Raw genomic sequence first — 142,474 nt, 5'->3', positions numbered from 1 at the left:
TATTCTAGTGATAACAACACTTGACTATCTCCTTCCCCTAGCCAGGGTGAGTCACCTTAAATCCACTTCACTTTGGTAACAATTTACAGAAGACCAAGGGGTTCTCCTTTCAGGTTGAAGAAACTCTTCCTCCAAGTAGCAGTAAAATTTATCCCATCGGTAAACAGTCAACTATCCTGGAATGGACTAGTCTTAATATTTTCCAAGAAGTTTAAAGTACACTCTGGTCATGAGTGTCTCAGAAAGCTATCGAGATCGGTTAGCTGAGTCGGCTGGACAGCGATGTTGACAGCGTGGGTTCAATGTCTAGTTTGGCTGAGGTTACTGTGAAGGACTGACCTGCTCAACCTTTCCCCTCACCTGAAATGTGTTGATTCTCAGGGCTGAATGGCCTGTTTCTGTGAGTGTCTCCTTTGTAGGTTGAGGAGTGGTTAGCTCAGTTGGCAGGTGGGTCCACTTAATGCGGAGTGATGCTAACAGCGTGGGTTCAGTTACTGCACCAGCTGAGGTTACCGTGAAAGTGCCACCTTCTCAATCATACCGTGAAGAATGGTAACCTTACGTTAGAATACCCCCTTTCTCTGTCTCTCTCTTGTATGAGAGAGTAGGAGATGGTGACTTTACCTTTGATCTCAGTGAAACCCCTGGAGAAGCAAGGCCAGTAACCTTACTTGACTGTTTACAGATAATCCAAAGACATTTCTGTCAGCTTTGTCACTTAACGTTGGTGAGAACTGACACCCTCACTGTCACTTCTGCTACAAAATTAAATGTGTTCATGCGGATTGTGAATATGGCATTCTAACTTTGAGTCACGTTTTAGTAGTATCAGTTCATCATAGAATCCCTACAGTGGAATATAAGCAGGTCATTCAACTCCCACACTGACCCTGGGAAGAGCATCCCACCAATACCCAACCCTGTAGCCCAAGGTTAATCCACCCTGACCTGCACATCTTCGGACTGTGGGAGGAAACCGGAGCACCCGGAGAAACCCACGCAGACACTGGGAGAATGTGCAAACTCCACACAGTCAGTCGTCCAAGACTGGGATCGAATCCAGGCCCCTGGCGTGGTGAGGCAGCAGTGCTAACCACTGAGCCACCGTGCTGCCCAACAGTTCTTGTATTCCGAAGTTGCATTTTGTAATAGATTAACTTAGTGATTGTGGGGGGGGGGGGGGGGGGGGGGGGGAGGGTGGTGAGATGATGGGGGTGGGTGGGATCTGAACTTGTTCTCTCTGTAACCCAGGAAGATAAGAGGTGTTTTAATGAATGTGTTCACCATAATCAGAGTTTTGACACAGCAAATAACCGTGGGTGGCACAGTGGTTAGCACTGCTGCCTCATAGCACCAGAGACCAGGGTTCAATTCCCGCCTCAGGCAACTGTCTGTGTGGAGTTTGCACATTCTCCCCTTGTCTGCGTGGGTTTCCTCCGGGTGCTCCGGTTTCCTCCCACAGTCCAAAGATGTGCAGGTTAAGTGAATTGGCCATGCTAAATTGCCTGTAGTGTTAGGTGAAGGGGGTAAATGGAGGGTCAGTGTGGACTTGTTGGGCTGAAGGGCCTCTTTCCACACTATAAGTAATCTAATCTAATAAGGAGAAGCTGTTTCAATTACAGGGGTGTCGGTTACTAAAGGGCACAGATGGAAGATAATTGCAGATGCTTCAGGGGCAAATGCTGTTTTTTTATGCAGTTTGTTGCAACTTTGAACAGAGTACTGGGATTTGGGTGAATCATGGGAATCGTAATTACTTTCCATAAGTATGATTTTGTTTGTCTTTCATGTATAAAATATAACCGCAGTTTTATATTTAAATTCTAAACTTCATGGAGAGTTGAGCAGAGGTAAATGCTGCCGTGGGGAGCAGCTGAAGTTAACTCATTACAGAAACTAGCTTAAGTTGTTTCTTTCTGTACCTGGGGCTGAGCTAAACATTGTAACTGTAGCCACATACACCAGCACTTCTGCGAGTTCATTCCACACATGAACTACCCTCTGTGTGAAAACAATTGCTTCTTGTATCTTTTTCAAATATTAAAAATATGCCCCCAGACTTGAAATCCCCCACCCGAGGGAAATGATCCTTGTCATTCACTTTATGTCTGCCCTCAATGATTTATAAACTTCTATAAAGTCTCCCGTTAACCTCCTACGCGCCAGTGAAAACATTTCCAGCATATCCAGCCTCCCCTTATAACTCAAACTCTCCATCCCTGGCAACATGCTGGTAAAGCTCGTCTACATCCTCTCCAGTTTAATAATATCCTTTCTCGAATATTGTGACTAGAATCAGACGCGCTACTCCAGAAGGGGCCTCACCAACGTCCTGTACAACCTCAACATAACGTCCCAGTTCCTGTTTTTAAAGGTGGTTTAAAAAAAAACCAAGAATGAATAACAAGGTACTTAATTAAACCACAGTGAGGGTGACAGGACAGATGAAGTGTCATGGCTGCAGTATGTAGGTGCTGTCAGACACCAGTGTTATCCAGGAACGAGCAGTCTATGGCTTGAGGAATTTCAGCTTGGAGTCATTGAGGTGCAGACACTGTGACATGTTGGGGTAGGGTGAAGTGAGCAGTGGGGTGGTGCAAATTACCAGGGTATCTTGTACCTAGTGAGTGGTCACTACCCTTAGGGTAAGATCTTCTGAATTGATCAGTGGTCATGGGGCAGGGGAAAGGAAGCTGCAGTTAAAGCGGGGAAGGGAGTCCCAGAGTAGGAGTTGCAGTCTCCTCTGCAGGTTTGACATTTTCTCAGCCTGTTTGGAGGAGATTGGCAGCGGTGGGGTGGGGAATGCTGCTCATCAGGATGACCTGACTGACCATGCTATTGTGATACAGGAGCTGTTCCACTGGGGGACACAATGGGGGATTGTGATGGCATAGGGTAACAGTATTCTGAAGGGGATTGACATTGTTCACTGCAGTTGGGGGTGGCACGGTGGCTCAGTTGTTAGCACTGCTGCCTCGCAGCGCCAGGGACCCGGGTTCGATTCCAGCCTCGGGCGACTGTCTGAGTGGAGTTTGTACATTCTCCCCGTGTCCGCGTGGGTTTCCTCCTGGTGCTCCGGTTTCCTCCCACAGTCCAAAGATGGTTTGGCCGTGCTAAATTGCCCCATAGTGTTCAGGGATGTGTAGGTTAGGTGCATTAGTCAGGGGTAAATGTAGGATAATAGGGTGAAGGAATGGGTCTGGGTGGGTTATTCTATGGAGGGTTGGTGTGGCCTTTTTGGGCCAAATGGCCTGTTTCCACACTGTAGGGATTCTATGATTCAGTAAAGAACAAGAGGCTCAGTGACTGTGTTACCTGCCCTGTAACAGGTTATAAGCTCAGGAGATGAACTTTCATTGAGGTGGTGGGCACATAACATAAGTTAAGGTTCGAGAAATGAATGCGTGTCTTTCAGATGCATGAAAACGTTGGTGATTCCTGCCCTTATAGGGCACTGGAGAAAGTGTGGGCTATCCTTTTGGTCTCCAGCTGAACTGTGCTGGCACCAGTGTCTCAGGGAGCTGCATAACTAGGGATGGAGAAACGGTTTGAGATCAAACGGTGGAGGCAAGAGATCAAATTTGTGAAGAAGTGATAAATCAAGAGTGGCAACAAGGCAAGAGAGAAAGATATTAATGGAGGAAATGATAGTCTGTGGCAGGATGAGATACAGAGAACCGAGCTAATGGGATAAAGCTAGAGGGTAGAAAAATAACAAAAGGGCAAAAGGAAAGGCTCTGTGTCTGAACGCATGTTCAGAAGAAAAGTCATATCAGACTTGAAATGTTAACTCCGTTTCTCTCCCCACCGTAGTAGTATCACAAAGATTAGTCCAGAGACACAGGTAATGTTCTGGGAACTTGAGTCCAAATTCTACCTTGGCAGACCATGAAATTTGGAATCAACAAACTATCTCAAATTTTGAATCTATTTGTGACTGACAGTTGTCGATTGTCAGAAAAAAAAGTATCTGGTTCAATAATATCCCTTTAGAGAGGGAAACTGCTCTCCTTACCTGGCCTTCATGCGACTCCAGATCCACAGCAATTAGGTTGAGTCTTAACTTCCCTCTGGGCAATGAGAGATGGGCAGTAAATGCTGACCTGGCCAACGACGCCCACGTCCTGTGAGCAAATAAAAGAACAGATGCTGCCAGGACCTGTTGCGTTTCCCCGGCACTTTGTTGTATAATTTCAGATTTGCAACCTCTGCAGCGCTAATTATTAGAAATAAGCACTGTGAGCAATTATAATCATCACTTCTACCAACTCCCTCGAGCTGTTCAGGGAAAGATGGGCACCGCAGGGAGTGCAGTGATTTATTTCCCCCTCCAACTCATATTTTGATTTAATCCCTGCCCTCCCTTTCATTTTTTTTGATCATGCAGCATTGCCCTTTGATGAGAAGCGAATTGCTTGTCACTGGGCACCTTGGTGTTTCCTTTCTTCTTGGTATAGGGAATTGAATAAAGATTTGTGCACCTTGTGTCTTCCACTGCGTCTATACCTGCACACACACAACGGGGGTGCTAGGGAAAATGTAGGCACTACTGCAGTTAGGCGGTAGTGTCGGACTAAGAAAAAATTGACCAGGTGATCCAAGGACAAAAAGCCAGGAGACTTAGAATCCCCTCAACTTAGGGAACTTTGGCAATTTAGGGGCGGCACGGTGGCTCAGTGGTTAGCACTGCTGCCTCATGGCGCCAGGGACCTGGGTTCAATTCCCACCTCGGGCAACTGTGTGGAGTTTGCACATTCTTCCTGTGTCTGCGTGGGTTTCCTTCGGATACTCCGGTTTCCTCCCACATTCCAAAGATGTGCAGGTCAGGTGGATTGGCCATGCTAAATTGCCCATAGTGTTAGGTGCATTAGTCAGGGGTAAAATGTAGGGGAATGGGTCTGGGTGGGTTGCTCTTCGGAGGGTTGGTGTGGACTTGTTGGGCCAAAGGGCCTGTTTCCACACTGTAGGGAATCTAATCTAATCTAATCTAAAAACTGACTCTGCGCTGGCTGGTTTAAAACAACTATTTATAATCACTTCACAAGTGCAACACCAATGGTATCTTCCATGTCAAGAATTGCCAGAACTAAAAATCAGGACTTTCTTCAGGAATGCTGGAAAAGGCACAGCTCAATGATTCCAAATGACAACAGGAATGAGCACCTGTGTGATTGCCGCACCGAAGCATCTTCTCCGCATTATGTGCTCCAGAGCTCCTCCGACTTCCGCGATCTCAGATACATGGACATCTTGCTTGGGTAATCCTTGTGCCCTGTTGGAGTCAGGCAATGATTCAATTTTAAAACGCTCGGCCTTGTTTTCAAAGCCTTCCATGGCCATGCCCCTTCTTACCTCTACCATTCCAGGCATTTTATGATAATCTCCTCCAGTCACACAATCCTCTGAGATGTCTACACATCCATTAAACCAACGTCTTGTTTAATCCTTGGGGTTGATCATTTTGCAGCAGCATTTCTCCAAGACTGAGAGCTTAGGCAAGTAACATTAGCACCACACAGATGCCAGACAATGACCATCTCCAATAAGAAACAATCTCACAATTGCCCCTTGGCATTCAATGGCATTACCTGGACTGAATACCCCACTATCAGCATCTTGGACATTACCATTGACCAAAAACTGAACTGGTCTAGCCCCATAAACACAGTGGCTACAAGAGCAGGTCAAGAGGCTAGGAATACTGCGGAAAGTAACTCATCTGTCTCCCAAAAGCCTGCCCTCTAACTAAGGCACTGTTCAAGAGTACGTATGCTGGTTTCTGCTCCAGTTGCCTTAATGAATGCAGCTCCAACAGCACTTAAGGAAATTAATATCATCCGGGACAAAGCAGACAGCTTGATTGGCACCCACCTTAAACTGTCTCCACTAGTAATGCACAATGACAGCAAACTGTACTACTTACAAGGTGCACTGCAAAAACTCACCTCGCCCCAGGCACCTTCCACATCCATGACCACTTCCATCTGGAAGGACAAGGGGAACACCAGTACTTGCAAGTTCCCTTCCAAATCACTCACCATCTTGAGTGGTTCAAGAAGGTAGCTCAACAACACCTTCTCAAGGACCAACCAGGGACCAGCAATAAATGCTGTCCTTGCCGACACCACCCACGCCCAGTGAATGAATAAAAGGGAACATTTTTCCACCATTGATGTTTCCTGTTGCCTGGGGGTGAAAACTTCCTCCTTAAACCTCTTCACCTCTCCTTGACATCTTTCCCCCTTTAATTCACTTCTTCAAACCTACTGATGGATCAAGCTTTCAACATCCTCATTAATATCTCCTTGTATGACTCAGGTGCCATATAAATGCTAGTTTTGTGACTAGGAGCACAACTTAGTTTGCAGTGCTGTTTACGATTATAAATAAAGGCATAAAACATAACTGGCCTCCTCAACACATCTTGAAATAGTCTAAGGTTGGAAAGCCTTATGTGGACTGAGACCACTCTGATAGACCTGTATTTGGACTGCACGTACACAATTGCCAGCATGGGTTTGTAGAACTCAAAGCTACTAATGGTTAGGCCTTGTTGAATGTGCACTGAGATGGTGTGGAAATTATTCTGCTGAATGTATCATATATATAACATATATGTAACATGTGTACACCAGCTTTCTGCGATATGAAGAGCAACAGCGCCCCACAGTGACTTTAATAAGCCATGACTGATGGTAACTACACTTTGAATGACGTACTTTGTCCTCATATCAAACAACCTTTACTTCAGAACTTTTGAGAAGTTTTATTTTCAATTGTCTTGATTATAGAGCAGAACTTCCAAGTGCGTTAGATTGAAAAGGAAATGCATTTGTGTGAGATTTTGCCTTCACACATACCAGACCTACCCCTTTCAGTGGGGTCAGCTGGTTCTTACTTTTGTGTTCCTTCTAAAGGGATGCCATGCTCTGAAAAAGTAGCCTGATTGTTTACCCCTGTTCTTAGTGTCTCCTTTTCCTCGTGGACTTTAGCTTTCTTTCACTGAATTCTCATCCTCGTAGAGAGCTTTATTCAATACTGAAGCTAAACACCTTTTCTTGTGAATTGAATGAATTCTGATCCATTACATGGTACATGAAACATTAAGTGGAGAGAAACTCCAGTGCGCTTTGGTGCAGAGGGATCTGGGTGTCCTTGTGCATAACTCATAGAAAATTAGAATGCAGGTACTGCAGGCAATAAGGAAAGCAAGTCGAATGTTGGCACTTATCGCTAAAGGAATAGAGTATAAACGTAGAGAAGTATTGCTACAACTGTACAAGGCATTAGCGAGACCATACCTGGAGTATTGTACATAGTTCTGGATCCCTTACCTGAGGACGGATGTCATTCTATCAGAGGCGGTTCAGAGGAGGTTCACGAGATTGATTCCTGAGATGAGGGGTTTGTCATATGAAGAGAGATTGAGCAGTTTAGGCCCACATTCTCTGATATGTAGAATGATGACGGGAGATCTAATTGAGGTATAGAAGATGCCAGAGAGGATTGACAAAGCAGACATAGAGTGAATGCTCCCTCATGTGGGGCAATCTAGAGTGAGAGATCATAGTTTAAGGATAAAGGAGTGGCAGGGTTAAAACAGAAATGAGGAGAAACTACATTTCTCAAAAGTATCATGAATCTGTGCAGTTCACTACCCCACATAGCAGTGAATGCCGGGATGTTGGGTAAATTTAAGGAAGAGATAGACAGATGTTTAATTGGTAAGGAGGTTGAGAGATTATGGAAAGCAGGCAGGAAAGTGAATTGAGGCCGAGATGAGATCAACATGATCAAATAGTGGAGAAGGTTCACGGGCTGAATTACCGACTCCTCCTCCTATTTCCATGTTTGTAAATTCTAACATTTCATACTGGTTTAATATCATAGGCCCACATACTGGTTTAATATCATAGTTCTGGAAAGATGAATAAGTTAATTATTAATCCCCTTCATAAAAATAAACCAAAGCACTTATGCCACTAGTTCAAACCAAAAAAACACACAATTTTACTGCATTAGAGATGCCATAGGAAAGAATAGAAAAGATTAACAACTTATTGTCACTTTTATTTATGAAAACACAGTGAGACCTGTATAAGTCATCACAATTTGGTGCCATTTTAATTACAGAAGTTATAAAAATAAATCATTGAGACCAAGTTAGGATAAAGTTCAGCTTTTGTTCCCTCCATGGCAAGCTGGAGTTGATATGGGGTGCCGCTGCTGATCCCTGAGGGCACCAAAGCAAGGATTTTTGGACCAGATCCACCACACTGCCACAGCCAAAACTTACACCACCCTCCACTGCCGTAGCCAGGGAGGGACAGAGCGAACCCACCAAGTCACCGAAATTGAAGCCGTCGGCACTTCAGTCACCACCCGAAGCCGGCACTTCCGTCACCGCTACAGCCACTGTTGGAACAGCCGGGGGAACAGACCAGACCCATTGACGGTGAAACCTTCGATAAAGCTGCAGCCACCATGGTCACTTGGAACAGACATCTGGATCCACTATGCAGCCACAGAACTTTGATAAGAAAGAGAAACGAAGAGACGAACAGAAAAAAAGAGGAACGCAACTGGCTCAGGGAGGAGCATACAGGCACAGAACCCAACATTCCCTACCCTATCACTGCTGCCATGTTGGATTCTGTCTCATTATTGGATTATATAAATGCACCTTGCTGGTATGCTTAAAAATACTGACATATTGGCACAATGACATAACCTTTTATTTGTAGACAACGAGAGGGTAATTATGATTTTCTGCAGTGCTGTGAAATGGGGGCTGGTAAACAGGCACCTGTTTGATATATCTTCTGGCTTTTATTTTCACCAAGATGAATGGATTGCCAAATCAAGCCAAACCTTGACCAGGGCGGCTAGCTCAAGATTGCCCAAAAATTTCAGTCACCCAAGCTTCAGTTTATCTCTTTCTTTCTAAGTCCAAAATATGTGCAGGCTAGGTGGGCTGGCCATTGCTAAGTTGCCCATGGTGTCCAGGGATGTGCAGGCGAGGTGTGTCAGCTAGGGGGGAGATACAGGGCTACAAGGATAGGGTGAAGGGGTGGGTGTGGGCAGAATGCTGTATGGAGGGTCGGTGTGGACCCGATGGGCTTCCACACTGTAGGGCTTCTACAATATGGCATGGTGGTTGGCATGGTAGCTCAGTGATTGGAACTGCAGCCTCACAGCGCCAGGGACCTGGGTTCGATTCCAGCCTTGTTTGTGTGGAGTTTGCACATTCTCCCCATGTCTGTGTGGGTCCCTTCCGGGTGCTCCGGTTTCCTCCCACAGTCCAAAGATGTGCAGGCCAGGTAGATTGCCTATGCTAAATTGCCCATAGTGTTAGGTGCATTAATCAGAGGGAAATGGGTCTGGGTGGTTTACTCTTCAGAGGGTCAGTGTGGACTTTTTTGGGCTGAAGGGCCTGTTTCCACACTGTAGGGAATCTAACCTAATACTGTCTGGACCAAATGAAGTATCAGAAACTGTTTATAGCATTGACAACTAACGTTGGAGGTTTGTGGCTACATTGATAGGTATGAGGGCTGGCGTTTTTCTCAATGATGATTCGAGGGAGCAAGTCAGAGGCTTGTAGGATCAGGTTTCGTGTTCAGTACATAGTAACCGTTAAGTCACCCAGTGAGCCCTGATGTGAGTGGGTATCTGGGCAGAACCTGCAAATATGTCAGGGTAGTGTACAGCAATCACCTATCGATAATCCATCTGCAGAACAGGAATCTGGTCGAACCAGTAAGAGATGCCAGATATTCTCAGCCTTCACATTCTTCTCTCGGAAAGTAACTTTTTTATCTAAAACGAAAGAGAGTAACTAAAGCCTTCACCTCCCCCCCCCCCCCCCCCCCCACCTTCTCCACTGAAGTCCAACCCGCCAAATTCCTCCTGTATTTTTTCTGTTCTGTCCTGTTTCAGCCTTGCATATGGCGTACCCCCATTATGTTGAGCACGTCATTGAATCCAGGCTGGTGTGACACAGAAACACACTCACACACAGCTAGTGGTTCGGATTTGGAATGCACTGCCTGAAAGTGTGGCAGAGGCAATATCAATTGAGGGGATTTTTTTCATAATAGAGTGTAGGGTCGTGGAGTAAAGGCAAGAGATCCAGCAGTCCCTTGTAGCTCATTCAGAGAGCTGGAACCTGGAGCTGCTGCATTGTAGAAAGGCAAATCAGGGCAGGACTTATACACTTAATGGTAAGAGCCTGGGGAATGTTGCACGGTGGCACAGTGGTTAGCAATGCTGCCTCACAGCGCTAGGGACCTAGGTTTGATTCAAGCCTCGGGTGACCGCCTGTGTGGAGTTAGCATTCTCCCAGTGCCTGCATGGGTTTCCTCTGGGTGCTCCGGTTTCCTCCCACAGTCCAAAGATGTGCAGGCCAGGGTAAATTGACCATGCTAAATTGCCCGTAATGGTAGGTGCATTAGTCAGAGGGTAATGGGTCTGGGTGGGTTACTCTTTGGAGGGGTCGGTGTGGACTTGTCGGGCTGAAGGGCCTGTATCCACACTGTAGGGAATCTAATCAAACAAAGAGACCTTGGAGTACAGGTTCACAGTTCTTTGAAAGTGGAGTCACAGGTAGACAGGATGATGAAGAAGGTGTTTGATAAGCTTTCCTTTATTGGTCAGTGCACTGAGTATAACAATTGGGAGGTCATGTTGCGGCTGTACAGGACATTAGTTCGGCCACTTTTGGAATAATGTGTGTTACTTCATCGTGTATTGGCTTTAATGTGATTGAAGAGTCTTGCCCATTACTTGTAGAATGCGATCTTCCCTTACCTGTGTTACCTCGATTGTGAATCTGGCCCCATTGGTTTAAATGGCGCAAGATCACACGAGAATGAAACTATCGCATTATATCAGAACCGACAGGCCTCCCTGCTATGGGAAGGATGTTGTGAAACTTGAAAGGGTTCAGAAAAGATTTACAAGGATGTTGCCAGGGTTAGATGGTTTGAGCTACAGGGAGAGGCTGAACAGGCTGGGGCTGTTTTCCCTGGAGCGTCGGAGGCTGAGGGGTGACCTTATAGAGGTTTATAAAATCTTGAGGGGCATGGATAGGGTGAATATCCAAGGTCCTTTCCATGGGGTGGGGGAGTCCAGAAGTAGAGGGCATAGATTTAGGGTGAGAGGGGGAAGGTATAAAAGGGACCGAAGAGCAATTTTTTTAAACAGAAGGTGGTGCGTGTATGGAATGAGCTGCCAGAGGAAATGGTGGAGGCTGGTACAATTACAGCATTTAAAAGGCATCTGGATGGGTGAATGAATAGAAAGGGTTTTGAGGGATAAGGGTCAATTGCTGGCAAATGGGATTAGATATACTTAGGATATCTGGTCAGCGTGGACGGGGTTAGACTGAAAGGTCTGTTTCCGTGCTGTACATCTGTATGACTCCATGCTGCAGAAGAGACAGAAAAATGCCGTCTTTGTGCGGCGTCACAATTCTGTGGTATTGAGGGAACGCTGAACTATCAGAGGTAACGGTGCCCTCTCCCAGATCAGAGAGTGTCTCCCAGGCTCTGTGTCTGAGTTCTCCAGGGCACTCGATACTTCAGAGCGGGGGTGGGGCTGATGTTTATTCCTGCTCTGAAACATTCCTGCCCATGCCATCTTGCTGCACACAAAGCTGGCAGTTGCGTTTCCAACACCACACCAGCGATCACCTTTCATTGGCCAAACAACCCCCTTTTCCCATCTTCAATGTTTCCACATACTTTCTGTGGTCTCTAATAAATTTTAAAGAGTGCTAACTTATTGTTCTCAGATTCACAGCAGCAAGCTCTTATTGTGTCAGTATCGGAACAAGAGTGGCTCAGTGGTTAGTGCTGCTGCCTCACAACGCCCTGGGTTCGATTCCAGCCTCGGGTGACTGCTTGCGTGACTCCACGTTCTCTCAATGTCTGTGTGCGTTTCCTCGCACAGTCCAAAGATGTGCTGGCTACATGGATTGGCCATGGGAAATTCAGAGATCGGATGAGATGCTTTTTGGAGAGTTGATACGGACTTAATGGGCTGTTTGGCCTGCTTTCAGGGTTCTATTTCTCTGAGTGGACTATTTGACCCCCTCAAGTCTGCTGTACCAATCATTACACCTGACCATCTTCCTCACTTTCCTGTACTGTCTCTGTATGCCTTGATGTCATTAGTCTCCAGAAATCTATCAATTTCTGCCTTGAGCTTGGTCATAGAGTCATAGAGATATACAGCATGGAAACAGACCCTTCGGTCCAACCTGTCCATACCGGCCAGATTATGGTTGATGGTTATACAGCTCAATGCAGCAGGGAATTCTAAAGCTTCACAAGCCTTAGGATGAAGACATTCTTCCTCATCTAAGGCCTAAACAGCCTGCTCCACGTATCCTGAGATTATATCCTCACTTTAAGACTCATCAGCCAAGGACTAGGCCCTGGCTACTTTGCTGAAGGACGTGCAACAGGAGCCTTTTAGGGAGAGTAAATGAAGGGTCAACGATAATGAGACCAGAAGATCTTCCTTGCACAATATTTTTTTAAACAAGGTTTGAAGATGGAAGATATTCTGCAGAGGCTGGAAAATTAACTCAGAGGTGATAGTGAAACAGAAACAAATTCAATTTATTTATTATCACAATCACTGCATTTCAAATTAGCATCAAATCAATGTCAACCCCTAAATACCAGGCATTATTAAAAAGGTTATTAGATTTATATAGCATCAAAGGAGGCCATTAGCCCCTCCTTGTCTGTACTTGCCCTTTGAAAGAGCTACCAAATTAGTCCCACTACTCTGTTCTTTCTCCGCAATTCTCCCTCTTTTATTTCAGCAACTGTGTGTTCAATCACGCCAAAACAGTGCAGGAAAGAAGACGGCCCTTCAGCCCATCATACCAATGCCAGCTGTGCTATCAAAATAGTCCCACTCCCATGATATTTTCTACAGGCTTCCAAGTTTTCTAATATATCGAATATGTGAATGATCAACCGAGATTTATATTAAAAAAAGGACGTTTCTGTGATGGGGTCAACAATTGGTAACCCATCACAATTTCTGAGTGAGGCATACAGAAATGCTTGGATTAACCTGGGGTCATTTTCTCCTTCACCACGCAAGCCAACCAGCTATCGAGCTGGTCTTGGAGATAAGCTACCATGCAATCTGCAGAGTCACTACTGCCGGCTTTCTGGCACTCTCATGGGGTACCATTGACCTGTGGGAAGGTCTGTCAAGTGGGTAAAATTGTCCTCAGTGCAGTGGAGGGGAGGGGAGTAGGTGAGAATACCGACCAGAGGAATGGAGTCATCCCCCCGCCCCCCCACATTGAAGTCGAATGATATCGATGCAGCAGAGTGACAGATGGGCGGGGGGCAAAACCGAATGACCACTTGATGGTTTACCATGGTGGGAACATGGCGAGTGCTTGTCCCCTGGTCACCTTCGTGGAAGGTTAGCTCCAGACGCTCCTTTCATAAACTCCAAGATTGCGAGCGAGGGAAACGTTTGCTGTGGAGGTTAGTCCACGCCACACTCTGCTCTTTCTCCGCAATTATCCCTCTTTATCTCAGCAACAGTGTGTTCAATCACGCTGTTCAGCCCATCTCCCTTCCTGGGATTTCCACCGCAATTGCAACAGTCATGAGGAGCAGCCGAGTGCAGGTGATAGTCAGATCACCCCCCCCCCCCCCCCCACTTTTGCTTTAGTCCCACCATCATCTGTGTGATGGACAAGAGGGAGGCTGCTGGGAGGAAGTGTGGACTGCCAATGCTGGAGTTCAGAGTCGAAAAGTGTGGTGCAGCAGGTCCGTCAGCATCCCAGCAGCAGGAGAATCGAGGTTTCGAGCATGAGTTCCATCAGGAAAGTGGGGGAGGAGGACTTCTTCAAGATAGGCACCCTTGGAAGAGGTTTCGCAGTAAGGTTATGATCACTAGGAGAAAGTGAGGACCGCAGGAAGGCTGACCCCTGCCACCTCTCACAGTTGTAAGGAGATGACTCTCAGCGGGTTGGCTTTGCAGCTGGTGCTGAAGTAAGGGTACAGCTTCTCCCGGAAGGTGTCCCTGAAGGTGTAGAGATGGGACATGTCACCTGCGTCATAAAACGCCAGCCAGCCCCCCTCGTAGTCCAGGTAGATTCCCAGCCTCTTGGGTTTGACGGTGGGGGCTAGGTAGGTGGGGGGCGAGCTCAGCGCCTTGTAGCCATCCTGCCACCTCAGCTCCAGGGCCCACACCCCTGCCTGGGGATCCAGCTGCAGCTTCCCGCACCGCGGGACTGACTCCCTCGCCACGCCCAGCACCCAGAAGGTGCAGCTGCCCACGTCCACCTCCCAGTAGTGGCGCCCGCCGGTGTACCCCTGTGATGCCAGGGCACAGCGTCGGTCGCTGAACCTCTCCGGGTAGCAGGAAACCGCCTGTGCTGTCTCGCACCGCCTCATGCAGCTCAGGTCGTCGGAGACTCTGAGGCTCGGGTGTGCCGTCGCTGGGTCCAGAGTCACGGTCTCGGGGGCTTCGAGAAAACCAAAGAAAAACAAGAGTGAATAAACACATGAGGTAGGTGTGTCAGAGTGTGAGTGTGAGTGTGTGTGTGTAAGTGTGTTTGTGTGTGTGTGTGTGAGAGTGTGTGTGAGAGTGTGTGTGAGAGTGTGTGTGAGTGTGTGTGTGAGTGTGTGTGTATGTGTGTGTGTATGTGTGTGTATGTGCGTGTGTGTAAGTGAGTTTGAGTGTATGTGAGTGAGTGAGTTTGAGTGTGAGTGTGTGTGTGTGAGTGTGATTGTGTGTGTATGTGTGTGTATGTGTGTGTGTGTGTGTGAGTGTGTGTGTGTGTATGTGTATGTGTGTGTGTGTGAGTTTGAGTGTGTGTGAGTGTGAGTGTGAAGGAGTGTGTGTGTGAGAGTGTGAGTGTGTGAGAGAGTGTGAGTGTGTGTGCGTGAGTGAGTGTGTTTGTGAGTGAGTGTGTGAGTGTGTGTGTGTGTGAGTGTGTGTGTGTGAGTGTGTGTGTGTGAGTGTGTGCGTGTGTGTATGTGTGTGAGTGTGTGTGTGAGTGTGTGTGTATGTGAGTGTATGTGTGTGTGTGAGTGTGAATGTGTGTGTGTGTATGTATGTGTGTGTGAATGTGAGTGTGTATCTGTGTGTGTGTGTATGTGTGTGTGTATATGAGAGTGAGAGTGTATGTGTGCGTGTGTGTATATGTGTGTGTGTGAGTATGTGTGTATGTGAGAGTGAGAGTGTGTGTGTTTGTGTATGTGTGTTTATGTATGTGTGTATGTGAGAGTGTGTGTGTATGAGTCTGAGTGTGTGTGTATGTGTGTATGTGTGTGTGTGTGTGTGAGTGTGTGTGTGTGTATGTGTGTGTGTGTGTGTGTATGTGTGTGTGTGTGTGAGAATGTATGTATGTGTGTGTGAGTGTGTATGTGTGTGTGAGTATGTGTGTATGTGTGTGTATATGTGTGTGTGTATGTGTGTGTGTGTATGTGTGTGTGTGTGTGTACTTATGCGCGAGCGACTGGTTGTGGGCTGTGTGGGTGTGAGTGACAGGGATCCAGGTTTGATTCCAGCCTCGGGCGACTGACTGTGTGGAGTTTGCACATTCTCCCCGTGTCTGTGTGGGTTTCCTCCGGGTGCTCCGGTTTCCTCCCACAGTCCAAAGATGTACAGGTCAGGATGAATTGGCCGTGCTAAATTGCCCATAGTGTTAGGTGGATTAGTCAGGGGTAAATGTAGGGGAATGGGTCTGGGTGGGTTACTCTTCGGAGGGTCGGTGTGGACTTGTGTGGCTGAAGGGCCTGTTTCCACACTGTAGGGAATCTAATCTAAATAACATGCCAGGATAAACGGTTGTTGCTGGATGTCCTGTCGCAGCCAGAAGCTGTGCGCTATCCCAGGACTGACGGAGGCCTTTGTAATGTACACGAAGCACTGGACCCTGCCTCACAGCACCAGGGTCCCAGGTTCAAATCTAGCCTCGGGTGACTGTCTGTGTGGAGTTTGCACATTTTCCCCGTGTCTGCGTGGGGTTCCTCTGGGTGCTCCGGTTTCCTCCCACAGTCCAAAGATGTGCAGGCCAGGTGAATTGGCCATGTTGTTCGGCGCATTACTCAGAGAGAGTTGGGTCTGGGTTGGTTGCTCTTCGGAGGGTCGGTGTGGACATATTGGGCCGAAGAGCCTGTTTCCACACTGTAGGGAATCTAATCTAATCTAATCACATCAGGCTGTTGCAAACACAAATTTGTGATTTTTGAGAAGATTTGTAGCTCAGGTTTTTTGCTGGCTGAGCTGGTAGATTTGTTCTCAGACGTTTCGTCACCATGCTCGGTAACATCATCAGTTAGTCCTGCTTTCTATTTGTGTGTCTTGGTCATTTACAAAATACAATGGGAAGGACTGTAACAAACACTACATCAGACAGACAGGCAGAAAACTAGCCACCAGGATACACAAACACCAACTAGTCACCAAAAGACCTGACCCACTATCACTAGTATCCTCACACACAGATGAACAGGGACACCAGTTTGACAGGAATAAGACATCCATCCTGGGACAGGCAAAACAGAGACACGCACGGGAATTCCTAGAGACATGGCATTCAAACCAGAACTCCATTAATAAACCCATCGATTTGGACCCCATTTACCAATCTCTGAGGAAAAGAACCGGAAATGATATCACCCAACACAACAGACCAAGACACACAAATAGAAAGCGGAACACTAACACCAGCGCTTCACTGTAGGCTCACTGATGACGTTACTGAGCATGGTGGCGAAACGTCTGAAAACAAACCTTCCAGCTCAGTGAGCAAACTTACAACCTGAATGCGCACAAACGTACGAACCTGGCTGCTGCAGAGCACAGTCACAGTTGCTTCTGTGACAGGCCAGTGTCGCACAGGCCCATGGTCTGTCCACGCCCCGGGGGGTATGGGGTGGTGGGCAGGGTGGGGAAGGGTGCTGTACTGTGCCTTGGAGAGCTATTCTGGAATATAAAGGCAGCCTCAATGACAGTTATCACTTAAAAAAAAAAACACTCACCTCACCAAGTTGCAGAGTCTCGACAGCGTGGGATTGGGCCACTTGGCCCATCGAGTCTGCACCAACCCACCGAAGAGCAACTCACTCAGACCAGCGGCGCCAACCACTGAGCTGCTGTGCCGCCCTGGCGACTGATGTCCCTTCGGGGAAGATAATCTGTCGCCCTGACCTGGTCTGGCCTACATGTGACTCTAGACCCCCAACCCCTCTGCTTCACACCGTCACAGCATCATTATGATGCTGATGGAGGCCTTTCGTTCCATCGGGCCTGTACTGGCTCTTCCAGCGAGCATCGCCAGGTGGTGCCAATCTTTGTACTTTCCTCCCCCACAGCCTCGCACACTGTTTCTATCGGAAAGTATCACCCAGTGCCTGCTCCTGGCCCCTATCCCTCCTAATCATGTACTTATCCAGCTGCCTTTTGAAATGCTGTAATTGTACCTGCATCCACCGCTTCCTCTGGCAGCTCATTCCCCACTCTGTGTAAAAAAATGCTCCCTCTCATGTCCTTTTTAAATCTTTCTCCTCTCACCTTGAAAATATGCGCCCTAGCCAAAAAGGCACCTGCCATTCACCTTATCGCTACCTCTCATGGTGTTAAAAAATAAGGTCACCCCCTCAACTTTCTATGCTCTGGTGAAAAAGGTCCCAGCCTATCTGGCCTCTCCTTATAAATTGGACCCACCATTCCTGGGAATCCTATATCTTTTCTGGACCCTCTCCAATTTAATAAAATCCTTCCTATAGCTCATCACGGATTAGAATTGCTTGACACGGGTGCTAAACGAGTGGCCGTTTACAGTTTCCTATAGAAACAGCTGTGACTCCAGCACCCATTCTCAACGATCCCATTATCAGCTCGACCCTTTCCATTATTCAATAGCACACGCTATCTGTTTTACCTTAAACAGGTAGAGAGGACTTAGCGTTACCTGGATTGATGTTTCTCAGCAAACGCCTCCACGTGATATACTGTACTGGTCCAATGAGCTCAGCCAGGTTTAGGTCGACAGAAACTCTGGTGGGTTTCTTGAAGTTATCATCAGTCCTGTCCAGGGAAGGAACCAGCTGTTTATTTCTTGCTGTTGACTATGAGCTGAGTATTTAAATCCACAATTGCCATTGAAAGCTGGTGAAATGTATTGAAGTATAGATTCCTACTCGCCATGCCTCCCACTTCCATTTGTAGAAACAACTTAAAATCTTGTAACAGATATATAGTCCCTCGAGGGGGCTCAGTGGTTAGCAATGCTGCCTCACAGCGCCAGGGACCCGGGTTCGATTTTACTCTTGGGAGTTTGCACATTCTTCCCTTGTCTGAGTGGGTTTCCTCTGGTCGGTCCAATTTCCTCCCACAGTCCTAAGATATGCACAGAGTCATAGAGATGTACAGCATGGAAACAGACTCTTCGGTCCAACCTGTCCATGCTGACCAGATATCCCAACGCAATCTAGTCCCACCTGCCAGCACCCGGCCCATATCCCTCCTAACCCTTCCTATTCATATACCCATTGAAATGCCTCTTAAATGTTGCAATTGTACCAGCCTCCACCACATCCTCTGGCAGCTCATTCCAAACACGCACCATGCTCTGCGTGAAAAAGTTGCCCCTTAGGTCTCTTTTATATCTTTCCCCTCTCACCCTAAACCTATGCCCTCTAGTTCTGGACTCCCCTAGATGGATTGGCCCTGCTAAATTGTCCAGGGTTGTGCAGGCTAAGTGGATTAGCCATGTGAAATGCAGGATGATAGGGTTAGGGTGGGGGTGTGTATCTGGGTGGGGTGCTTTTCAGAGGGTCGGTGTGGACTTGATGGGCTGAATGGCCTGCTTCCACACTGTCGGGATTCTATATCCTGGCCGATTCTCTAACCTCGAGGTCATTTTCCTGCATTATCCCCCCTGTCCTTTACTGCTTTAATATTGAGATAGGTATAGAATCTTTGCTTTGAATGTATTCAGTGACTGAATCTCGACAGCTCTTTGGAAGGTTCCTAAGATCCACCAGCCTCTGAGTGAAGACATCCCTCTTCACCTCTGTCCTTAAGAGTGCCTTATTTGAAGACTTTGTCCCCTGGCTGTGGACTCCTCACCTCAGTGGGAGGGGCAAGGATGAGGTTCCAGTCAAGGAGCTGAACCCTAGTCTCCTGTATACCAAGCATGAAACCTAATGAGACAGTGATAAGGAGCTGGTGCTCCACGTTGCTATCAATCAAAGCAAGCTATTCTAAGTAACCCCCTACTCTTCATTTTGGAGACGAGGGATAATGGTTAAAGTATTCTCACCACACGTTTTGAATCACAGTTGAGGGAAATACAAAGCAAGTACGAACCTTAAAGGTCCATACGGAAAGCAACAGATTTCCTGTAAAATTGTACGTCACTGTTGGCTGACTTAATATTTCATATCCACATGCCAAAAGACCATAAGAAATATCATACCTGTCGATGATGTGTTTAGCGGTCTGCAAAAGAAGTGAAATGTAGTCAACAAAACTTGCAAATTGTTTTGTAGAGGTTTGTAGAAATCTGGTGAACGCCACATCATTGTCTTCCCACAAACATACTGCCTGCTACCTGGTGGTGGAGGGTTGGTTTTCGGACTGGAGGCCTGTGACCAACCGTGTTTTGCAGGGATCGGTGCTGGGTCCACTTTCGTTTGACAGTTACATAAATGATTTGGATGAGGATTTGGGAGGCGTGGTTAGTAAGTTAGCAGAACACACCAGTATAGTAGTATAGTGCATAGTGAAAAAGGTTATTGAAGGTTATCAAAGGTTACAAAAGAGATCTTGATCAATTGGGTCAATGGGCTGAAAAAATGGCAGGGGGAGTTCAATTTGGATAAACGTGAGATATTGCATTTTGGTAAAACCAACAAGGACAGGACTTGTACAATTACTGGTAGGGCCTTGGGTAGTGAGGGACCGGAGAGACCTAGCTGTTCAAGACTGAAGGCTGGGAGCGTAGGAGGTTGAGGGGTTACCTTATAGGGGTTTATAAAATCATGAGGGGCATAGATAAGGTGAAATTTAGATGGATGTGGGCCAAATGCAGGCAAATTGGGACTAATTTAATTTGGGAAACGTGGACGAGTTGAACTGCAGGGTCTGTTTCTGTCCTGTATGACTCTATGTGTCAAGCATTTCAATGAATCTTCCCAATCTAAATACTACCCAATTTAGAGTGCCATGGCCATTAGATGACTCTGTATTACCTATCCCCTCACCCAAAGCATGGTGATCCTCAAGTTAAACCATCACCAGTCATCTATCGCTAATGAGAGAGCAGCCCCATGGTCTATAGGACTGTAGCAACTTTCCCTCCACTTCTACACTGGCCTCCTCCTATATTTTCTTAATCATTAAATTTAGTGCAGAATATGATCCTGTGGTGTTATTACAAACAATGCATATATTGCAATTAAAGTTAAATCTTTCTTAGACTCTACTATTCTGAACCCTGCATCGATTGCCCCAGGATTACTACAGTAGACAGAACCCCCGAAGAATCACACTGGAGAGGTTAACTCGGTTTCTCTCTCTGCAGATGCTACCAGACATGCTGAGTTTCTCCAGCGTGTTTGTCTCTGTGTTCATCACCAAATCGAATGCTGCCTGTTCTTACTGGAGTAGTTTCATGGTTTAACGCGGATTGTCGTTTCCCTAAGTTTTGTTCTTTGAGGGGGACTGTGGGTGTCGTTGGTGAGACCACCATTTATTTCCCAACCCTACCTTGTGAAGGAAGCAGTGAGCTGCATTTGCTGAATTGTCGCACGGTTGCAGCCCAGTGGGATGGGATGATACTAACTCTCAGCCCTTTACGCTTGAGTTCTGCTGTCCTCCATTCACCTTGATCTTGCTTCCAAACCTGCCCGCTCACCTTAAGTAATTCCTCCTCTTGCAGTTGCAGCACCTCTTGGATGTCTGTTATGAATTTTCGGATTGCACCACTTTCCTCAGAGTTTCTCTTCATATTGTCCTCTAATTGCACAATCAGCTTCTCCTTCTCTTTAAGCTTCATCATGAATCTCCGTTCTTCGTCTATTAAGAAGCCGTGCAGTTTGGTAAACTCCGCCTGGATGTCTTCTCGCAAACCGCTGATTTGTTTCTGTTCAAATACATGGAAACCTTATTTAGGAAGCAACAGAATTGTAATCTCTTTGACCCGTTGGTTTGAAATTTAAATACAAGTACAGAAGGATAGAGCTGTAAAATATACAGCCTTGATCTTTGGGGATATTGAGCTGGTCCTACCCCAATCTCCTGATATAAATTTGCCCAAAGTCAGCGTGCAACAAGGTTCCTGATTTATGCTTAGACAGGAAAAGCTTTTGTCAAGTTGCAGATCGCGGCATTTCCTGCACAATTCTCTTCTCACTCTTACCTTCACAAAGACACCAAAATTGAGGGCTGACAGGGGGGAGCAGCCAGCTCAATTTGCAATGGGATTTGAACCATGCCAGCCCTAGAACAGCCTGAGACCTTCAATACAGCTGAAAAGAGTGACGTTTCTCCTTCGTTCGCACTCTTCAAAGACACAAGAAAGATGCCAAAGCATTGCAGCGATTTATATTGCGGGATATCTGCCATCTTCCATAACAACACCCCACCAATCAGAGTCAACTCCTTGACCAATCAGAAGCCTTTTCTCCCGCAGTATATGTTGTTTTGATGTTTTGGCATTTCTGCATTTGTCCTGAAGAGCTCAACATGTTGGTGTCCATTGAAACCTTATACAGCCATTGGCAAAGGAGAAGGAGCTCTGGACATTCAGCACTCGAGTCTGTGCATTTTCACAGAGTATTAGATGTTCAATCTAACTAACTATTTACACATCATATGGACAATTGCTCCTGACACTTGTCCTTCCCTGAAATGACACTGGATAATACTGGTAAGTTCAACTGTTGGGAGTTGTTCCCAGGTCCTGATGGGCTTCTTCCTAAGATTAGATTAGCGTAGATTCCCTACAGTGTGGAAACTGGCCCTTCGGCCCAAGAAGTCCACACTGACCCACCGAAGAGTAACCCACCCAGACCCATTTCCCTCTGACTAATGGACAATTTAGCACAGCCAATCCACCTGACCTGCACTTCTTTGGACTGTGAGAGGAAACCGGAGCACCTAGAGGAAACCCACGCAGACACGGGGAGAATGTGTAAACTCCACACAGACAGTCACCCGAGGCTGGACTCGAACCGGGAACCCTGATGCTGTGAGGCAACAGTGATAACCACTGAATCACAGTGTTGCCCGTTAAAAGAAGTGGCTAGTGTGATAGTTGGTGCAATAGTTTTCATTTTCCAAAACTGCCTTCAGGGACAGTCCCATTAGATTGTACTCTTTTATTCAAAGGAAGCAGAAAGCAGGAAACTATAAGTCAGTTAGCTCAACATCTATCAGAGAGAAACTATTAGATTAGATTAGATTACTTACAGTGTGGAAACAGGCCCTTCGGCCCAACAAGTCCACACCGACCCTCCGAAGAGCAACCCACCCAGACCCATTCCCCTACGTTTACCCTTTCACCTAACACTATGGGCAATTTAGCATGGCCAATTCACCTGACCTGCACATCTTTGGACTGTGGGAGGAAACCAGAGCACCCGGAGGAAACCCACTCAGACACAGGGAGAATGTGCATACTCCACACAGACAGTTGCCTGAGGCGGGAAATGAACCCAGGTCTCTGGCACTGTGAAGCAGCAGTGCTAACCACTGTGCCACCGTGCCGCCCAAAACTGTTACAATCTCTCGTTAAAGATGTTCTATCAGGGTCCTTGGATAAGTTTAAGGTAATTGGGCAGGGTCACCATCGTTTTATGAAAGCGAAATTGTGTTCAACCAATCTGTTGGAGTCCTTTGAGAAGGTAGTACATGTTATGGATAATGGTGAACTACTGTAGTTAGTGGTATCTGATAAGATAAAACATGATTGTGGAAAGTGGTGCAGGGGTAACAAATTAACATGGATAGAAGACTGGTTGGCTAACAGGAAGGAAAGACTTGGTATAAATAGCTCTTTATCAGATGAGGAAGATGTAATGAGAGGTGTGTCACAGAGATTGGTGTTGTGACCTCTTGTTTACAATTTGTATAAATGACTCAAGAAGAGATGGAAGATATGGCTGTCATATTTGCAGATGGCACAAAGGTAGTCAGGAAGGTATTCTGTGACAAGGATACAAAGAGATTTCAAAATGTTTATTGATGTGTTAAGTGAATAGGCATAAATTGTCACAAATGGAGTGGGAAAATGTGAAATTGCCCATTTTAGCAGGAAGAGTTAAAAGATGCATCTTTTCTGATGGTGAGAGATTGCACAGCTGACACGTAGAGGGATCTGGGTGTCCTAGTGCATGAATTGCAAAACGATTAGTACACAAGTCCAGGGAGCAAGTCAGAATGATAACAGAATGCTATCGTTTGGGATGAGGGTAATTGAAATCAGAAGTTGGGAAATTACCCTTCGGTTATAGAGGGTATTGGTGAGACCACACCTGGAGAATGTGCAGAGTATTTGCCATCCTATGGAAGGAAGGATATAAATGCATTGAAGAGAAGGTTTACCTGGAATGGGTGGACCTTTCTTATGACAAAAGATCGGACAGGGCAAGGCTCATATCTGCTGGAGTTTAAAAGTTTAAGACGTGACTTGATTGAAACCGAGATGATCCTGATACAGCAGATAGGGGACACGTGGAAAGGATACTTCCTCTTATGAGAGAATGTAGAACTGGGTGTTACGTGCCAAAGGATAACTATTCACATCGAATTCAAGTCCACACTTTTATGTGAGAGCTTTATTACAGTTCGTCATACTCTATAAAACTCTCACTCCATTGATAGTTAGCTCCCCCTATAGTGCAACCAGCTCACACCCAAGTAACTCCAGATTAATAAATATCGTCAGCCCCCATTGTCTTAGGTCCCAGACAATCCTATAGACCATATTAACGGGATACTGTAAACATCAAGGGTTGCCCATTTTAATAAGTACCTTTCTCTGTGAAGATCATGAGCATTTGAAACTCTCTTCCTGGATACACAGTCCTTGAAGGTAGATAGATTCTTGTTAAGCAGGAGGGGGTGAAGGGTTCTCAGGGGTCAGAGGGAATGTGGATCTGAGGTTACAATCAGGCCAGCCATGACCTTATCAAATGGTGGAGCAGTCCTGAGGGGCTGAATAGCCTACTGCTGCTTCTGATTTGAGTGTCTGTACGTAATACCTCACCTTTAGCTTCACCTGATCGGCCGTGTCTTCCCTCTGACTTTTGGAATAATCTTCCAGTTTCGATTCAAGGGATCCTTTCAGTGCCTTCAGTTCCTCCTGCAGCAAAGATGAGCCAAACCACAGTGCGTAATTGCAGAGGCTGCTCTGCACTGTTCATTCCACCGCTAGTAAACGGTCTAATTACCCCCCACTGGAGCCCGGATCACCCAGGGCAGTCCGATCCCTCTTGCCACACAGCGGTGACTCTCTCTGAGGGATTGGTTTGGATCACCCAATCGTCTGTTATAAATGGGGTAGCACTGTGGCTCAGTGGTTAGCACTGCTGCCTCACAGCACCAGGGACCTAGGTTCGATTCCGCCCTTGGATGACTGCCTGTCTGTCTGTGTGTGTGGAGTTTGCACATTCTCCCTGTGTCTGCGTGGGTTTCCTCCCGCAGTCCAAGGCTGTGCAGGTTAGGGTAAATTGGCCGTGCTAAATTGCCCATAGTGTTTATGGGCATTAGTCAGGTGTAAATATAAGGTAGGGGAATGTGTCTGGGTGGGTTACTCTTTCGGGGGGGGGGGTCAGTGTGGACTTGTTGGGCTGAACGGCCTGTTTCCACACTATAGGGAATTGAATGTAATCTTGACTACGCCACGGGCTGATATGGAAGGTGGCAACCAGGCTTCATTAGAATTTCTCTTCTGTTTGGAATGGGCTGAGGCCATTCACCCCTTCTGGCCTAGCCTGCCAGTCCATTATACCCTGTCTGACCTCTGGCTCTGCTCCACACCCCTTCCAATAACCACCTCACCCCACAAAGTTGTAGAGTGGCTGGAGAGGGTAGAGTGGGCGAGGGTGGAGAGTGGGTGAAGGTCTGAAGTGACAGGTGGGTGAGGGTTTGATTTTATTATTGTCACACATACAAAGATACAGTCAGTAGCATTGTTTTGTGCGCTAACCAGACAACTCATAGCTTTTATCAGCACATCAGGGTAAGGGAACAGAATGCAGAATATAGTGTTACAGCTACAGAAGGAGCAACTCTAATATATGAGAGGTCTGTTCATTAGTCTGATAACAGCGGGGAAGAAACTGGATTGAATCGTTGGTTTGTGTTTTCAAACTTTTGCCCAAGGGAAGAGAGTATAACCAGGGTGAGAGGCGTCTTTGATTATGATGTCTGCTTTCCCGTGGCAGCAATAAATATAGTTGGAGGGAAGACTGGTTTGCGTGATGGACCGGGTTGCATTCCCGACTCTCAGACATTTCTTGCCGTCTTGGGCACAGCAATTTCTGTACCAAGCCATGATGCATCCGGAAAGGATGCTTTCCATGGTGCATCTATAAAAATGGGTGAGAGTCACTGTGGATGTGTAGGGTGACAGGTGGTTCCATGTGCAGCTCTGGGGTATAGCTAGGGAGGGGTGGGTTTCAGGCTGCACATCCAGGGAGGGTTCCATGGCAGAGATGGTTGGGATCGGGTCAGGGATGGGTCATTGTTCTTGGGGGTTGCTGACGGGGCAGAAGGGAATGAGTGTCTGAGTGGGGGAAGGGGAGGGGTGAATGATCAGTGATTGAGAGGGGGAGGGGTGGGGGAATGGTCAGTGATTGAGAGGGGGACGGGTGGAGAATTGGTCAGCGATTGAGAGGGGGAGGGGTGGGGGAATGGTCAGTGATTGAAAGGGGAGGAGGAGAGGAGAATGGTCAGGGATTGAGTGAGGGCAGTGGGAATGGATGGAGATGGAGTGGGGATGGGGGGAATAGTCAGTGAATGAGTGCAGGGGGCCGGGGGGAGGGAATGGTTAGAGATGGAGGGGGAGAGGGAGAATGGTTGGTGACTGAGTTGGAAAAGGAGGAATTGTCAGTGATTGAGTGGAGGGGAATAGGGCAATGGGAGGAGGAGGGTGAATAGTCAGTGACTGAGTTGGGGAGGGGGGAATGGTCAGTGATTGAGTGGGGGAGGGGGAATGGTCAGTGTTTAAGGGGGGAGGATGGTCAGTGATTGAGTGGGGGAGAGGGAGGGGGGAATGGTCAGTGATTGAGTGGGGGAGAGGGAGGGGGAATGGAGAGTGGTTGAGAGGAGGAGAGGGAGGGGGGAATGGTCAGTGATAGAGAGGAGGAGGGGGGGAATGGTCAGTGATAGAGAGGAGGAGAGGGAGGGGGGAATGGTCAGTGAAATTGTGGGGGACAGGGAGGGGGGAATGGTCAGTGATTGAGGAGAGGGAGGGGGGAATGGTCAGTGATTGTGTGGGGGAGAGGGAGGGGGGAATGGTCAGCGATTGAGAGGGGGAGAGGGAGGGGGGAATGGTCAGTGATTGTGTGTGGGAGAGGGAGGGGGGAATGGTCAGTGATTGTGTGGGGGAGAGGGAGGGGGGAATGGTCAGTGATTGTGTGGGGGAGAGGGAGGGGGGAATGGTCAGTGATTGTGTGGGGGAGAGGGAGGAGGGAATGGTCAGTGATTGAGTGGAGGACAGGGAGGTGGGAATGGTCAGTGATTTAGTGGGGGAGGGAGGAATGGTCAGCGATTGAGTGGGGGAGAGAGAGGGGCTGGGCGAATGCTCAGTGACTGTGCGGAGGTGGCGAAGCAGTCAGTGACTGAAGTTGGGGAGTGGGGAGCAGTCAGTGACTGAGGTGGGGGAGTGGGGTAATGGTCATTGAGTGAGCGAGGAGCCTGGGGGAACCGGAGTGTTCCAGAGTGAGTGTCCCTGACCTCCTAAGTGGGGGGGGGGGGGGTGAATCTCGCAACATCTCTCCCCCTTGCTCAGCCCCCACCCCCCTCTCCCCTTCCCACCCTACCCCAGCCAGCCCCCTTCCTCAATCCTTGCGGTCAATGCAATGGCAAGTGAGTGAGGGCGAGGAAGAGGTGCTGTCCCTGGTTCGAGACCTGAGCCTGAGCCTGAGCCGGGGGGGTGAGGGGGGGGAAGGGGGGGGTGTAATTTGCAAAAATTTGCAAAGCTGCGGGAGGGCTGACCTTACAGATCGCAGAGGCGTCCTCCAACCGCAGGAAGGTGTGATCCCGGTGGTCCCGGGAGGTGCTGCAGATCACGCAGATCGCCCTGTGGTCCTCCCGGCAGAACATGCTGGTGGGCTCGTCGTGCTTGGAGCAGCGGCCGCTCGCCCCGCTCCCGCTGCTATCCCGGCTGGCGCTCAGCTCCCGGATGCTCTCCGCCAGGCTGCAGAGCAGCCGGTTGGCGCGGGGCTCGGCGCCTCCCCCGGGCAGAGTCTCGCCACACTGGGGGCACCTCGCCTTCAGGCAACCCCGGCACAGGTTGTGGCCGCACCGCAGCATCACCGGGTCCCGGTAGAAGCCCCCGCAGCACGGGCAGGTCACTTGAGACCTCACCTTCTCCAGGCCGTCCGCACTCGCCATCCCTCCCCAGCTCCCTGCACCCAGGCACCAGCGGGGGAGGGAGGTGTCCCAGCCGCAAGGGGAGGGTTCTGGGAGTCCACCCAGAAATGGGGCTGTTCCCTTCAGATAACATCAGCTGACACAGCACCTTGCAGAAGGCCAATGGCACCTGGGTCTGCAAAGCCAGAGGATCCCCAAGGGGGTAGGACGTTCCGCCCTCCATCAGTAAGGGGGTGGGGGGAGCTGAGAGATGAGTGGGAGGGGGTTGGAAGGGTGTGGGGCTGGAGGGAAGGTAGCTAAGCCCCTGCAGGTAGGGCAAAACCTGCACCCACACCTCCCCGTCCGAGGCCCCCAAAGGATCCTTCCGCGTCGGACAGAGGTTTACCTGTGTCATCAGCTGCGTCCGTTGCGGTCTCCTCTGCAGCAGGGGAGACAGGACGCCAACTTGCGGATCGTTTCAGAGAACGTCTCCAGGACACGCGCACCCCGACCAACCCCACCGCACCGTGGCCGAACACTTTAACTCCCCCCCCCGCCCCACCCCCACTCCGCCAAAGACATGCAGGTCCTCCACTGCCAAAGCCTAACCACCCGACACATGGAGGAAGAATGCCTCATCTTCCGTCTTGGGACCCTCCAACCACCTGGGATCAACGTGGATTTCACCAGTTTCCCCATTTCCCCACCCCCACCTTATCCTAGTCCCAACCTCCCAACTCAACTCTACCCTCTTGTCCCTCTTCCTCCCCACCTATATGCTCCGCCCTCCTCTCCGACCTATCACTTTCACCCCCACATTCATCTACCTATTGGATTCCCAGCTACCTTCCCCCCAGCCCCACCCCGCCTCCCATTTATCTCTCAGCCCCATTGGCCCCACAAGCCTCATTCCTGATGCCCGAAACGTTGATTCTCCTGCTCCTCGGATACTGCCTGACCCTGCTGTGCTTTTCCAGCACCAAACACTTCGACCCTGATCTCCAGCATCTGCAGACCTCACTTTTTCCTAGTTGACTGAGACCACATCTGGAGGAGCTAGTTATCGTTTTAAGGTCTAATGGGATCGAAGGGTGTGGGGAGAAAGCGAGAACAGAGTTCGATGATCAGCCAGGATCATATTAAATGGTGGAGCAGGCTCGATGAAGTTGTGGTCTATTCCTGCTTCGGTGTTTCCATAATGATTTGATTTGTCAATGTACGGTTGGACAACTGGCTGGTATAGTCCACACACCCACTCGCTATTTCATCCTTTTTAGTTTGGCTACATATATTCACGTATACAAGACCCCGTTACTGTAGGTAATACGATTATGTCCATGTGCCTTCCTCAATGAGAAAAAGTGTAATGTCGGGAGGAACATTTCTTCAGTCAGCGTTCTGCCTGGTCTGATTTTTAATCGACCAACTAAGATTGATAGCCAACTGCCCCTCTTGAATCCCCTACAGTCTCACCATAATCCAAGCAGCACCCTGTTCTCATGCTGCATATAAATTCCCATTGCTTTCTTGCAACCTAGTCCTGATGAAACATGAAACACTTTAACTCTTTTGAACGTTTATCCTTTCAGTTTATTCATCCACTTAACAAAACCAAATAGTTGGATAATTGGGTGTATTATTAATCATATCCCTCAGGACATGCTGTCTGCAAACACAGTGAAGATCAATGGCTGATATTATCCAATTTAAACGTCAGTCAATAATTTGGAATTACTTTCAGATTTGGGCAGGTATGGTAAGTGAACACCTGCTGGGTCTCATCACTGTTCCCTGGTCAAGGCAGCATGAGTGGAGAGCTCATATCTTCAAATTAGAGCGAGACCATAAAGGGGATTGGGACACGCTGATCACACAGAGCACTGAAATATGGAAACACTCTCTGGAAGGTCAGAGGGTGATTGGTGCTTTCAACAATGTGATGGACTTGTGTTAAAAACTCTGCAAAGAAATGTGGCGTTACAATTTGAGACACCAAGCCAGCCGCGACTTTACTGTGTTGCAGAAGAAGATCTTGAGGCTTGTATCCTCCTGTGTTGTGAAATGTGTAAAATGAAGAATGAGGTGACCTGATGGGTTATGTCTCTCAATATTCCCTCTTTTTATGTTCAAATGCATTGAAATTGCACATACCTTTCCCCACCGACCCGAATGCACACAGTGCTGTAACCTTTTCTCACTAAGAGATCAGAGAATTATGAAAGATTGCTGCACGCAGTTAATTTCAGTGAGTTCACGACCTTTGATCAATGAGATGCTTATCTGGAATTTCCCTTGGCTTTCTTCCATTTTGTGTCTGGAAGCTTGCTCAGTAGTTTATCCAGTTAAATGTTCTACATCTCTGTTGCTGATGTAGCCACATTCCTGGCCTCAGCTGACAGAGCAGTCAATGAGGTGGGCCTCATTCTATAACCTCCCAGTCTCTTCCTTGTCTCAGAGACACCGTCCATCATCCAGATTGCCAAACCATAGCATATGCCATGTGTTTGGCTCAGGGCAGCATGGGAATCATAGAATTCCTACAGTGTGGAAGCAGGCCATTCAGCCCATTGAGTCAACACTGACCCTCCGCAAAGCATCCCACCCAACCCTTATAACTCCGCATTTCCCATGGCTAACCTACCTAGCCTGCACATCCGTGGACACTATAGGCAGTTTAGCATGGTGAACCCACCAATCTGCACATCTTTGGGCTGTGGGAGGAAACCCACACATACAAGGGGAGAATATGCAAACTCCACACAGAAAGCCACCCATGGGTGGAATCGAACCCGGGCCCTTGGCATTGTGAGGCAGCAGTGCTAACCACTGAACCATGCATAGGCGAGAAGATGGATTACCACGTCTACCACAGTCAGGACAGGACATTGAACCTCAGACATTTGACGTTATGCTAACTGCAGGCTAGCTGCTGAGCCACTTGAAACATCCAAATCTCCTTCAATTGATTAAAAATCCTCTTTGGAAGCTTCCCCCTCTGCCAGCCAAATTGTCATTGGGATTTTTCAATTTGTTGGGCCACACTCTCACCTCTTGTGTCAGAACATTGTGAGGTTCACCTTCCACTTCCAAGAGTTGCATCCAAAATTCAGACTGCTGTGGCAGTGCATTACTGAGGGAGTGCTGTACTGTTGTTGGTGCCCTCTTTTAGACGAGGCCTCAGAATGAAGTGCTGTCTACCCTCTCCGATGGAAATAAGAGACCCTAAGGTGGTATTTCAAGAAGAGCAGATGAGTTGTTCAGAGTGTCCTATCATAACATTTATCCCTCAATCAACATATTAAAAAAAAGATGTCTGGTCTTCACCTCATTGCTGTTTCTGGGAGTAGGTTTGTTGCTGTTACCTACAATACACCAGTGACTACACTTCAGAGGGACCTCTGTCGCTGTAAAATATTTTAATGTCAGCTGGGATTGTGGGACGTTCTCCATAAATGTAAGTTTTTAATTCTACTTTATTTCTGCACCTTTGTCACAATCAAAATTCCACCAGGTGTCTTGGGATATTTGTTCATATTAATCGAGTTGATGTTACAGATGGTACATCGATGAGTAGAAATTGTTGCAGTTTATTCCAATTTATTGTCTTATTAAATTACTGCAGGCGAGTGTTCAAAATACCTATTGTTATTGAAGTTTAAAAGTATACATTGGCATTTTCTGCAGGAGTTAACCTTGAAAAGTGGATGCATCATGTCGTCTGCTTGATTTGATTTTCAATTCTATTGAGTAGAACAACATAGGACAGGGGTGTGGAAAGGATTTTTAGTTCAAGTATACTCGGACATTGTTTGATATGGTCGTGAAATGATGGCTCTGTGCTTAGCACTGCTACTTCATGGTAGCAGGGACCTGGGTTGGATTCCAGCCTTAGGTAGCTGTGTGTATAGATTTTGCACCTTCTCCCTGCATCTACATGGGCTTTCTCCAGGTACTTCGGTTTCCACCACAGTCCCAGATCTGGGGGTTAGGTGGATTGGCCGAGCTAAATGATCCCATTAGGTCCAGGGATTTGCAAGCTAGGTGGGTTAGTCATGTTTAATGTGGGGTTACGGAGATAGGGTGTCGGTCTGGGTGGGATATTCTTCAGAAGGTTGGCGCAGACTTGATGGGCCGAATGGCCTCTCTCTGCTCTGTAGGGATTCTATGAAATAATGGCTGATCTGCACCCCAGATTCATTGAAGGCAGTGGAACTACACTTTGGATGGGGTGGGAGGGGGGGAGGTTTGTAACTGGTGGTCTAAAGGCTGCTGCCCATTTTGTAGGGAGGTGGTGGTAATGTCACTCGACTAATAACTCCCAGGCTAATGTTCTGCGGACATGGGTTCAAATATCATTGTGACAAATGGTGAAATTTGAACTCCGTAAAGATCCGTAATAAAATGCAAGGCTATTGTCATCAAAAATCCATCTGGTTTGCTAATGTCTTTACTGGGTCTGGCCTACATGTGACTCCAGACCAACAGCAATGTATTTGACTCTTAGCTTTGTTCTGGACAAATAGGGATGCGAAATAAATACTGGCCTAACCAGTGACACTCACATCCTATGAATGAACAAGAAAACCCCACACCTAGTCCATTAACTTTGCACGAATTACAGCTTTAAGTCAATGGAACAAAAGTAAAATACCGCAGATGCTGGAAAGCTGAAACAAGCACAGAGGAATATTGAAGAAACTCAGCAGGTCTGCGAAGAGAGAAACAGAGTTAATATTTTGAGTCAAGTGTGACTCTTTTTCAGAACTAGACCAGCAATAGGACTCTGACTGATTGCAATGGAAGGTAGCAGTGAGAATTTTTCCGACTGAATGTTGTTGGACTTTCAGTATCACCTGAAAATTATTAGTAATCATGTTGCCACATAGTGCAAAGTTCATTTCGCTTCACTAACAAACAAACAAGTTGCCAGCACGTAGGACATGATTTTTTTTTCTGAAGCATTTAAAAACATTTTTGTGACATGATTCAGAGTGAGAGATGAGATTATTATCAGTCATAGAGTCATAGAGATGTACAGCACAGAAACAGAACCTTCAGTCCAACTCGTCCATGCCAACCAGATATCCTAAATTAATCTAATCCCATTTGCCTGCGGTTTCATGAGCAGGTACAGGGAATAATCAAAGGACTCCATTGGGATGTTAACTTTTGTATGTCAAAGAGTTTCTTATAAGTGGAGTCCCAGGTCGACAGCATAGTGAAGAAGGCATTTGGTACACTTGTCTTTATTGGTCAGTGCAAGAGTAGGAGTTGGGAGGTCATGTTGTGGCTGCACAGGACATTGGTTAGGCCACTTTTGGAATACTGTGTGCATTTCTGGTCTCCCTGTTATAGGAAGGATATTGTGAAACTTGAAAGGGTTCAGGAAAGATTTACAAGGACGTTGCCAGGGCTGGAGGGTTTAAGCTACAGGGAGAGGCTGAACAGGCTGGGGCTGTTTTCCCTTGAGAGTCGGAAGCTGAGGGGTGACCTTATAGAGGTTTATAAAATAATGAGGGGCATGGATTGGGTAAATGGACAAGGTCTTTTCTCTGGGGTGGGGGAGTCCAGAACTAGAGGGCAATGATTTAAGGTGAGATGGGAAAGATTTAAAGGGAACTAAGGGACAACATTTTCACAGAGAAGGTGGTGCACATATGGAATGAGCGGCCAGAGGAAGTGGTAGAGGCTGGTACAGTTACAAGATTTAAAAGGCATCTGGATGGGTATATGAATCAGAACGATTTAGAGGGATATGGGCCAAATAGTGGCAATTGGGACTAGATTTATTAGGATATCAGGTTGGCATGGATGAGTTGGACCTAAGGGTCTGTTTCCATACTGTACAACTCTATGACTCTATGTCTACGACTAGAATATAAGAATGCAGAGTCACGCTTCAGCTATGCTGAACTGTAGACCTGACTGCTTGGATTGATTTGTGCACCATTATCTTGGAAGATTTGTTCATCTCAGAGGGGGTATGGCTGCAGGCCATTCCTCTGGGGGAAGGGAAACAGCCAGAGAGGTAGTCCATATCAGCACCAGTGATTTGGTCTGGGGTTATGGTTATGCAGTCAGTATTTAGGGAGCTAGGTAGAAAGTCAGCGAGCAGTCACCTCAAATGTAATCACCTCCAGATTACTCCCAGTGCCACATGCAAGTGTATATAGAAATGGGAGGATGAACTGGAAGGGTTCAGAGGGATATGGGCCATGTGCTGGCAAATGGGACTAGATTGGGTTGGGATATCTAGTTGGCATGAACGAGGTGGACTGAAGAGTCTGTTTCCGTGCTGTACCTCTCTATGACTGTACGTATGTGTGGCTGGAAAAATGGTATAGGAGGGAGGTGGTTGGCTTCCTGGGAAATTGTAGCTGGCTTTGGCAGCTGAATGGCTTTCACCTGAACTAAGCTGGGACTGAGCTCCTTGTGGGTTGCTTTGCTAGTGTTGCAGGAGGGTTTTACAGCTATGGAAAACAAGAGAAAATAATACAGGGGAATCCCAGTGTTCACAAAATCCTTAGAGAGACAGGTAGCGCTAGCGTAGAAAATAGAAAGTCAATAGGTGAAGTCGGAGTAAGGGAGGACGTACTACAGATGAAATCACGTGTTACCTCAGATGTGTGCACGGAGTGTGGGCAAAACGGTTGGGGAGTTACAGGCAAAGATTGGCTTCTGGAATTACAATGTTGTGGCGGTGACAAAGACTTGACTCAAAGGCTGGATGTTAAATATTCCTGGATACAAGATGGTCAGAAAAGATAGAAAAGGAAGGAAAAGGTGAGGGGTAGCCGTGTTGGTTAAGGAGGGAATTGCAGTTCTGGAGAAAGGAGGTCACAGAATCAATTCTGGTTAGATCCAAGGAACAAATAAGGTACAATTACATTGTGCTGTATAGTCTATAGACCACTAGCTAGTGACAAGGTTGTGGAGGGACAGAGTTGCAGGGAAGTTACAGAGGCCATGCCAATGTTATGGTGCAATTACAATGGGGAACCTTAATTATCCAAATACAGACTGGGATCCTGAATCATAAAGTCCCTACAGTTTGGGAAGAGGCTATTTGGCCCATCAAGTCCACACTGACCCTCCAGCGAGCATCCCACTCAGACCCAGTCCCGACCCTATCCTTGTAACCCTTGTAACTCTGCTAATCCACTAAACCCACACATCTTTGGACTGTGGGAGGAGATCCCAGTAAAAACCCACACAGACACGGGGAGAACATACAAACTCCACCCAGGAGATAATGAGGACTGCAGATGCTGGAGAAGTCAGAGTAAGTAAGTAAAATGTGGCGCTGGAACAAGTGCAGCAGGTCAGGCAGCATCTGAGGAGCAGGAGAGTCAACGTTTCAGGCGTGGCCCTTCATCAGGACTGATGGTTATGGAGTGGTTATAATGGGCGATGTTAAATATCCAAATACAGAGTGAGATACTGAATCAATGTGGGGAGACGCAATTTGGCCCATTGAAAAACATTTTAAAGAAGCAAAGAGGAATTATGAGAAAAGATTGACAGCCAATATAAAAGGGAATCCCAAAGTCTTTTTAGGCATATAAATAGTAAAAGAGTGATGAACGGAGGAGAATGGCCAATGCGGTGATTGGAATGAGGTCAGTCAGATGGACATCATGGAATATGAGTTCCTTGATTGGGGCTGTTAACCTGGGTCAATCAGGGAGTCCTGGCTGACAGATATAAACAGGAGTGTCAGGGGCTCTGTTCACTTTGGAAGCCAGCTCTGGGCCAGCTGGGTCAGTGTCATATACTATACACATTTAAATACAGGGTGACTTGGAGATGGGATACCAGCCTTTGTGGAGTTCCTTCAGCCAATTTAGGACCATAACACGGGGAGGAAGGGAATGTGGCTGTGGAATGAGATGAATATTTTTGCAGAGGATTTCCTTTGCAGAAGAGGACACTGAGTCACTAGAATGGTTCAAAACTAATAAGGAAGGGTTGGATAGAGTGTTGATATTGACGAGGCTCTGGGCCTGGATGAGGTGTAGCCAAGGATTTTGAAGAACGTGAGAAGCGAAAATGCAGGCACATGGCCGACAATCTTTCAGTCTTCCCCAGACTCAGGGGAGGTGCCAGAAGACTGTCAAATTTCAAATGCCATACCCTTGTTCAAAAAATGCATTTGTAAAGAAAATACCAGCAATTACAGGCCAATTTTTAGAATGTTTTGGATTAAGGTTAATTGTCATGTGTACTCAAGTTGCAAAAGAACAGGTGTATAGTGAAAAGTGTACAACACACGGCACTGTCCTAGGTACAAAATACCAAGGTACAAACCTAAGGTACAAAGATGTACAGAAAATAAAGAAAAAACGTTACACTGCATTACAGATATACACCGCGTAAGTTGGAAAAATAAACAATAAAGCTGAAAAAAAATAGACAATAGAGTTTTACTATAAGGGCTTCCATGGGGTCTAACCGGGCTCCACCAGTTCCCAACCAGTCGCCATCTTGACTCCATCAAGCTGGCCATTCCACTTCCCTCCAGGCCCCAGCTTAACTTCAGCAGTGGGGGAAGGTTCTGGAAACACTGGTTCAGGATAGTTAGTCATCACACGAGACAAAGGTGGATTGATTAGGAGGAGCCGGCGTGGATTTGTGAAGGGGACGAACGTGCTGGAGATTTCGCAACAGGGAATGGAAAGGGTCAATGAGGATAAGTTAGCGTTGATGCGGCGTATATGGGTTGAAGTGGTTTAATGCAGTGCCACACAGCACTGTGAGAAAAGTTATTGCTCAAGGAATGAAAGGTAGCTACATGGATATGAAACTGGCTGAGGGTTGGAAATGGAGAGTAATGGTCAGGTTGGAGCAAGGTTAGTAGTGGAGTTTCCTAGGGGTCGGTATTGGGATCCTTACTCTTCCTCATATAAACTGGTTATCTAGATCTAAGTGAGCAGGGGACAATTTCAAAGTCTATGGATGGCACAAGGACTTGTAAACTGTCAGAAGGACAGTGTGAACTGCAGAAGCTCATAGACACGTTGGTCAGATAGGAGACAGGTGAGGTTCAATGCAGGGAAGCATGAGTGATCCACTTTGGTAAGAAGAACATTGAGAGACGACATAAAGTAGGGGGTGCAATTCTAATGGGGATGCAGGATCAGAGGGACCTGGGTGGATATGTGCACAGGTCGTTGATGGTGGCAGGACAGGTGGAGAGAACAGTTCATGTGCCATCCAGAGTCCTTGGCTAGTCCTTGTTATGTATCACTGATTGTGTTGGGCAATTTGGGAAGTACCCTTAAGGGGATGGTTGATGGGAGGGGAGGGGAATTCCCATAGAAACTGCCAGTAAAATTGGAGAAATGTTTCCACATCGCCTGGCGCCAAGTTATACGCCTCTGTGACATCCTGAATCTGACAACCTCGCCCGGCTTTGCTGGACTTGGTGCCAAGGGGTGGGGCTTGGTGCCAAGGGGTGGGGCTTGGTGCCAAGGGGTGGGGCTTGGTGCCAAGGGGTGGGGCTTGGTGACAAGGGAAGGTTCATTTAGTAAATCACAGCTGCTTTGACCCACTCGCTGACATTCATAGAGGGGCGCATTGAACAGAAATACAAGCTAGAGGCTACAATTTCAAAAGGGGTGCAAACACATCGCTGGAGGTGGCAGGGCAAGTTGGGAAAGTGGTTAAAGGCCCCTGTAAATAGAATGCAAAATCAAGGAAGTAATGCTGAAGACTTACTCAAAACTGGCTCAGCCACAACTTCCTTGTTATTTCTTCATGGGACACAGGTTTCACTTGCTCAACCAGCATTTATTGCCCATCCCTAATTGTCCAGTGACAATATGACTGATACTATCCTTGCCTCCTCCCAGTACCCAAGTCTTGTTTTCATGTTTTTTTTTTCTCTCTCTATTCAATCAGAGCCGAACTTTGTCTGCTGTTAACACCACTTCAATTTTTTTTTTTAACGTTCTGGAAGGTAACTTCAGACGGACGGGAAATGTATCAGGAGTTCTTGGTTAGGGTGTAGAACAGTGCATGAGTAAATGAGCCACCATCTGCATTTCCCACTGGCACCCTTTTTTTTTGTAAATACCTTTCCAATTATGATAGGAATTTGTCAACTCAAACATTTCATTTTTTTTCATTTGCATGTTTCTACGGTTGAATGCTCCTAGCCAATGCTGGTCACTGACTGTGAGCAAGATTTTAAGGTTCAGATTTTATTGTTATGTGTACAAAGTGCAGGAATACAGTGAAAAGTAGCTTGGTACGAAACTTAACAACAAGGTAGAAAGAAATAAGTAAGATCGTTATTCTTAGCATTGAGTCCTTCTTAGTATTAAGTCAAAAGAAATAAAGAAGTAAAGTTTAAACATTGCAGTCTTTCTTAAGCACTTAGCCATGTTTGGACCTCACTTCCTACAAGGGCTCAATCTCCTCCATTTTGGTCCACTTTCCCCATGCTGGCTTCTTCTCCCCTGCTCTTGTTGTCACTGCAGATGTCGGGGGGACCTCCCTCGGCGTTGGGCTCACTCCCGGGATATCAGACTGCCGGGGTCCCAATCCAGGCACTGTCCAAATTGATAAAGGAGAGGTTGCTAATCTTACCTAATGGATGGGGCAGAGAAACAGGGGATTTCTAGCCTCCCAACTGTTATAGCACTTGAAATGTATCCTCCTTTGAAATCACAGTGAGCAAAATGACTTCTGATGTACAACAGTGCTCTGTCCTGATTGAGGTGCTGAGGTGGCCAAGTTCAAATTAGTGTTCATTGATGATGCGTGATTTAATTTCAGAACTGTGCAGCCCACCTTGCATCTGTTCCTGACTGGTTTTTGATGCGAGTGCATGGGTCTTGATGATAGTTAACCAGCTTTTGCCAGGCTGTTTGAAAGTGCTGTTGAAATTGCATGCCTCAGTTTTGAGAGACTTTGATCTATTTGGTGCAGTCCAAGTGCTCCCAGTGCTCAGGAAACCCAGCAGCTGAAGGGAGGAGAGAGAAGTCAGATCCAGCATATATTGCCTGATCCACGTTGGCCTTGAGAAAGTGAGGGTAAGCTGCCTTCTTGAACCACTACAGTCAATGTGTTGGAGATTGACCCACAATGCCTTTAGGGAGGTAATTCCAGGATCCTGACCCAGCGACAGTGAAGGAATGGCGATATATTTCCAAGCCAGGATGGTGAGTGACTTGGAGGGGAACTTGAAGATGGTGGGGTTCCCATGTGTCTGCTGTCCTTCTAGATAGGAATGGTCGTGCATTTGGAAGGATATTTGGTGAACATCTGCGGTGCATTTTGTAGATAGTACACACTGCTGTTACTGAGCGTCAGTGGTGGAGGGAGTGGATGCTCGTGAAGGTGGTGCCAGTTAAATGCTCTGCTTTCTCCTGGATGGTGTCAAGTTTTGATTAGATTAGATTACAGTGTGAAAACAGGCCCTTCGGCCCAACAAGTCCACACCGACCCACCGAAGCGCAATCCACCCATACCCCTACATTTACCCCTTACCTGACACTATGGGCAATTTAGCATGGCCAATTCACCTGACGTGCACATCTTTGGACTGTGGGAGGAAACCGGAGCACCCGGAGGAAACCCACGCAGACACGGGGAGAATATGCAAACTCCACACAGTCAGTCGCCTGAGGTGGGAATTGAACCCGGGTCTCTGGCGCTGTGAGGCAGCAGTGCTAACCACTGTGCCACCGTGCCGCCCACAAGCTTCTTGCGTGTTGTTGGAGTTGCACTCATCCAGGCAAGTGGGGAGTATTCCATCACACTCCTGATTTGTGCCTTGCAGATGTGGACATTCTTTGAGGAATCAGGAGGTGAGTTGCTTGCTGCAGCCTTCCTAGCCTCTGACCTACCCCTTGTAGCCATTGTATTTAAATGGCCTTTCCAGCAATGCTTGTGGGGCTGGGGTTGTAAGAGTTTGAAGCCTCAAGTCCAACACCTTCCATCTCCTTATTCTATTAAACATCCTGATTCATCCCTATCCAAGGCACAGGCACGCATGCTGGTGTGTTCAACACTCTGTCTCCCTGGTGTAACATCAACATAATATCCTTTGAGTATTGGGACTCAAAAAGTGACTTGCAGCAACACACTAATTTAGTCTCTGTAGGCCCAAATGAATGAATCTCCTCAGGTACCTCTTCAATACTGTCCAGCCATCCCTACATAGTGATCCCTTGCAACCCTTGCAGTCACTTGTCTTGGGCAGTTGCTGATGGGCTCTGGTCAAAAGGAAACAGATCAAATTTGAGAACGTCTTCTTCGACCAACCTTCAAGGAAAGAAATCTGCCATCTTTACCTGGTCTGGCCCAGTTGACTCTCCACTGTCCTCTGGGCCGATTAGAGATGGGTAATAAATGCTGGTCTATCCAGTGATGCTCACAACCCATGAGTCAATGGAATAGATTTTAATAACTGATTCGATTTTATGACATTTCAGGACCTGAACCCTAACCCATCACACAGTGCATGTGGTTTGTATCTGATGAATTGTGACTATAATAAAGCCTGTGCTTACTGCTAGTCCTGCAACCTGGGACCATTGGAGTGTGACATGTAGAAGATTTTGGAAGACCAATATTGTTTTTCTCGGCACTGCAGTGTGATTCTGTCAGTGCGTGGGTTTGGTGATCCGTTATACACAGTGAGATGGTCCTGTTGGCTGTGCTACAGTGTGCCACTTGCTGTGGTACATGTCTTTCAGAATGGCTAGTGCTAAGATGGTGATACTAAATCCCGTACCCATTTTCGCTGTGAGTGTACTTGTTTTGCCTCATCAGGACATGCGTCACGTCAATTTTCGTAAAAGGACTATAGGATGTAGGAGCAGAATTAGGCTGTTCGGCCCTTCAAGTTGGCTCCACCATTCAATCATGGCTGGTATCTCTCTCAACTCCATTCTCCTGCCTTCTCCCTGTAACCTTTGATCCCCAACAAATCTGTCTTAAATACACTCAATGTCCTGGCCTCCACAGCCCTCTACATCAATGAGTTCCACAGATTCGCCACCTTCTGGCTGAAGAAATACCTCCTCATCTCAGTTCTAAAGGGTCATCCTTTCACTCGGAGGCTGTGCCCTCAGGTCCCAGCCTCTCCTACATCTTCTGCCTACCCACTCTCTCCAGGCCTCTCAGTATTCTGTTTGTTTTCGATGAGATTATCCATATCCTTCTAAATTCTATTGAATACAGACCCAGGCTCCTCAACTGCTCCTCATATGATAAGCTCTTCATCCCTGGGATCATTCTTGTAAACCTTCTCTGGATTCCCTGCAAGGTCAGCTCATCCTTCCTTAGATACCAGACTGAAAGCTGCTCACAATATTCTGACCACAGCCTTGTATAGCATCAGCTGTGCGTCCCCGCTCTTGTATTCTTATTCTCTTGAAATGAATGCTGAGATTGCATTGCCTTCCTAACTGCCAACTGCATGTTAACCTTCAGAGAATCCTGAGCTAGGACTCATAAGTCCCTTTGTGCTTTAGATTTCGGAAGCCTTTCCCCATTTAGAAAATACGAAGCTTCTGATCATCTTGTCCCATCGACTTGGTGTGCGGAGTTAACAATATGGAAAGAGATGCTTCTGAGATTTGCCTTTCACTTGTTTGATTGTGTCCCTCATTGACATGTTGGTGTGTGTTCTGGGCACTCTCTGTTCTCAGCACTGTGGTGCTGTTCCACCTTCCTACTCCCCTGTGTTTCAGTCCAAGGCTTGACTTGGACTTTGGAGCCTGACTTCCGACATGTGTGCACATGTCCAATGTTCCTTGGTGCCACATACCGCGCAGATATTAACAAAAGCTGGCACATACGTTTTGGGGAGGTGAGACAAACTGCGACTATTTCTGACCTTAAATCCATGAGTCAGAGTCACAGAGATGTACAGTACGGAAACAGACCCTTTGGTCCATCCCGTCCACGCTGACCAGATATCCCAACCCAATCTAGTCCCACCTGCCAGCACCTGGCCCATATCCCTCCAAACCCTTCCTATTCATATACCCATCCAGATGCCTCTTAAATGTTGCAATTGTACCAGCCTCCACCATATCCTCTGGCAGCTCATTTCATACACGTACCACACTCTGCGTGAAAAAGGTGCCCCTTTAGGTCCCTTTTATATCTTTCCCCTCTCACCCTAAACCTATGCCCTCTAGTTCTGGACTCCCCCACTCCAGGGAAAAGACTTTGCCTAATTACCCTATCCATGCCCCTCATTTTGTAAACCTCTATAAGGTCACCTCTCAGTCTCTGACGCTCCAAGGAAAACAGCCCCAGCCTGTTCAGCCTCTCCCTATAGCTCAAACCCTCTAACCCTGGCAACATCCTTGTAAAGCTTTTCTGAACCCTTTCACGTTTCACAACATCTTTCCCATAGGAAGGAGACCAGAATTGCACGCAATATTCCAACAGTGGCCTAACCAATGTCCTGTACAGCCGCAACTCCTATAGTCAATACTCTGACCAATAAAGGAAAGCATACCAAACACCTTCTTCACTATCCTATCTACCTGCGACTCCACTTTCAAGGAGCTATGAACCTGCACTCCAAGGTCTTTACAGGCAGAAAAAATTGAGAATTATTTGCGAGTTATATTAAAATACGAGTTTTGCGAAGATTTGTAGCTCAGGTTGAGGTTCTGGGTGTAAGTTTGCTCGCTGAGCTGGAAGGTTGGTTTCCAGAGGTTGCATCACCATGCTAGGTAACACCATCAGTGAGCCTCCGGTGAAGCGCTGGTGTTATGTCCCACTTTCGATTCATGTGCTTAGGTTTCCATGGGTTGGTGATGTCACTTCCTGTTCTTTTTCTCAGAGGGAAATATTAAAATACACCTGGTCACGGCGAACCAGCTGATGCTGAAAGACGTTGATAAATTCTGATCGTTCAAAACATAAAAATTCAAAGAACAAATAATTTAACAAACTCACCAATTAAACAGGTCAAAATGCTAATAAAAATGTACTTCCCAAAAATAAAGAACAGCAGTCGCAATCAATCACAGGGAAAAGACTTTGTCTATTTATCCTATCCATGCCCCTCATAATTTTGTAAACCTCTATAAGGTCACCCCTCATCTCCGACTCTCCAGGGAAAACAGCCCCAGCCTGTTCAGCCTCTCCCTGCAGCTCAGATCCTCCAACCCTGGCAACACCCTTGTAAATCTTTTCTGAACCCTTTCAAATTTCACAACATCTTTCCGCTAGGAAGGAGACTAGAATTGCACGCAATATTCCAACAGTGGCCTAATCAATGTCCTGTAAAACCACACCATGACCTCCCAACTCCTGTACTCAATACTCTGACCAATAAAGGAAAGCATACCAAACACCTTCTTCACTATCCTATCTACCTGCGGCTCCACTTTCAAACTATGAACCTGCACTCCAAGGTTTCTTTGTTCAGCAACACTCCCTAGGACCTTACCATTAAGTGTATAAGTCCTGCTAAGATTTGCTTTCCCAAAATGCAGTACCTTGCATTTATCTGAATTAAACTCCATCTGCCACTTCTCAGCCCATTGGCCCATCTGTTCCAGATCCTGTTGTAATCTGAGGTAACCCTCTTCACTGTCCACTACACCTCCAATTTTGGTGTCATCTGCAAACTTACTAACTGTACCTCTTATGTTCGCATCCAAATCATTTATGTAAATGATAAAAAGTAGAGGATCCAGCACTGATCCTTGTGGCACTCCACTGGTCACAGGCCTCCAGTCTGAAAAACAATCCTCCACCACTGCCCTCTGTCTTCTACCTTTGAGCCAGTTCTGTATCCAAATGGCTAGTTCTCCCTGTATTCCACCGTTAGCAAATTTTGACAACAGAAATTTTCTAAAATAAAAGAAGAATGAACTTGCATTTAGATAGCAACCATGAGATATCACAAAGCTCTGCACACCCAATGAAGTTCATTTTTGAAGTGTTGCGTTTTCAGGAAGTTCAAACTTTCAGAATTATAAATGAAAAGTATGTGCGCGCGCGTGCACATGTATCTGTGTAAATAACCAAACATTCAACTTTTCCTGCAACCAATTCCCTATGGTATGATCGATGTGTGTGTGTGCGCGTGTGTATATATCGGTGTAAATGACCAAACCTTCAACTTTGCCTGCAACCATTTCCCTATGACATGACCATTTTGTGTGTGTGTGTGTGTATCTGTGTAAATAATCAAACCTTCAACTTTGCCTGCAACCATTTCCCTATGACATGGTAGGTGCAGAGTTGCTGATAAGAATTTTACTGGAGCTGTAAACTGCTGAACTGACTCCATGCAAATTACAACATAAAGTCAAGAACTGCTCTGTGAGATAACCTCACTTTTAATGCAACATATTTCTTCCATTTCTTTTCAGCACTCACTTGAGGGCAGAAAAACATTTTCCAAAGAAAATGATGTGATCTCTGAAGCTAAATTGCAAAAAGTGTACAGCACAGAAGAAAAGAGCCGCTTCGCCCAGCAACTCTGTGTTGGTCTTTATCCTTCATTTCAGCTTCACTCTTCTGACCAAGCCTACTGTCAGCTTATTATTCCATTCTCTCTCATAAACTCAGCTAATGCCCTTTAAATTTATCTCTGCACTTTCAATTGCACGCTCAATGTGGAAGTGATTTTCCCCATTCTGAAATATTCTCTGAGCAAGAGCTTACATAGAACATAGAAACATACAGCACAGAACAGGCCCTTCGGCCCACGATGTTGTGCCGAGGATTATTCCTAATCTAATATAAAATAACCTAACCTACACACCCCTCAATTCACTGCTATCCATGTGCATGTCCAGCAGTTGCTTAAATGTCCCTAATGACTCTGCTTCCACCACCACCGCTGGCAACGCATTCCATGCATTCACAACTCTCTGCGTAAAGAATGTACCTCTGATGTCTCCTCTATACCTTCCTCCTAATATCTTAAAACGATGACCCCTTGTGCCAGTCAATCCTGCCCTCGGGGAAAGTCTCTGGCTATTGATTATATCCATGCCTCTCATTACCTTGTACACCTCGATCAGGTCACCTCTCTCCCTCCTTCTCTCCAGAGAGAAAAGTCCGAGCTTAGTCAACCTCTTTTCGAAAGACAAGCTAGATCCTTTCTTCGATCTGAAATGAGAACACCTCAATCTTCTGCAATTTGTTACAAAGTGAAATGGATTTAAGATGACTGGCCCTGTCTGGGGAGTGTAAGGGCCCAGTGATATTCTCACTAGACTATGAATCTAGACAATAGGAGTAAGTGAGGACTCTTCTGCTCCTCAGATGCTGTCTGACCTGCTGTGCTTTTCCAGGGCCACACTTCTCGACTATTAATCCAGAGACCCAGGTCATATTCTGGGGATCTCCTGTTCGAATCCTGTCAGGGTAGATGATGGAATTTGAATTCAGTAAAAATCTGGAATTAAGGGTCTAATGATTGTGAAATTGTTGTAAAATCCCACCTGTTTCCTTTAGGGAATGAAATCTGCCATCCTTACCTGGTCTGGTTGACATGTGACTCTAGACTGCACAGTGATGTGGTTGAGTCTGAACTGCTGCCTGGGTAGTAGGTGGTGGCCTAGACAGTGACATGCACATCGAATGAATATTCCTCCTCTCTTACTGGAAGAGTTTCTATTACAGATGTAAGGAAGCCCAGGGCTTGTCCAATATTCACCTCAATTCTCCATGTTGACCAACAGCAGCTGATAGCTGTTGCAGAAGACCAATGTGGATTAACTTTGATGCCTGAAGTGAGACCTTGTTGGGAGGGGTCTCGAGTGGCCCTTTGAGGTATGCTGGTCAGATAGTACCACAACGGCTCAGTGGTTAGCACCGCTGCCTCACAGTGCCAGAGACCCAGGTTTCATTCCAGCCTCTAGTGACTGCCTATGTGGAGTTTACATTCTCTTAATGGGTTTTGCCAGGTACTGCTGCAGTCCAAAGATGTGCAGGTTAGGTGGATTGGCCATACTAAATGCGAGGTTACGGGATAAGGATGGGCTGGGTCAGGGTGGGATACTATTCAGAGAGTCAGTGTGGACTCAATGGGCTGAATGGCCTCTTTCTGCACTGCAGGGATTCGATGAAGAAACAGCATTGTGAGCAGCAAAGGTTTCCATCAGTTCTGAGGAATTTCTGAGACAGGCAACTATAGACAACCTCTCTTGAACTTGCAACGGACAAATGAATAACAGCAAACTGAATATGGCCACAGGATGAATTTCAGATGCTTTGCAAATGTGGGGAGACCGCTCTGGAACTTTGTTTATTAAAATTGATTGGGTGGATTCAGGGGAAAACAACTTGTTTCTCTGGTCAGGTTATCCAGACAAGGGGGCATGATATTCATGCTGGAAAAGCTCTGCTCTCCAGCATCTGCAGTCCTCACTTCCTCCCCGGCATGACATTCATGCTGGAAAAGCTCTGCTCTCCAGCATCTGCAGTCCTCACTTCCTCCCCGGCATGATATTCATGTTGGAACCAGGATTTTCATGACTTTTGTCAGGAAAGAATTTTCAAACAAAAGGACGGTGGAAATCTGGATTTATTTCCCACTAAAAGCTGTAATTAAATATATTAAGAACGAGATTAATGTTTTTATTTTCATTTGTTTAGCGTTCGTAAGCACAACCCTAGGATTTTGTTCACCTGTCACTTTCCTTCGCCGTTCCACTTTCACACTGACCTCTCAGTCCTTCACCCACTACACTACCCCAATGAAGCAAACTGAGTTGGTGGAAGACCTCACTTTTCCATCCATCCAGGTGTGACATCAAGCTCAGCATTTTCAAATGATGGCTGTGGCCTCCAATTTTTTTCTGCCTCAGAAAAATTCTTTGTGATGATTCTGGTATCAATCGACACCTCACCCGAACACATTTTCACCACATTCTCTTACTCAATCCTGATCTCCTGTCCCCTCACACCATCAGCTGTATAGTTCTTAATTGCTCCTGCTTTCCACACTACCACAGAACCTTGAAGTGAGAGATGGCACGGGACAGGGTGACACTAGACATACTAAGATGGCCGCTGAGCCATAAGTTGATCACTTGACACATAAAATGGCTGACAGCCATAAGCTGGCCACTTGACACACAATATGGAGAGACAGCAGAGCCAACACAGACACTGCCTAGGGCCACTAGAATGCCAGCACAATGCACTCACAACTTAGTTGATTAGTTTAAGACAGGTTGGGGAGAGAATACACATGAGTAGCATATACTGCCCGCCGAAGTGTCTGGGTCCAGCTAACACCTTTGATAGAAATGTTAACAGTTTGATATGGGCTCAATGCAAAGTGCTAATAACCAGGGCTGTAGTAATCATCCCTTTCAGGAAGAGCGATTAGCAGCGCCCATTACTACAGTAATGGACTTCCGCGCAGACATTGAAATTGACAATGACCGCGCTGAAATTAGCAAAGGCAGTGCTGTAACTGACAATGACTGCACCAAAACTATTAACGATTCTGTAATGTTTACAATAAACAAACCATGTTACATAGACAAAAACCTCATCACTGACCTATTATATCACAAAATGTATAAAAGTATTTTGACATGTGCTCCGGGTCAAGAGAAGACCCACAGCTGTCCACTGTGCTGATGGTGTCTTTCTCTCCCCGACCGACAGCGCGGCCTCCCAGTCGTTCCTGTCCTCTATCACGGAGGTCTTAGACGACAGAACACGCGAGAGGCTGGACCAGCCGCTATCTCTGAACGAGCTGACCAAGGCCCTCGAGTCCTTCGAAAAGAATAAAACTCCCGGAAGCGACGGCTTACCGGTCGAGATCTATTCCGCTCTGTGGGACTTGATTGGCCAGGACCTGCTGGAGGTGTATGTCAGTATGCTTCGGGCAGGTACCATGAGTGAATCCATGAGGAAAGGCATCATCACCCTCGTCTACAAGCAGAAGGGGGAGAGGGAGGAACTCAAAAATTGGAGACCAATCTCACTGTTGAATGCGGATTACAAAATTCTGTCAAAGGTAATTGCCAACCGGGTCAGGTCTGCTCTGGGGTCGGTGATTCACCCTGACCAAACCTGTGCTGTGCTGGGCAGGAAGATCGCTGAGAGTCTCCCGCTCCTCAGGGATATGATCAGCTACGTGCAGGACAGAGGGTTGGACACCTGCCTGATCAGCCTGGACCAGGAGAAAGCCTTTGACAGGATATCACACAGGTATATGAGAGATGTTCTCTCCAAAATGGGCTTTGGGGAGGGAATCTGCAATTGGATCAGACTGCTCTACACCAACATTGTCAATGCAGTCTCAATCAATGGGTGGGAATCAGATAGCTTCCCAGTCAGATCTGGAGTCTGGAGTCAGGCAGGGCTGCCCTCTCTCTCCTGCCTTGTTTGTGAGCTGCATAGAGCCATTTGCCGAGTCCATCAGGAAGGATGCGAGCCTGAGAGGGGTGACTATTCCTAGCAGCGGGGGCCTGCAGGTTAAGGCCTCCCTGTACATGGATGACATCGCTGTTTTCTGCTCGGATCCACTGTCTTTGTGCAGACTCATGTGCATATGTGACCAGTTCGAACGGGCCTCAGGGGCCAAGGTAAACCGAGGCAAGAGCGAGGCCATGCTCTTCGGGAAATGGGCCGACCAATCCTCGATCCCCTTCACCATCAGGACCGACCACCTGAAGGTGCTGGGTATTTGGTTCGGAGGGGCTGGGGCATACGCCAAGTCTTGGGAGGAACGTATCTGCAAAGTGAGGCAGAAACTGGGCAGATGGAAGCTACGGTCGCTCTCCATCGCGGGGAAAAACCTGGTCATCAGGTGTGAGGCACTGTCATTGCTGTTATACGTGGCACAGGTCTGGCCTATTCCCAGAACCTGTGCCGCTGCAGTCACCTGGGCCACACCTTTGTGTGTGGCTGCATCAAGCTGTGCGTGGATCCCTGGTATGCAAACACCAAGTGTCACTACATACTGAGGTTCTACCTGTGCCCGGTGTTGCGAAGGATGGGTCTGGCCTCGCTGCCGCGGAACGCTCCGAGTAGTTGGACCGTTCCGTATCACCTGTCCTTCGTGGAGAAGTTTATGAAGAAAAACACCTTTGACCACAAGTCCATTAGGAAGTGGTCAGCACGTAGTGTCCTTGAGACCCTTCGGGAAAAGGAGAGGGCGGATCCTATCGAGCGGTTCCCTGAGCAGACTGTCAAAGCCATTTGGCAGAATGCCTCATCGCCAGAACTTTCCAACAAGCACCAAGACATGGCTTGGCTGGTGGTGAGAAGGGCTCTGCCTGTGAGATCCTTTATGCACGCCGGAACTCTCTGCCGCACCGCACGCTGCCCTCGAAGCTGCTGCCTGGGGGACGAGACTGTCACACACCTCCTTCTGGAATGTGCCTATGCAGAGGAAGTCTGGAGAGGAATGCAGTGGTGTTTGTCGAGGTTCGTCCTGAGCAGCGCCGTCACGCGGGACTCCGTGCTCTACGGCCTGTTCCCCGGGACGCACACCGAGACGAACATCAACTGCGCCTGGAGGATCATCAACTCGGTGAAGAACGCTCTCTGGGTGGTCCGAAACCTGCTGATCTTCCAGCTGAAGGAGTTGACCCCGATTGAGTGCTGCAGACTGGCACATTCCATGGTCCAGGACTACGTGTTGAGGGACGCGCTGAAGCTTGGGGCAGCTGCCGCCAAGGCGCGGTGGGGAAAGACCACCGTGTAAAGTCTGCCTGCCTAACAAAGAACAGGGGGCCCACGCAGTCATTTGGGCTCTGCTGACGCCTCAGCTAATCATATGGGCATATGATTGAAAAATGTACAGACCTGTATAAAAATGATAAACTCTGATCTCTGTATGCACATGTTTACATATGTAGGGCATGGCCAACTGTACAGACCATCAAATTATTTTATGAATAAAGTATATTTTTGAAATTAAAAAAAAGTGTCTTTCTCTCCCCGGTGCTCTGGTATTTCCTTGTACAATAAACTCTGTCACTGAACCCCAAATCTCTGACTCTGAGCCTGGGGATTTTCCCCACAACAACCTCTAATTTGATCTTTCCAACTACTTCTCCCATTTCTGTTCTTGAAGCTTGTCACATTACTAACCATTTCTAGTTCTGATGTAGGCACTATGAGTTGGAACGGTAATCCCACCTTTGGTACAGATACTACTGGACTTTTCAGTTTACGTCAAATGAAAGCATGATTGAAAAGGTCCTAAAATTGAGACAATTTGAGAATTATTCTAATTCAGCTTCTGTGCGAGTCTCAATGTGTGAATCTGAATACACAATGCTTGATTGGTAGTACACTCTCCTGTATTGCTGGAAAATGACACATTTTGTCAGAGTTTTTCATAGGAACAGGTGAAGGCCATTCCGTCCACTGAGCCTACCCCACCATTCAATTCAATTGAATCCCTCAGTATCTTTTATTCAACCTATCTCCTTTATGGAAAAGCGCAGCAGGTCAGGCAGCATCCAAGGTCTCCTGTTCCTTGGATGCTGCCTGACCTGCTGCGCTTTTCCAGCAACACATTTTCAGCTCTGATCTCCAGCATCTGCAGTCCTCACTTCCTATCTCCTTTATGGTGCTGGTAATCAGAAAGCTATCAATCTCTTTCTTAAACACACTCAAAAACTGATCAGCCACTGCCCTCTGAGGTAGGGAATTTCTAAGGTTCACCATCCTCTGAGTAAAACAAAACTTCTCATCTTTACCTAAGTGGCATCCCTCTTATTTTTAAACTGTGGACTCCCCAACATGTTACCTGCATCTACCCTGTTTCTTACTTCAAATATTTTATGGATTTCATGAGATTACCATTCCTTCTTCAAAGCTATGGAGAATACAGGTTCGGTTTGTCCAATCTCCCTTCATAGGACAGGCCCACCACCCCAGGAACAAGCCTGATGAACCTTTATTGCACTCCCTATATGGCAATAATATTCTTCAGAGGTAAAGAGACCAAAACTGCACGCAGTACTCCAAGTGTGGTGTGATTGAGATCTTATATAATTAAAGCAAGACTTTACTCCTCCTGTGCTCCAATCATCTTGCATTAAAGATGAAGATGCCATCTGCATTCCTAAATGCTTGCTGGACCCTCATACTAACCTGTCAAAGAGGACACCTTGGCCCTTTTATACATCTGCAATTTCCGACCTCTCACCATTTGTGAACTACTCCTTGCATTTGTTCTTCTTGCTGAAATGGATAAATTCACATTTTTCCCCACCATATTCTTTCTGCCATGGTCTTGCATGGTGGCTCAATTCCACCACTGGGTGGTGTCTGTGTGGAGTTTGCACATTCTCTCTGTGTGTTTCCTCCCATAGTCAGAAGGCGTGCGAGCCATGCTAAATTACCCATAGTGTGCAGGCAAAGTGGGTTAGCCATGGGAAATATAGGGTTCATAGAATCACCACAGTGTGGAAACAGGCCATTTGGCCCAACAAGTCCATACTGACTCTCCAGAGTAATCCACCCAGACCCATTCCCCTACCCTATTACTTGACATTTCCCCTGATTAATGCACCTAACCAACACATCCCTGAACACTATGGACAATCAGAACACCTGGATGAAACCCACATAGAGACAAGGAGAATGTGCAATCTCCACACAATCACCCAAAGCTGGAATTGAACCTGGGTGCTGTGAGGCAGCAGTGCTAACCACTCAGCCTCCCTGCTCTTGGAGGAAGGATCTGGGCGGAATGCTCTTCAGAGGGTGTGGACCAGTTGGGCTGAATGGCCTGTTTCCACACTGTTGGGGTTTTTTTTTATACTTACCCCGTCCAAATCCTCTCGAACACACATTACATCTTCCTCACAAGACTCAGCATGAGTACTCACTGTGGGAGCATCGTACGAAAATTGGTGTTGCCCCTGAATTGGCATTCTTGTGGACAGTCCTGATGCGTGCAAGCTGCAAGCCTTCGACAAAACGCGTCTTTCTTTCACTATGCACGGTGTATTGATATTAGCTTCTTAAAATGAGCCCCTGAAAACCATTTTTTTAAAAAAAAACACAGCGTCCCAAAAGCTCAAAGGTGAGGCTTCGGAAAACACACACATTGAACTTTAACATTTACGACCTTGAGTTACTGAGCTAAGGAAGGCGCCTCGCCAGGGATAATCCTTCTGAAGCAACCGGAAGAAAGGCATCAGCCTTAAATTGCCTCCAAAACCCGGGGACGGTCCGGGAAGCAAGGAATGGCTACTAACTTGGAGGTAGATTTGTCTTGTCCAGTTTGCCTGGAGGTCTACCGAGACCCGGTGCTGCTGAGGTGCGGGCACAACTTCTGCAAAGACTGCATCGAGAGGTACATCGGGGAGTCTGGGGGGGCACTGAGCTGTCCCCTCTGCCGAGCGGAGTTCGACCGAGACTCGTTCTACTGCAACCGGCAGCTGGCCAACGTGATAGCCGGAGTGTTGGGCCTGCGGCTCAGCGGCGGGGGGCAGGAGGGCAGCCTGCACTGTGAGGAACATGGGAAAGCCCTGGAGCTCTTCTGCCGGGACGACAAGCGGCTCGTCTGCTTGGTCTGTGCACTCTGCCAGGATCACAAGGGCCACGACTGCGTCCTGAAAGACGAAGCGTATAAGGAGTGCAAGGTAACACCAGGCAGCGCCGGTCCTTTAACCAGTCTGGGTACACCACATGGTACACACCAGCTTGGTCCTCACCCCCTGGTGGGGTGGTGGTGTCTAGAGTGTGTGTGTGTGTGAGTGAGTGAGTTTGTGTGTGAGTGTGTTTGTGTGTGAGTTTGTGTGTGTGTGTGAGTTTGTGTGTGTGTGTGAGTTTGTGTGTGTGTGTGAGTTTGTGTGTGTGTGAGTTTGTGTGTGTGTGTGAGTTTGTGTGTGAGTTTGTGTGTGTGTGAGTTTGTGTGTGTGTGAGTGAGTTTGTGTGTGAGTGAGTTTGTGTGTGTGCGTGTGTGTGTGTGAGTTTGTGTGTGAGTTTGTGTGTGTGTGTGAGTTTGTGTGTGTGTGTGTGAGTGAGTTTGTGTGTGTGTGAGTGAGTTTGTGTGTGTGTGAGTGAGTTTGTGTGTGAGTGAGTTTGTGTGTGTGCGTGTGTGTGTGTGTGAGTTTGTGTGTGTGTGTGTGTGTGTGAGTTTGTGTGTGTGTGTGTGTGTGTGTGTGAGTTTGTGTGTGTGTGTGAGTTTGTGTGTGTGTGTGAGTTTGTGTGTGTGTGTGAGTTTGTGTGTGTGTGTGAGTGAGTTTGTGTGTGTGTGAGTGAGTTTGTGTGTGTGCGTGTGTGTGTGAGTGAGTTTGTGTGTGTGTGTGTGAGTTTGTGTGTGTGTGAGTTTGTGTGTGCGTGTGTGTGTGAGTGAGTTTGTGTGTGTGTGTGTGTGAGTTTGTGTGTGTGTGTGTGTGAGTGAGTTTGTGTGTGTGTGAGTGAGTTTGTGTGTGAGTGAGTTTGTGTGTGTGTGAGTGAGTTTGTGTGTGTGAGTTTGTGTGTGTGCGTGTGTGTGTGTGTGAGTTTGTGTGTGTGTGTGTGTGTGTGTGAGTTTGTGTGTGTGTGTGAGTTTGTGTGTGTGTGTGAGTTTGTGTGTGTGTGTGTGTGTGTGTGTGTGTGTGTGAGTTTGTGTGTGTGTGTGTGTGAGTTTGTGTGTGTGTGTGAGTGAGTTTGTGTGTGTGTGTGAGTGAGTTTGTGTGTGTGTGAGTGAGTTTGTGTGTGTGCGTGTGTGTGTGAGTGAGTTTGTGTGTGTGTGTGAGTTTGTGTGTGTGTGAGTTTGTGTGTGCGTGTGTGTGTGTGTGTGAGTTTGTGTGTGTGTGTGAGTTTGTGTGTGTGTGTGTGTGTGAGTTTGTGTGTGTGTGTGTGAGTTTGTGTGTGTGAGTGAGTTTGTGTGTGTGTGAGTTTGTGTGTGTGTGAGTTTGTGTGTGCGTGTGTGTGTGAGTGAGTTTGTGTGTGTGTGTGTGAGTTTGTGTGTGTGTGAGTGAGTTTGTGTGTGTGTGTGAGTTTGTGTGTGTGAGTGAGTTTGTGTGTGTGAGTGAGTTTGTGTGTGTGTGTGAGTTTGTGTGTGCATGTGTGTGAGTGAGTTTGTGTGTGTGAGTGAGTTTGTGTGCGTGTGTGTGACTGAGTTTGTGTGCGTGCGTGTGAGTTTGTGTGTGAGTGAGTTTGTGTGTGTGTGTGAGTTTGTGTGTGTGAGTGAGTTTGTGTGCGTGTGTGTGACTGAGTTTGTGTGCGTGCGTGTGAGTTTGTGTGTGTATGTGAGTTTGTGTGTGTGTGTGAGTTTGTGTGTGAGTGAGTTTGTGTGTGTGTGTGAGTGAGTTTGTGTGTGTGTGTGTGAGTGAGTTTGTGTGTGTGACTGAGTTTGTGTGCGTGTGTGTGACTGAGTTTGTGTGCGTGTGAGTTTGTGTGCGTGTGAGTTTGTGTGTGTGTGTGTGAGTTTGTGTGTGTGTGTGAGTGAGTTTGTGTGTGTGTGTGTGTGAGTGAGTTTGTGTGTGTGAGTGAGTTTGTGTGTGTGAGTGAGTTTGTGTGCGTGTGTGTGACTGAGTTTGTGTGCGTGCGTGTGAGTTTGTGTGTGTATGTGAGTTTGTGTGTGTGTGTGAGTTTGTGTGTGAGTGAGTTTGTGTGTGTGTGTGAGTGAGTGAGTTTGTGTGTGTGTGTGTGAGTGAGTTTGTGTGTGTGACTGAGTTTGTGTGTGTGTGTGTGTGAGTGAGTTTGTGTGTGTGAGTGAGTTTGTGTGTGTGAGTGAGTTTGTGTGTGTGAGTGAGTTTGTGTGTGTGTGTGTGTGAGTGAGTTTGTGTGCGTGTGAGTTTGTGTGCGTGTGTGAGTGAGTTTGTGTGCGTGTGTGAGTGAGTTTGTGTGTGTGAGTGAGTTTGTGTGCGTGTGTGTGTGACTGAGTTTGTGTGTGTGACTGAGTTTGTGTGCGTGTGTGTGTGACTGAGTTTGTGTGCGTGTGAGAGTTTGTGTGTGTGTGTGAGTGAGTTTGTGTGTGTGTGTGAGTGAGTTTGTGTGTGTGTGTGAGTGAGTTTGTGTGTGTGTGTGAGTTTGTGTGTGTGTGTGTGAGTTTGTGTGTGACTGAGTTTGTGTGCGTGTGTGTGTGACTGAGTTTGTGTGTGTGACTGAGTTTGTGTGCGTGTGTGTGTGACTGAGTTTGTGTGCGTGTGAGTTTGTGTGCGTGTGAGTTTGTGTGTGTGTGAGTTTGTGTGTGTGTGTGAGTGAGTTTGTGTGTGTGAGTGAGTTTGTGTGTGTGAGTGAGTTTGTGTGTGTGAGTGAGTTTGTGTGTGTGTGTGTGAGTGAGTTTGTGTGTGTGAGTGAGTTTGTGTGTGTGTGTGTGTGAGTGAGTTTGTGTGTGTGACTGAGTTTGTGTGCGTGTGTGTGTGACTGAGTTTGTGTGTGTGTGTGTGTGTGTGTGTGTGTGTGTGTGTGTGTATGTGTGTGAGTGAGTTTGTGTGTGTGTGTGTGAGTTTGTGTGTGTGTGTGTGAGTTTGTGTGTGTGTGTGTGAGTTTGTGTGTGTGTGTGTGAGTTTGTGTGTGTGACTGAGTTTGTGTGCGTGTGTGTGTGACTGAGTTTATGTGCGTGTGAGTTTGTGTGTGTGTGTGAGTGAGTTTGTGTGTGTGTGTGAGTGAGTTTGTGTGTGTGAGTGAGGTTGTGTGTGTGTGTGTGAGTGAGGTTGTGTGTGTGTGTGTGAGTGAGTTTGTGTGTGTGAGTGAGTGTGTGTGTGAGTGAGTTTGTGTGTGTGAGTGAGTTTGTGTGTGTGAGTGAGTTTGTGTGTGTGAGTGAGTTTGTGTGTGTGAGTGAGTGTGTGTGTGAGTGAGTGTGTGTGTGACTGAGTTTGTGTGCGTGTGAGTTTGTGTGCGTGTGAGTGAGTTTGTGTGCGTGAGTGTGTGACTGAGTTTGTGTGTGTGAGTGAGTTTGTGTGCGTGTGAGTTTGTGTGAGTTTGTGTGTGTGTGTGTGAGTTTGTGTGTGTGTGTGACTGAGTTTGTGTGTGTGTGTGACTGAGTTTGTGTGTGTGTGTGTGAGTGAGTTTGTGTGTGTGAGTGAGTTTGTGTGTGTGAGTGAGTTTGTGTGCGTGTGTGTTTTAAAAAATTCTCAAGGTCAGGTTCGTAGGAGAGTAGTCTGACACAGAACAAACGACCAAGAGGCGAGTCTGTTAGAATATGGGCATTTTATTCCCCGCAGCGTCGCCACAACGGGTCTGGCTTATACTCACTCTACATGTTACCGGAACTGGGAGCCGTCAGTTCTCGTAGAGCGGTTGCCAACAACCCACGCTCGGCGGTTAAACGTAACCCCGGAGCAGACTCACCGAACTGGAGACTTTTCCAGCTGATATACTCTTTTCCAGATATAAACATTCATGTGAACAGCAGAGCAAGGCTAAAAAACACATTCCATTCTGGTTACATACAGATAAGAAGATTCACACGGGGAGGTGTGTAATAAGATTCACACGGGACTAAGCAACACCTCCATTCCGGTTAGATTCACACATGTATTGGGACATAATTTTTAACCGTTTCACCACATTCCACTGCTTGGAATTTTACACCACATTCCACTGCTTGGCCCAATACATGTGTTACATTATACTTAATTCAGTTCAATTCGTTTCAGTTAATTTCAGTTCAGTCAATTCAGTGTAGTTCAATTCAGCTCAGTTCAGGTCTGTTCAGTTCAATTCAATTGTGTTCAATTCAGTTCCGTCCATTTCAATTCAATTTAGCTCAGTTCCATTTTGTTCCGTTCAATTTGATTCACTTCAGTTCCACTCAGTTCAGTTCAGTTCAATCCCATTCAATTCTGTTAACTCCGCTTACATGCCCACATCCTCCGCTGTACCCCAGGCAAGGGGTTCTTCGGCAGGACTGGGATCCTCTCTCAAACAAACTGCCACGTACATGCCCACATCCATGCCATCCCGGGACGGTCGGGACCTCCACAGTTTGTTCTTCTGGTTTCTTAGTCTTTTTCCAAAACATTGTTCTGTATCAAAATCTCTCCTCAATTGCGATTGATCCTGCCGACTACGCCAAATGTTTTAAAAAATTCTCAAGGTCAGGTTCGTAGGAGAGTAGTCTGACACAGAACAAACGACCAAGAGGCGAGTCTGCTAGAATATGGGCATTTTATTCCCCGCAGCGTCGCCACAACGGGTCTGGCTTATACTCACTCTACATGTTACTGGAACTGGGAGCCGTCAGTTCTCGTAGAGCGGTTGCCAACAACCCACGCTCGGCGGTTAAACGTAACCCCGGAGCAGACTCACCGAACTGGAGACTTTTCCAGCTGATATACTCTTTTCCAGATATAAACATTCATGTGAACAGCAGAGCAAGGCTAAAAAACACATTCCATTCTGGTTACATACAGATAAGAAGATTCACACGGGGAGGTGTGTAATAAGATTCACACGGGACTAAGCAACACCTCCATTCCGGTTAGATTCACACATGTATTGGGACATAATTTTTAACCGTTTCACCACATTCCACTGCTTGGAATTTTACACCACAGTGTGTGTGTGACTGAGTTTGTGTGCGTGTGAGTTTGTGTGCGTGTGAGTTTGTGTGCGTGTGAGTGAGTGTGAGTGTGTGTGTGAGTGAGTGTGTGTGTGTGAGTGAGTGTGTGTGTGTGAGTGAGTGTGTGTGTGAGTGAGTTTGTGTGTGTGTGTGTGTGAGTGAGTTTGTGTGTGTGTGAGTGAGTTTGTGTGTGTGAGTGAGTTTGTGTGTGTGTGTGTGAGTGAGTTTGTGTGTGTGTGTGTGAGTGAGTTTGTGTGTGTGTGTGAGTGAGTTTGTGTGTGTGAGTGAGTTTGTGTGTGTGAGTGAGTTTGTGTGTGTGTGTGTGTGAGTGAGTTTGTGTGTGTGAGTGAGTTTGTGTGTGTGAGTGAGTTTGTGTGTGTGAGTGAGTTTGTGTGTGTGTGTGAGTTTGTGTGCGTGTGAGTTTGTGTGCGTGTGCGTGTGAGTTTGTGTGTGTGTGTGAGTGAGTTTGTGTGTGTGTGTGAGTGAGTTTGTGTGTGTGTGTGAGTTTGTGTGTGTGTGTGTGAGTTTGTGTGTGACTGAGTTTGTGTGCGTGTGTGTGTGACTGAGTTTGTGTGTGTGACTGAGTTTGTGTGCGTGTGTGTGTGACTGAGTTTGTGTGCGTGTGAGTTTGTGTGCGTGTGAGTTTGTGTGCGTGTGAGTTTGTGTGTGTGTGTGAGTGAGTTTGTGTGTGTGTGTGAGTGAGTTTGTGTGTGTGTGTGAGTGAGTTTGTGTGTGTGTGTGAGTGAGTTTGTGTGTGTGAGTGAGTTTGTGTGTGTGTGTGAGTGAGTTTGTGTGTGTGAGTGTATGAGTGTGTGTGTGTGTGAGTGAGTTTGTGTGTGTGTGTGTGTGAGTGAGTTTGTGTGTGTGACTGAGTTTGTGTGCGTGTGTGTGTGACTGAGTTTGTGTGTGTGTGTGTGAGTGTGTGTGTGTGTGTGTGTGTGTGTGTGTATGTGTGTGAGTGTGTGTGTGTGTGTGTGTGAGTGAGTGTGTGAGTGAGTTTGTGTGTGTGTGAGTGAGTTTGTGTGTGTGTGAGTGAGTTTGTGTGTGTGTGTGTGAGTTTGTGTGTGTGACTGAGTTTGTGTGCGTGTGTGTGTGACTGAGTTTGTGTGCGTGTGAGTTTGTGTGCGTGTGTGAGTGAGTTTGTGTGTGTGTGTGTGTGAGTGAGTTTGTGTGTGTGTGTGAGTGAGTTTGTGTGTGTGAGTGAGGTTGTGTGTGTGTGTGTGAGTGAGGTTGTGTGTGTGTGTGTGAGTGAGTTTGTGTGTGTGAGTGAGTGTGTGTGTGAGTGAGTTTGTGTGTGTGAGTGAGTTTGTGTGTGTGAGTGAGTGTGTGTGTGAGTGAGTGTGTGTGTGACTGAGTTTGTGTGCGTGTGAGTTTGTGTGCGTGTGAGTGAGTTTGTGTGCGTGAGTGTGTGACTGAGTTTGTGTGTGTGAGTGAGTTTGTGTGCGTGTGAGTTTGTGTGCGTGTGAGTTTGTGTGCGTGTGAGTTTGTGTGTGTGTGTGTGAGTTTGTGTGTGTGTGTGACTGAGTTTGTGTGTGTGTGTGACTGAGTTTGTGTGTGTGTGTGTGAGTGAGTTTGTGTGTGTGTGTGTGAGTGAGTTTGTGTGTGTGAGTGAGTTTGTGTGTGTGAGTGAGTTTGTGTGCGTGTGTGTTTTAAAAAATTCTCAAGGTCAGGTTCGTAGGAGAGTAGTCTGACACAGAACAAACGACCAAGAGGCGAGTCTGCTAGAATATGGGCATTTTATTCCCCGCAGCGTCGCCACAACGGGTCTGGCTTATACTCACTCTACATGTTACCGGAACTGGGAGCCGTCAGTTCTCGTAGAGCGGTTGCCAACAACCCACGCTCGGCGGTTAAACGTAACCCCGGAGCAGACTCACCGAACTGGAGACTTTTCCAGCTGATATACTCTTTTCCAGATATAAACATTCATGTGAACAGCAGAGCAAGGCTAAAAAACACATTCCATTCTGGTTACATACAGATAAGAAGATTCACACGGGGAGGTGTGTAATAAGATTCACACGGGACTAAGCAACACCTCCATTCCGGTTAGATTCACACATGTATTGGGACATAATTTTTAACCGTTTCACCACATTCCACTGCTTGGAATTTTACACCACATTCCACTGCTTGGCCCAATACATGTGTTACATTATACTTAATTCAGTTCAATTCGTTTCAGTTAATTTCAGTTCAGTCAATTCAGTGTAGTTCAATTCAGCTCAGTTCAGGTCTGTTCAGTTCAATTCAATTGTGTTCAATTCAGTTCCGTCCATTTCAATTCAATTTAGCTCAGTTCCATTTTGTTCCGTTCAATTTGATTCACTTCAGTTCCACTCAGTTCAGTTCAGTTCAATCCCATTCAATTCTGTTAACTCCGCTTACATGCCCACATCCTCCGCTGTACCCCAGGCAAGGGGTTCTTCGGCAGGACTGGGATCCTCTCTCAAACAAACTGCCACGTACATGCCCACATCCATGCCATCCCGGGACGGTCGGGACCTCCACAGTTTGTTCTTCTGGTTTCTTAGTCTTTTTCCAAAACATTGTTCTGTATCAAAATCTCTCCTCAATTGCGATTGATCCTGCCGACTACGCCAAATGTTTTTAAAAATTCTCAAGGTCAGGTTCGTAGGAGAGTAGTCTGACACAGAACAAACGACCAAGAGGCGAGTCTGCTAGAATATGGGCATTTTATTCCCCGCAGCGTCGCCACAACGGGTCTGGCTTATACTCACTCTACATGTTACCGGAACTGGGAGCCGTCAGTTCTCGTAGAGCGGTTGCCAACAACCCACGCTCGGCGGTTAAACGTAACCCCGGAGCAGACTCACCGAACTGGAGACTTTTCCAGCTGATATACTCTTTTCCAGATATAAACATTCATGTGAACAGCAGAGCAAGGCTAAAAAACACATTCCATTCTGGTTACATACAGATAAGAAGATTCACACGGGGAGGTGTGTAATAAGATTCACACGGGACTAAGCAACACCTCCATTCCGGTTAGATTCACACATGTATTGGGACATAATTTTTAACCGTTTCACCACATTCCACTGCTTGGAATTTTACACCACAGTGTGTGTGTGACTGAGTTTGTGTGCGTGTGAGTTTGTGTGCGTGTGAGTGAGTGTGAGTGTGTGTGTGTGAGTGAGTGTGTGTGTGTGAGTGAGTGTGTGTGTGTGTGAGTGAGTGTGTGTGTGAGTGAGTGTGTGTGTGTGAGTGAGTGTGTGTGTGAGTGAGTTTGTGTGTGTGTGTGAGTGAGTTTGTGTGTGTGTGAGTGAGTTTGTGTGTGTGTGTGTGTGAGTGAGTTTGTGTGTGTGTGTGAGTGAGTTTGTGTGTGTGTGAGTGAGTTTGTGTGTGTGTGAGTGAGTTTGTGTGTGTGTGAGTGAGGTTGTGTGTGTGTGTGTGTGTGAGTGAGTTTGTGTGTGTGAGTGAGTTTGTGTGTGTGAGTGAGTGTGTGTGTGAGTGAGTTTGTGTGCGTGAGTGTGTGACTGAGTTTGTGTGCGTGTGAGTTTGTGTGCGTGTGAGTGAGTTTGTGTGTGTGGGTGTGTGACTGAGTTTGTGTGTGTGAGTGAGTTTGTGTGCGTGTGAGTTTGTGTGCGTGTGAGTTTGTGTGCGTGTGAGTTTGTGTGTGTGTGAGTGAGTTTGTGTGTGTGACTGAGTTTGTGTGCGTGTGTGTGAGTTTGTGTGTGCGTGTGTGTGAGTGAGTTTGTGTGTGTGTGTGTGAGTGAGTTTGTGTGTGTGAGTGAGTTTGTTTGCGTGTGAGTGAATGTGTGTGTGTGAGTGAGTTTGTGTGTGTGTGTGTGTGTGTGAGAGTTTGTGTGTGTGTGAGTTTGTGTGTGTGTGTGAGTTTGTGTGTGTGTGTGAGTTTGTGTGTGTGTGTGAGTTTGTGTGTGTGTGTGAGTTTGTGTGTGTGTGTGTGTGAGTGAGTTTGTGTGTGTGAGTGAGTTTGTGTGTGTGAGTGAGTTTGTGTGTGTGAGTGAGTGTGTGTGTGAGTGAGTTTGTGTGCGTGAGTGTGTGACTGAGTTTGTGTGCGTGTGAGTGAGTTTGTGTGCGTGAGTGTGTGACTGAGTTTGTGTGCGTGTGAGTTTGTGTGCGTGTGAGTTTGTGTGCGTGTGAGTTTGTGTGCGTGTGAGTGAGTTTGTGTGTGTGTGAGTGAGTTTGTGTGTGTGAGTGTGTGTGTGTGTGTGAGTGTGTGTGTGTGAGTGAGTTTGTGTGTGTGAGTGAGTTTGTGTGTGTGAGTGAGTTTGTGTGTGTGAGTGAGTTTGTGTGCGTGTGTGTGAGTGAGTTTGTGTGCGTGAGTGAGTTTGTGTGCGTGAGTGAGTTTGTGTGTGTGTGTGAGTGAGTTTGTGTGCGTGAGTGAGTTTGTGTGTGTGAGTGAGTTTGTGTGTGTGAGTGAGTTTGTGTGTGTGTGTGTGAGTGAGTTTGTGTGTGTGTGTGAGTGAGTTTGTGTGTGTGAGTGAGTTTGTGTGTGTGAGTGAGTTTGTGTGTGTGTGTGTGAGTGAGTTTGTGTGTGTGTGTGTGTGTGAGTAAGTTTGTGTGTGTGAGTGAGTTTGTGTGTGTGTGTGAGTGAGTTTGTGTGTGTGTGTGTGAGTGAGTTTGTGTGTGTGTGTGTGAGTGAGTTTGTGTGTGTGTGTGTGAGTGAGTTTGTGTGTGTGAGTGAGTTTGTGTGTGTGTGTGTGAGTGAGTTTGTGTGTGTGAGTGAGTTTGTGTGAGTGAGTGTGTGAGTGTGTGTGTGAGTGTGTGAGTGAGTGTGTGAGTGAGTGTGTGAGTGAGTGTGTGAGTGAGTGTGTGAGTGAGTTTGTGTGTGTGACTGAGTTTGTGTGCGTGTGTGTGTGACTGAGTTTGTGTGCGTGTGTGTGTGACTGAGTTTGTGTGTGTGTGTGTGTGAGTTTGTGTGTGTGTGTGAGTTTGTGTGTGTGTGTGTGTGAGTTTGTGTGCGTGTGTGTGTGAGTTTGTGTGCGTGTGAGTGAGTGAGTTTGTGTGCGTGTGAGTGAGTGAATGTGTGTGTGTGAGTGAGTGAGTTTGTGTGTGTGTGAGTGAGTGAATGTGTGTGAGAGTGTGAGTGTGCGTGGGTGTGTGTGTCCGTGAGAGTGAGTGTGTGTGTGTGAGTGTCTGGGGAGGGTGGAGAACTCTGGAACTTCTTCTCCTAGTTTTGTGAATAACCTTCAGTTCCTTGTCCACTGGTCCTTGGGTGTCACTGGCCGGGTCAAATTTATTGCCCGTCCCCAGTTGCCCCTGGAGAAAGTAGTGGTCTTGCAGTCCATGGGCTGTAGGCGCTACACCCACTTCCCTTTAGGGAGGGAATTCCCAGGATTTTGACCCTGGAAGGGCGATATGTTTCCAAGTCAGGATGGCGGGACCGGCTTGGTGTGGGACTTGGTTCATGCCCTGTGTGATGGTGAAGGGGGATAGGTGAGCGGAGTGGGGCATGGCCTTGTCTGTTTCTGTGCACTCACTCGGCTGGTTAGCTTGATGCAGTAATATGAACCGCGGGAGGTTCAGTTCCCACACCAGCTGGGATTACAATGAAAGGCCTACCTTCCCAGACACTCCTGAGTTGTGGTGCCCGTCAGGTGAAACCACCACCAGCAACCTGTCTCACTCTAATGAGAGAGCATTCTCTGGGACTATGAATGGTCATTTTTGAATTGATTAAATCTGTGTCCTCTTCAATCTTGACCTTTGCTCCCCCATCCCCCCCCCACCATTGGGAACACCTTCCCTCGATCTGATCTCACCGCGTCCCTTGGTTTCCTTGCTTGGGGAGCGATGTAGTTGAATCACTGGGTTGATCCTCGAGATGAGGGGTTTGTCGTATAAAGGGAGATCGAGCAGTTTAGAAGGATGAGAGGAGATCTAATTGAGGCAGTTAGAGTCACAGGGCAATCGAAAAGTACAGCATGGAAACAGACCCTACAGTCCAACTCGTCCATGCCGACCAGATATCTAACCGAGTTGAGAGTGTTTGTTGGAAAAGCACAGCAGATCAGGCAGCATCCGAGTAGCAGAAAAATCGGTGTTTCTGGCCGGAGCCCTTCATCAGGAGTGAGGCTGGGAGCCTCGGGGGTGGAGAGATAAATGAGAGGGGAGGGGGTGGTGGTGTTGGGGAGAAGGTTTCTGAGAGTGCAATAAGTGAATGGAGGTGGGGGTAAAGGTGATAGGTCAGGGGGGAGGGCGGAGTAGATTGACAGGTGGGACAGCGCTGAGCTGGAAGGTTGGAACTGGGATAAGGTCAGGCAAGGGGGAAATGAGGAAACTGGTGAAGTCCACGTTGATGCCCTGGGGTTGGAGGGTCCTGAGGCGGAAGGTGGGGCGTTCTTCCTCCAGGCGTCGGGTGGTGAGGGAGTGGCAATGGAGGAGGCCCAGGACCTGCATGTCCTCAGCAGAGTGGGAGGAGGAGTTGAAATGTTCAGCCATGGGACGTTAGGGTTGGTTGGTGCGGGTGTCCTGGAGATGTTCCCTAAAGCGCTCTGCGCGGAGGCGTCCAGTCTCCCCAATGTAGATGAGACCGCATCGGGAGCAATGGATACAATAAATGATATTGGTGGATGTGCAGGTAAAACTTTGATGGATATGGAAGGCTTCTTTGGGGCCTTGGATGGAGGTGAGGGGGGAGGTGTGGGCGCGGGTTTTTGCATTTCCCCCTTACTCCAGTTCCAACCTTCCAGCTCCGCAAGAGAAAAGGAAGATAAATAGAATGTTGACAGTTATTGCTAAAGGAATGGAGTATAAAAGTAGGGAGGTATTGCAACAACTGTAGAAGCATTAGCGAGACTGCAGCTGGAGTATTGTGTATAGCTTTGGTCCTGGTACCTGAGGAGAGATGTAAATGTATTGGAGGCAGTTCAGAGGAGGTTCACTAGATTAGAGGTTCCTGAGATGAGAGGTTCATCATACGAAGAGAGATTGAGCAGTTTAGGCCTACACTCACTGGTGTTTAGGATGCTGAGGGGAGATCTAATGAGGTACAGAAGGTGCTAGAGGGGATTTGCAAAGTCGACATAGAGAGGATGTTTCCCCATATGGGGCAATCTAGCATGAGACGTCATGGTTTTAGGATACTGGGTAGCAGTTCTAAAACCGAGATGAGGAGAAAATTACTTCTCTAAAAGATTTGTGAGTCTGTGCAATTGACTACCCAAGAATGCGGTGGAGTCCAGGACATTGCATAAATTTCAGGAGGAGGTAGACAGATTTTTAATTAGTCATGGGTTGAAAGATTATAAAGAGCAAAAAGGAAACAGGCAGTGACATTGGGATGAGGTCAGCCACGATAGTATTAAATGGCAGAGCACGCACGATGGGCTGAATGGCCTACTCCTGCTCCTAGTTCCTATGTTTGTGATTGAACCCCCAGCAACATTCCATGTCCATGAGTGGTGCCCAATTACCAACTTGTGAATAGGAAGAAATCCTTTGACTATTTGTTCTGACTTGTGTATTTTAAAGGATATACTGAAATGTGAAATTGCATCGTTGGAAGAGGTGTTTAAAAAGTATACCACAATGCACACGTCACAGGGGCAAGACATCACACAACTATTGGTGAGTTTCTGAACAGTGCATTTGAATGTTGTGCCTGGTAAGTTATTTCCCATTGTGCCGTGTGACTGTTTTCTGACACTTCTTTGACATGGAGAGGATAACGAAAACTGGAAATTGATGCGGGGCAGAGGTTTAAGTTGGGACTTATTGTTATGCCCCTCGCCAAGTATTCAGTTCCATTTAAAGTCAATGGAATGGACTATTGGACTGCAGAATGGTGAGGAGGATGAATGGGAGGTTGAGGACGGTGTAACTGAGACAGATTTAATACTGTCTGAACATTTCAGCTCCAGTCTCTGGAAGTAAAATTCAACTTCGGGTGTGGGGCTAAGCGACAGGGACTAATGATTGAGACATTAATTGTAGCTTTAAGTTTAGGGCAAATGCAGGGGATTATGTGGCCTTTTTTGCAACTTTGTATTTTTTGAGCCATAAAGTGTGACGATACTATGGCTTAAAGAGATGTATTTTGTTCTGGGACTTTATATGAAGAAAGGTGCCGATTGGTCTGCTTCAAAACCCATAAAGTAAACAGCTTGTGAGGCCTTTTTCTAAGGTTGAAACAATAGAAGCAGCCTGACTGGGTGGGGATCAAGCTCACATAGAACTAGCACTTTTAGTTCTAGTTTTTCAGTAGCAGTTGTTGCTAGGGTCCTTGAAGCTGGGTTTGGAATCTGTAGTACATCTTTCCCTGCTACTCTCTCTCTCTCTCTGAGAGTTTTCTCTTGATGGTTTTTCTCCTGGACTGGTGAATTGCATGTGAGACAATCTATTTCACTGAATTTGCCAAGAGTATGTTTATGGGATGTTACTATTTTGCAACAGTCAATTGGGGTATTAGTTAATATACCTATTAGTTTGTTAAGCATTTCAATAGGGTTGTAAGTTAAGCCAATACTTTTTATTTTGTCTGTATTTTAACTGTAGTGTAAAAATAACGTGGAATAGTTTGACCAATCGAATTGCAACATTTTACACTTACCTTTAAAATAAAGAAAAACTAGGATCAGGACTATCTTCTGAATATATTTTGAGGGGTTTGGTCAGGTCCATAGATTGTTTTGTGGGGAAGGTATAAGGTATTTAATGAGATATTTGGTGGCAATGGCACCAGTCTCTACATTTACAATGGATACTGTGTTTCCTCAAGCACCCAGATGCTATTATAGTTTGAGTTGAAGACAGAGGTGGTGTATGTTGTCTACCTAGATCTAAGATGGAAGGGAGTTGGGAAAAAGGACTGCTAACTATAAGTTCTACCTGGATGTATTTTGTGTTGCCAAGGATGGAGAGATCAGGCCAAACAATGAATATCACAGACAAACAGCAGAAATTCAGCACAGTCAGTAGAGAGAAAAGACCGTGTGACTTTGTACAGTATCACTGCTGGCTATGTGTAAGGGATTCAGTCATCAGTTGTCGAGATGTACCCAGTAGCCACCTCAGGACTTCAGGAGATTTGACTTGGCATTGCTGGCAGAAGAGAAGTCATTGAAACAGGTTTTCCTGTTGGTAGTGGGATTTGAGAAATTCTTCAAAAACCAATGAAAATGCCTGTGGCTGATCACTCAAAATTGGCACTCAGTAAAATAGGGATACAGGAACATATTAGAAACTGTCAACTATTTGCCACAAGGACTGTAATTCAGTGCAGAGTGCAACAGATGAGAAATATAAAATACGAACACCTTTTTCTATCTTTAAAGTACCTCACTTACAAAAAAACAGGGGTTTAGCCAATAGCATATTTTAATCATTTGTTACAGTAAAAGTTTTAAAATGTGAAGCCTTGATGGGTCATTCCTGGACCTAATGAGTGGAAATTGAAATCTCTTTTTAAAAATGATCAGTACGTATGGACATCATAACAGCATCCATGAAAATGTTGATGCGTTCTTACCAACTCTCTGTAGGACATGACAGAAAGGCTAAGAGAAGATATTGCAGTGAAATTTGAAACCTTGCATGAGTTTCTGAATATGAAGGAACGTGCAATCGTACAGAACCTCACAGAAAAAGAAGAATGTATTCTGAAACAGCTGGAGGGTAATGTCTTGATACTTTCAAGAGAGCGTGACAACGTGGAAGCAATATTACAAGATATGTCAGCCATGGTAAATTCAGAAGACAGCAACCAGTTACTGAAGGTGCGTTAGTCTTCAGAGTCTGCAACAATTTAACTTTACAGCCCAGGACTTGTCTCCCACAAGTTGTGCAGTGACTGACAAAAAGACGATGCTGTAAAATAACAATCTTTATTTTTCATTCTCAGGAATTTGCCAGTCTTAAGCAAAGGTATGTACACTATATACTTTTGTGTTGAATACATTGTGTCAGAGCTGCTATATTTACATTTCCAGCTATCTCTTGCCTTAACGGCACACGTAGGACCTCAGAAAATGATGTAATTAACTAAATGAGCTAACCGTGCATGTTATCCACCTTCCAATTGATGTTGCACTGACAGGTAAGAGGAAACATTCAGTTAAAGTACGATGCAGACTTGAAGGACTGTTTGATTCTACTCGGGTTTTTGGATGGGGAGTATTCAAAAATTGACAACCATCTGTTTCCTGTATCCTGAAACCAATTTCTTTAACTTATGTTCAATTGAAATTGGACATCGTACCCTACTTGAGGTTAAACCAAAGATCCATAAAGATTCATCACAACATCCTGTCTTTTGTACTTCATGCAGTATAAGAAGATCAATGCTTTATTCCAGTGTTTCACAACCTGTTCCGACACCCTCAATCACTTTTGCACTTTTGACACGGGCTCGTCCTTTTAAGTTGTACTCTGTAGTTTAGATTGGCTCACCTCATTCTTCTGACCAAAAGGAGCCACCTATGCATTAAACTTTACCCTCTCTTACCTGCCCATTCCGCCAACTTACCTATGTCTATCTTCCTGAATTCGATCACTATCCTTCACCTATGTTCACATTGACTGATCTTCTGCAGAAACTCCAGTTTCGGCTGCTGCCTGTCAGCCCCTGGATTGGTTTTGTAGTTGCCTGAGGCATGGTGACCTTCAGATCAAGTTTTGTCTTTAATGGGAGAGTGGGGCCACGGTGACTTTACTCAACTGTTTGGCAGTGCAGACTTGAAGGACTGTTTGATTCTACTCGGGTTTTTGGATGGGGAGTATTCAAAAATTGACAACCATCTGTTTCCTGTATCCTGAGAACATGCCCACTGGTCCTCGACTGTCTAAGCAGCAGAAGCAACCTCTTAGCATCTGATTTGTCAGTGCCTTGCTTGCTGTCCTCTGTATTGTACATAAAGCTGAATGTGGTCCTTGTATTCAATGACATAATGACATTTCAGAACTGCATGTCATTAAATATATACAATTATATAATACCTCCTTGAATCCAATAATAGGCACCAGTACAACTCACTGCATTGCTGGAGTGTATTAATGCAGAGTGTTTATCTCTTTCACAGTTATCATTCTTTATCCTAAAGAGTTCAGTCAGGGACCTTGTTATTATCAATCACCTTTGATCTGTTTAATTGGTGAGTTTGTGAAACTATTTGTTCTTTGAATTTGTTTGTTTTGAACGATCAGAATTTATCAACGTCTTTCAGCATCAGCTGGTTCGCCGTGACCAGGTGTATTTTAATATTTCCCTCTGAGAAAAAGAACAGGAAGTGACATCACCAACCCATGGAAACCTAAGCACATGAATCGAAAGTGGGACATAACACCAGCGCTTCACCGGAGGCTCACTGATGGTGTTACCTAGCATGGTGATGCAACCTCTGGAAACCAACCTTCCAGCTCAGCGAGCAAACTTACACCCAGAACCTCACCATGAGCTACAAATCTTCGCAAAACTTGTATTTTAATATAACTCGCAAATAATTCTCAATTTTTTCTGCCTGTAAAGACCTTGGAGTGCAGGTTCATAGCTCCTTGAAAGTGGAGTCGCAGGTAGATAAGATAGTGAAGAAGGCGTTTGGTATGCTTTCCTTTATTGGTCAGAGTATTGAGTACAGGAGTTGGGAGATCATATTGCGGCTGTACAGGACATTGGTTAGGCCACTGCTAAAATATTGTGCGCAATTCTGGTCTCCTTCCTATGGGAAAGATGTTGTGAAACTTGAAAGGGTTCAGAAAAGATTTACAAGGATGTTGCCAGGGTTGGAGGATTTGAGCTACAGGGAGAGGCTGAACAGGCTGGGACTGTTTTTCCTGGAGCGTCAGAGACTGAGAGGTGATCTTATAGAGGTTTACAAAATTATGAGGGGCATGGATAGGGTAAGTAGGTAAAGTCTTTTCCCTGGGGTTGGGTAGTCCAGAACTAGAGGGCATAGGTTTAGGGTGAGAGGGGAAAGATATAAAAGAAACCTAAGGGCAACGTTTTCACACAGAGGGTGGCATGAGCTGCCAGAGGAGGTGATGGAGGCTGGTACAATTGAAACATTTAGGAGGCATTTGGATGGGTATATGAATAGGAAGGGTTTGGAGGGATATGGGCCGGGCGTTGGCAGGTGGCACTCGATTGGGTTGGGATATCTGGTCAGCGTGGACGGGTTGGACCGATGGGTCTGTTTCCATGCTGTACATCTCTATGACTCTATGAACTTACAGGGGATGCAAGATGCCTTGTTTCGAAATGTTTGGCCTCCTGCCAGGCCCCATTGATACCAAGGGCTTGGTGTGTTGCCTTTCAAGACAAGACCCACAGCGGTAACTGATTAACAACATTTACACCTGTGGACTTTGAAGTCAATGGTGGAGAAAATGGGCTGAGATGCAGAATCATCCATTCTCCACTAGCATCCAAAGTTAGTTTTATCCCTTAGACTGCTCATGTGCCAGAAGCCTCCCCTGACTTTGTTCTCTCGCCAACTCTTTTGCTCCCATATTTTTGGTAGGTTCGGCTACCCAATTTGCCTGAAGTCAATTGCTTACTCTACGTTGACGGAGAAACTTGGAACATGTATGAAACGGGATGGTGAATTTTTTTCTCTCCATTCGTCCCATTCTCCGAATTTCCTTTCCATGTTAATTTCCTGCAGGGACCCTAATCAAGAAGTCTGATTATTTAGCATTTGCTGTCCTGTTTAACGGATCAAAGTGCATCTGTTATATTAAGGCAGCAAGAGATTTATAAGGCCTTTTATCGTAAGTCGGTAGTTTAGCAGAAACACCAGTTTCCACCTCTCCCTTCTTGGGAAAGAACCATTCTCTTTTTTTTCTTAATTTTGTGAAACCCACCACCTAACCATTCACTTAATGAAAAACAAATGTAACAATAAAAAAAAATAAGAAATGGGGGTAAAAGGGAGGGAACTGAGTCAAAATAACGTTGGGGGGGGGATAATACTGCAGCTTTGACGGTGCCCACCTCCCTCTAAAGGCTTCAAGGATACTGATGGGCATTGCAATGAAGAACCCAAGTCTTTTCTTTAATTAACATGCTATTGCATACCTCTGGAACTGATGGGATTTGAACCCAGCCCTCCTGGCTCAGATGTAAGGACGCTACAACTGTGCCCACTAAAGAGCCCCAGAACCCAACTCCTAAATACAAATCCAATGAGCGTTACCGAATCTCAATCACTATTCTGCTTGTCCTTTCAAGGGACCCACATTTCTAACACTGATAGAGTAGTGTTGTAGAACAGAGAAACCTAGGGGTTCAAGTACATAATTCTTTGAAGTTTGCATCACAAGTGGACAGGGCAGTTATGAAGTTGTTAAGCATGTTTGCCTTCATTGCTCAGACCTTTGAGTAGAGGAGTTGGGACGTCATGTTGAGGTTGGTGAGACCTCTTCTGGTGAACTGTATGTAGTTCTGGTTGCCTGCTATGGAAGGATATTATTAAACTTGAAGAGGGTTCAGAAAAGATTTACGAGGACATTGCCAGGAATGGAGTGTTTGAGATGTAAAAACAGACTGGAAAGACTGCAATCTTTTTCACCAGAGCATAGGAGGTTGAGGGCTGATGTAGTTGAGGTTTATATAATAATGAGGGGTATAGATAAAGTGGGTCATTTCCACAGGGTAGGGAAGTTCAAAACTAGGGGGCATATTTTTAAGGTGAGAGGAGAAAGATTTGAAAATAACTTTTTTACACAGAGTGTTTTTTGTGTGTGGAATGAAGAGCCAGCGAACGTGGTGGATGCAGGTATAGTTGCAACATTTAAAAGACATTTGGATAAGTACATGAAGAGGAAAGGTCTGGAGGAATGTGGGCCAAGTGCAGGCTATTGGGACTAGTTTAGTTTGGGAACATGGCGTGGACTGAAGAATCTGTTTCCCTTCTGTATGATAGCTGGAGGGTACTAAAGCTAATTAAAATCCGAATCATTGAGTTCAGCTCCTGCCTGGGCAGGGTGGAGAATACAAGGTAAAAACAATGACTGCAGATGCTGGAAACCAGATTCTGGATCAGTGGTGCTGGAAGAGCACAGCAATTCAGGCAGCATCCAACGAGCAGTGAAATCGACGTTTCGGGCAAAAGCCCTTCATCAGGAATCATGATGAAGGGCTTTTGCCCGAAACGTCGATTTCGCTGCTCGTTGGATGCTGCCTGAATTGCTGTGCTCTTCCAGCACCACTGATCCAGGGTGGAGAATACAGTCAATCACAGTAGCTTTGAGAGACTGTCAATCAATCCAGTTCCATATTCCCCTCAATTGTTTAATTCTTCATGCTGTTTTATTAAGGAGATGAAAACCTGGGATGGTTAGATCCCAACGTACATCACCACTTTGGCATCCCCTTTTGCCAAATTATTCCACAAACACAATAACACAAGAAAGTATACCTTTCTGAAGAAATCAACTCCGTTATGTTTGCATGTTACAGGTCTGAATCAATTTACAATCCGGTACTGAACAGACCAGACATCAAATTGGATGAATTTTATGGTCCCCTACTCTATGGAGTGTGGAAACAGATGAAGAATGTTATTAAAATAGGTTAATTTATCATTAACATTTTTCTTTGTACTTGATTATGGTGTTTCTTATGTTTGGAACGTGATTCACAATTTAACTCGGAGCTTTCTTAGTTCAGAACATAACAGGAGCAGGAGTAAAGCCCGTGTAAACAGTCTCTGACCATCGATTCCAACAATCTGTTTGATCATTTAAAACCTGCTTTGAACCACTTCTTAACTTCCTCTGATCTAAGGAGAACTATGCCAGCTTTTCTGGTTTCTGTGTTCAATCCTTGGTACCAAGGAAGCAATGGGCTGCACGGTGGCACAGTGGTTAGCACTGCTGCCTCACAGCGCCAGGGACCTGGGTTCAATTCCCGCCTCAGGCGACTGACTGTGTGGAGTTTGCACATTCTCCCCGTGTCTGCGTGGGTTTCCTCCGGGTGCTCCGGTTTCCTCCCACAGTCCAAAGATGTGCAGGTTAGGTGAATTGGCCGTGCTAAATTGCACACAGTGTTAGGCGTAAGGATAAATGTAGGGGAATGGGTCTAGGTGGGTTGCTCTTTGGAGGTTCGGTGTGGACTTGTTGGGCCGAAGGGCCTGTTTCTGCACTGTAAGTAATCTAATTGCATCCAAAAAATTGTGCCAGGACATGTATAATGAACACTGATAGGCATGAGAACAAAGTGTTTTCCTCTCTCTATTCCATGTTTGCTACAGTGAACTAAAGAGAAGTTAATTGGCTGCTTATATCTAATTCCCTTCCAGTTCCGAGTCCGCTTCGGTTTGACCCCAAAACAGCCAATCCCCGCCTTCGCATATCAAATCTTGGACGTAAACTGATTTACTGCAAGATACAATCAGAGCCGCCAGAAACTCCTGAGAGATTTACGAACCACCTTAGTGTTATCACCTCGACCGGTTTAACCTCCGGAACTCATTACTGGGAGGTAAATGTCAGCGAAGGCTCTGACTGGTTTCTCGGAGTGGCCGCAGCGTCCGTCAACAGGAAGGTGTGCGTTGGAACCAAGCCCGAGAACGGCTATTGGACTATAGCCCGTGGATGTGGGGTAAATTACTTTGCTTACGACAAAGAAAGAGTGATCATCAGTCCTGACATTAATCTAGAAACGGTCGGCGTGCACCTTGATTACGAGAGAGGGAAGCTGTCATTCTATGATGCCGAGGACATGTCCCATATCTATACGTTCAGTGACACGTTCACAGAGGAACTTTACCCGTATTTTAGCATCAATTGCAATGAGCAATCTGTAGCGCCAACCTTAGAACTGTTTCATCTGGAGCTGTGATCACCTCCTTTGATTAGGAGCTTCTCACACAGTAAAATATTTACAAGTTGTGGCATGGTCACCAAAAAACACTGCTAAATTTAACATTTTCCATCATAATTTTCGCTCTTAATCGTCTGGAGTGGTTTGCTTGGATAGCCAGAGGCTTTTTTTAAAAAAAATGATTGATCAGAGTTACATGGTCATTAACACTGAGACAAGGTTTATATCCCAACTCCATTAATTGTATTTAAATCCCACTCATGGATATAGCAGGGTTTGAACCCAGGTCAAGGGCGATTAAGCTGGTTTAGAAGCCTAGTAACATTATCATTAAACAGTGCCTACTCATTGACCTCTGCTTCACATGGTTTCGGTACATGCTTTGGTTCATTTAATGTATATCATTCCTGGGCCATGGGTGAAGCTATTGATACTTATTATTTAAGATGTTATAGAAAGGACACAAATTAAGAGGAGTTCAGTAAACAAGCTGCCAGATTAAACAATGCTGTGTTCCGAACAAACTGGCAAAGTTTAATTGATACCATTCCATTGTATTTCATCAGGCCACTACAATAAAGCCAGATTTGAATAATTGGCAGAACTCTTTGTTGTTCCCATCAGACATTATTATGTTTTTTTGGCAGCACACATAAAATATCATTTGATTCTTGAAATATAACATGGACACCGCATTCAATACCCAAATTTTAACTAAGTGATGTACGAGTTTAGCTGCATTCCAACTCGAAGCAGAAATGAGTTTAAAATTGATGAGAATTCATGGGGCAGCAACCGAGACAGTTACTTAAGATTCATTTCTTATGTTCTTCTTTGCATGCTTATGTTAGTAGTGACCCTTGAACCGACTGTTACCTGGGAGAACAGGTATAGACCACTCTGTCCTGCTGGCCAGTTTTGAACTGCCAGCCTCACAAACATGGTTCCTCAATTAGATCAGTGCATTGAGGTTGTCGGTCACATGCCCACAGCTCTCCGCCGCTCTGCCCCGTGCAGACGGAGATCAGAATCGGCTCTGTTACGGATGGTGCGGCAGAATTGAGAGGAGAGGCGAGCTCTGTGCAGGCTCTGAGCTGAAAGTTATATCGGGACTGAGGGCAACTGAGCTGTGCCTGGGAGGTGGGAATGGGAAGGTGGGTGATCTGGATTTTCAGGCCGGACGGGTGACCTGAAGTGGGCCAGGTCCAGTTCCCAAACCAGATGCTTTGCTAATGCTGTTGGGGAAGGTTAAGACAAAGTTGGCATGGGCGCAGGAACCCGGAGACAACATTACAGAGGATGGCTGAGGTGCGGAGAGAATTGGCAGAGCCAGTTGGTTCTAATCGTAAGCCCATGGGAATCAGGTAAGCTGATATTGAGACCAGATAACTGAGCACAGTATATGAATCAATATCAGAATCTCTGGTCTGTTTGTTGCTTCACCAGTTGTTGCAAAGCACTGACCTCTATAACTTTAAAACTCATAGAAGTCTATGGCACAGAGAAAGGCCATTCAGCCAATCGCACCTCTGCCAGTCAGAGACAACCCCTAACTGTTCCCACCCCATTTTTCAACAAATTGGCCCACAGCCTTGTATGACTTGACATCATCCGATGTACATCAAAACACTTCCGAAATGCCACGAGGATTTTGTCAATTCCAGGACAGGAAGTGTTTCGGAAAGGTGGGGAAGAAATGAAGGGAAGGGAAGACAGGGGCAGTGTGATGAAGAAAATCGTTCTTGTCCTAGAGAGAAAGAAAGAGAGAGAGAGAGAATGTTTCAGAGGATCAAGAACAGAATCTATTTGACCCAAGCTTAAAAGCAACATCGCATTGCTCAGTGGAGCCTTACCACCCTCTTCTTAACTTCCTGATCTTTTCCCTTGCCTGAGGCATGGTAACCCTTAGGTTAAACCACCATCAGTCATCTCCCTCTACCAAATGAGAAAGCAGCCCCATGTGCCTGTAGGACGATGGCAAATCTACCTTTGCCCTATGGCAACTGATGAGTGGGAAAGATGTAGACCAATAGATTTGCAAGAAACCTCCAAAGAGGTGGAAGAGAATTTATAATGGGGAGATAGATTGGGATGGCAATAAGCTAAGAGGGGCAGGAATTCATCCAGTCTGTTTCTACTGGAGATTCTTCCACAATGGAGAAGCATCGCTGGGACCGACATTTGGGGGACTGTGGTGAGCTAGAGTAATGGAGTGTCAAACAAAAACAAATCACTGGAGAAACTCAACAGGTCTGGCAGCATCTGTGGAGAGAGAGAGAGACAGAATTGATGTCTCGAGCCAGGTGAAACTTCTTCAGAAGAGACAGTAGCTAGGAAAAGGTGGTATGCAACCTGAAGGCGGAGTGGCTGGGGAGTTGGGGGGGGCAATTAAGCAGAAAGGTGGAGCCTAACAAAATGAGAGTTAAGGAGACAAAGGGATGGACGATGGTAAGCCAGGGAGAAGGAAAAACTGCTTAATGGGAAAATGGGTTGACTAAATTAAGTGTCAGGAATATTCCGGGGACGGTCCACCAGTGCATCTTACAACTTAGATTGGCCACGGAAATTGTTAAGGAGCAATTTGCCTTACAGCGCCAGGGACTTGAGTTCGATTCCACCCTCGGGTGACTCGTCTGTGTGGAGTTTGTATGTTCTCCCCGTGTCTGTGTGGGGTTTCCTCTGGATGCTCCAATTTCCTCCCACAGTCCAAAGATGTGCAGGTTAGGTGGATTGACCGTACTAAATTTCCCATAATGTCCAGGGATGTGCAGGCTGGGTGAGCTAGTCATATGAAATAGGGGTGGGGGAGGTGGTGGCTACAGAGATGGGGTTTGGTCTTAGTGGGAACCTCTCTGGAGGGTTGGTGTAGACTCGATGGGCTGAATAGCCTCTCCCTGCATGGTAGGGATTCATTGATTCCATGAACCCTGGGTAAGAATAATGAATTGAGAGAGGAAAGACCAAGGGGGACAGGCTAATGGACTGCCTTTAGAGGGAATACCTTGGACCCCAATGATTATTCGCTGGTTTTCTGACATCAGACAGCAACACCCCTCTCCCATTTGCTTCTTTGCCTCATCTCTCACCTCCAGCACCCTTCTCTTTCTGACCTACGGTCTCTCCTGCCTTGCTCATGGTCTTTCACACCTCTTTAACCTTTCCCCAATTCTGATGGAGGGTAATGGGCCTGAAACCTGGAACTCTCTCTCCCTCGCTCTCTCTCACACACTCTGAAGAAAGAGAAGTGATTTACTTGAAATGTACGAAAATGCCTAAAGAGATAGCCAGAGTAGATGCAGGTAAGATGTTTCCCCAAGTTCGGGAATCTAGAGTAAAGGGCCCTCGATTTAAAAAATAAGGGGGATACCACTTAGATACAAGATGAGGAGAACCTTTTATTACTCACAAAGTTGTGAAACTCTGGAATTTTCTACCACAAAGGGATATGGAGGTTTAGTCTTTGAGTATGCTTGAGCCAGCTTGCCAGCAGTGGACAGGGTTGTAGGCATGGATTGAGTGAAGGCATTAAGGTCCTTGATTAGCCAGACTCTTAACTGACTGGCCTACCCCTGTTCCAAAGTGCCTATAGTTTGTGGCAAAACTAGTAAAGAGTGAGGGGAACAGTGTAGAAGTTCAAAAAGATATTGACAAGTTGGTGGAGTGGCAGATGATGACAAACAATCAGTACAAAGCAAAGAGTCCTATTCTAAAGGGAGCACAGGGGCAAAGAAAATTGGGTATATGTATACAAAAGTCATTTAAGAGAGAACTGTTAATAAAGCATACAGTATTCTGGACGTCCTTTGTGGGGGCATCAAGTACAAGAGCAGAGAGGTCATGCAGAATTTATACAGGACACCGCTGTTGGATAATATAGTTCTGAGCACTACATTTTAGGAAGAATGTGACAGTATTGGATAGAGTGCAGATGAGGTTTATGAGTATGGCTCCAAGGGTGAGAAACGTCAGTGAAAAGGACAGATTGGAGAAGTTAGGACTGTATTCCTTGGACAAATGAAAGCCAAGTAGAAGTTTTCAAAATTATGAGTAATCTGAACAGAGTTGATGAAGAGAAACTGGTCTCACAGAGTAGGCGCAGCAGGGTGGACTTGAGTAGACTCAGCAATATGGACTCAAGTGGGCCCATTAGCGTGCACTCCAGTGGACCCAGCAATGTGGACCCGAATGGACCCAGCAACATGGACTGGAGTAAGCTCAGCAATGTGGACTCGAGTAGGCTCAGCAGCGTGGACTGAGTGGACCCAGCAATGTGGACTTGAGTGGGCCTAACAGCATGGAGTCAGGTGGGACCAGCAGCATGAACTCAGGTGGGACCAGCAGCATGGGCATGAGTGGGCCAAGCAACGTGGACACGAGTGGAACCAACAATGTGGACTTGAGTGGGCCTAGCACATGGAGTCAGGTGGGACCAGCAGCATGGAGTTGAGTGGGCCTAGCAGCATGGAGTCAGGTGGGACCAGCAGCATGGAGTCGTGTGGACCCAGCAACATGGACTCGAGTGGGCCCAGTAACATGGGCACGATTGGGCCCAGCAACGTTGACATGAGTGGCCCAGCAATGTGGACGTGAGGGGGCCCAGCAATGTGGACATGAGTGGGCCCAGCAACATGAACTCGAATGGGCCCAGCAGCGTGGACACGAGAGGGCCCAGCAACGTGGACTCGAGTGGGCCCAGCAACATGAACTCGAGTGGGCCCAGCAACATGAACTCGAGTGGGCCCAGCAACATGAACTTGAGTGGGCCCAGCAACGTGGACAGAAGTGGGCCCAGCAACATGGACTCGAGTGGGCCCAGCAACATGAACTTGAGTGGGCCCACAACGTGGACAGAAGTGGGCCCAGCAACGTGGACATGAGTGGGCCCAGCAACGTGGACACAAGTGGGACCAGCAACGTGGACTCAAGTGGGCCCAGCAACGTGGACTCGAGTGGGCCCAGCAACATGGAGTCAGGTGGGACCAGCAGACTGGAATGGGTGGGACCAGCAACGTGGAATGGGTGGGACCAGCAACGTGGACTGAGTGGGCCCGGCAGTGTGGACTTGAGTGGGCCCAGCAACGTGGACATGAGTGGGCCCAGCAACATGGACTCAAGTGGGCCAGGCAACATGGACTTGAATAGGCCCAGCAGTGTGGACTCAATTGGGCCCAGCAGTGTGGACTTGAGTGGGCCCAGGAATGTGCACTCGAGTTGGCCCAGCAATGTGGACACAAGTGGGCCCAGCAACGTGGACACGAGTGGCCCACCAACGTGGACTCGAGTGGGCCCAGCAACGTGGAGTCAGGTGGGACCAGCAGACTGGAACGGGTGGGACCAGCAACGTGGACTGAGTGGGCCCAGCAATGTGCACTCGAGTTGGCCCAGCAACGTGGAGTCAGGTGGGACCAGCAGACTGGAATGTGTGGGACCAGCATCCTGGACTTGAGTGGGCCCAGCAACGAGGACTTGAGTGGGCCCAGCAGTGTATACACGAGTGGGCCCAGCAACATGGACACGAGTGGGCCCAGCAACATGGACACGAGTGGGCCCAGCAACATGGACACGAGTGGGCCCAGCAACATGGACACGAGGGGTCCCAGCAATGTGGACTTGAATGGGCCCAGCAGTGTGGACTCGAGTGGGCCCAGCAGTGTGGACTCGAGTGGGCCCAGCAGTTTGGACTTGAGTAGGCCCAGCAGTGTGGACTCGAGTGGGCCCAGCATTGTGGACTCAAGTGGGGCCAGCAGTGTGGACACGAGTGGGGCCAGCAGTGTGGACTTGAGTGGGGCCACAGTGTGGACTTGAGTGGGGCCAGCATTGTGGACACGAGTGGGCCCAGCAATGTGGACACGAGTGGGCCCAGCAATGTGGACACGAGTGGGCCCAGCAATGTGGACTTGAGTGGCCCAGCAATGTGGACTTGAGTGGCCCAGCAGTGTGGACTTGAATGTGCCCAGCAGTGTGGACTTGAATGGGCCCAGCAGTGTGGACTTGAATGGGCCCAGCAGTGTGGACTCGAGTGGGGCCAGCAATATGGACTTGAATGGGCCCAGCAGTGTGGACTCGAATGGGCCCAGCAGTGTGGACTCGAATGGGCCCAGCAGTGTGGACTCGAGTGGGGCCAGTATTGTGGACTCGAGTGGCCAGTATTATGGACTCGAGTGGGGCCAGCAGTGTGGACTTGAGTGGGGCCAGCATTGTGGACTCGAGTGGGACCAGTATTATGGACCCGAGTGGGGCCAGTATTGTGGACTCGAGTGGGGCCAGTATTGTGGACACGAGTGGGGCCAACAGTGTGGACTCGAGTGGGGCCAGCTGTGTGGACTCGAGTGGGGCCAGCTGTGTGGACTCGAGTGGGGCCAGCAGTGTGGACTAGATTGGGCCCAGCAGTGTGGACTCGAGTGGGGCCAGCAGTGTGGACACGAGTGGGACCAGCAACGTGGACTTGAATGAGCCCAGCAGTGTGTACTCAAGAGGGGCCAGCAACGTGGACACGAGTGGGCCCGGCAACGTGGACTCGAGTGGGGCCAGCAGTGTGGACACGAGTGGGCCTAGCAATGTGGACTCGAGTGGCCCAGCAATGTGGACTCGAGGGCCCAGCAGTGTGGACTCGAGTGGGGCCAGCAGTGTGGACTCGAGTGGGGCCAGCAGTGTGGACTCAAGTGGGGCCAGCAACGTGGACACGAGTGGGGCCAGCAACGTGGACACGAGTGGTCCCAGCAACGTGGACTCGAGTGGGCCCGGCAGTGTGGACTCGAGTGGGGCCAGCAGTGTGGACACGAGTGGGAACAGCAACATGGACTTGAATGAGCCCAGCAGTGTGTACTCAAGTGGGGCCAGCAACGTGGACACGAGTGGTCCCAGCAACATGGACATGAGTGGGCCCGGCAACGTGGACTCGAGTGGGCCCGGCAACGTGGACTCGAGTGGGCCTAGCAATGTGGACTCGAGTGGCCCAGCAATGTGGACTCGAGTGGCCCAGCAGTGTGGACTCGAGGGCCCAGCAGTGTGGACTCGAGTGGGGCTAGCAGTGTGGACCCGAGTGGGGCCAGCAGTGTGGACTGGATTGGGGCCAGCAGTGTGGACTCGAGTGGGGCCAGCAGTGTGGACTTGAATGGGCCAAGCAGTGTGGACTTGAATGGGCCCAGCAGTGTGGACTCGAGTGGGGCCAGCAGTGTGGACTCGAGTGGGGCCAGCAGTGTGGACTGGAATGGGCCAAGCAGTGTGGACTGGAATGGGCCCAGCAGTATGGACTCGAGTGGGGCCAGCAATGTGGACACAAGGGAGGCCAGCATTGTGGACTCGAGTGGGGCTAGCAGTGTGGACTCGAGTGGGGCCAGCAGTGTGGACTGGATTGGGGCCAGCAGTGTGGACTCGAGTGGGGCTAGCAGTGTGGACCCGAGTGGGGCCAGCAGTGTGGACTGGATTGGGGCCAGCAGTGTGGACTCGAGTGGGGCTAGCAATGTGGACAAGAGTGCGGCCAGCATTGTGGACTGGATTGGGGCCAGCAGTGTGGATTCGAGTGGGGCCAGCAGTGTGGACCCGAGTGGGGCCAGCAGCGTGGACTCGAGTGGGGTCAGCAGTGTGGACTCGAGTGGGGCCAGCAATGTGGACAAGAGTGGGGCTAGCAGTGTGGACTCGAGTGGGGCCAGCAGTGTGGACTGGATTGGGGCCAGCAGTGTGGACTCGAGTGGGGCCAGCAATGTGGACTGGATTGGGGCCAGCAGTGTGGACTCGAGTGGGGCCAGCAATGTGGACTCGAGTGGGGCCAGCAGTGTGGACTCGAGTGGGACCAGCAAGGTAGACTTGAGTCGGCCCAGCAGCGCAGATTCATGGTGGCAGAGGCAAGTTTGAGCCCCTGGTGTCTGTGGGGACTCAGTAGCAAGGGCGTCGGTGGAAGCAAGATGGCGACAAAGAGTGGGCGACGTTTGTTCTAGCAGCAGTGCAGTGATGGGGACTTGTTCCTGGCCACCAGGCCCATGGCGGAGCACTTAACAAGAAGAACTAGGAAGTTTGACCCTTGCTATTTCTACGTTTTTCTCCCTTCATATTCTATGCTTGGTTTATAGTTTCCAAGTTTTAAGATGGCGCCGGAGACTGGCGACACTGTGCAACCTTTTCAAGTGACAATAAATAAATAAATCACTGCCAAACAATTTGCCGCACAGCAGTGAAGTTATTGCAAACTATTATGGATGTTGGAAATCTAAAATAAAATCAGAAAACTCTGGAAGTAGATGGGCAACTTAAGTGAGAAAAAGAGTGTTAACACCTCAGGTCCATGACCTTTCACTGGAACTTTCTGGAATCCTGAGACGAATACTTAATACCTGAATCAGTGTCATGAAATTATCTGCTCATGATCACAATACAGTGCATGGGAGCTGGCTATGTGTAAATTAGCTGTGAATTGGTGAGATAACAGAGTGACTACAAAACTGTGGTTTGTAATACTGCAATTGATTGTAACGAGTCTCAGGAGAGCCCGAGGTTGTGAAAGTCACTATAGAATTACAAGGCTTCCTTTATTTTTACCTTCCTACTTATTTCTCATACCGTCTGTCTTCTGTTTAAAAACATTTTATGATCACTATTGACTCCCAGTAATCTGTTGTTATATAGTTATGTTTTAACCCTTCTTGCTGAGCCATTGCAGTAATGAAATAAAAGCTCTGGATTTTCTGTTTCTTCCAATTATTTACAAATGTGTCCCACCAGAAGATGAACTTTTAAATATTCTTCTCAGTGACCAGTTCTTTCGGTACCTTACTTTTTTATCTTTGCCCGTTTTAACATATAGGACAGTCAGTAATATAACATAAATGATAGTCACTAGATATAAATGAGAAACACCAGTCAAAGAGTCATGGAGATGTACCTTTCAGACCTTTCAGTCCAACTTGTCCACGCCGACCAGATATCCGAATCTAATCTCGTCCCATTTGCCAGCACTTAGCCCACATCCATCTAAACCCTTCCTATTCGTATACCCATCCAGATGCCTTTTAAATGCTATAATTGTAGCAGCCTCCACCACTTTCTCTGGCAGCTCATTCCATACACGCACCATCCTCTGCGTGAAAAAGTTGCCCCTTTTATATCGTTCCCTTCTCACCCTAAACCTATGCCCTCTATTTCTGGACTCCCCACCCCAGGAAAAAGACCTTGTCTATTTATCAAAACCATGCCGCTCGTAATTTTATAAACCTCTATAAGGTCATCCCTCAACCTCCGATGCTCCAGAGAAAACAGCCCCAGCCTGTTCAGCCTCTCCCTGTAGCTCAAATCCTCCAACCCTGGCAACATCCTTGTAAATCTTTTCTAAACCCTTTCAAGTTTCACAACATCTTTCCGATAGGAAGGAGACCAGAACTGTATGCAATATTCCAAAAGTGGCCGAACCAATTAGCTGTAAAACCACACCATGACCTCCCAACTCCTGTACTCAATGCTCTGATCAGTAAAGGAAAGCACACCAAACGCCTTCTTCACTATCCTATCTACCTGCGACTCCACTTTCAAGGAGCTATGAACCTGCACTCCAAGGTCTCTTTGTTCAGCAATACTCCCCAGGACCTTACCATTAAGTGTATAACTCCTGCTAAGATTTGCTTTCCCAAAATGCAGCACCTCCCATTTATCGAAATTAAACTCCATCTGCCTCTCTTCAGCCCATTGGCCCATCTGGTCAAGATCCTGTTGTAATCTGAGGAAACCTTCTTCGCTGTCCACTACACCTCCAATTTTGGTGTCATCACCAAATTTCCTAACTATACCTTCTATGTTCACATCCAAATCATTTATATAAATGATGAAAAGTAGTAGACAGCAGTACCCAGCACATAGACTGTAATGTGTCTGATAAGGAATTCATTAAGGACTTCATTATTCAATCAGTGTTTAGGATGTGGAGCTCATTACACAAATTAGTGACTGAAACAAATAGCAGTTAGCAAACAGCTATGTCAATATATGCTGACAGGTTTAGACAAAGTGGGTTGAAAAGAGGACTGTGTGGCGTATCACATAGTAACATCTCTCATTAGAGAGAGAGATGATTGGTAGCAGGTTTAACCTGAGAGTCAACATGCCTTAAGCAAGGAGTGAGATTGAGAAGGCCAGTCCCTCACAGTTACCTTAGCTCGGTGTGGGGATTGAACTTGTGCTATTAACTTTATTCTACATTACAAGCCAGTCATTCAGCCAACAGAGCTAACCAACTCCCAGCTATGATGCATATAATAACATTTTAAATTGCTGGAAGAAATTCAGATCTGAAGAATGGCCTTAGGACTCAGAAATGTTAACTCTGCTTTCTCTCCACAGATGCTGCCTGACCTGCTGAGATTTTCCAGCAATTTTAGGTTTTGTTTCTGATTTTCAGCATCCAAAGTTCCTTGGGTTTTTAAAAAAATATGTGTACATCAGCCTGTTGAACCTCATAACCGGTTTCTACGTTGTAAGCTCTGTACATATCACCTGCTGACATGTAAACCACCTTTAAATAGTTTTGCATTGTTGAATTTACCCAGACTATTCCCCTGTTGACAGTGTTCAATGTACATCAATGACCACTGGACTGGAAACATTGCGGAACAGCACTTGTAGCAAACTAAAAATTTTGTATAGATGGGTATGTGAATAGGAAGGGATTAGAGGGATATGGGCAAAATCCTGGCAAATGGGAGTAGATTGATTTAGGATATCTGGTCAGCATGGATGAGTTGGACTGAAGAGTCTGTTTCCATGCTGCACATCTCTATGACTATTTATATGGTGGATAATTGAGAGAATAGTTAAGATACAATGAATCAATCATTTTTGTCAGGTCCAGCATCAAATTTTAAGAAAACCCAATTATCTGCATCTGATCTAGACTTGTAGAGTTCGCAAACCTTCTGGAATATACGATCTGGAAACAAATGTTGAAGTGCAACAACCCAGGTAAAGATGCTGGAGGATTTGGATTGCTGATTTTAAGTTGAAATCAGAGGGATTGCATGGGCTATCCATGATAATTCCCGTCTGCAATCCACCTTCAATGAGGTCAGTGAGGCTGGAGATGGGGTGTAGTGTAATCTCATGACCCATGGGATATCCCTGTTCTGTGATACTGCCTGAGGTCAACCTCTGTGCACAGCATCTTTAGTGAGCAGATGACGACTTTGTGGAATCGAATAGAATAAAAACGATATCTAGTTTCGATACATACAGGCAAAGAAGGGCACCACTTTGACTGGGACAACACATACATCCTTGGACAGGCGAAACAAAGGCACGCACGAGAATTCTTAGAGTCATGGCATTCTAACCAGAACTCCATCAACAAACATATCAATTTAGATCCTATCTACCCTCCCATGAAAAAAAAACTGGAAATGACATCACCCACCTTAAGAAACCAAGACCTAAAAATAGAGAGGTGCAACATACCACCAGTGCTTTACTGGAGACACTCATTGATGATGTTACCTAGTCATGCTGACGAAACATCTGAAAACAAACCTTCTAGCTCAGCGTTCTAACTTACAGACTTATCATCAACCTGAGCTACAAATCTTCTCAAAGATCCTATCTATCTCAGAATTCAGGTTGGACACAGAGAAGTGGTCAAAACATTCAAGGAGCAATAGTGATAATACCACTCGACCTATTAACCATGATGTGTTTTGTTTTTATTATTGTCACATGTGCCAAGAAACAGTGAAAAATATTGTTTTGCACGCTAGCCAGGCAAATCATACCCGACATAAGTACATCAGGGTAATAGAACAGATGCAGAATATAATGTTACAGCTACAGACCAGGTGTGCCGAGAGATCAACTTTAAAATATGAGAGGTCCATTGAAAAGTCTGGGAAGAAGCTGTTCTTGAATCTGTTGCTGCGTGTTTTCAGACTTTCGTATCTTCTGACCGATGGAAGAGGGTGGAAGAGAGTACAACCGAGTTGGGGGAGGGTCTTTGATTATGTTGGGTTCTTTCCTGAGGCAGCACGAATTATAAGCGGCGGAGTCAGTGGAATAAAGGCTGGTCTTCATGATGGACGTCATCCCTTTGAGCAGCAGCAGAGGAACGGTCATCGTGGTTCGTGATGCTTTTTTTAAGAAGAGATGTAGGATGCGACTGTTAGAAAGAGAACAGTTTCTGTTCTGTGTTTGTCTAAGATGACTATCGCTGTGGTAAAGCCCAGGACAAGCTGGATTTATGGGGAGAGCTGGAGGAGCGACATTTGATTGTTGTAGGCCGTCCCGGGTGAGAAGAATGGAAACAGTTTGCCAATCATTGCCCAGCTGTGTGTGTACAAGTGAGACATATCCTCGGCGTTGTAAAATGAGACCTGCCCTCCCTCGTAGTCCAGATAAACACCAACCCTCTTCGGATTCACCTGGAGTGTGAGGTGGTCAGGCTGTTGTGAGGTCCTTTCCTTCTGTGCAATGGTGTCCACTAGCCACTGCAGCCAATTGGTCGTGTGTGGACTTATGACCCAGTAGCCGTTGGGCGTGGTCATATCGTCGAGCTCTTTTCGGCGAACTGACCCTCGCACGACCCCGAGGATCCATTTGGCCCCTTGGTGCACCTCGACCTCCCAGTAGTGTCTGCCCGACGTAAATCCTCTCGATCCCAGCACGCAGATACGACATAGGAACCTCTTCGAATTGTCCATGTGGCGCTGTTGCACGTAACCAACATTTACTCGGGTCATATTTTCAGACAAGAAGAGACTGGGGTGAGCGGACTGAGGGCACAGAGTCAAACTGGCCAATGCTCAAAAGAAACAAACAGATTAGCGCCGATAGAGTTACAGAGTCATAGAGATGTACAGCACATAAGCAGTTCCTTCTGTCCATGCCGACCAGATATCCTAACCTAATCTCATCCCATTTGCCAGCACTTGGCCGATATTCCTCCAAACCCTTTCCATTCATATACCCATCCAAATGCCTTTCAAATGCTGTAATTGTACCAGCCTCCACCACTTCCTCTGGTAGCTCATTCCAAACACGCACCACTCACTGCATGGAAAGATTTCCCCTTAGGCCCCTTTTATATCTTTCCCCCCTCACCCTAAACCTATGCCCTTTAGTTCTAGATACCCCCACCCCGGGGAAAAATATCTTGTCTACTTAACCTATTCATGCACCCCATGATTTTATAAGGTCACCCCTCATCCTCTGGTGCTCCAGGGAAAAAGTCCTAGCCTACTGATGCTGCAACGTACGAAAGCCTGTGGTACATTGAATTTGGAGTACACTGACATCTAAATACCATGTTTTACTCACATTTCACTCCTACTTCCTCGACAGATTTGAACAATAAATCAGCCATTCAAAGCATTTCAACCTGTCTCAACCTTGGTCATTTATACAGTTTTACATAAACGTGGTTTCATCGGCACTTAAAAGATCTTGGCTCTCTCTAAGTGTGACTGCGGTGTGTCAACATGATTGCCTTAATGCCTTATCTTAACAAATCAATGCATCTCCCATTTCTGGCAGGCACCTTTGATTTTTGGCTGATTTTAACTTAACTAGCCATGTCGGAATCCCACGTGATTTGATGCGATATTAGAGTTATACCCGTCCCAAGACTGGAGTGTGCAAAACCAAGCATTTCAGTTCCCAGATGAATTAGGATGTGGGTGGACATAAATTAAATTGCCCCCACGTAGGATTAAATGTTTTATCATTTCTGATCCAAAAAGCCAATTTGTAAGGTATCCATATCAAAGATCATTACAGAATTCCCCACCTAATTCAATCACGATAGAGGAATGTAACATTCCAAAGTACATTTGTGCTTCTTGCCAGGTGAGAGCGGATTGTGTTCCTAAATTTGTTCTGAACTAAATTAATAATATTTTAATGTGGCCATCCAAGATTTTAAAATCCTGTGGTCCAAAGTACTCTCTAAATTGAAATCAGTAGGAAGATGTGCAGACTGTGATCAGGTCTACCTGGTTTGATAGATTTTCTCATCTGCTTCCACATGATATACTGAACGGGGCCTCGAAATTCACCCTTCAGCATATTGACAGGAACTTGGTCATCCTGTCTGACTTCTTCACTGGGTCTTCAAAAACAATGAGAAACCGTATTAACAATTGGGAGTTCAACGCTGCACAGCCGTTACAGCATGAAGTGCAAATCAAGTAACAAAATCTGTAATTACTTACCCACTAAGAACTGTTTTCAAGACCTGAAATAAAAGAAGTATGAATTAGGATTTTATGGAGTCAATATTACAAGCCTTGATTGCTTAAACATCAAAGGGTAACCTGTTGTGTTAAGTGTGATTCACTATTTTGATACTTCACTATTTTCATACTCAACCACTGAACATGGTCTTGGAGTTTTGTTTCCCTCGTATAACCCCCAACGAGAAATATTTCACTTGGCATGGGGATATATTTCCACTCCACCCTGATTGATAACACAAATGAGGCATTTCCTCTCTTGATTTGGAAACACCTCCCCATCTCACACATTGACTTGAGTGAAGCCATTACGAATTGAATTGTGGGATAAAGTGCGCAATACAGACTAAGCCTGAATTCTAACTTGCGATTACGAGAAAATCGTAACCTGAGTTAACAACGTTACCAACAAAAATGTTCTGCCACATCAACATACTTGTCGAGAACTAGATTGGAGCAACTTAATTTGCTTAGTTTCAGCTTGTAAAGAGAGGCAAACCTTCAGTCTGAGGTTAAATTCAGTGAATTCCTTTAAATAGTTCCCTCAGATGCCTCATACAATGGGGGCTAATTTTTCCTTTGGCCAATATAAAATAAGACAGGTATACTTTATATGGACTAGCCACATAAACACTGTGGCAACAAAAGCAGGTCTGTGCAGGTGACTTACCTCCTGTCTCCATATGCATCAGCTAGGAGGTACAAGTCAGGAATAAAAGTGTGGTGCTGGAAAAGCACAGCAGGTCAGGCAGAATCCGAGGAGCAGGAGAATCGATGTTTCGAGCATAAACCCTTCATCAGGAATTCATCAGTCGATTCTCCCAATTCCTGATGAAGGGCTTATGCCTGAAGTGTCGATTCTCCTGTTCCTCGGATGCTGCCTGACTTGCTGTGCTTTTCCAGCACCACACTCTCAACTCTGATCTCCAGCATTTGCAGGCCTCACTTGCTACAAGTCAGGAATGTGGCGGAATACTCTCCACTTGCCTGGATGAGTGCAGCTCCAGTAACACTCAAGAAGCTCAAAGCAGCTCGCTTTACTGGCACCCTGCTCACAGCAGTGTGTCACATATACAAGATTGACCGCAGAAACTTACCCAGGCTCCTTAGACAGCACCTTCCAAACCCACGACCACCACTGTCTAGAAGGACACGGGCAGCAGATCCATGGGAACACTAGCTCCTGCACGTTCCCTTCCAAGGCACTCACCATCCTGACTTGGAAATATATCGTAGTTGCTTCATCAAAGGTGGATCAACATTCTGGAGTTCCCTTCCTAATGGCACTGTGAATGTACCTACGCCTGACTAATTGCCCTGCTTCAAGACAGGGTGTCATGACCACATTCTCAAGGGTAATTAGGGATGTCACATTCCATGGAAAGATAAACAAAAAGCATTGACTGCTTGCGATATCACCCACTTTACGTTCCATTCAGTGGAGAAGGAAAAGAACAGGAAGTGTTTATAATGGATGGTCCTATTCAGTATTAGCTGGGGACACCATTTTTTATTTACAGTTATTATCTACCAAATAGCTAACGGAAACTTAGTTCCATGGTGAAAACTCCGGAGTGACTAAATAAGTTAAAGCCCCACTCCTGACAGACCTGACTAAGCATCAGAACCATCAAACAAAGCAAGGGCAAAGCTACAACCTGGATACACATCATGTACTAATAAATCATGTACAAGTGCGTTTACAGTGTCATAGAGCTGTGCAGCATGGAAATAGACCCTTCGCTCCAACTGGTCCATGCTGACCAGATATCCGAAATTAATGTAGTCTCATTTCCCAGCACTGGGCCCATATCCCTCCAAACTCTTCCTATTCATGTAGCCATCCAGTTGCCTTTTAAATGCTGTCATTGTGCCAGCCTCCACCACTTCCTCTGACAGCTCATTCCATACACGTACCACCCTCTGTGGGAAAAAGTTGCCCCTTAGGTCCCTTTTAAATCTTTCCCCTCTCACCTTAAACCTATATCCTCTTGTTTAGGACTCCCCTACCCTGAGAAAAATACTTTAGCTCTTGACCCTATCCATGCCCCTCATGATTTTATAAACCTCTGTAAGGTCACCCCTCAGCCTCCGATGTTCCACAGAAAACAGCACTAGCCTGTTCAGCCTCTCCCTGTAGCTCAAACCCTCCAACTCTGGCCACATCCTTGTAAGTCTTTTCTGAACCCTTTCAAGTTTCCCAACATCCATCCTATAGCAGGGAGACCAGAACTGAATGCAATTTTTCAAAGATGGCCTAACCAATGTCCTGTTCAGCCACAACATAACGTCCCAGCTACCAGTTGCCTGACACACCACCTCGCCAACATCTCCGTCTCAGGCTTGCGGCAGTGCTCCAGTGGAGCTTAGTGCAAGCTGGAACAACAGCATCTCATTTGCCTGCAGTTGGGGACCCTGCAGCCTTCAGGTCTTAATCTCAAGTTCAATAACTTTAGAACCTGAATACCTTCTTCCATATCCTTACCCCACCTCCACACCCCAGGCCCTGTCGTGACATGGGCTGTTTTCAGCACAGCCAGTCCATTTTCACCTCCTTATGGTCCCCATTATCAGCTTTATCTATCTGCGGCTTGCTATCAACTACTCTGCCTGACTATCATTTTCTCTCTCTCTCTCTGCACTCTATCTCGGCCTATCCCCTCACTCTCTTCCCCTCCAACCACTGTCTTTAGCAGATATATCACCTTGCATCAGCTGCTATCAGTTCTGAAGAAGGGTCACTAGACTCAAAATTTAAATCTGCTTTCTCTCTCCACAGATCTGCTTTTGCTCTCTCTTCAGCAAGAACAGAGGAGATGGTAAAAGAGGCAGGGGTGTGGCATTGTTAATCAAGGTTAGTGGTATAGTACGGCAGCTGAGATAACGTCTGAGGACTCATCCACTGAGGTAGTTTGGGCTGAGGTTAGAAACAGGGAAGGAGAGGTCACCCCTGTTGGAAGTTTCTATAGACCTCCAAATTGTTCCAGGGATGTAGAGGAAAGGATAGCAAAGATAATTCTCGATAGGAGTGAGAGTAACAGGGTATTTGTTATGGGGAACTATAACTTCCCCAATATTGACTGGGAATTCTATAGTTCAAGTAGTTTAGATGGGTCAGTCTTGTTCAATGTGTACAGGAGGGTTTTCTGACACAGTATGTAGACAGGCCAAGAAGGGGCAAGGCCACATTGGATTTGGTACTGGGGAATGAACCCAGCCAGGTGTTAGATTTGGAGGTAGGTGAGCACTGTGGCGATACTGACCATAATTCGGTTATGTTTACAATAGCAATGAGTAGGTATATACCGCAGGGAAAGAGGTATAATTGGGGAAAAGGCAGTTATGATGCAATAGGCAAGATTTAGGATGCATAGGATGGGGAAGGAAACTGCAGAGGATAGACACCTTCGAAATATGGAGTTTATTCAAGGAACAGCTACTGTGGGTCCTTGATAAATATATACCTATCAGGCAGAGAGGTAATTGTCGAGAGAGGGAGCCACAGTTTACTAAAGATGGTGAAGCTCCTGTAAAGAGGAAGCACATGAGGCGTGAGCGCTCAGTTAGGGGGCTTGAGAGTTATAGGTTAGCCATAAAAAACCTAAAGAGAGAGCTAAGAAGAGCCAGGAAGGGAAATGAGAAGTTGTTGGCGGATAGAATCAAGGAACCCCTAAGGCCTTCTGTAGGTATATCAGGAATAAAAAAATGACGAGAGTAAGATTAGGAGCAATTAAAGATAGTCATGGAAAGTTGTGTGTGGAATCTGAGGATGTAGGGGAAATGCTTAATGAATACTTCAGTATTCACATTGGACAAGGACAATGTTAGTGAGAATACAGAGATACAGGCTACAAGATTACAAGAGGAGGTTTTAGCAATTTTTGAAGATCTGGAAATATATAAGACCCCGTGGCTGGATGGGATTTATCCTCAGATTCTCTGGGAAGCCTGGAAGGAGATTGCAGAGTGTTTGGCTTCGATCTTTATGTCCTCATTGTCGACAGGAGTAGTGCCAGAAGATTGGAGGATAGCAAATGTTGTTCCCTTGTTTAAGAAGGGGAGTCAGGACAACCCTGGTAATTATAGGCCAGTGAGCCTTACTTCGGTTGTGCGTAAGGTGTTGGAACAGGTTATAAGAGATAGGATTTATAATCATCTGGAATTAAATAAATTGATTAGGGATAATCAACACAGTTTTGTGAAGGGTAGGTCGTGCCTCACTAATCTTACTGAGTTCTTCGAGAAGGTAACAAAACAGGTGGATGAAGGTAAGGCGGTTGATGTGGTGTATATGGACTTCAGTAAAGCATTTGATAAGGTTCCACATGTTAGGCTATTGCACAAAATAAGGAGTTTCGGGATTGAAGGTGATTTAGCGGTTTGGATCAGAAATTGGCTTGCTGAAAGAAGACAGAGTGTGGTGTTTGATGGGAAATGTTCATCCTGGAGCTCAGTTACCAATGGTGTGCTGCAACGATCTGTTTTGGGGCCACTGCTGTTTGTCATTTTTATAAATGATCTGGAGGTGGGCGTAGAAGGATGGGTTAGTAAATCTGCAGATGACACTAAGGTAGGCAGAGTTGTGGACAGTGCTGAAGGATGTTGTGGGTTACAGAGGGACATACATAAGATGCAGAGCTGGGCTGAGAGGTGGAAAATGGAGTTTAATGCGGAAAAGTGTGAGGTAGTTCACTTTGGAAGAAGTAACAGGAATGCAGAGTATTGAGCCAGTGGTAAAATTCTTGACAGTGTAGGTGAACAGAGAGATCTCGGTGTCCAGGTGCATAAATTCCTGAAAGTTGCCACCCAGGTTGATAGGGTTGTTAAGAAGGCATATGGTGTGTTGGTGTTTATTGGAAGGGGAATTGCGTTTCGGAGCCACGAGGTCATGCTGCAGCTGTACAAGACAATGGTAAGGCCCCACCTGGAGTATTGCATGCAGTTCTGGTCACCGCATTATAGGAAGACTGTGGAAGCTTTGGAAATGGTTCAGAGGAGATTTACTAGGATATTGCCTGGTATGGAAGGAAGGTCTAACGAGGAAAGGCTGAGGGAACTGAGGCTGTTTTCGTTGGAGAGAAGAAGGTTGAGAGGTGACTTAATCAAGATGAATAAGATAATCAGAGGGTTAGATAGGGTGGACAGTAAGAGACGTTTTGCTCGGATGATGAAGGCTAACAGGAGGGGACATAGCTTTAAATTGAGGGATGATAGATTTAGGGCAGATATCGGGGGTGGTTTCTTTACTCAGAGAGTAATAGGGGCATGGAATAGCCTGCCTGCAACAGTCGTAGACTCGCTGACGTTAAGGGCATTTTAAATGGGCATTGGACATGCATATGGATAATAATGGAACGGTGTAGGTTAGATGGGCATCAGATTAATTTCACAGGTAGGTGCAACATCAAGAGCTGAAGGGCCTGTAGTGTGCTGTAGTGTTCTGTGTTCTATGATGCTGCCATACTTGCTGAGTTTCTCCATCAATTTTGTTTTTTTGAATAACACAATTGCTGCATATCAGACACAACATAATTCCAAAGCTAACTCAGTGGCCATCACTGTACCAAAACAGTTACCGGATTAAAAACTTGTAAAGCAAGGTCACTCTTTCTCCCTCCGTACACGTCTCCTTTGCCTAAAATTGTTTTGATGCCTTACATCTTTATTCCGTCCCATTCTATGCTATCGACCTCAATGGCTCTAATTATGTGAAAATCACCTTGTTCTGAATAAAACACCCAGCTCCACTGGGAATTAGATAAACATTTCTTCAGTGTTACTGACGTTAAACTGAAGTCAAAAAGCACACGTGTCTTTCTAAAGTCTTTATTTTCAAATTTTCCAAGGCTCGGACAAGATTGGCTTCTTAAAAAAATGAACTAAATCTCCATTTTCTACATATTTCTGTTTCACCGCCTTGTCCAGTAAGAGCGTTACCTGCATGATGCTTTAAGCAAGTGGTTATGCAAGTACCTGCAGAAAATTCCACATCACTTGTAGGAAGGAAGGATTCACTTGAGCCACTGCTCTGCTGTCGCTTCTGGTCCTGTGCAATACTTCCTGCTGTCTCTGCTGGAGTCGTCTTTTCACCTCCTGTTCTTCCCGGTGGAGAATTTTGTGCAGCTCGACAAATTCAGCTTCCAGATGTTTTGTAAGCTCCTTCACCTTGCCCTGCAACAATAACAATGCGGCATTAAACTTATCTTCAGTGAGGGGTAGCATCTAAAGCAGACGATTCACTCCAATTATGAAGGGGATTGAGTGCGGCAAAAGAGCGAGAACAGCTCTTAATTTCCCACCTCGAAGTATTGAGGCAGAGTGCCTTAGAGTTAAACAAAGCATATTCGAGAATACAATCGACCAATTCGTTTTATTCATTCATTGAATCTGACTGTTGCTAGAAAGCTGAGCATTTGTTGTCTGTCCCTAATTGCCCTTGCAAATATGGTGATGAGCTGCCTTCTTGAACCACAGCAGTCCATCTAGTGTAGGTGCACCTGCAGTACTGTTGAGAAGGGAGTTACAGAATTTTGATGTAGTGATGGTGAAGAAACAGCAACATAGTTCCCCTTGTGACATGTTCTGGATGGGGATAATCCGTCTCTGAGGTCTCGTCAGCTGAATTACAGAATCATTGGTAACACATTGTTTTATGCTTTATTGTATTGCTGCAAATCAGGTTGACAGAACTAGCTTTGTTTGAAATCCATGTGCGAAGTCCTTCCTTTTGATCTCTGACCTGGTCGCAGGGCTATCCACATTCTTACAAACATTAACCCGTTCAGAATCGTATATGCCTCTCCCCAAGTCTTTGGCCCAGTTGTTATATTGTTATGTCCATTCTTTTTATTTATATTTACACTCTACCCTGTCCCTCCCTGAGACTCTGACTTCCCCAGATGTAGCCTGCTTGGGGGCTCCCCTGGACATCTATACCATGTTCTTATCTGACCTGGAAGAACGGTTGCCTCTCATACTTGATTCTTACCTTAATGATTTGACAGTTTTTGTAAAGCTCTGAGGTTTTTGTTCATCTCAGATTTCAGGCTCAACACCTTATTCATCCAAATATGTGACTGATTGCTTTCTGTTTATTGGGGTAAGACTCATCCCCTTTTCTCTTACAGTATTTATTTTCCCTGAGGTGGGGGAGTCCAGAACTGGAGGACAGAGGTTTAGGGTGAGAGAGGAAAGATATAAAAGAGACCAAAGGGGTAACTTTTTCATGCAGAGGGTGGTACGTGTATGGAATGAGCTGCCAGAGGAGGTGATGGAGGCTGGTACAATTGCAACATTTAAGAGACATTTGGATGGGTATATGAATAGGAAGGGTTTGGAGGGATATGGGCCGGGTGCTGGCAGGTGGAAAAAGATTGGGTTGGGATATCTGGTCGGCATGGACAAGTTGGACCCCTCGTAATTTTGTAAACATCTATAAGGTCACCCCTCAGCTTCCGACACTCCGGGGAAAACAGCCCCAGCCTGTTCAGCCTCTCCCTACAGCTCAAATCCTCCAACCCTGGCAACATTCTTGTAAATCTTTTCTGAACCCTTTCAAGTTTCACAACATCTTTCCAATAGGAAGGAGACCAGAATTGCACGCAATATTCCAACAGTGGTCTAACCAATGTCCTGTACAGCTGCAACATGACCTCCCAACTCCTGTACTCAATACTCTGACCAATAAAGGAAAGCATACCAAACGCCTTCTTCACTATCCTATCTACCTGCAACTCCACTTTCAAGGAGCTATGAACCTGCACTCCAAGGTCTCTTCGTTCAGCAACACTCCCTAGGACTTTACCATTAAGTGTATAAGTCCTGCTAAAATTTGATTTTCCAAAATGCAGCACCTCCCGTTTATTTAAATTAAACTCCATCTGCAACATCTCAGCCCATTGGCCCATCTGGTCCCGATCCTGTTGTAATCTGACAGGACTCTTTTCTGAATGAATGCATATTTCATCTGTGTTTGACCATGTTCAAGGTGTATAAATAAACCAGTCTCTGACAACCACCTGGCTGTTCTCAAACTTTCTTACTGTGAGGACACTCTGTTTTGATAGGAGGATGTTAAGTTCCTAGAGCTATGAGGTTCTCTTTTTGGTGGGACATCAATCGTAGGGCCTTGTACTTGACCTTTTCCCTCCCAATGTCCAGTGAATGAATCAGCAAAAAATGGTGATCACTGGGATTTGGAGGGTGGGTAACGCCATGGGGAGATGGTTAGGTTCTCTTTTCTTGACAATGGTGAAAAACTAACAGCCTGGTGTTCTGGAAGAATTTATAGCTCAGACGGATTTGTTCAAAGTCTGTTTTTGGAACCATACTGTTTCAAGCTGGGTTTTAAAAAATATATATAAAATGTTGGTGTGCCCCATGATCGAGGTAAAGGCTGATTTCCCCATGCCCAGGAATATGATTTGGAAAGAAGAGTCATCCCATCGCTCAACCAATTCTTTGGCGTTTACAGAAACAGTCACATTAAAGAAAAACCAACAATTCCTCCCTTCCCTCCCCCCCCCCCCCGAACCCACAAAAAGGAAGCTGGTTCCCACCTCGGTGTGCCTAGCCCTGAGGTTCGAGTGCTGAGGCTCTTTCGGGCTGGTCCTGCACCATGAGCCGATTCCCTGGCACTGCCCTCCATCGCCCAGGGCGTCCGCCAGAGAGCGGACAGTGCCCACGATGTTGGCCAACCGTCTGTCCGGCCTGAGTGCCCTCCCCGGCAGCCGGAGGCGGCATTCAGGGCAGGAAGGGTTCCCAACCTTCCAGAAGACCACAATGCAGCCTCTGCAGAAAACGTGCCCGCAATCCAGGGAGACCGGCTCTTCAAAATATTCCAGGCAGATGGAGCAGGAAACGTCTTTGCTCAAGTCCTCCAGGTGCTTTCTCGCCTCCATTGCTAAGATTTGTTTTTTTCTCTCTGAACACTACTTTCGCTTTCCCCAGGAAGAAAGGGTGTGGGGGGGGGAAGAGGCGGTCTCATGGTTGGAGATGCAAAACAAATTAAAAGTCGTAGATACTCAGAGAGGTTGGTCAGCATTTAGCAAGTTTTGAGAAGCATTTCGCACTTGACTGATTTAGTTGTGCGTCTGTGTCTATTTGTGTGCTTTATGCTGAGACTCCCAGATGCAGTGTTATCCGGGGTTCACCCCAATTATAATTTCGTGGTATCAACACATTTCTCCAAACGCGAGTTCCTACGAGCAACCCCAGGGGGCTGGGCAGATTCATTAGGCAAAAGTGAGGACTGCAGATGCTGGAAGCCAGAGTTTAGATTAGAGTCATAGTCAGAGAGTCATAGAGATGTACAGCATGGAAACAGACCCTTCGGTCCTACCCGTCCACGCCGACCAGATATCCCAACCCAATCTAGTCCCACCTGCTAGCACCCGGCCCATATCCCTCCAAACCCTTCCTATTCATATACCCATCCAAATGCCTCTTAAATGTTGCAATTGTACCAGCCTCCACCACTTCCTCTGGCAGCTCATTCCATACACGTACCACCCTCTGAGTGAAAACGTTGCCCCTTAGGTCTCCATTCCATTCAAAGAGCAACGCTATTACAGAAGTCCAAGTGAATCAATTGTCAATAACTACACGCCGACAGCAAGCAACCTGAAGATAAAAGATTTGAAGCACGCATTCCGGGCAGACAAAACAACTACTGCAATGCCAGCATGTGCAATGAGGAATTATCGTATCTGTTCAATGAAGAATACCAAAGTAAATGGAAAGCTATCGTGATACTACATGTGAGGGTAGTGCTGATTGGTTGGCAAGTGCATTCCGATTGGCAATACCTCAACTAATTGCAGTCATGCTTTCCAACCAATCAGCATGATTCTCACTTTTAGTTTGCCTTTAGTTTGGTATTCTTGCAAATTGTCCTAATGACTGCAAAATAAAAAGCTTTGACAAAATATGTTCTTTTTCAGCAATACATTTTCAGCTGAAGAAAGATTTTCATTTATAGAGACTTTTCAAGACCACAGGACGTTCCAAAGCTGGAAAAGCGCAGCAGGTCAGGCAGCATCCAAGGAGCAGGGAAATCGACGTTTCGGGCAAATGCCCTTCATCAGATTCATTGCACAGAGTATCGTGGTCTGGAGGTGATGGCAAAGTAGCCATCTTTCAGGCAGTGTAATATTATAGGGAGACGGGTTCGAACCCTATGGTGTTTTTTTCAAATTCAAAGGAACAAAGCCTGCACTGAAAGTAAGCCATCGTCATCATTATCCATTGTCATGACAAAACAAAATAATTCATTTTGATCTGAAGAATTCATATTGGACTCTGTTTCTGCCTCTCGCCAGAAAAATGACTCAGTATCACTACAACTGACCAAATTACCTTAGAGCTAAAGGGTACAGCTGGTAGACTGCGCCTGTGGTACGGAATGAGGGTTAAAGTCAATACTGCGGATATTCAAACAACTCACCATGGGAGAAGACTCCACAAATGCATCGTTCCTCAATGGTGCTACTGGCTAGCCATGTGGATGGCACTGTGGTTAGCTCTACTGCCCCACAGCATTAGGGGTGTGGGTTTGATTCTAGCCTTGGGTGACTAACTGTTCTTCCTGTACCTTAGTGAGTTTCTGCTACATGTTCGATTTTCCTTTCACAGTCCTAAAAAAAAGTGCAGATTAGATGGATTTGCCATGCTGAATTACCCATCGTGTCCTGGGATGTGGATGCTAGGTGGATTAGCTATAGGGAGTTGGGTCAATGTGGACTTGATGCGCTGAACAAATCATAGAATCTCGACAGTGTGGGAACAGGCCCTTCAGCCAATCAAGTCCACAGCGACCCTCCGAAGAGTAACCTGTCGAGACCCATTTTCCCTACCTTACATTTACCCCTGACTTGCACCTAACCTTCACATCCCTAAACACTATGGGCAATTTAGCATGGCCAATTCACCTAACCTGCACATCGACAATGTGCAAACTCCACAAGACAGTCGCCCAGGGCCAGAACTGAACATGGGTCCCTGGCACTGTGAGGCAGCTGACCACTGAGCCACCGTGCCACCCACAAAATAGAACACATAGCAGAAACTCACTAAGATACAGGGAGAACATATAAACTCCACACCGTTAGTCACCCAAGGCTAGAATTTAACCCACACCCCTGACGCTATGAGGCAGTAGTGCTAACCATAGTGTCATCCACATGTCTCATGTGAGGCAGTTGGGTCAGTGTGATGGGTCTCTTTCTGCACTGTGGGGATTCTATCCTATGATTGGCACGAGGCTGACCAATTTGCAGCCACCTTTAGTCAGATGAACCAATGAGTGATCCATTTGGCCTTGTTCTGAGTACAACAGCATCACAAATATCAGTCTTCTGCCAATTTGATTCACTCCACTTGATGTCCAGAAATAGGTGAAGGTACTGGATGCTGCAAAGGCTATGGGCCCTGACGACATTGGGGCCATAACATTGAAGGCTTTGGTCCAGAACTTTCCAGTCCCCTAGCTGGGCTGTTCCAGTACAGTTACAACACTGACAACTGCCTTGCAATGTGAAAACTCCCTAGGTATATTCTGTAAACAAATTAAGATTACTTACAGTGTGGAAACAGGCCCTTCGGCCCAAAAGTCCACACCGACCCACTGAAGAGCAACCCACCCAGACCCCTTCACCTAACACTACGGGTAATTTAGCATGGCCAATTCGCCTCACCTGCACATTTTTGGACTGTGGGAGGAAACAGGAGCACCCGGAGGAAACCCACGCAGACACGGGGAGAATGTGCAAACTCCACACAGACAGTTGCCTGAGGCGGAAATTGAACCCGGGTCTCTGGCGCTATGAGGCAGCAGTGTTAACCGCCCACAATGTCAGATTATAGTCCAACAGGCTTACTTGGAAATACTAGCTTTCGGAGTGCTGCTCCTTCATCAGGTAACTAGTGGGGCAGGATCATAAGACACAGAATTTATAGTGAAAGATCACAGTGTCATGCAATTAAAACAATATATTCAACTAACCTAGATTGTTGTTAAGTCTTTCATCTTCTCTACTGGGTTGCAGGTTTTGGTTCATTAATATGTAAATCCCAGAACTTTTACTCAAGACAACTTAAGTTTTCATGAAAAGAGGTGACATCTCAGCTCAGATAATGTATTAGAAATGTGAGGCTAGAGTCTGTCTGTATTCCCATTTTGAGTCACACTGGTTCTATTTCCAAAGTAGGAATTTATAAAATGTGATATGGATTGACTGTCCGCACATTGTGTGCTTTTTGAGCAAAAATAGAATGTATCTGCAAATACAATTCTGTTATATATACACATATGCATGTGTGCAATGTGTATGTGAGAGGGAGAGTGTCAGTGTGCGTAAGGGAGTGTGTTTGATAAAATGTGTGCGTGAGTGTGATGGAGTATAAGCCTGTGAGAGGGTGTGAGTGTGGGGTGTGTAAGTGTGTGTGTCTGAGAGAGAGGGTCTGTGTGAGTGTGTGAGTATGTAAGAGTGTGTGTATGTATGCTGTGTGTGTGTGAGTGTGTCGAGTATACTGGAGTCACCTGTAGTGTGACATGGGCCCAAGGTCCTGGTTGAGGCCATCCCCATCCGTACCAAACTTGGTTATCAGCCCCTGCTTGGCCACTCTGCATTGCTGCATATCCCAAAGTCTGCCTTGGAGGATGGTCACCCGAAGATCGAGACCGAATGCCCCTGACCGCTGAAGTGTTCCCCGACTGGGAGGGAACATCCCTGTCTGGCAATTTTTAATTACATGACACTGTGATCTTTTGCTATAAACTCTGTGTCTCATGATCTTGTCCCATTAGTTACCTGATGAAGGGGTAAGTGCTCTGAAAGCTAGTACTTCCAAATAAGTCTGTTGGTCTTAGCCTGGTGTTGTGTGATTCTTAAATTTGTCCACCCCAATCCAACACCGACATCTTCACATCCAGTAAACAAAAATCCAAGCTGGTCAATTACCACCTCATCAGACTCCCTTCGATCATCAGTGAAGTGATGGAGGGAGTCACCAACAGCGCTATTAAGTGTCACCTGCGTGGCAATAACCTGCTCAGTTTAGGTTCTACCAGGGCCACTCTTTCATTTGAACAACAGCCGTGGTTCAAACACGGAAAAAACGAGCTGAATTCCAGAGGTGAAAGTGAGGTGAGAGTGACCGCCCTTGACATCAAGGCCACATTTGACAAGAGTATGACATCAAGAAGGTCTAACAAAACTGGGAATCGTTAGGAAAACCCTCTACTGGTTGGTGTCATACTTGGCACGTAGGAAGATAGTTGTGATTGTTGGAGGTCAGCCACTTCACCTCCAGGGCATCTCTGCAGGAGTTCCTCAGGGTAGTATCCTAAGCCCAACCATTTTCAACTGCTTCATCAATGACAGTCCCTTCATCGTAAGGTCAAAAGCAGAGGTGTTTGCCAATGAACACACAATTCTCAGCACCATTCACAACTCCTCACACAGAGGCAGTCCATGTTCGAATGCAACAAGATCTGGACAACATCCAGACAAGTCAAAAAGTGTGGTGCTGGAAAAGCACAGCTGGTCAGGCAGTATCCCAGGAGCAGGAGAGTCGACGTTTTGAGCATAAACTCTTCATCAGGAATCAAACATTGACTCTCCTGCTCCTGGGATGCTGCCTGACCAGCTGTGTTTTTCCAGCACCACACGTTTTGACTCTGATCTCCAGGACCTAATGTCTTCACTTTCTCCTTGGGCAAGTGACATTTGCACCACACAAATGATAGACAATCTAATCAGCACCCCTTGACATTCAATAGTATTACTATCACAGCATCCCTTCTTCCCAACTCGTAACTATCAATATCCTGAGGTGACCATTGTCCAGAAACTCAGTTAGATTTGCCATATAAATACAGTGGCTAGGAATATTGCTGCATGTAAATCAACCCCGACTCTCAAACCTGGTACACCACAGACAGGGCACAAGTCAGAAGTGTGATGGAAAACTCCCCATTTGCCTGGATGAGTGCAGCTTCAACAACACTCAAGAAGCTTGACACCACCTGGGACAAAGTAGCCAACTTGATTTGCATCACATTCACGAACATCCACTCCCTCCAGCCCTGATGCTCAGTACCAGTAATGCACCAAAGATCTTTAGACAGGCCCTTCAAAACCCACAGCCTTTACCATCTAGAAGGACAAGGGCAACAGATACATGGGAACACCACCACCTACAAGTTTCCTTTCAAGCCACTCACCCTCCTGACTGGGAAATATATCACTGTTCCTTCAGTGTTGCTGGGTCAAAATCCTGGAACACCTTCCCTTCTGGCATTGTGGGTGACATTACGCCAATGGGTGGCAGCAGTTCAAGAAGGCAGCTCACTACCACTTTCTTCACATCAGCTAGGGACAGGTAATAAATGCTGACCCAGCCATCGGACACATAACAGTGAAAACAAAAAACACAATTAACTATGATTCAAAATAAATTTTCCCTGGCCTGCAATACACAATAACATTTTAGCAGAATACCTACAACCTTTTAATTGTATTTTGACACACACTTGCAGCGCCAAGCCTTAGAAAGCTGAGTGAAAATAAGTTTGCAAAACAGGAGTGGTTTAGTTGCGTGGTTCTTTTTGACAGACTCAGACTGGGTGAGCTGAAAATGTGTTGCTGGAAAAGCGCAGCAGGTCAGGCAGCATCCAGGGAACAGGAGAATCAACGTTTCGGGCATAAGCCCTTCTTCACCCGAAACGTCGATTCTCCAGTTCCCTGGATGCTGCCTGACCTGCTGCGCTTTTCCAGCAACACATTTTCAGCTCTGATCTCCAGCATCTGCAGTCCTCACTTTCTCCTCAGACTGGGTGAGCCAAATGCTCATTTCTATTTTTCTCTAATTTCCTGGATTTTTTTTTTCTTTTTTGTTACTCTCCCCTGCACTACTGCCTAGGGCTTATGTTTCTCCAGCACCATGACGTGTGTGTAGAGGTGTGAGACACAGTGAAAGACAACAGGTGTACAAATCTTTATTCATTTTCCACCACCAGGAAGAAAGGAAATCCAGAGTGGCCAGTGACAAGCAATACCCTTCCCATCATAGGGCAATGCTGCAGTGATCAAAAAAAGTGGAGGGGAGGGCAGGGATTAAATCAAAATAGAGTTGGAGGGGTAAATAAAACACTTCACTCCCTGGGGTGCCCACCTCTCCCTGAACAGCTCAAGGGTGTTGGTAGACAGCATGTGCACCATCTCCAGAGACACCCGGGCCCTAACGTAACCGCAGACGAGGGGCAGGCAGCCAGCCCTAACGACCCCCTCCACTGCCCGCTGCCTGGACCTGTTTATGGCCAGTAAGGCCAGGCCCAGGAGCAGTTCTTTTCTACGCAGGTCAGGCAGCATCCGAGGAGCAGGAGAACCGACGTCTCGGGCAAAAAGCTCCTGACTCCGGGGACCGAGTTAGTTCGCAGAAGGCGCTAGAGCAACGCAGGTACTTATTTTCCGAGTGGTACGCCCCCTTCTGACGCCGATTTCTGAATGCACTCGCCCCGTTTGCAAAAAAAAAACAAAAGTGTGGCAGGTTCCGGAGAAATGCCAGGCGTGGGCAGGGATTGCAGTCTGTGGGATTTTTGGCAAAAAAAAAGGGAGAGTCAACGTTGTTCTCCCCCCCCCCCCCCTTCTCCCTTTGCGAGTGTGAGCCAGCTCAGGGCACAAGCTCCAGGGTCTGTTCCTGTCCAGCGATGTTTGCAGTTCAAGCCAACTCCATACCAACCAAACAGAGGCTTGGTTCCCCCACCCCCTGCGGTGACTTCCTGGTTGGGTTGTGAAACTGAAAGTTACCATGGCGTCCTTGCAAGTGCTGGAGAGTATGAAGGGCGAGGCGGTCTGCTCGATCTGCCTGGACTTCTACGACGACCCGGTGACCATAGACTGCGGCCACAACTTCTGCCGGGCGTGCATCCAGGGCTACTGGGCGCCGCTGCGGGGCAAAGTGCAGTGCCCGCAGTGCAGGAGCCAGTTTGCCCAGAGGAACCTCCGGCCCAACCACTTCGTCTCCAACATGGTGGAGGGCGTGAGGAAGCTGAGCCTCGGCCAGGGGGAGCCGGCCTCCCGGTGCCCCTACCACGACGAGAAGCTCAAGATGTACTGCCGGGAGGACCAGCGGCCGATCTGCGTGGTGTGCTCGGTCTCCCGGGAACACCAGGGCCACTCCGTCAGCCCCATCGCCGAGGCAGCGGAGCTCTACAAGGTAAACCCACGGCTGGGTTAAGTGGTGCTTGGAAGAGCGCAGCAGGTCAGGCAGCAGAGTAGGGAAGGGGGGGGGGGGGGAGTTGAAATGTTTATCCGAGCAGGAAAACCTGTTAGAAACGAAAATCGCTTCTCAATAATCGCTCTAGACAAATTCAGGAAAACAAAGTTTTATTAGCAAGTTTGCAGAGTTGGGCACCCTTCTGAGAAAAAGGCCCGCCGAGGCTAACAATGTTTCTGATTAAATACAGTACAAGTCCCTCCCCTCTTTGGCTCTAAAGAGTCACGAGGTTCACATTCTCACAAAGTCTGCAACAGTTTCCCGAGTTGTATTTCTACCCTGTAGTCTTATCAGTCAAGGACTTATTCTTCTCTGTCAGAGTTAGTGGTCTTATCAATCAAGGACTTGTTTTTCTACTCTGTCTATGTGAGTGGTCTTATCAATCCGTAGCAGCAGATGTCTCGTCCTTTATTATAGAGAAGCATGTTTTACCCTACCCCTATGGCTCTATTCCCCTTAGACTTTGGGGTCATGCACATCTCAATTGTTTGTACCGAAATCGTCTCTCACAATTCTGATTTCCTTCCCAGTGAACCTTCAGCCGTTGGGACCCTGTGCCAGGATTCTCTAATACTTCTCACCTGGAAAAATATGGGCTTACTAGCAGCAAGACAACATGACTTTGTACGGAGGAGTTTGTATCTCACAAACTCGATTGAGGTTTTGAGCTGGCAGCTGAATGTTCTGGGGTTTAGATGCTATAAGAAGGATAGAGAGGGGGGGGGTGGCATTTTTAATAAGGGAGAACCTTACGGCTGTACTTACAGAGGATGTTCCTGAGACATCATCCAGTGAAGTTATATGGGTGGAACTTAAAAATAAGAAAGGAATGATCACTTTGTTGGGATTGTACCACAGCCCCCCCCCCCACCCCCCCCAGTAGACTGTAGAAAATTGAGAAGCAACTATGTAAGGAGCTCTCAGATATCTATAATAATAAGAGGATTGTAATGTTAGGGCATTTTAATTTTCCAAACATAGACTGCGACTGTCATAGTGATAAGGTCAAAAATCACATAACACCAGTTATGATTAGATTCCCTACAGTGTTGAAACTGGCCCATCGGCCCGACAAGTCAACACTGAAGAGCAGCAGCGAAAGCCCCTTCATCAGGACGCAGCAGAGAAACTGAGGCGCCTCCACTTCCCAGCGACCTTTCCCCATCGGGCGTTCACGGGGTGGGGTGGTCACGGTCTCACGGTGCAGGGGCTCGGGCCACCGAGGGATGAGGCCAGTACAAACGTCTTCACCAAGAGTTAACAAAAAAAAAACACAATCACACGACACCAGGTTGTGGTCCAACAGGTTTGTTTGGAAGCACTAGCTTTCAGAGCTTCATCAGGTGGTTGTGGAGTATGAGGTCGCAAGACTCTTAAATCATGTTCACCAAGAGTCATAGAGATATGCAGCATGGAAACAGACCCTACGGCCCGACTTGTCCATAGAGTCGTAGAGATGTACAGCACGGAGATAGGCCCTTCGGTCCAACTCGTCCATGCCGGCCAGATACCCCAACCTAATCTAGTCCCATTTGCCAGCACTTGGCCCATATCCCTCTCAACCCTTCATATTCACATACCCACTAACCAAATATCCTACATTAATCTAGAGTTGTGGAGCTTGGGGAATTCTCCACCACAGTTGAGGCCACAATGTCTTCAAGAAGGAGGAGTTGAGAAAGGGTGTGCGGGGGAGGGGAGGGGAGGGGGGGTGGTGTCCGCCTGGTTAATTCCAGGGTTGAGAGGGTTGGCTTACAAGGAGAGATTGAGTAGCCTAGGACTATACTCATTGGAGTTTAGAAGAATGAGTGGGGGAGGTCTTACAGATACATATAAAATTATGGAGGGAATTGATAAGATGGACGCAGGGAGGTTGTTTCCACTGTTGGGTAAACCTAGGGGATATAGCGTTAAAATAAGATTAAGATTCAAACTTCAATTCCCCGAATATTGTCCGAGGCTCTGGATTAACAGTCTAGTAAAAATACCACTAGGTCATCACCTCAGTTGTACTCCTGTGCTCACCTCCATATGTGCCAAATTCAGCATAGGAAAGAACAAAATAATTATTGAATATATACCACCTAACCAGCTGTAATAAAGTCAGGCAGTGTAATAACATTAAAATCTGAAAGAACTGCGGATGCTGTAAATCAGAAACAAAAACAGAAGTTGCTGGAAAAGCTCAGCAGGTCTGGCAGCGTCTGTGAAAAGAAATCTGAGAGTCAACGTTTCAGAACTGTACTGAGAAAGTGTCATTGGAGCCGAGACATTAACTCTGATTTCTCTTCACAGACGCTAAAGTTTCGGGTCCAGTGAACCTTTCTTTCAGAGCAGTTCTGAAACATTGACTCTGATTTGTTTTCTGCTGAGATTTTCCAGTGAGTTTTGTTCTTGTGACTGTAATAACACTGCTTCCTCTTTCCAGATAAAACAGTGCAGCTGTGGGGGGGGGAGAAAAAAAAGAAACCAAAGACCCCAATTCTGTCCCCACAGGCTTGCACCTTCCTTTGCGTCAGTGAGATACCCCTTTTCTTGGAAAGGTTGCAAAGACATGGAGCTTAAATGTGCTGTTGACAAAGCATCCCATCCTGTAAGATGGCGCTTAACAGATGATTTCTTAGCCACAAATTATTTTTTCTGCATGTACTATGGTCGGTGCAGAAAATGTACTTCCCGATTACTGAAAGCTAATTGTTCCTTCCTTTGTTCCAGGGCATGCTGCAGAAAAAAGTGGATTCACTGCAGAAGCAGCTGGCGGAGATCAGCAAGGGTCAGAAGGAGGAAGAGGCCAATATAAACACAGTGAAGGTAGATCTTTTCCTAATCATCCTGCTCAGCAATGTTATTGTGCACCTCTGGGACTTGAACCAGGCCCCTTGTCTGGCTCAGAGGTAGGGACACTGCCATTGCCCCACATATGCCAAAGTAAGCCAGTGCTGAATTGATATCAGGAGAAAGTGAGGACTGCAGATACTGGAGATCAGAGTCGAGAGTGTAGTGCTGGAAAAGCACAGCAGCTCAGGCAGCACTATGCTCTTGACTCTGAATTGATATCAGGCTGAGGGGTGCAGCCAAGGTAACCTTGGGGCTGCTGGTCTCGTTACAAAACATCACAATGGCTGTTGGCTTAAACCTGTGGGTCACCACCCCACCAGGTTGAGGTGGGGGCACAGTGGGGTGGGGGAGGTAGAGAAAGCAGGAACCTTTACAGTGACTTTCTCCAGCGCAGCAACGTGAAGCCATGTTGTGGTGACATACTGCATTGCACGCCAGCTGTTCAGCCCATTGAGCTAACCAACCCACAGAGCAGTGAAGGCAGATGGAAAGGTCTTTCGACAGTGGGACGTTGCAATGCTGCCAGCCTGTGATTGCTGGTCCAGACAGGGGCGTGAGGAATTTCATTGTTGTCTGAATGTGATGTTGATTTCCTGATGCAGAAACCAGATAGGGACTGCATACTTTTACAATGCTATGAGTGGGTGACGGGATCTTGCTTTGATTTGATCTCCACCCCAAGTTAATGGAGGAACACAACAGACTGTCTAACTCAGCCTCGAATATACTCCATACTCCTTTCTCCACTGCTTGTTAGGGAAGAGAATTTCAAACACTTGTCGCCCCTAGTTCTAGATTTCACACCTGGAGTAGGTTGTGGAGATATCCTGACAGCATCCACCAATTCAGATGCCCTTGGATCCTTACAGGCTAACTCCTGTGCCCTATCCCAACATGCATCATTCAAGCCCTCGCTGGCCTGCATCAGCTCCAGGTTCAACAATACCTTCTTTGTTAGATCTGGGTCCTTTGTGTTCACGGCGTCCTACTGTGGAATTTCTATAGTTGCTACTCCTTGCCTGACTCTCTGAGTTATAGAACATAGAACATAGAAAAAGACAGCGCAGTACAGGCCCTTTGGCCCTCGATGTTGCGCCGATCCAAGCCCATCTAACCTACACTAGCCCACTATCCTCCATATGCCTATCCAATGCCCGTTTAAATGCCCATAAAGAGGGAGAGTCCACCACTGCTACTGGCAGGGCATTCCATGAACTCACGACTCACTGAGTAAAGAATCTACCCCTAACATCTGTCCTATACCTACCACCCCTTAATTTAAAGCTATGTCCCCTCGTAATAGCTGACTCCATACGTGGAAAAAGGTTCTCATGGTCAACCCTATCTAAACCCCTAATCATCTTGTACACCTCTATCAAGTCACCCCTAAACCTTCTTTTCTCCAAAGAAAACAGCTCCATGTGCCTCAGCCTTTCCTCATACTCCCTTTGCTCCCTTTGTGGTCTCACACTGTGCGCTTTCTGTAACCTCCTCCTCCTCTGACCCAGCTCTCTTTGTGGCCTCGCACTGTGTAATCCCTGCTGCTTCTGTGACCTTCTGAGGTACCTTCACTCTTTCAACACTTATTTCTTGTCCTTCCCTGATTTCCTTCCCAGTGAACCTTCAGCCGTTGGGACCCTGTGCCAGGATTCTCTAATACTTCCCACCTGGAAAAATATGGGCTTACTAGCAGCAAGACAACATGACTTTGTACGGAGGAGTTTGTATCTCACAAACTCGATTGAGGTTTTGAGCTGGCAGCTGAATGTTCTGGGGTTTAGATGCTATAAGAAGGATAGAAAGGGGGGGTTAGAGAGGAGGGGGGGGTGGCATTTTTAATAAGGGAGAACCTTACGGCTGTACTTACAGAGGATGTTCCTGAGACATCATCCAGTGAAGTTATATGGGTAGAACTTACAAATAAGAAAGGAATGATCACTTTGTTGGGATTGTACTATAGGCCCCCCCAGTAGACAGTGGGAAATTGAGAAGCAACTATGTAAGGAGCTCCCAGATATCTATAATAATAAGAGGATTGTAATGTTAGGGCACTTTAATTTTCCAAACATAGACTGCGACTGTCATAGTGTTAAGGTCAAAAATCACATAACACCAGTTATGATTAGATTCCCTACAGTGTTGAAACAGGCCCATCGGCCCGACAAGTCCACACTGAAGAGCAACCCACCCAGGCCCATTCCCCCTAACTAATGCACCTAACACTATGGGTAATTTAGCACGGCCAATTCACTCTGACCTGCACATCTTTGGACTGTGGGAGGAAACCGGAGCACCCAGAGGAAACCCATGCAGACACGGGGAGAATGTGCAAACTCCACACAGACAGTTGCCCGACATGGGAAATGAACCCAGGTCCCTGGCGCTGTGAGGCAGCAGTGCTAGCCACTGTGCCGCCCATTAATAGATTAGATTCCCGACATTGTGGAAACAGGCCCTTCGGCCCAACAAGTCCACACCGACCCACCGAAGAGTAACCCACCCAGACCCATTTCCCTCTGACTAATGTACCTAACGCTATAGGCAATTTAACATGCCCAATTCACCTGGCCTGCACATCTTTGTGTGACAGGGGGAGAATGTGCAAACTCCACATAGACAGTCACCCAAGGCTGGAATTGAATCTGGGACCCTGGCGCTGTGAGGCAGCTGTGCTAACCTCTGAGGCACTGTGCCACCCCTATATAGTCCAACAGCTTTATTTGGAAGCACTAGCTTTCGGAACACTGCACCTTCATCAGGTGATTGTGGAGTATAAGTTCGTAAGACACAGAATTTATAGCAAAAGATTACAGGGTGATGTTACTGAAATTATATATTGAAAAAAATCTGGATTGATTGTTAAGTCTCTCATCTTTTAGAATGGGCATGTTGGTTTCAGTTCTTTCATATGCAAATCCCAGAACTTTCTTAAAGTTACGTTTTTAAGTGAACTTTAACAATAGGTGCCATGTCAGCCCAGACAATGCATTAAAGGTGTGAGGTGCCCTGTGTGAGACTGTCTGTGGCCCAATGTTCAGACTCATTCTAATCTAGGAAAGGGATTTACAGAATCTTACATGGATTCATGCAATGTAATTTTGCAAGTACAAATTCATCCCACAAGCTTATACACCGCCCCCCCCCTCCCCCCACACACACACATATATATGAGTGTCTGTGAGAGAATATGTGTATGAGTGTAAAGGGGTATAACTCTGTGAGAAGAGTGCATGTGAGTGAATATGTGAGCGTATGAGAGAGGGAGTGTGTGTGTGTGTAGTGGAGTGGGGTCAACAACACAAAGTAGCTGAGTAGAGGCTGATAGCCAAGTTCGGTACCCATGGGGATGGCTTCAAATTGGGTTCATGTCATACTACAGGTGACCCCACTGCACTACACAGACAGACAGACAGACACACACACACTCCTACAGACCCATACACTCATGCAGACACACTCTCATACACAAGCTCTCTCTCATACACTTACACATACACTCCCACACTCACATGTACCACACGCACCCTCTCAGAGACATATACCTCTTTACACTCATACACGCACTGTCTCTCAGAGACTCATGCCCTGCTCCATCCCCTTACACTCATACACATACACGCATTCTTTCTCAGAGATTCATACCCGCACACAGATACCCACATGCACACCCATATATATAGGTTTGTGGGGTGAATTTATACTCGCAGAATTACATTTCGTTTTGCTGAAAAACTGCATGAAGCCATGTAAGATTCTGTAAATCCCTCTTCAGTCTGACCATTGGGGCACAGACAGACAGCCTCACACAGGGCACCTCACACCTTCAATCTGGGCCGACATGGGACCTATTGTTAAAGTTCACTTGAGAATGTAACTTTAAAAAAGGTTCTGGGATTTACATAAGAAAGAACTGAAACCAACATGCCCACTCTATAAGATGACAGACTTAACAAACAATCCAGGTTTTCTTCAATATATCATTTGAGTTACATGACACTGTAAACTTTTGCTACGATTTTATACTCCACACCCACCTGATGAAGGAGCAGCTCTCTGAAAGCTAGTGCTTCCAAATAAACCTTTTGGACTATAACTGGTGTTGTGTGATTTTTTTTAACCTTCTACACCGCAGTCCAACACCAGTACCTCCAAATAGTGTTAATGGCTTGGATGAAGAGGAGTTTGTTGTGAGTATAATTTGTAATTAAATATATTGATGTACCTACTAGAGAAGGAGTAATACTTGACCTTCTGTTGGGAAATAAGGCTGGGCGGTGACTGAGGCATCAGTAAAGGAGCACTTTGGGGCAAATGATCATATTTCTATTAGTTTTAAAATAGTGATGGATCAGGTTAGAACGGATCAAAAAGTTAAAGTTTTAAATTGGAGTAAGGCTAATTTTGACGCTATTAGAAATTTTCAAAATTTGATTGGGGGGAGGCTATTCACAGGTAAAAAAATGTTTGGGAATTGGGAAGCATTTAAGGATGAGATAATGAGAGTCCAAAGGCAGTTGACCATTAGTGTGAAGGGTAAGGCCGAGAGGTGTAGGAAATACTGGGTGACTAGAGAAATTGAGAGTCTCATCAAGAAAAAGAAGGAAGTGTATGTCAGATATAGACAGCTGGGATTGAGTGAATTCCTAGAAGAGTATAAGGGCAGTAGGAGTATATCTCAGAGGGAAATCAGGAGGGCAAAAAAGGGACATGAGATAGCTTTGGCAAATAGAGTTAAGGAGAACCAAAGACATTCTACAAATATATTAAGGGTAAAGGAGTAACCGGGAAGAGAATAAAGGCTCTTCCAGATCAGCAAAGCCCCCTGTGTGTGCAACCACAGTAAATGATTGAGATACCAAATGAATATTTTGTGTCAGTATTTAGATTAGATTAGATTACTTACAGTGTGGAAACAGGCCCTTCGGCCCAACAAGTCCACACCGCCCCACTGAAGCGCAACCCACCCATACCCCTACATTTACCCCTTACCTAACACTACGGCCAATTTAGCATGGCCAATTCACCTGACCTGCACATCTTTGGACTGTGGGAGGAAACCGGAGCACCCGGAGGAAACCCATGCAGACACGGGGAGAACGTGCAAACTCCACACAGTCAGTCGCCTGAGGCGGGTCTCTGGCGCTGTGAGGCAGCAGTGCTAACCAATGTGTCACCGTGCCGCCCACAAATTATTTACTAAGGGGAAATAATTTTGTCAGTACGTACTTGGAAGCTAGGGAACTGAAAAGAGTTCACATTGTCAAAGAGGAGGTACTGGAGGTCTTAAAATCCATGAAGGTGGATAAGGTCCCGGGACCTGATCAGATGTATCCCAGAACTTTGTGGGAAGCTAGGGAACAGATTGCTGGGTGCCTTGCTGAGATGCTTGTATCATCGGAAGCTGTGGGTTAGGTGCTGGAAGACTGGCGGTTGGCTGATGTAGTACCGTTTTTGAAGAAAGGTGGTAAGGAAAAGCCAGTGCACTATAGACCGGTGAGCCTGATGTCAGCAGTGGGTAAGCTGTTGGAGGGATCCTGAGGGACAGGATTTGCATGCGTTTGGAAAGGCAAGAACTGATTAGGAAAATCAGCATAGCTTTGTGTGTGAAATCATGTCTCACTAACTTAGATTAGGTTAGATTATTTACAGTGTGGAAACAGGCCCTTCGGCCCAACAAGTCCACACCGACCTTCCAAAGAGCAACTTGATTGATTTTTTTTGAAAAGGTGAGAAAGAAGATTGAAAGCAGTGTGTTCAACATTTATTGTATGAACTTCAGAAAAGCATTCAACAGGTTCTGTGTCCAAGATGGAGGACAGGGAAAATTTCTGGCTGTAAGAGCTGCTCCTTTTTTCTTTTGAGGTATTTTAGGTGTTGGAGGTGATTTCCTCGAATTCCAGGAGCAGCAATTACTGTTTTATATGCTGTTGCATTGGTTTGGAACTTTAGAAAAAAAAAAGTCAAAACAACAGCAGTTTAAAAGGGAGAAGAGCAGACAAAGGAAACACATTGTGAGGACAGTGCAGGAGAGAGAGAGACAGAGAGAGAAAGGCAGAGAGAACCTGTACAGTTACTGCCTTTGCTGTTTGAATTCATGTATTGCTGGACATCGGAGTGCATCTGGGAAAATTAACAAACAGTGAAATTCACAACTAATCTTGGAGGAACTGTTGGGCGAAGTTGACAGCGCAGAATCAGATAAATTAATTGTTGTTTTAAGTCTGTCCAAGAGAAAGACTGCAGTAGTGAGTATAGTGGATTATTTCTTGATTATATGTTTTTGGAGATAAGTCTCTTGATTAAACTTAAAATATAAGCCATAGCTATTAATTTAACCTGGGGCAGTGTTTGTAGATTGTGAAGGAGCAAAAATGGCCTTTGCAGTGAGATGTACTTCTTGTCAGATGTGGGAGTTTAAAGAGAGTTTAAGGGTTATGCGGATTCTATCTGCCATAAATGCTGTTGGATGCGAATCTTATCAGATCGAGTGGATCAGTTGGAGAGACAGATAGAAGCGATGAGGAATTTGCAACAGCAACAGTATGTGATGGATGGCAGACATAGGAAGGGGGGAAAGTCTCAGATACAGTCACATAGATGGGTTAACTCCAGGAAGGGTAGTAGAGCTAGGCAGCTAGTGCAGGAGTCTTTTGAGCCATTTCAAATAGGTATGCTGTTTTGGAAATGTAGGGGGTGATGGATTCTCAGGGGAACGTAGCACGAACAGCCAAGTTTCTGGTATTGAGACTGGCTCTAATGCAACGAGGGGTACGTCGGCTTCCAAGAGATCAATTGTATTAGGGATTCTGTAGTCAGAGATACAGACAGACGTTTCCGTGGCCAGCAGAGAAAAAGCAGAATGGTGTGTTGTTTCCCTGGTGCCAGGATCAAGGATGTCTCAGAGAGGGTGCAGAATGTTCTCACGGGGGAGAGGGGCCAGCAGGAGGTCATTGTCCACATTAGAACCAACGATATAGGAAGGGAAAAGGTTGAGATTCTGAAGGGAGATTACAGAGAGTGAGGCAGGAATTTTAAAAAGGGGGTCCTCAAGGGGAGTAATATCTGGACTACTCCCAGTGCTACAAGCTAGTGAGGGCAGGAATAGGAGGATAGAGCAGATGAATGCATGGCTGAGGAGCTGGTGTATGGGAGAAGGATTCACATTTTTGGATCATTAGAATCTCTTTTGGGGTAGAAGTGACCTGTGTAAGAAGGACGGATTGCACCTAAATTGGAAAGGGACTAATATATTGGCAGGGAAATTTGCTAGAACTGCTTGGGAGGATTTAAACTAGTAAGGTGGGGGTGGGGGTGGGACCCAGGGAGATAGTGAGGAAAGAGATCAATCTGAGACAGGTACAGCTGAGAACAGAAGGGGTACAGAGTCAACAGTCAGGGCAGGCAGGGACAAGGTAGGACTAATAAATTAAACTGCATTTATTTCAATGCGAGGGGCCTAACAGGGAAGGCAGATGAACTTGGGGCATGGTTAGGAACATGGGACTGGGATATCATAGCAATTACAGAAACATGGCTCAGGGATGGGCAGCACTGGCAGCTTAATGTTCCAGGATACAAATGCTACAGGAAGGATAGAAAGGGAGGCAAGAGAGGAGGGGGAGTGGCATTTTTGATAAGGGATAGCATTACTGCTGTGCTGAGGGAAGATATTCCCAGAACTACATCCAGTGAAGTTATTTGGGTGGAACTGAGAAATAAGAAAGGGATAATCACCTTATTGGGATTGTATTATAGACCCCCCCAATAATCAGAGAGAAATTGAGAATCAAACTTGGAAGGAGATCTCAGCTATCTGTAAGAATAATAGGGTGTTTATGGTAGGGGATTTTAACTTTCCAAACATAGACTGGGACTGCCATAGTATGAAAGGTTTAGATGGAGAGGAATTTGTTCAGTGTGTACAGGACAATTTTCTGATTCAGTATGTGGATGTACCTACTAGAGAAGGTGCAAAACCTGACCTACTCTTGGGAAATAAGGCAGGGCAGGTGACTGAGGTGTCAGTGAGGGAGCACTTTGGGGCCAGTGACCATGATTCGATTAGATTTAAAATAGTGATGGAAAAGGATAGACCAGATCTAAAAGTTGAAGTTCTAAATTGGAGAAAGGCCAATTTTGATTGTATTAGGCAAGAACTTTCGAAAGCTGATTGGAGGCAGATGTTCGCAGGTAAAGGGACAGTTGGAAAATGGGAAGCCTTCAGAAATGAGATAACAAGAATCCAGAGAAAGTATATTCCTGTCAGGGTGAAAGGGAAGGCTGGTAGGTATAGGGAATGCTAGATGATTAAACAAATTGAGGGTTTGGTTAAGAAAAAGAAGGAAGCATATGTCAGGTATAGACAGGATAGATCAAGTGAATCCTTAGAAGAGTATAAAGAAAATAGGAGTATACTTAAGAGGGAAATCAGGAGGGCAAAAAGTGGACATGAGATAGCTTTGGCAAATAGAATTAAGGAGAATCCAAAGGGTTTTTACAACAATATTAAGGACAAAAGGGTAACTAGGGAGAGAATAGGGCCCCTCAATGATCGGGCTTATGCCTGAAACGTCGATTCTCCTGTTCCCTGGATGCTGCCTGACCTGCTGCGCTTTTCCAGCAACACATTTCCAGCCCCTCAATGATCAGCAAGGCGGCCTTTGTGTGGAGCCACAGAAAATGGGGGAGATAGTAAATGAATATTTTGCATCAGTATTTACTGTGGAGAAGGATATGGAAGATATGGACTGTAGGGAAATAGATGGTGACATCTTGCAAAATGTCCAGATTACAGAGGAGGAAGTGCTGGATCTCTTGAAACGGTTAAAAGTGGATAAATGCCCAGGACCTGATCAGGTGAACCCGAGAACTCTGTGGGAAGCTAGAGAAGTGATTGCTGGGCCTCTTGCTGAGATATTTGTATCATTGATAGTCACAGATGAGGTGCCGGAAGACTGGAGGTTGGCAAACGTGGTGCCACTGTTTAAGAAGGGCGGTAAAGACAATCCAGGGAACTATAGACCAGTGAGCCTGACCTCAGTGGTGGGCAAGTTGTTGGAGGGAATCCTGAGGGACAGGAGGTACATGTATTTGGAAAGACAAGGACTGATTCGGGATAGTCAACATGGCTTTGTGCGTGGGAAATCATGTCTCACAAACTTGATTGAGTTTTTTGAAGAAGTAACAAAGAAGATTGATGAGGGCAGAGCAGTAGATGTGATCCATATGGACTTCAGTAAGGCATTCGACAAGGTTCCCCATGGGAGACTGATTAGCAAGGTTAGATCTCATGGAATACAGGGAGAACTAGCCATTTGGATACAGAACTGGCTCAAAGGTAGAAGACAGAGGGTGGTGGTAGAGAGTTGTTTTTCAGACTGGAGGCCTGTGACCAGTGGAGTGCCACAAGGATCAGTGCGGGGCCTTCTACTTTTTGTCATTTACATAAATGATTTGGATGAGAGCATAAGAGGTACAGTTAGTAAGTTTGCAGATGACGCCAAAATTGGAGGTGTAGTGGACAGCAAAGAGGGTTACCTCAGATTACAACAGAATCTGGACCAGATGGGCCAATGGGCTGAGAAGTAGCAGATGGAGTTTAATTCAGATAAATGCGAGGCGCAGCATTTTGGGAAAGCAAATCTTAGCAGGACTTATACACTTAATGGTAAAGTCCTAGGAAGTTTTGCTGAACAAAGAGACCTTGGAGTGCAGGTTCATAGCTTCTTGAAAGTGGAATCGCAGGTAGATAAGATAGTGAAGAAGGTGTTTGGTATGCTTTCCTTTATTGGTCAGAGTACTGAGTACAGGGGTTGGGAGGTCATGTTGCCGCTGTACAGGACAATGGTTAGGCCACTGTTGGAATATTGTGTGCAATTCTGGTCTCCTTCCTATTGGAAAGATGTTGTGAAACTTGAAAGGGTTCAGAAAAGATTTACAAGGATTTTGCCAGGGTTAGAGGATTTGAGCTATAGGGAGAGGCTGAACAGGCTGGGGCTGTTTTCCCTGGAGTGTCGGAGGCTGAGGGGTGACCTTATAGAGTTTTACAAAATTATGAGGGGCATGGATAGGATAAATAGACAAAGTATTTTCCCTGGGATCAGGGAGTCCAGAACTAGAGGGCATAGGCTTAGGGTGAGAGGGGAAAGATATAAAAGAGACCTAAGGGGCAACGTTTTCACACAGAGGGTGGTACGTGTATGGAATGAGCTGCCAGGGGAAGTGGTGGAGGCTGGTACAATTGCAACATTTAAGAGGCATTTGGAGGGGTATATGAATCGTAAGGGTTTGGAGGGATATGGGCCAGGTGCTGGCAGGTGGGACTAGATTGGGTTGGGATATCCGGTCGGCTTGACGGGTTGGAACGAAGGGTCTGTTTCCATGCTGTACATCTCTATGACTCTATGGTAGGCTGGTTAGTAAGGTTGGATGAAATGGGATCCAGTGGGAGCTAGGCAATTGGATACAAAATTAGCTTGAAGGTTGGAGACAAAAGGTGGAAGTTTGTTTTTTGGACTGGAGACCTGTAACCAGTGGTGTGCTTCAAGGAGCTGGGTCCCCTGCTGTTTGTAATTTATATAAATGATCTGGATGTGATTATAGGAGGTATGGTTAGTATGTTTGTAGATGACACCAAAGGAAGTGGTCTGGTGGACAGTGAAGAAGGTTCTCTCGAGAGTACAATGAAACCTTGATCAGAGGGGCCAATGTGCCGAGAAGTGGCAGATGGAGTTTAATTTAGATAAGTGTGAGGTGTTGCATTTTGGTAAGGCAAACCTATACACTTAATGGTAGGGTCTTGCAGAGCTTTGTTGAACAACGAGACCTCGGAGATGCAGGCACGTAGTTCCTTGGAAGTGGGATTGCATGTAGACAAGGGAGTCCAGAAAGTGTGTGGCATACTTGCCTTCATTGGTCAGAATGTTGAGTATAAGAGTTGGGATATCATGTGTGGCTGTACAGGACATTGGTGAAGCCTATTCTAGAATACTGCTTATGATTCTACACATCCTTCTGTCGGAAGGATGTTGTTAAACTTGTGAGGGTGCAGAAAAGATTTGCGAGAATGTTGCCAAGACTGGCAGGTTTGAGCAATAGGGAGAGGCTGAATAGTCTGGGGAAATTTTCCCTGTGCATGGAAGACTTCCCAGGATGGGAGAGACCAGAACTACAGGGCATAGTTTTAACGTTAGATTAGATTACTTACAGTGTGGAAACAGGCCCTTCGGCCCAACAAGTCCACACCGACCCGCCGCAGCGTAACCCACCCATTCCCGTACATTTACCTCTTTTACATAACACTACGGGCAATTTAGCGTGGCCAATTCGCCTGACGTGCACCTCTTTGGACTGTGGGAGGAAACCGGAGCACCCGGAGGAAACCCACGCAGACACGGGGAGAATGTGCAAACTCCACAGTCAGTCGCCTGAGTTGGGAACTGAACCCGGGTCTAACCACTGTGCCACCGTGCCGCCCACACAGTGAAAGATTTTAAAAAGGTCCTGAGGGATAACATTTTCACGCAGAGGGTGGTGTGTCTGTGTATGAAACGAGCTGCCAGAGAGTGTGATGGAGGCTAGCACAATTGCAACGTTTAAAAGGCATCTGGATAAGTATATAAACAGGAAGGGTTTGGAGAGATATGGGCCAAATAGTTGGTGCAGTTAGTTAGCGCAAATGGTTTGTTCCTGTGCTGTATGACTGAGTCTATAAGTGACAAAGATGATTGATGAGGCCAGGGCAGTAAATGTTGTCAAAATGGACTTCAGCAAGGCCTCTGACAAAGTCCCTCATCGTAGGCTGATACAAAAGATGAAGTCAGATGGCAATCATGTTGAGCTGATTAAAATACACAGAACTGACTTGGTATTAGAAAACACAGAGTCATGGTGGAAGGGTGTTGGAGGAGAGTGTAGGTGATTAGTAAGTTTGACACAAAGATTGGGGTGCTGTGGAGAGTGAGGAGGATTGTCAGAGGATAAAGCAGGATATAAGTGGGCTGGAGACCTGGGTGGAGAAATGGCAGATGCAACTTAATCATGACAAATGCAAGTTGGTGCAGTGAAAGGTTTATTACGGGAGGGAAGTATACAGTAAACGCTAGATGCATTTGTATTCAGAGAGATTTAAGCATACAGGTCCACGTTCCCCTGAAAGCAACAACACAAGTGGATAAGGTGGCCAAGCAGACATATTGTATGCTTTCCTTCATTGGCTGGGGTATTGTATATAAAAATTGACAAGTCATGTTGCAACTATATAGAACTTCAGTTCAGCCACGTTTGGGATGCTGTGTACGGTTCTGGTCACCACACTACTACAAGGACATGGAGATTTTGGAGAGGGCGCAGAAACGTTTTAGCAGGACGTTACCTGGTTTGGAGGGTATTCACTGTGAGGAGAGATTGGGCAAACTTGGTTTTATTGGCACCTGAACATCAGAGGCTGAGGGGTGATCCAGCAGAGGTTTACACAATTATGAAAGCTGAAAATGTGTTGCTGGAAAAGCGCAGCAGGTCAGGCAGCATCCAAGGAGCAGGAGAATCGACGTTTCGGGCATGAGCCCTTCTTCAGGAATGAGGAAAGTTTGTCCAGCAGGCTAAGATAAAAGGTAGGGAGGAGGGACTTGGGGGAGGGGCATTTGAAATGTGATAGGTGGAAGGAGGTCAAGGTGAGGGTGATAGGACGGAGTGAGGTGGAGGCGGAGAGGTCAGGAAGAAGATTGCAGGTTAGGAAGGCGGTGCTGAGTTCGAGGGATTTGACTGAGACAAGGTGGGGAGAGGGGGAATGAGGAAACTGGAGAAATCTGAGTTCATCCCTTGTGGTTGGAGGGTTCCCAGGCGGAAGATGAGGCGCTCTTCCTCTAACCGTCGTGTTGCAATGGTCTGGCGATGGAGGAGTCCAAGGACCTGCATGTCCTTGGTGAAGTGGGAGGGGGAGTTGAAGTGTTGAGCCACGGGGTGGTTGGGTTGATTGGTCCGGGTGTCCCAGAGGTGTTCTCTGAAACATTCCGCAAGTAGCCGGCCTGTCTCCCCAATATAGAGGAGGCCACATTGGGTGCAGCAGATGCAATAGATGATGTGTGTGGAGGTGCAGGTGAATTTGTGGCAGATATGGAAGTTTCCCTTGGGGCCTGGGAGGGAAGTGGGGGGGAGGTGTGGGCGCAAGTTTTGCATTTCTTGCGGTTGCAGGGGAAGATGCCGGGAGTGGAGGTTGGCTTGGTGGGGGGTGTGGACCTGACGAGGGAGTCACGGAGGGAGTGGTCATTTCGGAAAAGGGGAGGGGAGGGAAATATATCCCTGGTGGTGGGGTCCGTTTGGAGGTGGCGGAAATGACGACAGATGATACGATGTATATGGAGGTTGGTGGGGTGGTAGGTGAGGACCAGTGCGGTTCTGTCCTGGTGGCGGTTGGAGGGGCGGGGCTCAAGGGCAGAGGAGCGGGAAGTGGAAGAGATGCGGTGGAGGGCATCGTCGACCACGTCTGGGGGAAAATTGCGTTCTTTGAAGAAGGAGGCCATCTGGGTTGTACGGTTTTGGAACTGGTCCTCCTGGGAGCAGATGCGGCGGAAACGAAGGAATTGGGAATATGGGATGGCGTTTTTACAGGGGGCAGGGTGGGAGGAGGTGTCGTCTAGGTAGCTGTGGGAGTTAGTCGGTTTATAGTAAATGTCCGTGTTGATTCGGTCGCCCGAGATAGAAATGGAAAGGTCTAGGAAGGGGAGGGAGGAGTCTGAGACGGTTCAGGTGAATTTGAGGTCAGGGTGGAAGGTGTTGGTAAAGTGGATGAACTGTTCAACCTCCTCGTGGGAGCACAAGGCAGCGCCGATACAGTGATCGATGTAGCTGAGGAAAATGTGGGGGGTGGGGCCAGTGTAGCTGTGGAAGATGGACTATTCCACATATCCTACGAAGAGGCAGGCATAGCAAGGGGCCCATGCAGGTGCCCATGGCTAATCCTTTGATTTGGAGGAAGTGGGAGGATTGGAAAGAGAAGTTGTTAAGAGTGAGGACCAGTTCAGTCAGTCGAAGGAGGGTGTCGGTGGAAGGGTACTGGTTGGTACAGCGGGAAAGGAAGAAGCGAAAGGCTTTGAGTCCTTCATGATGGGGGATGGAGGTGTACAGGGACTGGATGTCCAAGGTGTAGATAAGACGTTGGGGACCGGGGAAGCGAAAATCATGGAGGAGGTGGAGGGTGGGGGTGGTGTCCCAAACATAGGTGGGGAGTTTTTGGACTAAGGGGGACAGGACCGTGTCGAGGTATGCAGAGATGAGTTCGGTGGGGCAGGAGCAGGCTGAGACAATGGGTCGGCCGGGGCAGTCAGGTTTGTGGATTTTGGGCAGAAGGTTGTGGGACTATGAGGTTGGAGGCGGTGGATGGGAGATCCCCCGAGGTGATGAGGTTATGGATGGTCTGGGAGATGATGGTTTGGTGGTTGGGAGGTGTGGTCATGATCAAGAGGGCAGTAGGAGGAGGTGTCCGTGAGCTGGCGTTTGGCCTCAGCGGTGTAAAGGTCGGTGCGCCAAACTACTAACGCACCTCCCTTGTCTGCTGGTTTGATAGTGAGGTTGGGGTTGGAACGGAGGGAGTGGAGGTCTGCACGTTCCGAGGGTGAGAGGTTGGAGTGGGTTAGAGGGTTGGACAGGTTGAGGCGGTTAATGTTGCGCCGGCAGTTGGCTATGAAGAGATCGAGGGCAGGTAAGAGGCCAGCATGGGGTGTCCAGGTGGATGGGGTTTGTTGGAGGCGTGAGAAGGGGTCGTCAGAGGGTGGGCGGGAATGCTGGTTGAAGAAGTAGGCGCGGAGGCGAAGGCGGTGGAAGAATTGTTCGATGTCTCGCCGCGTGTTGAACTCGTTAATCTGGGAGCGTAGGGGAATGAAGGTGAGGCCTCTGCTGAGGACTGATCTTTCATCCTCAGAGAGGGGGAGGTCTGGAGGGATGGTGGAAACACGGCAGGGCTGGGAGCTAGGACCTGGTGTGGTGCTGGAGCTGGGAGTGGGGGCAGGGTTAGGCGTGGGGGCGGGGACGGAGGTCGGCATGCGGGCTGGGTTAGGCGTGGTGACGGAGATCGGCGTGGGGGCGGGGTTAGGCGCGGTGACGGGGATCGGCGTGGGGGCGTGGTTAAGCGTGGTGATGGAGATCGGCGTGGGAGCGGAGACACATGCGGCGTTGTGGTCATGCAGGTGAGTGATGTCACTGGGGGCGGAAGTGGCTGTGGCGATGGCAACCCAGGGGGCGGAAGTGGCTGTGGTGACAGTGTTATTCCCGATAGCCGCGGAGGCCGCAAATCTGTCAGCGATGGTTGGAGGCCATGAAAGGCCATGGATAAAATGGATAGTCGGAGTCTTTCTCCCAGGGTGGAAATGTCAATTCCCAGGGATCGTAGGTTTAAAGTAAAAGGACCTAAGTTTAAAGGAGATGTGGGAGCAAGTTTGTTTTTAAGACGGTGGGTGGTAAATGTGCTGTCATAGGAGGTGGTGGAGGCAGATTCAACAGTAATGTTTAAGAGACATCTTGACATATATGAATAGGTGGGGAATAGAGGGAAAAGGACGCGTAGTGGGAATAGGTTTTATTAGTTTCGAAAGGCACCATGTGTCAGTGCAGGCTTGGTGGGCCGAATGGCCTGATACTGTGCTGTCCTGTTCTTTGAGAGTTCAGTTGAGAGCTGGGCAATTGATGTGAACCCGTCAGTGGGGACTGAAAGCCTGGGAGACACAGCTAGACTTTAGAGAGAGAGCGAGAGAGAGAGAGGGAGGGGCTGTGGCACCCAGAGGGTTATGAGGAGATTTTGTTGGGGCTCTTTCTTTTCCAAAACACAATGCAGGGTCCACTATCCTTTACTGCTGCAGGAGACAGGCTGAGTGGGTTTAAAATGAAATGCGAGGGACTAAAGCTATATCGGAGGGTTTGAGATTGCCGTCCGACATGGTGACGCCAACTTTGGGCGATCTTACATTACGCAGGGGAACTTCACCCCAATATCTGGAACCGCAGTCCTCACGTCACCCCCATCTGCCTTGGCAGTAGATGTCATGCAGTAGTTGCACATGTAGGTAGCCTTGCTTCCAGAGTTTTGTGAACTCGTGTTGTTGTTCACTTTAACAGCAGCAGGCTGGGAGTCTGCAGAAGAACATTGTGGCGAAGTTTGACCAGCTGCACCAGTTTCTGCATCAGCAGGAGCAGAGCCTTCGAACAAAGCTGCAGCAAAAGGAGGCGGCGACTCTGCAGAAGCTGGAACAAAATCTGGACAAGATCTCCGAACAGCGCCTCGCTGTTGAACGGACAGTGGCAGAAATACAGAAGAGGCTGACTCTGCAGGAGGCCGACTTCCTGAAGGTAAGAGCAAACAAACATTTGGAAACAGACGGAGCGAGGAGCAGGCTGCTTAGCCCTTCCACCCAATCTGATCATGGCTGATCGTCTGACTCTGACCTGTCCCCGCTTTGTCCCCACTGCCTTTTGATTAGGCCCTAAGGACTAATGGGCAGTACAGTGGTTAGCACTGCTGCCTCACAGCATCTAGGAGTAAGGTTCAATTCCACCCTCCAGCGACTGTCTGTTTGGTGTTTGCACATTCTCCTCCTGTCTGCGTGGATTTCCTCAGGTGTTCTGGCTTCCTCCCACAGTCCGAAGATGTGCAGGTTAGGTGAGTTGACCATGCTATACCGTCCATAGTGTACAGGGATGGCTAGGTGGATTACCCACGGGAAATGCAAGGTTATAGGTGTAGGGTAGGGGGGTTTGGATTTTGGAGGGTTGGTATGGATTTGATGAACTGATTGGCCTGCCTCACTCTGTGGGGATTCTATGAACTACATCCAACAGGTTCTTGAAAACCATTCAATGTTTTGCGCTCAAATACATTTCTGTGACAGAGAATTACACATGCTCACTACTTGTTCTCTCTTCGTATGTTGCCTTTGCTACCTGGTGAATGATCAGCTATTTAAAAAAGCAAACAGTTTCTAGTATCAATCAATCGGCAAGAAGGTCAATTGCTGTAACATTTTGCCTGGTGTTATTGCTGAGTGAGTGAGTGAGTGAGTGAGTTTGATTGGAATGAAACCAGGTTCTGCCGAATTTTAAGTTCATTCATTCAACTGTATGGATTAGAACCTCTTAAGTTTCCTTTTCCATTAAAAACCAATGTAGGGAATGAAATCCATATCGTCCTACATTGCAAATCTAAACAACTGGCTTCTTTCAAACAGGCCAGACCCTCTCAAAATATTTTAAGAGGGTAGCCTAGACCCTAATGTTTTCTTATTTTAAAGGCAGATGTGAAGTGGCTATTCCAGGTGTGATGCAGCTGCCCAATCCACTCGGCTTTAAGCAAAGCAGAATTTATTTAAACACTACAGTTGTAGCACGAACAAAAGAATGCAGAATTTAGAATAAGTTAACTATCGGAAAACTTAAACAACCCGATACAGTGACTATTACTAATTAACTGCTCCAATACCATAACATCCCACAAACACATCCCTTGGCAAAAAGGTAAATTCAATCACAGATTCTTACAGGCAGGAGGGAGCAACATCCAGAGAGAGATTTCAGAAGAAGGTCAGAGGAGTTCTTTACTGAAGCTTGCAACTTCCCTGGACTCTCACATCTTATGACTGCTACAGCTAAAAACAAACTAGAAAAAACCTGAACTGGGAGAACCAACCACTCTCCTTCCATTGTTAAACAAGACACTTCCTCGACTCTTCTACATTTACAACTTCTCTTTTTAAAAATAAACCAAGGACAAAAATCACCTTGTTAAAGTGACCACTTTGTCACGCACGTCCAATCTGTGTCCTCTGTTCACTAGCCCACTAACACCAGAAATTGTTTGTATTTCACTTACGCTATCAAAATCCTCCTAATTATCTAATTGTCTTATATCTGTCCAACTATCTTCAGCCTTCTCCATTGTAAGATCAGAAATGGGAGTGTTCAGCACCGTTCGTAACTCCTCAAGTACTGAAGTAGTCACACCAATGTGCAGCAAATAAATGGTGTATTGGCTATTGAGTGGCAAGTTGTAATCACGCCACGATCTCTCAAGGTACTGATGGCTTTCACTAAAAGGGAATCTAACAATATTCCAACATTCAAAGGTAGTGCCTTGTTGAATCCTGCACCTTGAACCCTGACGATTACCGTTGACCAGACACTGAACTGGACCAACTGTATTACAATACTGTGGTAAAATCTCTTGTGGTGCAATGGTAGTATCAGTACTTGTGGACCAGGAGGCCTGAGTTCAAATCCCACTTGTACTCATGTCTGAACAGATTGATTAAAAATGTCTGTAACGCTGAAGCTACAAGATCAGGTCAGAGGCTAGGAATACTGTAGTGAGTAACACACTTCCTGACTCCTCAAAGCTCATCGGCAAGGCACAAGTGAGGAGTGTGATAGAATGCTCCCCATTGGTCTGGATGGGTGCGGCTCCGACAGCGTTCAGGAAGCTCCACACCATCCAGGACAAAGCACCCACTCGATTGGGACCACATCCACAAACATCCAGTCCCTCCACCACCAACCATCTGCAAGATGCAGTGCATGAACATGCCATCGTTTCTTGGACAGCCTCAAAGCCTCTAGCACCCAGGAGGTCAGCAGACCTGTCTGTGCATGTTCATTCCCAGTCACTAAGCATCCTGAAATAGAAGAGATTGCCCTCACTGTCAAAATGTAGGAGCCACTTCCTCACAGCTCTGAGAGTGGGAATAGGTTTTCCCTGGGATATGAAGGTGGTCAGATGAAAAAGCTATAGCTTGAATTCATGCGCTGTGTACAGAGTCAGAATGGATTCAGCGTTCATTGGGAAACCCCACACATGCAGCAACCTGACCTGATGCCAATAAGGAATTACTTTTTGTCCAGACACAAATTAAATCTTAATTTAAGGACACTTAATAGAATTGATTGCTAAAGATGGTTTTACCCTCTCTCTTGAAAAGCCTGAGATAAACCTATCTTTCCTTTTTCTTTAGGATGTCATTGCCGTTCTCGACAGGTATGTGTTCTTTTCTTGTATACGTTTGGGTAGCGCTTGTGCGTGAAGGTGCCTGGTCTCTGGTGGTGTCCCATTATTATTGCAAGTTGCTGCAGTCCAATTGGGCTGCCGTCTCATTAGAGCGAGGGAGAGAAATGGCTGATGGTGGTTTAAGTTGCGGCTCATTGTGCTTCGGGTGAGGGGTGAGGTTGAGAGTCCCACATGGTAATCTCAGCCGGTGCAGGAACCGAACCGCAGCTGTGACATAAGACCAACTAAGTGACACTCTCTCCCCGCGCCCCCCCCCCCCCCTCCCCCTCATATCCCAACAAAATAATCCTCACAGACTGACCGCCACAATTTTAAAAATTGGTAAGTCATAAGGGCTAAAACTGCAGACCTCCATGCTGCAACCAAATATTCAAATGCTTTCCTACAAGAAGCAGTCACAACAAAGTCATTAAAAGGTTAGTTAACTTTAGAATTAACATTTTTTTTTTAAGTTAGTAATTAGATTTTTACAAAATTTTGAAAAATATATAATTGAAGTTTCTTGGATGCGACCTTATTAGATTGCAACTAACATAATGCGGCCTTCCAACATGAAAAGGCTCCCCGCCTCTGGGTTAGAGCATGCAGCCACTGTGGGAAGTGTGCACAAAGTTTGTCGCCTAGAAGTACATGAGTTTCAGTGCAGCACTGAGCATGTGCCATGTTGCTAGAGGGGTTGTCTTTCACACATAATCATTCATCGCCCGATTCCCTCTCAAATGGACCTTAACAATCCCAAGTCACAATTTTCAAGGAGAGCAGGGGAGTTCTCCTCTTGCTGTATAAATCCCCAAACCAAAATCAATTTTGAAGAACTGATCTAGTTACTAGCCAAATGCACACTGATGTGTGCTATGTTTCTACAGCAGTATATGTGCTCTCACGGTGGATGCTTGTGTCCCTACCTCTAAACCAGGAGGTTCAAAGCCTGCCTGCTCTAGAAGAGCATCATAATATATCTGAAAAGGTTGATAAGGTAAATATTCACGAGTACGTAGTAGGACCTAAAACACTTTGAGATGCCCGGAAGTTGCAAAAGCCATCATATTAAGTGGGAGATTTGATGTCCACCTTCCCCCACAGACTGCCCACCTGAGAGCACAGTCTCTGAGCATCATCACCAAGTGTCTGGGAAAGGGAATCAGTATCATTTTATTTTATCGTCGGGTGACCTTTTAGCTTCCAGATTTGGGGATTATCATCTCCACTCTCAACGCTGTTTTGTTTTTCTTTGTCAATCTCACCCAGGCCTGCCATGCAGTTTGAGAAGCCTACGAAAGTGCCCGCTGATCTCGGCTTTGGTGAATTTTCAGGCCCCCTACAGTACATGACTTGGAAGCAGATTGTGAAGCTGATTAGTCCAGGTAAGGTTGTTTTCTTCAGAGTGGGGGTGATGATGGTGGGAGACGGTAACATCACTTTACTAATAATCTGGAACCCCCTGTTGGAGAGATCAGTGACTGCAGGGCATGGATTTAAGGCAAGGGGTTTAGAAGAGATGTGAGGAAAAATGTTTTTACCCAGAAGATCGTGGAACCTGGAATTCATTGCCTGCCAGGGTGGTAGAGGCAGAAAACATCATAACATTGAAGTATTTAGATGATGCCAAGGCATACAAGGTCAAGTGTGGAAAATGGGAGTGGAGTGGTTAATAAGTTATTTTTGACTGGAGCAGATTCAATGGGCCATTGGGTCATTTTCTATGCTGTAAAACTTAATGACAGACTAATATTCTGAGGACTTGGGTTTGAATTTCACCATGCCAAATGGTAAAGTTTGAATTCAGTAAAAAAAAAACAAATTGTTCTAAAAACCCATCTGGTTCACTAATGCCCAATGGGGAAAGAAATCTGCCAACCTTACCTGGTCAGACCTACATGTGACACCAGAGCCCACAGCAATGTGGAGAGAGCGAGGACTGCAGATGCTGGAGATCAGATTGAAGGGCTTTTGCCCAAAACTTCAATTCCCCTGCTCCTCAAAAACTGCGTGACCTGCTGTGCTTTTCCAGCACCACACTCAACTCCGCAGCAATGTGTTGACTCTTAATAGTTGACTCTTAACTGGGATTAAAGACAGTAGATAACTGCTGGCCCACCTACATCGCTTGAGCAAATAAAACAAACGATATGCATAACTCCCGGTTTGCTGTAAAATTGTCAGTTTGTAAATTGAAGCAATGCATTTTCAAAAAAGATGTATTCAGTGGTGTGTTCCAAATATGGAGTGAAAGCAGGGTTCAGTTGACCTAGGTTGGATGCTGTCTGTCCATCTTCCCATTACTAATCAACTTTGCCCCTCTCCTGATGTGTGGTAAACTCACCACCAGTTGTTTGTCTCTCTATCTGTCTCTGGTGAGAGAAGAGCTGTTATGGCTCTTTGACCATACGTTCATTAATGAAGACATCACTGTCTCATAATCAAGTTGTAATGATACTCCCCTCCAGGTGATGGCACTGCAGCAACACTATGAATCTGTCAACCAACTTTTTTTTAGATTACATTACAGTGTGGAAACAGACCCTTCGGCCCAACAAGTCCACACCGACCCGCCGAAGCACAACCCACCCTACATTTACCCCTTACCTAACACTGCGGGCAATTTAGCATGGCCAATTCACCTGGCCTGCACATCTTTGGACTGTGGGAGGAAACCGGAGCACCCGGAGGAAACCCACACAGCCACGGGGAGAATGTGCAAACTCCACACAGTCAGTCGCCTGAGGCGGGAATTGAACCCGGGTCTCAGGCGCTGTGAGGCAGCAGTGCTAACCACTGTGCCACCGTGCCTCCCACAACTTATTCTTCTATGTCAGCTTGGTCTGTTTTATATTCAGGTTCTTAATATTTAAACCTCACAACCTTTAAGAAGTACTTCCATGAACACTTGATGTGGACCTTGTGGAACCAGGGTGGTCTATTTTTGGCAGTACAGACTTGAATGGCCTCTCCTGTACGGTAGAACTGCATGGCTTGATCTTATGCCGTAGTAAATGGTTTCTTTGCACTTTGGGGGGAATGTGGAGTGACGAGGGACTGAGATCTTGTGTTGATATTTTTCTCGCGAGTGGAGAATGTTAAGGGAGAATCAAATAAAGGTGACCAAATTTAGCGGGATGAATAAAGGTTGTGGGAGGGGGGCAAAGCCAGCAGACTGAGATTTCCAGTGGATTGCCAAAGGCAGATTCAATGGTAACTCTCTCAGATAAAATTGGACAATCATTTGAAGGGGAGAGAGTTACCTAAAGGGGTTTTTTTTTTTGGAGAAGAGGAACTGAAAGGGGCCAGGATTGAGATGAGTAAAATGTGAGTTAGGCAGGCAGGAAGCAACCTTTTACCCTTGGTGAAGGGGATCAGTGACCAGGGGATATAGATTGAAGGTAAGGGGCAGAAGGTTTACAAAGGATGTGAGGGGGAAAAAGGGTTTTCGACCAGAGGGTGGTGGGAATCTGCAACTTCCTACCTGTAAGGGGGGTAGAAGCAGAAACCCTATTAACAAAATTTGGATGTGCAATGTGAAGGCACAGGAGGCTATGGGCCAAGTGTTAGAAAAGGGGATTAGAATTGTAAGGCATTTGAGCAACGCGGTCTATATGGACTGAAGAGTCTTTTTCTGTGTTGGAGACCTCTAGGATTCCAACTACCAGGCCACGGGAATAGGGCAGCAGAAGAGTATACCAATCAGTAAGTGCTTTCGAAGAGCTGGCACTGAAGTGATTGGCCGAATGGTCAACTATCCCATTAGATTCCATTATTATTTTCACAAACTTTGACAGTGTATCTCAGGCCTCATAGGCTTTTGGTTGAAAAGAGGACGTGGTTAAGTGCAAAATTATTCCCATTAATTTAGTTGTCTTCCTATTGGTTCTGTACTTAAGTCACGTAAAGGACCTGACCCCTCTCTCGTCTATCGCAGTCATGTCAGTAAATGCTGAAGCATGCAGCATGCATGACTCCTGTGGGCAGAGAGAAACAGTGGTCATTTTTAACTTAACCCCAGAATGGGTAAAATGTTGGATTTACATCCAGTTTAATGTTAATCTTCATTGCAATCAGAATATGGAGTTCAAGGCCCACCCAAACAGAGGTTGCTGCCTCACTGACATTGGGTCAGTGTTTCGGATTAGTGACCAGTCATTGGAATTGGGGCGTTCTGGGCGAGGAACATTTTTGTGGGGGAGGTATGGACATCAGTGGCAAGGCCAGCAATTTTTGCTCATCCCTAATTGCCCCTTGAGAGGAGCGAGCTTGCCCATTCATTTCAGGGTGTCGGTCAGAGTCAGCCACACTGCCGAGGGTCTGCAAGGGAGTCAGATTGAGAGTGGTCTTATTAAACGATAGAACAGACTAGATGGGTTGAATGATCTACTCATGCTCCTAAATTGATATGAAGGCTAGGTAAGGCCATTAAATATCCCTGAGGAGAAAGTGAGGTCTGCAGATGCTGGAGATCAGAGCTGAAAATGTGTTGCTGGAAAAGCGCAGCAGGTCAGGCAGCATCCAGGGAACAGGAGAATCGACGGATCGGGCATAAGCCCTTCTTCAGGAAGGGCTTCCTGAAGAAGGGCTTATGCCCGAAACATCGATTCTCCTGTTCCCTGGATGCTCCCTGACCTGCTGCGCTATTCCAGCAATACATTTTCAGCATAAAATATCCCTGTTCCCAATGAGTGACTATCTGTCAGTGACACTTGTTCTCGGCAGTGACTACTTTTTGAATTGAATTTCACTGACTCCCACGATGGGATTTGAGCCCAGGTCTCTGGAGAATTAGCCTGGTCTCTAGGTTGTGAGCTCGGTGGCATTGTCACTACGCTACCATCTTCCTTAATCTGGCTGAATTTTTTCTTTCGATGATTCATTCCTGGGATGTGGGCATCGTTGGCTGGGCCAGCATTTCCTGCCCGTGCCTAATTACCCAGTGGGCAGCCAAGAGTCAGCCACATTTGCTCTGGGTCTGGAGTCACGTGTAGGCCAGGCCAGGTGACAATGGTAGTTTCCTGCCAAATTCCCAATGTATAGGAGGGAAAGAACGGCAGAGAAAGGTTTTGTGTCAGAGTGACAGGCAGGAACGATTTGGTCCTGGTGGCAGAAGTCTCCGGTCAATCACTGCAGTTGATAATCGTCCCTCGCCAAGCATTGGTTTCTGTTCCCTCCCATCTCTAAAAAGAGAGCATTCGGTCTCAGGGGAGTTAAGTGCAGCAAACAGCTTCCTCTCTTTTAACTTAACCTTTTTTCCCCCTAATCAACCTGTTCAGAGATGTTATTACACTACCTCTAGAGCAGGTGGAGCCCGAATCTAGTCCTCCCCGGTCCAGCAGTGTGCCGTAAGAGGGCCCTCAACTTTTGTTTTTTTTTTTAACCTATTTTTCAAATCAACCTGTTCAGAGAGATGTACAGGAGGGACTTGAACCATAGTCCAGGGGCAGGGACGTTGCTACTGCACCACAAGGGGACCTATGAAACTGACTCTGCTGACATTGCCCTTTCTTCAGTTCCAGCCGCTCTGCATCTGGACCCGAGCACAGCACACCCCCGGCTGGTGGTGTCAGACTGCAAGGCCAGCGTGAAGTTCAGCGATAGCAAGCAGCAGGTCCCTGACCTGCCGGCGAGGTTCACGAACTGGCACAGCGTGCTGGCGCGCGAGGGTTTCAAATCGGGCCAGCACTACTGGGAGGTGGAGGTGGGCAACAACAGCACCTGGGCGGTGGGGCTGGCGAGGGAGTCCGTGCCACGCAAGAAGGATTTCTCGCCGGAGCCGTGTGCTGGTGTCTGGGCCTTGTGGCGGCTGAAGGATGAGTACACCACCCTGGCCATGCCTCGGACCGCCCTCCCCATCCGCACTGGCCCTCGAACCCTGGGAGTCTACCTCGACTATGAAGCGGGTCAGGTGTCACTGTACGATGCGGTCAACCTGTCTCATCTCTGCACCTTCACCGATAAATTCAGTGAGAAAGTCCACCCCTTCTTCCTAACAGGCTGTGCGCTTGACCAGTTGAAACTCGTCCACTTTCAGATGTAAAACGCAAGATCTCGGTGTGAGGCAAGGCCATTTGGCCAGTTGAGTCTCTGCCATTCATTGCTGATCTCATCATCCTCAACTCCATTTCGCTGCCTCTTCCCCATTCCATCACTGATTAAAACTCTCGCTAACTCAGCGTTGAATAGACATTATCATTGGGTCTCCTCAATTTCAGCTATCTGAAGTCTCGTTAACTGTTCCATTTAAAAGAATATTTCATTAATGGCAAAGCAGGGATCGTATTCGTGAGAATTGCTAACTTTTCATTCACAGGAATAAAAATGTACTCCATTATTCCTTCAGATGTTTTGAGCTAAACCTCTAGAGGTCCATCCCAAAGTCTCACTCACCTTTCTGCCACCTACCTGACCTTCAAAATGCACCTTAAAAGATGCAGGGTTTGGTTAAGGAACCATTAATGGATCTTGACCTTCTCTGTCAATCTGAACAGTAAGTGATTACCACACTTCAGAAATCAGTGATTGTCATTGGAATGGAACTCCATCTCCTGAAAGTATCGCACATCATTTGTGAAGTGTGGTGAACTGAAGAGTTGTGATGCATTTAATATTTCTGGTCTTGGCATTCATAAATATAGTTATAATTATCAAGATCATAAGGAGTCCAGACATGATTTTAATCAATGCCCCATACACAACCTTCAACATTCACTCCCTTCACCAATGGCGTTCAGTGGCAGCAGTGCGTAACATCTACAAGATGCACTACAGAAATTCACCAAAGATCCTCAGACAGCACCTTCTAAACCATGACCACTGCCATCTAGAAGGACAAGGGCAGCTGCTATATGGGAACACTATCGCCTGCAAATTCCCCTCCAAGCCCGTTACCATCCTGACATGGAAATATATCGCAGTTCCTCCAATGACACTGGTCAAAATTATGGAATTCCCTCCCCAAGGACCTGGGCTGCATCAGTTCAAGAAGGCAGCTCATCACTGCTTTTTCAAGGGCAACTGAGAAAGGCTGGCCCAGCCAGTGACGCCCACAGCCTTAGAACACAAGACATAAGGTAAATAAAGCAAGTTTCATGATCTTTGATGTCTAATGGACAAAGAAATGTGAGATGGTGGAACATTTAGTTAATGCTGTTTGTCCTTTGACTTTCATCTCACTGCACAACACCTGATTCACATGTGACTCTGGTGGAGGAGTGGATTGATAACCAACTCCCTGACGGATGATTTGCGAACGAGCTTTCAAGTTTGAATGGGAAATGGTGAGGAACCAGTGTTACAACTTTATCAGGCTTCACAAGTAGTTCGAGAGGGAAAGAGAGAGCTTCAGTGATTTTCTCTTATTGACTCAGCGAGCTGTCAGTTTATTTAACAACTCGCATCTCGGATCGATAGGAACATGCAGAAACTTCGAGACAGAGACTGTTGCAAGGCAGTGAACAGCTCATCCATGACTTCTGCATATCTGCTTGTCCTGCAATCAAACAATAAAATCCATCTCTTAGTGCTTCTTAAAAGGTTTCCTTAGATTCTCTGAAAATTACTTGCTTTCCAAGTGAACAGCAGATATTCTACACTTGTATATTCACCCCTTGTTTTCAAGAAATGACATGATAAAATCTTTCTCCAAAGAAATATTCCATGTTCCTGTGTTATTCCTGATGAAGGGCTTTTGCCTGTCGATGCTGCCTGTCGATGCTGCCTGAATTGCTGTGCTCTTCCAGCACCACTGATCCAGAATCCTGTTTCTCATAGCCCATTAACATATATGTATCCTCAACAGTAATATTGCCAGAATATTTACATACCAATCAAAATGTTTGTGCATATTTGGAATGAATGTAATTTGTGAACAGTCGGATGATGATGTGACAAAATACAAGGAGAAACACACTGAAGTAATTCAACTGCTCCATCCTTGGGCAGAGATATCAGTATTCTGGTGGAATCAGGTGAACAGAAAATACTGACCAGGGTTCCTGTGCTGATTAAGGAAAACAAAAATTTTGTTTTTATTCTTAACATGTAAATTATAATCACAAGGAAGTAGCTGTGAGCAGCAATGTGGTTCTATTCAATAAAACTATGCCCCTTTTTCCAACCTCTACATACACATAAGGATGCCCGTGCACACGCCCGCCCACGCGCACGCATACACACACAGTAAAATAAAAACAGTTGTGTGGATGGAGCAAAATAAACTGAGGAACACAATTCAGTTGCACCAGTCCACAAGTGTAATGTCTAATTGGGTTTGTATTACTCAAATACATCAATACTTATTCATGCTAAGTGTTGGGACAAATCTGGTTACCTTTTCTGTCCCTGTTTCTTACAAAATACTTGAGATTTGATGGACAACTAATTAATCTGCTAATATTGACAGGCCACATTTACCAGTGCATGCAATTCAACTTGAAATGTTTTGTTTTGGGTTTTTTCATTCTTTGTTCAATTCATTTGCTTCTGTAATTGTTTTTCTTACCTGACAATTCCAGATTACTAATTTAGTTATCAATTTAAAATATGTATTTCTATGTATACATTTCAACATCTTTGGTTCTGATGAATTGATTGCTATAAATATTCTGTCAGTAAATAAAAGTAGTCATAATGTAACCTTTACTATATATTTTCCAGAAACACACCCTAAAGAATCCAAAGGCTTCTAAGAAACCACTTCAGAAAGTTACTTAGCATATTTTTTCTCTCCTTTTAGCATTAACATTTTCATCTTGAGGAATTACGACTCAAATGCGTCAGTTGTTATGACCCACATGTCAAAGTGGACTGATCTTGGTACTCCTGAAGTCACCACAAAGCTGAATGATTAATTAAAGTACACAAAGTCCTCAATGTTCCTGTTCAGTGGCAATAGGTTAACAGAAACCACTGATCACATTCATGTAGTTAATAAGAACTACTTCCCCCCAGTAAGAAAATTACAACCACAAGAAAATAGCTCTGCACCATAGACATCTATCTCTATTTGTTAGAACACTGAGCCCTTGGTTGTGGTTGGAGGGGAAGTAAAGACTGGGAAAAATAGTTGGTCATACATAAGTTTGCTGAAATAATCATTTGCCTCCCTAACACCTTCTATCCTTCAATCCCCTTTCTCTCAGTTGTTTCTGTTCACAGGGAGGCAGAGGTGATTTTTACAATAGTTACAGAGTTTGTTGGTGCCTGGTTAAAGACAATAACTTAAGAAACTGGTTGGGGATAAGACCTGGTCTTCATGGGATGTTTTTACAACAGAAAGACGGATGCACATAACATGCTCTTCCAGCAGTCCATAGGTCTCCCTGTTTGTAACACAGCTGGCGCCATATTGTTCATACATGCTCAAGTTGTTCACACACCCAGAACCCAATTGTCCTCAGACTAATGACAGTAAGTATCTATAACTGGTCACAGTTATACAGACCAATCAGCTGCCCATAGCTAGTTGAATCTTAATCTGCCCACACCCCCTGGTGTTAATGAGATTAAATTCCCTACGGTGTGGAAACAGGTACTTCGGCCCAACAAGTCCACACTGACCCTCCGAAGAGTAACCCCCCCCCCCCTCCCCCCAGACCCATTCCTGTACATTTACCCCTGAGTAATGTGTCTAGCACTACGGGCAATTTGGCATGGCTAATTCTCACCTGACCTGCAAATCTTTGGATTGTGGGAGGAAACCCACACAGAGTTGGGGAGAATGTGCTAACTCCACACAGACAGTCGCCCAAGGCAGGAATCTAATCCTGGTCCCTGGCGCTGCAAGGCAGCAGAGCTAACCACTGAGTTACCATGCTGCCCAAATGATGATGTGTTAGCTCTCCTGCTCCACTCCTTATAAATGAAAACATAATTAGTTATGCGGTAAAAAACACACAGAACCCTGTCCGCAGCTTTTGGTTTTGAAATAATCTGGTTTAGTCATGGAAACATTTCAACCAGGTATTTTTTAAAAAAAATGAAACAAATAAAACTTCAACAAGCATGCAACAATTAGACAGAAAAGGTTTTGACTGTACAAAGACAACATCCTAAACTTAATGCGAGGCAAATACGGGAGAGATAATAATGGTCGAATATAGCACAGAAACACAACAGATAGCAAATACAATCAAACAAGTCCCACAATTTCTCAACAACTATCTGAGCTTTTAGTGACACTGAGGGTCATCAAATCCAATGCATATTTTACAATGGATTAGGATCATTAACACGTTCCTACTTTTGATGGGCTGGTCTTGAAATTCCCTTAAAAACTACTCCATTATGGGCTGCACCTATGACTGCTCATTTTCTGATGTTTCGTTTTCCTTTCTTGGGACTGGCTCACCTGGAGTCTTGGAAACTGGCCTTCTGCACTCCCTCGCAGGTACAACTCCGAACATTTCAGGCATTATGATCTTCACAAATCCAGCACTGCCCTTGGATTTGTTTTCTCTTATGACACAGCAGTGAACCCTTCTGCTAATTAAAACAACAGCAGGAAATCTCAATTGAGGCTACCTGGATTACATCTCCGCTTACCCTACCTACTGCAAAATTGCTCTTCTGTCTTCCCAATTCCTCCCAGGAGGACCAGTTCCACCACAGAAGACACCAGATGGCGCCTCCTTTAAAAACCTCAACTTCCCCTCCCATGTGGTTGAAGATGCCCTCCATCTCATCCACATCCCGCACCTCCACCCTCAAACCTCACCACTCCAACCACAGCAAGGACAGAACGCCCCTGGTCCTTACCTTCCACACCACCAACCTCATCACCCGCTGACATTTCTGCCACCTCCAGACGGACCCACCACCAGGGATATATTTCCCTCCCCATGCCTTTCTGCTTTCCACAAAGACCGTTCCCACTGCAACTACCTGGTCAGGTCCACGTCCCCCAAATAACCCACCCTCCCTCCCGGCACTTGCCTCTGCATCACTGGAATTGCAAAGCCTGCCCCCACACCTCCTCCTCCCCCCCCCCCCACCCCTCACCTCCATCCAGGGCCCCAAAGGAGCCTTCCACATGCATCAAAGTTTCACCGGCACTTCCACACGTCATTTATCATATCCGTTGCTCCCGATGCTGTCTCTCCTCTACATTGGGGAGACCGGATGCCTTCTTGCAGATCACTTCAGAGAACATCTCCTGTACACCCGCACCAATCAACCCTACCGCCTCGTGGCCGAACATTTCAACTCCCCTTCCCACCTGCCGAGGAAATGCAGGTTCTGGGCCTCCTCCACCGCCATACCCTCACTACCTGATGCCTGGAGGAAGAACACCTCATCTTCAGTACCCTTCAACCACTTGGCATCAGTGTGGACTTCACCAGTTTCCACATTTCCCCTCCCCCCACCTTACCCCAATTCCAAACTTCCAGCTCAGCACCATCCTCATGACCTGTCCTACCTGTCAATCTTCCTTTCCATCTATCCACTCCACCCTCCTCTCCGACCTATCACCTTCACCCCTACCTCCATTCAGCTGTTGCATTCTCAGCTACCTTCTCCCCAGTCCCACCCCCTCCCATTTATCTCTCAACCCCTGAGGCTCTCAGCCTCATTCCTGATGGAGGGCTTTTGCCCGAAACATTGATTTTTTTTTCTGCTTCTTCGATGCTGCCTGACCTGCTGTGCTTTTCCAGCACCACTCTAATTTTAACCCAGGAAATCTCACCTCGCCTTGTAATCTGTTCAAATATGAGTGACCAAGAATTCCCAAATTCCACTATTTAAAGAAAAAAAATCAATTTGTTCTGCAAATCTTAATAGTGAACTTTAAACAACAATTATTTATAACTCAAAGCTTCAATTCTTTGAAATGCTTGTTAATTGCCTCTCACTCTATAACAATATATGGTTCCCATAAAGCCTGTATTAAAATTACATCACCTTAATTTTCAAAACCCTACAGCAGCTGTCATCTCCGGTGTCCTTCCTCTGTAGATCTCCCTGGATCGTCTTCCATCCTTTGCTGCAATGATGTTTCATATGTTAAAAAAATACCTTTGATAGTGTTTTTCTGGCAGTCACGCTGACAATGGCAGTTGGTCTCACTCCAGCTAACTGTCAAAATGCTGGCTTCTTTATACCCAAACATCGGATTGTCTGATTGGTTCAAGATTGGCAAAAACAATAAATTCAAATTCAAATGAGTGTAGATCTCATCTGCACTCTGCCCTCATCAATCTTCTTTGTTACTTCCTCAGAAAACTCAATCAAGTTTGTGAGACATGATTTCCCACGCACAAAGCCATGTTGACTATCCCTAATCAGTCCTTGACTTTGCAAATACATGTGCATCCTGTTCCTCAGGATTCCCTCCAACAACTTGCCCACTACCAATGTCAGGCTCACCGGTCTATAGTTCCCTGGCTTGTCCTTAAACAGCGGCACCACGTTTGCCAACCTCCAGTCTTCCGGCACCTCACCTGTGACTATCAATGATACAAATATCTCAGCAAGAGGCCCAGTAATTACTTCTCTAGCTTCCCACAGAATTCTTGGGTACACCTGATCAGGTCATGGGGATTTGTCCACCTTTACCCGTTTCAAGACATCCAGCACTTCCTCTTCTGTAATATGGACATTTGCAAGATATCACCAACTATTTCCCTACAGTCTATATCTTCCATATCCTTTTCCACAGCAAATACTGATGCAAAATACTCATTTATTATCTCCCCCATTTTCTGCGGCTCCACACAAAGGTCGCCTTGCTGAGGTGCTCTATTGTCTCCCTAGTTATCCTTTTGTCCTTAATGTATTTGTAAAAACTTTTTGGATTCTCCTTAATTCTATTTGCCAAAGCTATCTCATGTCCCTTTTTTACCCTCCTGATTTCACTCTTAATTATACTCCTACTGCCTTTATACTCTTCTAAGGATTTCACTCGATCTATCCTGTCTATACTTGACATATGCTTCCTTCTTTGTCTTAACCAAACCCTCAATTTATTTAGTCATCCAGCATTCCCTGTACCTACCAGCCTTTCACCCTGACAGGAATATACTTTCTCTGGATTCTCATTATCTCATTCCTGAAGGCTTCCATTTTCTAGCCGTCCCTTTACCTGCGAACATCTGCCTCCAATCAGCTTTCGAAAGTATTTGCCTAATACCATCAAAATTGGCCTTTCTCCAATTTAAATTAGAGTGGTGCTGGAAAAGCACAGCAGTTCAGGCAGCATCCGAGGAAGTAAAATTGACGTTTCGGGCAAAAGCCCTTCATCAGGAATACAGGCAGAGAGCCTGAAGGGTGGAGGGTGGGGGTGGGGAGAAAGTAGCATAGAGAACAATAGGTGAGTGGGGGAGGGGATGAAGGTGATAGGTCGGGGGCAGGGGGAGGGTGGAGTGGATAGGTGGAAAAGAAGATAGGCAGGTAGGACAAGTCATGGGGACAGTGCTGAGCTGGACGTTTGGAATTAGGGTGAGATGGGGGAAGGGAAAATGAGGAAACTGTCGAAGTCCACATTGATGCCCTGGGGTTGAAGTGTTCCAAGGCGGAAGATGAGGCGTTCTTCCTCCAGGCGTCTGGTGGTGAGGGAGCGCCAGTGAAGGAGGCCCAGGACCTCCATGTCCTCGACAGAGTGGGAGGGGGAGTTGAAATGTTGGGCCACAGGGCAGTGTGGTTGATTGGTGCGGGTGTCCCGGAGATGTTCCCTAAAGCGCTCTGCTAGGAGGCGTCCAGTGTCCGAAATGTAGAGGAGACTGCATCGGGAGCAACGGATACAATAAATGATATTGGTGGATGTGCAAGTAAAACTTTGATGGATGTGGAAGGCTCCTTTAGGGCCTTGGATGGAGGTGAGGGTGGAGGTGTGGGCGCAGGTTTTGCAATTCCTGCAGTGGCAGGGGAAGGTGCCAGGATGGGAGGGTGGGTTGTAGGGGGGCGTGGACCTGACCAGGTAGTCACGGAGGGAATGGTCTTTGCGGAAGGTGGAAAGGGGTGGGGAGGGAAATATATCCCTGGTGGTGGGATCCGTTTGGATGTGGCGGAAATGTTGGCAGATGATTTGGTTTTTGCGAAGGTTGGTAGGGTGGAAGGTGAGCACCAGGGGCGTTCTGTCCTTGTTACGGTTGGAGGGGTGAGGTCTGAGGGCGGAGGTGCAGGATGTGGACGAGATGCGTTTGAGGGCATCTTTAACCACATGGGAAGGGAAATTGCGGTCTCTAAAGAAGGAGGCCATCTGGTGTGTTCTGTGGTGGAACTGGTCCTCCTGGGAGCAGATATGGCGGGGGCAGAGAAATTGAGAATACGGGATGGCAGTTTTGCAGGAGGTGGGGTGGGAAGAGGTGTAATCCAGGTAGCTGTGGGAGTCGGTGGGTTTGTAAAAAATGTCAGTGTCAAGTCGGTCATCATTAATGGAGATGGAGAGATCCAGGAAGGGGAGGGAGGTGTCAGAGATGGTCCAGGTAAATTTAAGGTCAGGGTGGAATGTGTTGGTGAAGTTGATGACTTGCTCAACCTCCTCGCGGGAGCACGAGGTGGTGCCAATGCAGTCATTAATGTAGCGGAGGAAGAGGTGGGGAGTGGTGCCGGTGTAATTACGGAAGATCGACTGTTCTACGTAGCCAACAAAGAGACAGGCATAGCTGGGGCCCATACGTGTGCCCATGGCTACCCCTTTGGTCTGGAGGAAGTGGGAGGATTCGAAGGAGAAATTGTTAAGGGTGAGGACCAGTTCGGCCAAACAAATGAGAGTGTCGGTGGAAGGGTTCTGTTGGGGACGTCGGGAGAGGAAGATACGGAGGGCTTGGAGGCCCTGGTCATGGCGGATGGAGGTGTAGAGGGATTGGATATCCATGGTGAAGATGAGGCATTGGGGGCCAGGAAACGGAAGTCTTGGAGGAGGTGGAAGGCATGGGTGGTGTCTCGAACGTATGTGGGGAGTTCCTGGACTAGGGGGGATAGGACAGTGTCGAGGTAGGTAGAGATGAGTTCAGTGGGGCAGGAGCATGCTGAGACAATGGGTCGGCCAGGGTGGTCAGGCTTGTGGATCTTGGGAAGGAGGTAGAACCGGGCAGTGCGGGGTTCCCGGACTATGAGGTTGGAAGCTGTGGGTGGGAGATCTCCTGAGGTGATGAGGTTGTGTATGGTCTGGGAGATAATGGTTTGGTGATGGGGGGGGGGGGGGGGGGGGGGGGAGTCATGGTCGAGGGGGCATCTGCAGTCATTGTTTTTACCTTTCTCCAATTTAGAACTTCAACTTTTAGATCTGGTCTATCCTTTTCCATCACTCTTTTAAAATGAATAGAATTATGGTCGCTGGCCCAAAAGTGTTCCCCCACTGACACCTCAGTCACCTGCCATGCCTTATTTCCCAAGAGTAGGTCAAGTTTTTCACCTTCTCTAGTGGGTACATCCACATACTGAATCAGAAAATTGTCTTGTACACACTTAACAAATTCCGCTCCATCTAAACCTTTAACACTACGGCAGTCCCAGTCTATGTTTGGAAAGTTAAAATCCCCTACCATAACCACCCTATTATTCTTACAGATAGCTGAGATCTCCTTACAAGTTTGTTTCTCAATTTCCCTCTGACTGTTGTGGTTGTGTTCGCCGAGCTGGGAATTTGTGTTGCCGATGTTTCGTCCCCTGTCTAGGTAACATCCTCAGTGCTTGGGAGCCTCCTGTGAAGCGCTTCTGTGATCTTTCCTCCGGCATTTGTAGTGGTTTGAATCTGCCGCTTCCGGTTGTCAGTTCCAGCTGTCCGCTGCAGTGGTCGGTATATTGGGTCCAGGTCGATGTGCTTATTGATTGAATCTGTGGATGAGTGCCATGCCTCTAGGAATTCCCTGGTTGTTCTCTGTTTGGCTTGCCCTATAATAGTAGTATTGTCCCAGGCGAATTCATGTTGCTTGTCATCTGTGTGTGTGGCTACTAAGGATAGCTGGTCGCGTCGTTTCGTGGCTAATTGATCTTCATGGATGCGGACCGTTAGCTGTCTTCCTGTTTATCCTATATAGTGTTTTGTGCAGTCCTTGCATGGGATTTTGTACACTACATTGGTTTTGCTCATGCTGGGTATCGGGTCCTTTGTCCTGGTGAGTTGTTGTCTGAGAGTGGCTGTTGGTTTGTGTGCCGTTATGAGTCCTAGTGGTCACAGTAGTCTGGCTGTCAGTTCGGAAATGTTCTTGATGTATGGTAACGTGGCTAGTCCTTTGGGTTGTGGCATGTCCTCGTTCCGTTGTCTTTCCCTTAGGCATCTGTTGATGAAATTGCGCGGGTATCCGTTTTTGGTGAATACATTGTACAGGTGTTCTTCTTCCTCTTTTTGTAGTTCTGGTGTCCTGCAGTGTGTTGTGGCCCTTTTGATTAATGTCTTGATGCAACTTCTTTTGTGTTGGGGTGGTTGCTTTCGTGGGAGCATTTCCGAACTGACAGCCAGACTACTGCGACCACTAGGACTCATAACAGCACACAAACCAACAGCCACTCTCAGACAACAACTCACCAGAACGAAGGACCCGATACCCAGCATGAGCAAAACCAATGTAATGCACAAAATCCCATGCAAGGACTGCACAAAACACTACATAGGACAAACAGGAAGACAGCTAACGATCCGCATCCATGAGCACCAACTAGCCATGAAATGACACGACCAACTATCCTTAGTAGCCACACACACAGATGACAAGCAACATGAATTCGACTGGGACAACACTACTATTATAGGAAAAGCCAAACAGAGAACAGCCAGGGAATTCCTAGAGGCATGGCACTCATCCACAGATTCAATCAATAAGCACATCGACCTGGACCCAATATACCGACCACTGCAGCGGACAGCTGGAACTGACAACCGGAATCGGCAGATTCAAACCACTACAAATGCCGGAGGAAAGATCACAGAAGCGCTTCACAGGAGGCTCCCAAGCACTGAGGATGTCACCTAGACAGGGGACGAAACGTCTGCAACACAAATTCCAGCTTGGCGAACAGAACCACAACAACAAGCACCCGAGCTACAAATCTTCTCACAAACTTTGATTCCCTCTGACTATTAGGGGATCTATCATACAATCCCAATAAGGTTATCATCCCTTTCTTATTTCTCAGTTCATCCCAATTAACTTCCCTGCATGTATTTCCAGGAATATCCTACCTCAGCAGAGCTGTAATGCTATCCCTTATCAAAAATGCCACTCCCCCTCCTCTCTTGCTTCCCTTTCTATCCTTCCTGTAGCATTTGTATCCTGGAACATTAAGCTGCCAGTCCTGTCCATCCCTGAGCCATGTTTCTGTAATTCCTATGATATCCCAGTCTCATGTTCCTAACCATGCCCTGAGTTCATCTGCCTTCCCTGTTAGGCCCCTTGCATTGAAATGAATGTGATTTAATTTATTAGTCCGACCTTGTAGTGGGACGAGTGACA

At 46.6% G+C, this 142,474-nt stretch overlaps 4 protein-coding genes across 7 annotated transcripts; 2 read left to right on the top strand and 2 right to left on the bottom strand.

Annotated features, from left to right (window-relative positions):
• Positions 1-12,599: 12,599 nt before the first annotated feature.
• LOC122541383 (nuclear factor 7, brain-like) lies at positions 12,600-27,665 on the bottom strand. Of its 2 annotated transcripts, XM_043678108.2 has the most exons (6): positions 27,223-27,665; positions 24,269-24,364; positions 20,915-21,142; positions 19,475-19,497; positions 17,966-18,081; positions 12,600-14,509 (listed from the first exon to the last, which is right to left on the bottom strand). In XM_043678108.2, exons 1-6 carry the CDS (start codon positions 27,619-27,621, stop codon positions 13,980-13,982), a joined length of 1,392 nt encoding a protein of 463 aa, XP_043534043.2. In that variant the 5' UTR covers positions 27,622-27,665; the 3' UTR covers positions 12,600-13,979. The 2 variants fall into 2 exon arrangements, with proteins under 2 accessions (XP_043534043.2, XP_043534044.2); XM_043678109.2 differs by lacking the exon at positions 24,269-24,364.
• Positions 27,666-51,741: 24,076 nt separating this feature from the next.
• On the top strand, positions 51,742-73,098 carry LOC122541524 (zinc-binding protein A33-like). The gene is made up of 6 exons (XM_043678350.2): positions 51,742-52,142; positions 64,460-64,555; positions 66,469-66,702; positions 66,828-66,850; positions 71,382-71,494; positions 72,223-73,098. The coding sequence occupies exons 1-6, from the start codon at positions 51,744-51,746 to the stop codon at positions 72,762-72,764; spliced, it is 1,407 nt and encodes a 468-aa protein (XP_043534285.2). The 5' UTR covers positions 51,742-51,743; the 3' UTR covers positions 72,765-73,098.
• A 90-nt stretch (positions 73,099-73,188) lies between these two features.
• LOC122541384 (E3 ubiquitin-protein ligase TRIM39-like) lies at positions 73,189-95,879 on the bottom strand. 2 transcript variants are annotated; one of them, XM_043678111.2, is made up of 5 exons: positions 95,500-95,879; positions 92,915-93,112; positions 86,921-86,943; positions 86,702-86,817; positions 73,189-74,493 (listed from the first exon to the last, which is right to left on the bottom strand). In XM_043678111.2, the coding sequence occupies exons 1-5, from the start codon at positions 95,839-95,841 to the stop codon at positions 74,354-74,356; spliced, it is 819 nt and encodes a 272-aa protein (XP_043534046.2). In that variant the 5' UTR covers positions 95,842-95,879; the 3' UTR covers positions 73,189-74,353. The 2 variants fall into 2 exon arrangements, with proteins under 2 accessions (XP_043534046.2, XP_043534045.2); XM_043678110.2 differs by lacking the exon at positions 73,189-74,493 and adding an exon at positions 84,400-85,512.
• A 6,718-nt stretch (positions 95,880-102,597) lies between these two features.
• On the top strand, positions 102,598-133,718 carry LOC148140464 (E3 ubiquitin-protein ligase TRIM39-like). 2 transcript variants are annotated; one of them, XM_087979348.1, is made up of 6 exons: positions 102,601-103,159; positions 105,935-106,030; positions 122,165-122,395; positions 125,047-125,069; positions 126,348-126,463; positions 130,595-133,718. In XM_087979348.1, exons 1-6 carry the CDS (start codon positions 102,752-102,754, stop codon positions 131,119-131,121), a joined length of 1,401 nt encoding a protein of 466 aa, XP_087835474.1. In that variant the 5' UTR covers positions 102,601-102,751; the 3' UTR covers positions 131,122-133,718. The 2 variants fall into 2 exon arrangements, with proteins under 2 accessions (XP_087835476.1, XP_087835474.1); XM_087979350.1 differs by lacking the exon at positions 122,165-122,395 and having other exon boundaries at positions 102,598-103,159.
• The last annotated feature ends 8,756 nt before the right edge of the window (positions 133,719-142,474 follow it).

This window comes from Chiloscyllium plagiosum, unplaced genomic scaffold, assembly GCF_037043375.1.
Source record: "Chiloscyllium plagiosum isolate Xiang-an unplaced genomic scaffold, Cpla_swu_hap1 HiC_scaffold_35, whole genome shotgun sequence".
NCBI lineage: Eukaryota > Metazoa > Chordata > Chondrichthyes > Orectolobiformes > Hemiscylliidae > Chiloscyllium > Chiloscyllium plagiosum.
Note: the sequence above shows the minus strand (reverse complement) of the source record. Positions and strands in the feature narration are given on the sequence as shown.

Excerpts from the sequence above, each read along its gene's own strand:
- LOC122541384 (XM_043678110.2), bottom strand. The coding sequence starts at position 95,841 with ATGGAGGCGAGAAAGCACCTGGAGGACTTGAGCAAAGACGTTTCCTGC. Across the intron at positions 86,818-86,920 it reads TTGAAAACAGTTCTTAGTGG|ACCCAGTGAAGAAGTCAGAC; the intron begins GTAAGTAATTAC and ends TTGTTTTTGAAG. Across the intron at positions 85,513-86,701 it reads GAGAAAATCTATCAAACCAG|CATTGGCCAGTTTGACTCTG; the intron begins GTAGACCTGATC and ends GTTTCTTTTGAG.
- LOC122541524 (XM_043678350.2), top strand. The coding sequence starts at position 51,744 with ATGGCTACTAACTTGGAGGTAGATTTGTCTTGTCCAGTTTGCCTGGAG. Across the intron at positions 66,851-71,381 it reads TTTGCCAGTCTTAAGCAAAG|GTCTGAATCAATTTACAATC; the intron begins GTATGTACACTA and ends TGCATGTTACAG. Across the intron at positions 71,495-72,222 it reads GAAGAATGTTATTAAAATAG|TTCCGAGTCCGCTTCGGTTT; the intron begins GTTAATTTATCA and ends ATTCCCTTCCAG.
- LOC122541383 (XM_043678108.2), bottom strand. The coding sequence starts at position 27,621 with ATGGCGAGTGCGGACGGCCTGGAGAAGGTGAGGTCTCAAGTGACCTGC. Across the intron at positions 24,365-27,222 it reads ACGCCTCTGCGATCTGTAAG|GAGGAACTGAAGGCACTGAA; the intron begins GTCAGCCCTCCC and ends TCTTTGCTGCAG. Across the intron at positions 21,143-24,268 it reads CCGATCAGGTGAAGCTAAAG|AAACAAATCAGCGGTTTGCG; the intron begins GTGAGGTATTAC and ends GTATTTGAACAG.
- LOC148140464 (XM_087979348.1), top strand. The coding sequence starts at position 102,752 with ATGGCGTCCTTGCAAGTGCTGGAGAGTATGAAGGGCGAGGCGGTCTGC. Across the intron at positions 125,070-126,347 it reads GTCATTGCCGTTCTCGACAG|GCCTGCCATGCAGTTTGAGA; the intron begins GTATGTGTTCTT and ends AATCTCACCCAG. Across the intron at positions 126,464-130,594 it reads TGTGAAGCTGATTAGTCCAG|TTCCAGCCGCTCTGCATCTG; the intron begins GTAAGGTTGTTT and ends CCCTTTCTTCAG.